Source organism: Podarcis pityusensis (genome assembly GCF_964106645.2).
Source record: "Podarcis pityusensis genome assembly, chromosome: 6".
Lineage (NCBI taxonomy): Eukaryota > Metazoa > Chordata > Lepidosauria > Squamata > Lacertidae > Podarcis > Podarcis pityusensis.
This window is the reverse complement of record NC_138030.1, coordinates 21,590,808-21,707,906: the sequence shown is the minus strand read 5'-3', so window position 1 is coordinate 21,707,906 and position 117,099 is coordinate 21,590,808. Positions and strand designations below refer to the sequence as shown.

At 44.5% G+C, this 117,099-nt stretch overlaps 2 protein-coding genes and 2 long non-coding RNA genes across 18 annotated transcripts; 2 read left to right on the top strand and 2 right to left on the bottom strand.

The window, feature by feature from the left end:
• Positions 1 to 13,072: 13,072 nt before the first annotated feature.
• On the bottom strand, positions 13,073 to 79,150 carry HNF4A (hepatocyte nuclear factor 4 alpha). Of its 9 annotated transcripts, none has more exons than XR_013987924.1 (12): positions 45,028 to 45,261; positions 36,675 to 36,849; positions 34,439 to 34,533; positions 31,445 to 31,551; positions 27,763 to 27,921; positions 25,539 to 25,626; positions 23,218 to 23,373; positions 22,243 to 22,479; positions 21,051 to 21,176; positions 19,016 to 20,461; positions 15,306 to 15,375; positions 13,073 to 13,904 (listed from the first exon to the last, which is right to left on the bottom strand). XR_013987924.1 is itself a non-coding variant. In XM_081011369.1 (10 exons), exons 1-10 carry the CDS (start codon positions 79,066 to 79,068, stop codon positions 20,319 to 20,321), a joined length of 1,335 nt encoding a protein of 444 aa, XP_080867495.1. In that variant the 5' UTR covers positions 79,069 to 79,150; the 3' UTR covers positions 13,073 to 20,318. The 9 variants fall into 9 exon arrangements, 2 of the variants coding, with proteins under 2 accessions (XP_080867495.1, XP_080867494.1); XR_013987926.1 differs by having other exon boundaries at positions 19,092 to 20,461; XR_013987928.1 differs by having other exon boundaries at positions 19,142 to 20,461.
• Positions 54,290 to 68,595, top strand: LOC308480246. 4 transcript variants are annotated; one of them, XR_013987943.1, is made up of 5 exons: positions 54,290 to 54,463; positions 60,393 to 60,482; positions 61,490 to 61,562; positions 67,069 to 67,259; positions 68,107 to 68,595. It is a non-coding gene; the product is annotated as an uncharacterized lncRNA (long non-coding RNA). The 4 variants fall into 4 exon arrangements; XR_013987944.1 differs by having other exon boundaries at positions 62,565 to 67,259; XR_013987945.1 differs by having other exon boundaries at positions 60,332 to 60,482.
• A 6,896-nt stretch (positions 79,151 to 86,046) lies between the features above and the next one.
• Positions 86,047 to 100,858, bottom strand: R3HDML (R3H domain containing like). Its single transcript, XM_081011594.1, has 7 exons — positions 100,784 to 100,858; positions 99,819 to 100,166; positions 96,804 to 96,922; positions 94,606 to 94,708; positions 91,044 to 91,159; positions 86,522 to 88,890; positions 86,047 to 86,150 (listed from the first exon to the last, which is right to left on the bottom strand). The coding sequence occupies exons 2-6, from the start codon at positions 100,077 to 100,079 to the stop codon at positions 88,758 to 88,760; spliced, it is 732 nt and encodes a 243-aa protein (XP_080867720.1). The 5' UTR covers positions 100,080 to 100,166; positions 100,784 to 100,858; the 3' UTR covers positions 86,047 to 86,150; positions 86,522 to 88,757.
• LOC308480258 lies at positions 86,048 to 109,446 on the top strand. Of its 4 annotated transcripts, XR_013987962.1 has the most exons (6): positions 86,048 to 86,155; positions 92,123 to 94,029; positions 94,593 to 94,840; positions 99,291 to 99,419; positions 107,061 to 107,152; positions 107,356 to 108,451. It is a non-coding gene; the product is annotated as an uncharacterized lncRNA (long non-coding RNA). The 4 variants fall into 4 exon arrangements; XR_013987960.1 differs by lacking the exons at positions 86,048 to 86,155; positions 107,356 to 108,451 and adding an exon at positions 108,491 to 109,446 and having other exon boundaries at positions 91,437 to 94,029; XR_013987961.1 differs by lacking the exon at positions 86,048 to 86,155 and having other exon boundaries at positions 91,437 to 94,029; positions 94,593 to 94,796; positions 107,356 to 108,482.
• Positions 109,447 to 117,099: the final 7,653 nt, after the last annotated feature.

Below are 117,099 nucleotides of genomic sequence, written 5' to 3'. Positions count from 1 at the left end.
CATTAAATCTGCTGTCAGTCCTTTCACCTACAGCTCTCAGGTCAGCTTACAACAATTTAAAATTCAGAATCAAAAAGCATTTAAAACAGATTAGTCACAGAAATGGAGTGGCCCTTTTTATTTATCATGGTTGTTTATTTCATTTATGGATTGCCTGCAATAAGGCAACCCAAAGTGATTTATGATGCAATAAAAGTGTGCAGGTCACAATTGCACGTACAAAACCGCTGGGCAATCTCCAATGCACTTGTGCCGTTCGCTTGAGGATTTATACTTGTGCAACAGAACTTCCCCTCACCACTCTCCTCCCTTTGCGCCTGCCCCAAATCTGCTCTGGAGGAGGGGGGAAGCCCAGAACAGATTTATGGGGTGTATCGTATGTGGATGTCAGGGAACTGCCATCAGTGCCGGAGGGAGAGAGCAAAATCCAGAGGGATTCCGGAGAGCGTCCCGGGATTGGGAGAGGCAGCCCATCTTCTGGGGAAGAGAATCAGCGTAGCACCAGTGGAGAAGGGGGGCAGATGGGGGAAGCGGCGAGGCGGTCCCATGACTCCTTGCCGGGGACCAGCGGGGAGAGTAGAGGTCCTCCGCTGCCTACGCCCTCCTTGCGCAGAAGGCTTTCACGCAGAGAGAGTAGGAGGAGACTAGGCGTCAAAGAGCTTCTTTGCTGGAAGAAGTTCAAGAAACGCTCACTGACGGATTCTGCCAGCGATTGAGACAGCCACGGGTGAGTGGCTGTCCGGACAGAAAAGGTTCACTCAGGCAACCCAGCCAGGTGTTTGCACCGGCTTAGGCACGAGCAACCCCTAGAACCATTGCAGTGGAGACCAGGGAAAGCTCCTGTGAGCAAGCATGACTTCTTCCACTAACAGAAAGAATAATAGATTTAAAGTCTCGTACTCTACCAATTAAGCTATTCCAACTGAGCAAGGGTTACCTAGCGCTCCATTATTTACAACCCAATTAGAATATTTGCATAAATAAGTGTGTGTGTGTATCTGTAGCGCATTTACAACACCACCACCACCACACATATAAAATCAATTTAGTTCCAATACAAATGACGACTAGAACAATTCCTAGTTTCTTTTATTGGGCTAAGAATTGGCTATCTCTCTCTCTCATTCCATCTGACAAAGTTTCATGAATTCAAAAGTCCATGTGCCACTTCATTTACCTGAGCCACAAGGCAGTCCCATCCTATGGATGCTATGATGATCTTAAATACAGAGCAAGGCTATAGACACACCACATGTTTAAAGTGCATTCTTCCACCCAAAGTATCATGGGAAATGTAATTTGTTAAGGGTGTTTGGAATTGTAGCTCTGTGGATAAACTACAGTTTCCAGGATTTAGGGAGGTGCCTCAAAAGTATGGAATATTCAATACGAAATATTATAACGAGAATTATCTTAGTTACAGAAAACCCTGGAAGGCTGCCACCAAACTCAAGCCAATTCTGAGCCTCGACCTGCCCACCTTAGGAAACAAGAATTCAGGATTGGCCCCTTCACTCTCTGCAATGCATGCTGATTATCTTTATTGCTGGACTTGTTATGTTTGTTCAGTTTTGAGATTAAATATCTTCCCCAGGCTTTCTCTGTTTGAAGATATGCCCAGCTTTCAAATCAACCACCTCCCTATGGTCGTAAAAGGTTTTATTGCTAATGGTGGAGAAGCTTTTGTTTTGTTTTTTAATGAAGAAATGAAAACCGAAGATAATTTTCCCAGGCTGAGAACCTGACGTGAGTCAAGAAGACCATTACATGGAGCCCATTAAATATAAACCAACTCTGGCTGCCCTTCGTTTACAGCGCCATTCATCCATATGTCCCAGGGCTGATGTACAGCTCAGAATGGTGAGCTATATTTTATAAAGGCCTGGCAACAGAACATGAGCGGGAAAGATTTAGAATGGGAAGCTCCCAGAATCACATCCATCCTGGCAGGTCATAAAACAGTGCTTTCAGCCCTAGCAAATGAATTTGGCACAACTGGAAAGATGGTTGTAGCTCAGTGGTGGAGCACATGTTCTGCATCCAAAAGGTCCTGGGGTTCAGTCCCTGGTCTTTCCATTTGAGGCTGGGGGAAATGGATGCCTGAAATGTAGGTAAGCCATTGCAAGTGAGTGTCAACAATGCTTTGCACACCAAGTGATCCATGCAGGGTGCAAGTGCCGGGAACTATAATGGCCCATAGACAAAGGGGCTATAATGAGCCATAGACAAGAGCATGGATTAAATAAGACCACAACTTTATTGGTAACAGCAGATCCCAGGTTAGGTGTGGCCCAGAGCAAGGATCCATCAATCGGGCGATTCGCCTGCTGCGATAACTGGAGGAGTTGGCAGCAGTTTCTGGGGCTGAAAACAAAGCGTCCATCAACAGTAGCACTTCAATTGGGCATACACGAAACGTTGCCTATGTTTTTTTTTTTTTTAAATGATATTTATTAAGATTTTCAAAAATACAGAAAGTAAAGATTAAAGTACATTCAAAGCCTTATTTTCATACATTCACTTTCCGGGACTCCCCCCTTCCCCCACCCCTACCATATTCCCCTTTCATATTGTTGGCTCCACAAGCTCTCAGTTCTAATTAAAACTTAATTTGTTTAGACCATTATTCGAATTTAAAATTTATACACTCCTCATCAATACCCTTAATAAAAGACAAAAGTTCTCTCCCCAGGGCCCACCCCATTTTCATTCCACAATTTCCCTTTTTTTTTAAAGATAAGGACACCCCACACAATAGAAATATAAGAAATAAGAAATAAAAAGTATAATAGGTGAAAAAGAGCCAGTTCAGAAAAAAAAGTTGACAAGCCTTTGGATTTTAGTTCTCCCCCCCCGTCCCCGGTTTAATTTCCCCCTGACCACCAAACCATTTTATCTGCCTGGAATTCTTAAAGTCCATAAATCACCTATTTCCCCCAACTCCTTGCTGGCTTTTTCTTTTTATAGTTATTTTTTAAAACATTTAACTTCAAATCTTTAATAAAACTCCCCCCATTGTTCTTTCCAAGTTGTAGTCCAATTTCCTCTTGTTCCGCTGCTGAAACGTTCTAATTCAGAAGTTTAGTAACTCTGCAGGGATTATTGTTATTCAGGAACAAAAACTTGCGTTCAGTCCCTTCCTTTCTTCAATAGAAAATTCTATTGTCTCCTTTAGCTGAACACCCTGTAGACAAAATATTATTTCCGTTTTGCAGCTTTCCCAGAAGATAACCAGTCCTGTAAAATTCCAATGGTATTTTTCCACTTACGACCATCTTTGTAATGTCCCGAAACTCCTCTAGGGGGATTGTTGTAACTTTGTTTTCTCTAGTCCAAAAGTCCGATTGTTATCCATGTTTTCGCCATTTTGTATCCAAGTTTTAACGGGTTATAGCAAATTGTAACAAATTTAACCAGCAAAGTTCTCATAATAAAATCCTGTCTGCTTTCCGACTTTGACAGCTACTTTGACAGCTGTCAAAATCTCCGACTCTTTTCACCAGGCTCTCTCTTCAATCACCCCGGTTCCCAGGGGGGGGGGTCACATTTTCCTTCTCCCTCAATTCTTCCTCCAGCACAGTTCTTGTAGTTCCCCATCGTGGAATTCTTAGTATTTATCAGCAATACAAATCTTTTTGGACCTTGGTTTCCCCGTCCTTGTTTTGGAAGGTTTACAGTAGGGAGGGGGACTGACTTCCTTTTTGGATCCCCCCCCGCTCGTGTCCAATCCGAAAAAAAAAAAAATTTTTTTTTCTCCTTTTGAACCCGGTTTCCAAATTACTCACGGGTTGTTGTTAAGAAGTCCGAATTTTCAATAGAAGAAGTCAGCGCTCTCCGCCGGATGGCATGCGGCTGCGCTCGGCAGGGATAGCAGAGGACTCAAAGCACCACGCTTCTCCCCGGCACCCGATCCGTAGCCTTTAAAAAGGCTCCTTCACGAGTCGGTAGGGCGCTAGCGGTGCCAGCCGAGTCTCCATGTCCACGGCCTCCGTGGCCGTGGTTTTTAAGGGTCCCCGCATCGCCGGTGCGGTAGGACCCAGCCCCTGCCGAGCAGGCTCCCTCCGGAGCTCGGAGGGAGTCCGCCATTCGGCGATGGCGCCAACCCGGAAGTGAAAAACGTTGCCTATGTTGCCTGCAGTCTGAAGCAGTGCTAGAAACAGATATGAAAGCTAGGAGCTAAATCAATGGCACCTTAAACCTAAGTTATGGGTGCAGCAATGGAATGTCTAGGCGTGCTTTTTTATATACCGTATTTTTTGCTCTATAAGACTCACTTTTTCCCTCCTAAAAAGTAAGGGGAAATGTGTGTGCGTCTTATGGAGCGAATGCAGGCTGCACAGCTATCCCAGAAGCCAGAATAGCAAGAGGGATTGCTGCTTTCACTACGCAGCGATCCCTCTTGCTGTTCTGGCTTCTGAGATTCAGAATATTTTTTTTCTTGTTTTCCTCCTCCAAAAACTAGGTGCGTCTTGTGGTCTGGGGCATCTTATAGAGCAAAAAATGCGGTATATAGCAAGAATTCAAAGCTGAAAATGAATGAACTGCAACTAATATATTAAGTCCATTTTTCACATGGTCTAGTCCAGGGCCGGATTTAGGTTTGATGAGGCCCTAAGCTACTGAAGGTAATGGGGCCCTTTATATGTCCAGCTGCCCTTTGTCAACAAAAAATTGTTGCTGTTTTTTGTGTTGAATATATGCTATATGGTAATTTATGGACCTAATAGATATCTAAAGCCATTTGCAGGTAACAAAATAATGTATTTTATCAAAATAATTGTTGAGCTGAAATACAATTAAGAAGGAAGTATATTAATAGTGAAAATTTTTGAGGGCCCCCAAGAGAGTGGCACCCTAAACTATAGCTTGTTTAGCTTATATGTAAATCCAGCACTGGTCCTACCCCTGCCCACCTCCCTAATATTTTTAAGAGGGTCTCTCTTCCAGTTTCCAGAGAGTAGCTGGAAGTGGTGAGGCAGAAAAAAGGTCCTCCTTTCCTTCCACTCTGCAGTTTTAATCTAAATCTTTGGCGCAGTACTGTGCCCAGAGCTCAGAAATTGTTCGCACTAACTAATTTTCCTGTCGCAAAATGCGCCTAGAACAATGGGAGTTTCGAACACTGGTCTGAAGTGATATAATTTATTCTACCTCATTCTGTTCCATTCTGTTCCACAGCCACAGTAAGGCTGTGTAGACACAATACATTTAAAACACATTCAAAGCACACACACACACACACAATTCCTGGGAACCATAGTTTACCCCTCAGAACTACAATCCCCAGCACCCTAAACAATCTGCACTTCCTAGGATTCTTTGTGTTCATGGGGCAGGGAGGGGAATGTCCTCTGAATGTGCTTTAAAGGTATGGCATGTCCACAGTGCAATTTTTCTAGAAAAAGAGGTGCCGGAACTCACCACGAACGCCTCCTCTGTTCTCTTATAATGGCAACGGTGCCCACCTGAGAGGTGCGGGAACTGAGTTCTGGTGAGTTCCATCTGGAAAAAAGCCCTCCATATAATCAGGTTTCAGATATGGAAGTACACTGGAGCTGGATTCATGGGTGCAGAGGTGGCCCATCCCTTGCAAATGATAGTTTTGGCCAGCAGCTTTAAACAAATCTAATCCACAAGCTGCTTGGCATGAAGAGCCCATTTTAGTTATCCAATATTTTATGGCCTACTGCTGTAGCATCAGAGACCAAAACGCAGAGTGTAGGAAAACATCTAGTGAAAGACGCCACAAACACAGTGCTGACAGTTCCGCAGCCCTAAGGCCTCCACAGGCAAACCTAAACACTGCCAGCCTCTGTTTTTACAGTGTTGTCTTGCAATCACATTAATGTTTGGCTTCTTCTCCAAAAGGCAGCACATTTTTTTTGCCCTCTGCAAAAACTGGACCTAACAAAACACATCTGGTGAGGGAATGTGCCGTTGAGCTAATGACTTTCCTTCTGCAGTAATTTGCAGAGTGTCAGCTGACTTGTTCCCAAAGTTTCCTGGAAGGATTATTAGTTAAAAGGATTGGGGGGGGGGTCGTAAGTTGAACCAAAATGAACATGTCTTTATTGTCAGCAAAAACGTGTTCTGGTTCTCTTTTCTTTCCTTGGTGGCATTTCCAAGAAGCAATTTGCTTGCATTTAAACAGTTGTATTTCAGAAAATGCCTCCTAGCTTCAAATATTTAGGTAAAGGTAAAGGGACCCCTGACCATTAGGTCCAGTCGTGGCCGACTCTGAGGTTGCAGCGCTCATCTCGCTTTATTGGCCGTGGGAGCCGGCATACAGCTTCTGGGTCATGTGGCCAGCATGACTAAGCTGCTTCTGGCAAACCATAGCAGCGCATGAAAACACCGTTTACCTACCCACCAGAGTGGTACCTATTTATCTACTTGCACTTTGACGTGCTTTTGAACTGCTAGGTTGGCAGGAGCAGGGACCGAACAACGGGAGCTCACCCCGTTGCAGGGATTCGAACCGCCAACCTTCTGATCGGCTAGTCCTAGGCTCTGTGGTTTAACCCATAGCGCCACCTGCGTCTTCAAATATTTAGTGTCACATAAATAAAGTTGCTTAGGACAAAGGGATCCTTCTTCACAAAATACATCATTCTGAAACTAGGTATCAGAATCATCATGTTGTACATATGGACACTCACAGATCTTACAGATGGAACTGAAATGTATCAAAAGACCTTTTTTGACATGGAGTTCTTAGGACTTGTCAGTTAGGGGATGTCAGATAATTCCGACAGAAACGGGGGTGGAAATTGCTGCTGTTTGCTTATTTGTCTCATGTCCAGAATGGAAATCAATCCAGTGACTATGACTGGCATTTGCTGCTGTTTGTTCTTAATCCAGAATTGAGGATACAACCCAATTTGCATGGCATTTCCGTTGCACTGAAATGAATGGTAAGGGATAACATAATAATGCAACTAATTAACTAATTCATTCATGGAAATTCTTCCCACAGCGGACAGCAAGGCAAATAATGTTATTTTGTTGGAAGCCAAACTGCAGCAGAATGGAAACAGCACTGCATGCAACAAACATGAGCTGGAATGGAAATCAGTACCCTCCTGTCTTCTTATTGTCGGCCAATCTCCATTTCTTTAAGACAACAGTGAAGAAAGGTAGGTCAGGATCTTCTGGTAGATATCTGGGTAATCAAAAATAGATTGGCAAGGAATTCGGACTCCAATTATTTTCAAGTGGCAACAGCAAAATGGCTCCCCTGCCCTAAATCTTTTACACTGTTGAAATTAAAAGAGTTTGGGAGGTGGGACTGGATTTTTACGTGGAAAGTTAGTTTGGTTCTGAGGGTCAAAACAAATTCCCGGGCCCAGAATCCTTTAGTTTTAAGTGTATGTCTTTTGTACCTCGCTCTGACTGGTGGATCTTAAAGGTTCTGTTAAAAAAAGAAAGTCGATCTTGCAAGCAGGAGGTCTGCCCACATGTGATATAGGGCAGACTGGGGATCTCCAGCTGGGGATACTGGCAGCCTGACACAACCACCTCTCTTTCGACATCACTTAACATAAAAAGAAGCCAATGGGGGCTACTTGAGAGCATCCACAGTACCTAATAAGAGCCCTTCTAGCGCAGACCAAAGCCCCATGTGGTCCAGCATCCTGTTCTCACAGTGGCCAACCAAATCCCTGTGGGAAGTCTGCAAGAAGGACCATAGCACTCTGCTCTGTGAGTCTCAGCAACCAGTATTTCGAGGCTAAGCTGTCTCTTGACAGTGGAGGTAAAAAGGTAAAGGGACCCCTGACCATTAGGTCCAGTCGTGGCCGACTGGGGTTGCGGCGCTCATCTCGCTTTATTGGCTGAGGGAGCCGGTGTACAGTTTCCGGGTCATGTGATCAGCATGACTAAGCCGCTTCTGGCGAACCAGAGCAGTGCATGGAAACGCCATTTACCTTCCCGCCGGAGCGGTACCTATTTATCTACTTGCACTTTGACGTGCTTTCAAACTGCTAGGTTGGCAGGAGCAGGGACCGAGCAACGGGAGCTCACCCAATCGCGGGGATTCAAACCGCCAACCTTCTCATCGGCAAGTGCTAGGCTCTGTGTTTTAACCCACAGCGCCACCCATGTCCCAATAGCAGAGGTAGAACATAGCTATGGTGATTGGAAGTCACAAATAGCCTTATGTACATTTCATCATAGCTGTAAGCTTTAAGTGAATTCTGTGGTGTTCTATGTGAACTCACCCTTAGGTTCAGAACGTAGCCATGCCCTATCACTGTTGTGCAACTCTGGCGGGTCCTTTGCATCTCCCAAGGAATCCTGGGAACTGTAGTTTGGTGAGCCAACATGAAAGATCTCTAACCCCAGGGTACCGATTTGTCAGTGTCGATATGCCCTATAAATAAGGTCTGTGGTTTAACAGAAGTCAGCGTTATTATATATGACGGTGCTGCTGCTGCTGCTTGCTGCGTACACACCCACAACAAAGCTGGGAATCTTGTGCCGTGATTTTATGGGCCTGAGTTTTGATTTGCAGTTCTAGCCACAGTGTTTACTCTTGAAGGTGAGTCTCGCCTTTCCATAAAATATGAGTTAGACAGGAGCTCCAAAACTCATGCACAGAACTTCCTCCTTAGCGTGGTTCCTCAGAAAGGACGGGACACCCCCCTTTTCTTTTCTTTTTTACAGAAGGCAGCCCATTGTCACCAAACGAACTATACAAAAATTGAACTGCATTCAACCTTGAAGGAACTGAGCAGGCTGGCCCACGTAAATGGCTGTCTCAGCACTGCCACGTCTCTGGGCTGTCCCCAAAGCCTCTCAGTTTTATGGCCATCAGGCCTTGGAATAGGTGTGGGTTTTTATAGCAGTAATAGCTGGTGGATTTTTTAAAAAAGCATAATATATGGGGCTATAAAATGCTCTCGGCGGCACCATATTCCACGAAGAAGTTTTAAACGATCGTAGAGGTGGTAGAGAAAGTTCTGAAGCCTTTTAGAGGAGCTCACTCAGGAATGCTTAAGGGAGAAAAAGAAGAAACACTGTTCACTTCACAGTAGTGTATAATCCTAAACACCACGAGTGCAATCTGGTTGAAATATTGCAATTCATAAATTTCAATGCAGGGTTCCCCGATTTCCCACTGAAATCAGAGAGACTTAAGTGCTTAACTTGACCTGTGCTGTGCCTCATTTTCTCTGATAGGGAATTTTTTTGGATTGCTGTATATATATGATTAGGAACGCGGGTGGCGCTGTGGGTTAAACCACAGAGCCTAGGACTTGCCGATCAGAAGGTCGGCGGTTCAAATCCTCACGACAGGGTGAGCTCCTGTTACTCGGTCCCAGCTCCTGCCAACCTAGCAGTTCGAAAGCACGTCAAAGTGCAAGTAGATAAATAGGTACCGCTCCAGAGGGAAGGTAAACGGCATTTCTGTACGCTGCTCTGGTTCGCCAGAAGCGGTTTAGTCATGCTGGCCACATGACCCAGAAGCTGTACGCTGGCTCCCTCGGCCAGTAAAGCGAGATGAGCGCTGCAACCCCAGAGTCGGCCACGACTGGACCTAATGATCAGGGGTCCCTTTACCTTTTTATATATATGATTGCTATTAAAAGAAGCTAAAGGACAAATGATATCAAATGGCGGTGGTCCTTTTAGAGAAAAAAATGTTATCCCTGGTAAATGGAAGTGGAGAGGTGAGAGTGGGGTGTTTAAAACGAAAGCTTCAGGGGTGTGGGTGGATGGGTAGAACCACTGAGGGAGACAACTTGGAGCCAGGAATTATGGGAAGGGCTATGGTCTCCCTCTTTGGCCGCTGCTTCTCCATTCCTGATTGCACACATACCTGAAAGTGGCTTGTCTTCTTCAAGAATGGTTATGGTCACGTCCACACCAAACATTTAAAGCACTATGATTCCACTTTAAACGGTAATGGATTTCTCCTAGAGAATTCTGGGAGTTTGTGAAGTGTACTGAGAGTTGTTAGGAGGCTCTTACTCCCCTCAAAGAGCTACGGGTTTCCTATGAAGAGGGATGGAGTATTAAAACACTCTGTAGTTCTGTGAAGGGGAATAGGGAGTCTCCTAACTCCTGTCAGCACCTCTAAGGGACTACAGTTCCCTGAAGAAGTACTTTTAATTATCTGTCCTGAATCTTCCAACATTAATCTTCAATGGATGGATGGCCAGCAATTCTAGTGAGAGGGAGGAAAACTCTTCTCTGTCCACTTTTTCCGTGCCAAGCATAGTTTCATCAACTTCACCTCTTACCTTTCTCTTAACTAAGAAGTCACAAACAAATGCTGCCGCCTTTCCCCCAGAAGGGAGTTGCTTCACCTGCTTGATCATTCTGGACCTAAGTTGAAAATGGATCACCACTCCCCCCATTTGCATGCCGCTTCACTGGGGTGCCCCTATTCCTTAATGCTTTAGCCCCCATGTTGAGGCTAAGGGGTCATTCCACTTCTTGAAGGGGTCATCCTTCCAACCGTTCATTTCCAGAAAGACATCCAACTCCACATGTAGCCCCTCTGTTCCTTTTCAGACATCTCCAGTGAAATTGTAGTCAGTCACTGCTGGATCCTACTGGAGCACCAATGGCTGCTAGTCTCTCATGGGCAAAATCCCAGTAGCAGTAGGACCATGCCGGTCAGTGATGCTTTGCCCTTGTGAGCTTGCTCCCTTAACCACCACGTCTGCATCTCTTTTCTGCGGTTCAATGCACATGTTTTGCCATGTCCGAACGACGGCACACAGAGGTCTTGTGATTGGCAAGGAGGGGGTGAAAACTGTTTACAACCTTTCCTAATCTTCCGTACGTTTCTTCACTTTTACAACCGGTAACAAATTAACTTTCACTTTATCTTCCTTTTGTGCTTTGTTGGCTCTATCCTGCCTTGGCGTCATCCACTTAACCCAGCAAGCTATGCGAAGGATTAAGGCAGGCACAAAACCTACTTGGCTGGGGTTAGTGGTCCCACAGGACGGGTGCTTCTGTCTCAGCCATGCAAGTACAGATGTCCTTGGAAAGGGACACTATCTCCTCACATTTATATCCCACTTCTCTTCAAGCGAGCTGAAGGTGGCATGCTAGGAGGCTTTCCAGGCCATCTGATCCAGGCCCAGCCCATCTGCCGAGCCCAGTCAATGCTTTTAGACCATTCCCTGGAGCCTCAAAGGTAGAACCCACCAGTGTGTTCCAGGATCTCAGCTTTAAGTGAAGAATAAAAATACAGTGGTACCTCTGGTTATGAACTTAATTCGTTCCGGAGGTCTGTTCTTAAAGTGAAACTGTTCTTAACCTGAGGTACCACTTTAGCTAATGGGGCTTCCCGCTGACGCGCGATTTCTGTTCTCATCTTGAGGTAAAGTTCTTAATCCGAGGTACAACTTCATGGTTAGCAGAGTCTGTAACCCAAAGTGTTTGTAACCTGAGGTGTTTGTAACCCGAGGTACCACTGTATCTTGTCACACCAAGAACCCTCCTAGGTTGCCCAGGTCTAAGAAACAACAGAGGCGAGGCTGGCCCTACCGTTAAACAGAGCAAGGAGGCTGCCTCAGGTGGCAGACACTGGGGCGTGGCCACAAAGTGTTGGGAGGACACAGCTGTGTGTGCCATGCATGGCCCTTGCCTGCTGCCCTTGCCTGCAGTGGAGGAAGCTGTCCTGATGCAACATACAGAAGAGCTGCCATCTAGTGCTTTGTGAGAGCCAGTGTGGTGTAGTGGTTAAGAGCGATAGACTCGTAATCTGGGGAACCGGGTTCGCTTCCCCGCTCCTCCACATGCAGCTGCTGGGTGACCTTGGGCTAGACACACTTCTTTGAAGTCTCTCAGCCTCACTCACCTCACAGAGTGTTTGTTGTGGGGGAGGAAGGGAAAGGAGAATGTTAGCCGCTTTGAGACTCCTTAGGGTAGTGATAAAGCGGGATATCAAATCCAAACTCCTCTTCTTCTTCTCAAGCAGGAAGATGCCTGAGCAAATGCATGATCGATCCATGTCTGGGTTGGTCTGTAGAACCCATGGCTGAATGCACTTCCATGCAAAATTGTGGGAGGAGGGGAAAGGAGGTGTACTCTTTCCTGGCCTTCTCCCCGATATAAACAGTTGGGGGACAGTCAGTCATATGGGGCCTACCGCCCAAAGTGGTGCAGTCCACATCCAAGTTGACTGCCTCTGCTGCTGATTTTGAGAGCCAGGCCACAGAAAAAGCATTCCCATTTCCATGAAAGGGAGAGAAAAGAGAAATGTCCCTTCTAAGATGACATCTACTGGCTATGGTTTATGGAGGTGTATTCAAGAGGGGTTTTTTGGGGGGGAGGGGACTGTTCCCTGATTTAATTGTGGGAGCACCACTTTCTTCGGAACCAATAAATCTGCCTATAATTTTTGTGCACTTATCCTGAAAACTTCTGAGCTCACAGGCTGCACCTCTGGTATTTTGTAGCCTTTTAGCAACACTGCATCCTTACACATACAGATTGACCTGGGAACAAGGCCTGTTGAACCAAATGGAACTTGCTTCTGAGTAGACAGGTATAGGGTTGTGTGTTAAAGATCTGTCTATCAATAGCTACATGTCTCTTGTCTTTCTGGTCTAAATCCACTGATTTACTCAGAACTTCCAAGTGTCTTTATTTTAAAGGAGCAGTCCCGGATTTACAGATGCCGTCCAGGTTTCTAATTTAATTCCGGAACGGCTTGCTTTTCCTTAGGCTGTCCCTGTTTTCATCACAGAAATGGTATGGTGTTTTGCAACCCTCTAGCCAAGGAGATAACTACAAATTTAGAAGACATCTGAAGGCAGCCCTGTATAGCGAAGGTTTTTTTTTTTAAAAAAAAATGTTTAATGTTTTATACTGTTTCTATATATGTTGGAAGCCACTCAGAGTGGCCAGGGCAACCCAGTCAGATGGTTGGGGTATAAATAAAAAATACTATAAATCTTAATATTATTGTTATTATTCAATAAGATGTCCCTATTTTCATCAGAGAAATATGTTTACTTACTGCACTCCACTGACTCACAATTTTGCGGGGGGGAGGGGGCGTGGGGGAGGCAGGGAATCAATGTACAAAGTTTCATGTTACGACACCTATCTGTGAAAGGTTAGAAAACATTTTGTATTTATTTTTCTTTAAAACACTAATAAAAGAAATACAGCTCTCTCTTTTCCATCGGAAGGCAGTAGTCAACAAACATTAATGTACCATACTAAAAGGTTTCTGGCATGTAGTAAATCTACACCCCAAATACCTTCTTCCAGCTATACCTACGTATAGGAAATGTTGCTGCAGCTGGAAAAACAATCCTGTAATTTACACTATTCACATTCAATTTTGCAATTACACATAATCAATATGATTTACACAATAATTTAGGGGGGAGATGATTTGACGCATCATTACAATAAATTACATAGCATAACACAGTCGTGTCTGGCAAACGTTAGAATACTTTGACACCCGAGGTCTGCTGGCAGGATGTTTATTTTTGCATATGAAGTAAAGGGACTAATCCCTAAGCAGGTGTAAATGAGATGACCTCACTTAATATCCATTGGTCCGTTTATTCCAGTCAAGGATCCTGACTGAGGTCTTTTTTTTTTTGGCAGTTGGAACTATTCTTACAAGGAGACAACTCCACAGAATTTGCAAAACAGCTAATATTTTCCCCGAACTATAATTCCAGTTCTTGAATTCAAAGGGATGGCACTCGCTTATTATCTACCTTCTACAGCAGTGTCTTTCCAACTGTTCCAGGGAACCCCATGATACTTTGACAAAAAAATATGCAGTGATGAACATAACTTCCAGGAAAGAGGGATGGCACCTTTGGTCATAGCTCAGTGGCTTGGGCCCATGCTATGCAATCACACAGAGAGGTCTCAACTTCAATCTTTGGCACTGTCATCTTAAAGAATCTCAGAAGCAGCTGCAGCAGAAAAGCAACGTCATTAGTTCACCCCTTCTGATCTTTCCCTGTCTTGCACATCGGGGGTGGATATAGGGTATGTTCTCAATCCACATAGGGTGATAGGCACAATAAGGTCTAGTCTGTGGTGAGGAATCTCCAATTTGCGGGGCAGTACAGTGGTACCTCAGGTTAAGAACTTAATTCGTTCCGGAGGTCCGTACTTAACCTGAAACTGTTCTTAACCTGAAGCACCACTTTAGCTAATGGGGCCTCCTGTTGCTGCCGCACAGCCGGAGCCCGATTTCTGTTCTCATCCTGAAGCAAAGTTCTTAACCTGAAGCACTATTTCTGGGTTAGTGGAGTCTGTAACCTGAAGCGTATGTAACCTGAGGTACCACTGTATTGGACCTCCAGGAGTTAAACTTTGGTCTGTGAGACTACTTTTAAAAAACCACACCCACCTGCCAATCAGCTGGCATCACTCTGATGAGGGGTAACACCCAGGGCTTTTTCAGCCAAACTCAGTTCCGGCACCTCTCAGGTGGGCGCCATTGCTGTTCTAAGACAACAAGCAAGGCGTTCATGGTGAGTTCCAGCACCTCTTTTCTAGAAAAAGAGCACTGGTGAAATCAGCTAGAAAGTGCAGGGGGTGTTGGTTTTAGGAACTGGAGCAAGACTGAAATCCTGCTCAGTTTGGTTGCCTGCAAACCAGAGGTTCAAAGAGCAGCACAGGCTGTTTGCAAAAAGGCTTTCAAATAGCCTCAAACAGTGCTTTAAAGCCCCAACTGTTCAGGCTAGTGTGTACCCTATTTGATCTCAGTTTGCACCCTAGGGCATTTCCTCATTCTTCAAACCCTCTGCAATACACAGGGATTCAGTGGCAGATGTACAGAGAGTTCCTTAGCAGAAGGGGTTCCCCAAAGACAGAAAATCTGAAATCCACCAGTTAGTATATATCACAAACAGTTCTATTTCCCAGTCAGTGCCCTTTTTGGAAAGTTGGTCTTTCTTTTCTCAGCCATGACATGCAATAATGAAGCAGATGATCAGCAGAGAGCGCTGTGCTCATCCTTCCAAGGGAACAGAGGAAGGTAACCTTTTATTATTATTAATAATAATAATTTATTATTTATACCCCGCCCATCTGGCTGGGCTTCCCCAGTCACTCTGGGCGGCTTCGAACAAAATATTAAAATACCATAATGCATCAAACATTAAAAGCTTCCCTAAACAGGGCTGCCTTCCGATGTCTTCTAAAAGTCTGAATAATAATAATAATTTATTGAGTTCAGGTCACTGGTCAATCTGCTTCAGTATTGTCTACACTGACTGACAGCTGTTCTCCAAGCTTTCAGATATGTATCATTTCCATGTCTACCTGGGGAAGTTATGAATGTGCTCTCCCACTGAGCTACATACCTTCAGCCCCAACATTTGAAGATTATTATGGTCTGCCTGCATTCTGGACACATTAAATTGGATGTTTCTTCTGTAAAATTAAGGGACATGTCAGTATCTATTAGGGTTTCAGCAAGAGAAAGCAGATGAGCGCAGGACATCATTGGATAATGAATATTGAATTTGGACTTTGGGAAAGATTCTGGTTTACAACTTCTTTCTCAAATCCAACACTTCAGAATATCTGTACACTCAGGCCTTTTTCTCAGCTGGAACTTGCAGGAACTCAGTTCCGGCACCTCTCAGGTGGGCACCATTGCCGTTATAAAAGAAAAGGGGGGCGTTCATGGGGGCACCTCTTTTTCTAGAAAAATAGCACTGTGTACACGTTTGGAGATGGTTATCCCAAGATAAACTTTACTCTGGTCTGCACGTACTCCAAGCAATCCAAACAAGTTTCAGACGCCCTTCCTTGCTAGCTGCCTTGGCTCCTAACCTTGAGAGGCATCATATCTGGTGTTGCAGAACGAGACTTTAATTATTCTATTTCCATTAACTTTCTCTGGCTGGAACAGTTTACAGCTGAGGACTCAGGACAGACAAGGACACGGAGTGCAGTCTATTCCCTGGTGCACCATGAGAGATGGAGAGAAAATGGAGGCTCTGGCACTGAAATGTAGCCACACAGAAGTCAGAAGAACAGCTGAAGGGAGAAACTTGATCCTGGATGTTGAGAATAAGGCATTCAATAGAGGAGGCTCTGTTATCTGCATGGCAGGCAGAAGTTCAACTGGTGAACTCCATACCACATACAATGGTAAGGCAAAGAGCCTTCTCTGTGGTGGCACCTTCCTCACCTTGGAGATTAGGCAGGTACCAAGTGTCAGATGCTTCCAGCATGCTTTTAAAAGTCATTGATTTGCTCAGGCATTTCCAGACTATTATTGCCAGTTTTTAGATTTTAGCACCTTGTTCGTCAAATTCACAGATGACACCAAACTGAGAGGGGTAGCTAATGCTGCAGAAGACAGAATCATAATTCAAAATGACCTTAACAGATTGGAGAACTGGGCTCAAGCTAACAAAATGAATTTCAATAGGGACCAATGTAAGGTTCTGCACTTAGGCAGGAAGAACCAGATATAGGATGAGGGACACCTGGCTTACTAGCAGTGCATGTGAAAAGGACCTAGGGGTCTTGGTGGACCAGAAGCTTAACATGAGTCAACAGTGGGATGCAGCAGCAAAAAACCCTAATGCTATTCTAGGTTGCGTCAACAGAAGTATAGTGTCCAGATTAAGGGAAGTAATATTCTGCCTTGGTCAGACCACACCTGGAATTCAATGTCCAATTCTGGGCACAATTTAAGAAGGATGTTGACAAGCTGGAACGTGTGCAGAGGAGGGCAACCAAGATGATCAAGGGTCTGGAAACCAAGCCTTATGAGGAGCGCTTGAAGGAGCTAGGTATGTTTAGGTTAAGAGGAGACTGAGAGGAGACATGATAGCCAACTTCAAATATCTTAAGAGCTGTCACATGGAAGAGGGAACAAGCTTGTTTTCTCCTGCTCTGGGGGGTAGGACTCGAACCAATGGCTTCAAGTTACAAGAAAGGATATTCCAACTAAACACCAGGAAGAACTTTCTGGCAGTAAGAGCTGTTCAGCAGTGGAATGGTCTCCCCTGGGAAGTTGTGGACTCTCCATCCTTGGAGGTTTTCAAGCAGAGGTTGGATGGCCATGTGTCTTGGATACTTTAGGTGAGATTCCTGCATTGCAGGGGGTTGGACTAGATGACCCTTGGGGTCCCTTCCAACTCTACAATTCTATGATATTATTTGACTGAAATATTTTATTATTTATTGCTATGTTATTTTTTGTGGTTGTCAATTGCTTTGGTACTCTCTGGAGTGAAATACCATGAAGAAATAGTTCTATAAAATAAGTAGTATTTTCAGCAGCCACCCCGGGCCATTTCACATGAGTGTTTCTGAGATGGAACAACCACCACGAGCCACAAATGTGGTATCTGCATGTACTAGTGTGTCCACCAGAACTTCCTATGGTGTTTTTGGAAGGCCTCAGTGAATATCCCCTCAAAAATCCAAGACACAAAGGACCATTTGCTCTTCCTGCTTCTCCTACATCGTACACACACCTTTAAACATGGCCACATTTCATTGGATGCTGGGACTAGTCACCCACCCTCCCACTTGCTTGAAATTTAAGAGATTGCAGAGGACTTCCCTCTGTGACCGAGTGTGGCAATGGCAGATGGAGGTGCATTTTTTCCATTGATGGGGCAGGGACAACATCACATTCCTGTGTGGCTCTAGCTCTTTTTCTGCTCTTTTAGCTGTGGGTGCCACTTTGTGTGAGATTTCACACCCTTGTGAATTTTGCAATCGGCACCCACAGCGCTTTCTCAAAATTCCCAGTGTGCTCACTAGCACCAAAAGGCTGGCAACTCTTAAGTTTCCTTTAAAGAATTTGTAATCGCACCCTATAGTTTACCACATAAACACTGGGCAGGGGAAGTCACCTCATAGGGATTCTTGCTTCTCTGAAATTGTCTTATGGATGAGGTCTGCCTTCTCCAAGAAACAGGTAATTTTACTCATCAGAGAAGAATTCAACTATTGTTATGCTTATCCTGAGATAAAAGAGAGGCAAATCACGAGCTCCTGATCTTTTCAGTAGCCTTTGATTCTCTTTCAACTTCAGTTTCTTACTTGCTCCTTGAATGTGCTAAATAAATCAGTTTGAGGAAAAATCAGGGCTTCTTAACTGAGAATAACTGATGGTGTAAACATGCCCCCAGGGTGTGGTTCAGTGTGCAGATAATGGCATTTCTCAGCTGTGTTTTAAATACCAAGGAAATCCCACAGTAGTCAACATACAGTGATACCTCTGGTTAAGAACTTAATTCGTTCTGGAGGTTCGTTCTTAACCTGAAACTGTTCTTAACCTGAGGTACCACTTTAGCTAATGGGGCCTCCTGCTGCGCCACTGCCGCGCGATTTCTGTTCTCATCCTGAAGCAAAGTTCTTAACCCAAGGTACTATTTCTGGGTTAGCGGAGTCTGTAACCCGAAGCGTCTGTAACCTGAAGCATCTGTAACCTGAGGTACCACTGTATATCACATGTGGTGTCGGCGTGACTTTGGCCTAACTGCTTAGATTGAATTAAAAAATTATCCTCACACGGAACAAGTCCAAGCCCTCATGCTTGCTGAGGTAAAATTAAAAAATGGGAAGGTAAGTTAATTTCCTTTTGACATCTCATCGGATCTAGGGCATTTTTAAAAGATTGTCAGCTGTATATTCATTGGAATGAGGTCCCCAATCCTTGTGTTTAGGGGAGGATCGATGACTCAGTGGCAGAGCACATGTCTTGCATTCAGAGGGTCTCAGGTCCAACTCCCAACATCTCTAATTAAAAGGGTCTCTAGCTGTGGGATTGGGAAATATGTCTGCATCAGGCTTGCAGCATAATACTAGGCTGGAGAGGCCGATGGTCTGACTCTGTATACGGCAGTCTATGTTGCGTTCCTGCCATACATACACAGTGGGTGCATCAAGATGGCTGCCATTCACAACTGGGAATACTACCCAAGGGGCACAGCAGCAAGGGCTTAAGATCAGGTAGAAACTTTGCATCTAGAGGAGATGGTTTGCATCACAGTGCAGTCAGCGTGAATTCTGGCAAAAAGTGCACTTGGCCCATGCTGACCTGGCTTATCAGCATCCTTGGCAGCACCTAGGCCTAGGAGAAAGGTTCGCTGGTGCCAGCCCTGAACCTGCGTCACCTTCAGATCTTCCCCTCATTTGTTCTCCATAATTCCCAACAACGTAGCACCTGGAATCATTATGAATAGGGACGAGAAATGGACGAGGCCGGTAGTGGGTCGCTTGATTAGGAGATTCACCGAAGCAGAGGAATCTGGCATCATTAATGCAACTGAATTATCTCTTGAATGAAGGATGACATTGAAATCGACATTTGTGTAGCACTTCCACATACAGGCATCCCCTCAAATAAAAGGACCCTTGGCTCTGTTGCAGCAAGAAGGCAAATCTTACAGTCTCAACAAGGACTAGACAAATTCAAGGAGGACTACTTTATCAGACATGGGACCTCCATGTGCAGAGACAATGCACATGAGTAGCAAGTGAGGAAAAGAAGAGCATAGCCAAGAGAAGACCATCCACTTTCATGCGTCACTTGTGAGTCCAAGAGGCATCTGGCTGACTGCTGTTTGAAGGAGAGAATGCTGGACTGGATGGATCTTGGTCTGATCCAGCAAGCCAATGCTTTGTTCAAACAAGCTGCTACTTCCTCATAGAAATCACCAGACACCAGGTGGAAAAAGCACCACCAACTACTTTGGCCACTGAATTTTGTTTATTTCTGAAGATCACTGGAAGCATCTAGTCCTGGCTTCTGCTTCTGCTACTGCCCCAGGCAGTGGAACTGTGGAGAAGGTAATGAAGAGGCTGTACTTCTGCAACATCCGGGTCAAACTTTCTGCCTCTTCCGTAGTGTGGACCACCATGCCTGCTTGGGATTGTCACGAGAGGGCTTGCAGCTATTTAGAGATCTTGCAGTGAAGGTGTTCACCCTTCCCTTTCATTCAGATGCCTTTTTTTAAATAAAAAAAGTTAAGATTTGAAGTGAAATAAACACAATAACATTGTGTAACTCAGTGGCAGTGATGAAACAAGCATGTCAGTGCAATAGTCAGCTACGTATCTGAAATTTGGGATCTGGCTCTATAGGATAAAGACTTCCACCAAGGCTAGTTCATTCGTTCTGCAATGCTCGGGTGCAGATGTTCTCCACAGCCACACGAAGAGTCAGCTTTGGGAAGATGGCTTTCTCCCCATCCAATTTCCAAATAACAATTTGATGCGTTTGTGCCCTGGGATGCCTCTGTGAATATTCAACCTCCAGAGTGATCAAAACGGGAACGAGAAAGGGCTTGTCTCCCTCATCATGGTCTTTGTGGCATCTGATACATTCATTTGGTTGGATGCTAGATGACCTCTTGCTTCGTGATGGCGGGTTGAGGGATTGAACTAGGCTGCTTGGCCACAGTTGCAATGGCCCCAGGAAGCAGTTTGTATTGTTCAGCTCCTGAGCCAGCGGGTGGGGAAGGCTGGGGAGTTTCAGGAGTGGCTGTTGAAAGAAAAAAATTGATGTTTTATATTACATATAAAAGGCATTGTACAGGATCAGTCAGAGTATAAAGGATCACATCAAAAGAAGGTTACCAGTGCAACCCAATGCATGTTTACTTTGAGGTAAATCCTACTGGGTTCAATAGCATTTTCAAGAGTCTTTTCTTTACTTTTGATTAGATGTACATGCCAAATGTTGTTATGCACTTGTGCACTCAGGTAGCCTCTTTAAAAGTGGGAAAATAAAACATTACCCCCTTCTGCTCTTGTCCCATCAGTATTAGAAGGCTTTTCTTTTAAATATTTCTTCTTATTCGAAGGATGTGTGTTCTCCCTCTTCACATACTCATGTAATCATGTACACCATCCTATGGGGTTTTATTGTGTTTTCTAAAAAGTCTGACTGAGGCTCCTTCCTCTTCCTTTCCTACTGGTGTTAGGGAGAGCAAAGCATTATGGGAGATGTTGCTCCCAGTACTCTAGCAAACTGACAAATCTGCATACTAGCTCCACTTACTCGGTTTACCATGATGCAGAACACAAACGGCATGCCTAGAGAGCTGGTTCTCTTGTGCAGGAATACTCACACAGCTGCCCGTTGTGCATCTGAGTAGGCATTGTGTTGGCCACAATCACGTTCGTCCCCAGGTTCTCCTGGATCAGGTGCGGGTGAAGAGCATGGTGATGAGTGTGAGGTGTGTCACTCGATGACCCTAAATTATATATATTATTCTAAGTATTGCATAATAAATGGATATAGTTCTTTTTTTAAAAAAATAAATAAATAAAAATGCAGTAAAATGGTTACATGCAAAATTCGATGAAACAGAGAATGCAGCGCAAAGCAATACATAGTGTAACGATACCAGTTCCAAAGCGGCCCAAAAAACCAACAACCCAGCCAGTTGAATTGATTAAAAACCTGAGAAAATAATATAGTTTTTTTTTAACCACCTGACTACAGTGGTACCTCAGGTTAAGAACTTAATTCGTTCTGGAGGTCCATTCTTAACCTGAAACTGTTCTTAACCTGAGACACCACTTTAGCTAATGGGGCCTCCCACTGCCACCGCGCCGCCACAATGTGATTTTTGTTCTCATCCTGAAGCAAAGTTCTTAACCCAAGGTACTTTTTCTCGGTTAGCAGAGTCTGTAACCTGAAGCATCTGTAACCCAAGGTACCACTGTATATTATATGAAGCAGGCACCAGGCAAATGTCACTTTACATGTTGTAAAAACACTGGCAGTCTGTACAGGTTCTCCACAGACAGGTCTGTGAGGCTTGTGGGAGAGCTTTGATTTGGTGGGAGATTGTGACCTCTGAAATGGAGACTCAGCAGATGAGGGTTGCTTAACCTGTCTATCCCCTCTACTGCTATTCCCCTGCAACTTCTCGCTGACTTTGTTTTGAATCATGTCCACCCTCAGCTGTTTGGCAGACCCAGTTCCCTACAGTACATCCAGCTTGTTCCTAACTGAGTTAAATGCACAGGATCCCTGTCCTAAATGGAATTGGGCAACACAAAATGCTTGGATTTTCCAAAGAACCTGAAGCCTGTTAAGGAGAGGTCCAGTAAGCATATCAGGATGAATGCTTGTTGTCATATAATGGCCTCATAAATCGATCGTGACCAGTGCTCTATAAAAACCGGACGTATAACCACCGTGTAAGTTTTGTGTATGCTAATCAGGATAGAGGCTGAATAAGATGGTCATCTGGAGGAGCCCCCGAAATTCAATAGGTAAAAAACCCCACTTCCTGTAGGGTCAACACTCACCTCCTAGCAGCATCTCCTGCAGAAGGTTGTCGATCTTGGCCATGCCAAAGAGCTTGACAAACTGGATCTGCTCAATCATCTGCCAAGTGATGCTCTGGAGGGTGGGCAGGAGGAGGAGGAGTTCCCCAAAGCGTCCCCGTGAATCATACTGCCGGTCATTGATGTAGTCCTCCAGGCTAACTTGAACTTGGTACCGCATTCGCTTGATCTTGATGGGGTCGCTCAGCCCTTTAGCATCTGGGGGAAACCGTAGGAAATTACGGACTATGGCATTTCTCAAGAAAGATGCAGTTTCAAGTGGGCCAGTCTGGGTGGTCTCCTGAAGCACTTGGTTCCTTACTTTGCTCAAACTCCTTTGTTAGGCACCGGGGAAGGTGTGCCAGTTTCATTCTCCTCATCCTGCACTAACACAGACTATGCATGAGTTCCGATTGTGTAAGAGCAAATAGAGGGACACTGTGACAACTCCAGCTTATGAAACAGGGTGAACAAAAGCAACACAGGACACAGGACACCTGTGCCTCAACTAGTTATCTATCATCCTTACCTAGTCCCATTTTGGAGCCATCCAAGATGGCAGCCATCACTACATATTCCAGATTTTAACTATATGTTGTGTGAAGAATTATTTCCTTTTGCCTGTCCTGAATTTCTCCCATTCCGCTTCGCCAGATGTTCTGTGTTCTAGGAGAAGAAAAAACACCTCTCTATTCGCTTTCTCTACTTCCCTCACCTGCACTCATGTTGTTGGGAACCTTACTGAATGGTTTTTATTCGTGAACGAACATTATAGGAGGAACTTGGCCGCGAGGAAGGGCATTGCTAGACAATACAGTCCTATATTCTGCGGAACCTTCATTTTAATTTTGTTCCCCACACATTGTAGAAAAGCAATTCCCCAGCCGTGTTAAAGGGGTTGGGGCATGGAAGCAGCCTCAGATGCCTCTTCCAAGTTACTGAAAAATCAGCACCTACCTGGATCAAAGAAGATGATGGCTTTCAAACATGCGTATTCGTTTTCGTCAATCTGCAGCTCTTGGAACGTGAGCACTAGCTCATCCAGGATGCGTACAGCCACACGGCTGATCTCCAGCAACTCCGGACAATTACGGGGGATTATGTGGTCATTTCCTGCAGGAGAATTGTTTGTTTTAATTAAAACCCAATTCTATCAAAAATCGTCACTGTTCACTACAGTCATACCTCGGGTTAAAGTTGCTTCGGGTTGAGAGTTTTTAGGTTGTGTTCCACAGCAACCCGGAAGTAACGGAATGGGTTACTTCCGGGTTTCACCGCTAGCGCATGCGCAGATGCTCAAAATAACGTCACACACATGCGCAGAAGCGGCAAATTGTGACCTGTGCAGACGCAGGTTGTGTTCTGCTCAGGATGCGAACGGGGCTCCAAAACGGATCCCATTCGCATCCAGAGGTACCACTGTATTTGAAATCCACAACCCATTCTTCTTCTTCTTCTTCTTCTTCTTCTTCTTCTTCTTCTTCTTCTTCTTGTTTCGATTTATATCCTGCCCTCCCTCCCAAAGGAGCCTTGGGTGGCATACATAGCAACGATAAAACATTTTTAAAAAAACCAACCAAAAGAAATTTGAAAACATTCTAAAAACACTTTAAAACATTCTCAGCCAGCATCTCAGGGTTTCTAGGAACAGTGTATTTCAGCCATCAAGTGCCTGGGTAAATAAAATATCTCACTAGGGAGGGTATTGCACAAACAGGGAACCACCACTGAAAAGGCCCCGCACAGGTCACTGCCAATTAGACATCCCCCAGTGATGGCAACATCAACAAGGCCTTGCCTGCCAATTGTACGATCCAATATGTCTGGAATTGGGGAAGGAATTTGTTGCGCTATGACATTTTTGTACTGCACCACTATTTTCTTTCAGAGGACAAAGAAGTAGAAGTAGGCAATTGGTTCCCCAGTCCACAAAAAGGGTGCTCGGGTTCAAAGAGGGCAGGACTTCTGCGCCTTTGACAGTAGTGTAGAAAAGGGAGTTTCAACAGATGTAACTAGCATGATATGGATCTTCTGCACTGTTTCTGAAAATACAGGAGCCCTGACTTCTTTTGTATCTGGCCATCCTGATTTTTACTTCCTCTCCCACTGCCCAAAAAATGACTCACTGATATACTCAGGAGCGTGTTTTAAGTCTAAACTGGATCCTAAACATGTTTCTCATCAGCAATTCCACTCTATAAATGGCTTGCGTTGAGCAAATGGATTTTCTACTTCCAAAACCCACCGAAAACATTTTTTAAAAGTTGGATGGGGCCTGTGGGGGTGGGGAGAGTCAGTTTTCAGCCAGTTCAATCATTGTAAAGTCCCACTGCTGCAACGCTGTGTTGCTTTGGGGGGGTAGCTCAGGCTGGAGACAGAGGGGAGATGGTTCTCTATTTTCCAGAGCTGAAGGCAGGAGAAAGGAACCACAACTCAAAATGTCTACCTATGTCCCACTTTTACCTCTGGTGAAAAGTTCTTGTAAAGTTGGACAAAGGAGTGATGCCTGTTGCAACACACATTCAGCTCTTAAATCACCCTGCCTAAATATACCCTCATGTTATAATGTTTGCTTACAGAACTGCAGAGATAACTGAAAGCCATCAAATCAGGTGTTGGGAACTTTTTTGTACTCGAGGGCCACGCTCCTTTTCAGGGGGCCGCATCCCAGTGTTGGGTGGGGTCAGAGGCAACAGTGGGCAAAGCAACAAATGTGCCCTTTACACCTTTGTGTACAGTAGACTAGTTTCCACACAAACAGAAACACACACACAGAAACACCCACACCACCCAAGCAAGCAAGAAGCATTATCAGAGTTCAATGACACATTCCTGCCTGGCAAAAACATCCAAGGGGGCGGTACAAAACAGGGCTGGTGCGGTGTGTGACTCAGGAGGGTGTGTGGCCTGAGGAGAGTTCCAAGGGCCAAACAGAGAGGGCATTTGGCCCCTGAAACTGAGGTTTCCCACCCCTGTGGTAGGTGACAAAGAAACCTGACAGATTACTGTATTTTTCCGTGTATAAGACTATATTTTTCCCTAAATTTTTAAAGTTTAAAATAAGGGGTCGTCTTATACACAGACAGTGCATAGTGCATTTTCTCAATTTTGAGTCCCAAAAAATTGGGGGCGTCTTATACAAGGGGGCATGTTATACATGGAAAAATACAGTACATTGCCTGCTTCCTTCCAAACCCCCACGCTGAAAAAAAGCAATACAATACAGTATTTTTAACAGGAGGAGATGGGAGGCATGTTGTTATACGATGCACTTTTACCTAGGAGTAAGATGTCTTTGAACACCATCGACCTCTTGGCGGCTCCCAGTAGCAGGTGCTCCCCTGCATGGGCCCGTAGCAAAGCCACCTGGAGGAACAAAGGACTATTATTAGAGGGCTGATGCAAGAGGAGGACAGATGGCAGGGCAGAGGGAGACAGAGAGATGATCACCTACAGAAGAAGAGCGCAGAAATTGCAGCTTGCTGAACTACTCCTTTGAAGACCACATGATTGAAAGGATCACAATATAAGCCAGGCATCTAACGTCATGACCCATAAGGGAATTTGTTTTCTATCGGTGGGAACACGACACGGAGGAATAGCAATTCCTGTGGAACTGAAGTCTTCTTAGCTCCTTCCCCTTTCTCTGCTGATGTTTGCCTACACAAGCATCCCAGGCATCACTTACAACAGTAGGCTGGTGAGCACTTCCTGTAAATTCCCACATGGGAAGTACCCACCCTTCTGTTTTTCAGGAACTGGCATAGTATGTCTCATGTTCAACAGGATAAGGGGGGGGGGGACCTCTAAATTGCTCGGTAACGTGGCCTGATTTTTCATCAGCTTCTGGGGACTAGTTGTTGTTGGCACCCGTCTGTCTCAGGCAATGGAGTGCACCTCCAGGGGTGAAGTCAATCTGCTGCATTAGCAGCACTGAAGTGCCCTCCCCTGGGCGTAAGCCTGGGCAGTGTGTATGGAGATCCTAGGCTGCCTAGATGACAAGACACACACACCCCACCTCACTGATACGGTCCAAAGGAAAGCAGAGCAATACGTTTGGCACCAGCTTGGCTGCTGGAGTTGCCAGAAGGAGTCATACAAGGCGCCATCCAACCGTCTTACGGACTCTGCTCTGGATTTGTGTAGGGCTTACTCCTTAGCCTTTTCTTCTGCCGGAGATATCCCACAAGGTAGTGGAGGTTGAAGACTAACATAACAATGATAGATAGCCACCTTCCTCACTCAGTGCGTGGATGTTTGGGGACCAGAGTTCTCAGAGCAGGAATAACTGATTGGAACAAAGGCCCCCGGAACAGAGCAGCAGGCAGATGCGTAAGTGAGAGGTGCTCAACCACCCCCTTTGCAAGCTTGTTCCCAGGGTCCAGGGAGCCCGAGCCTATTGCAGAGGGGGAAAGAATGCTCTGTTGAGCCCTACGCTGATCCTACGCTGAGGGCACACATGTGCAAAGGTGAAGGTGGATTTTGCCTAGTTCGTAAACAAGTAAAATAATGCTGGCCCTCCAATCCAGAGGTTTGGATCCAGCGACATTAGGGCTCTCTAAGGGAGCCATAAGGTCGCTCAAATGGCCACATGTTGGACTACTTTCCCCAAGTCTAGCATTGTAATTAATTTCTCTGCTGACTGTGGACATCTTGCTGTGATGAGCAACCCGTGGTTGTTGTTTTTCTCTTAAACCCTCTACTCTTGCTCTGTTGTTAATGATTGCATTCTGTCACTTTATGCCCTTCAGTGATCCTCAAGAATGTTCTGTATCTCCTGTCCCACTTCTGTTTTTTAAAAGAAGAAATCTGTGGAAACTAAGGTTAATACTAAGACGCAGTGTGGCATGGATGCTTCTTAATGTCCAACCGGGACTTCAGCTGTGCAGCAAACAACCACTAAACATTAACCAAAGGATTTGGGAAAGGGTGTCTTTATAGGGATGGGCCCATCTGTATACACTGAACAAACATGAAGAAATATCTTGCGATGAAAGAGCTGGAGGAAAGAGGAGAGAATGTTATTTTCTGGAGGTTTAGATCTCACCACTGGGAAGGAATGAACTTAAGGAAAGGAAATCTGTCCAAACAGAGTTCTGATTTAAAGGTACCCTGATGTTAAATGGACACAGCTTTCAAAACAAAATGGGGGCCCCTATCAACCCACTTTGCTCTGCTGTGCAAGTGTAAATGCAGGCGCCGCTGGCAGTAAGGACGTAATCCTTGCAGCCCAAATACTCGACAATGTCTGCTTGCCTCACAGCTTGTTTGCATCAGTCATTTTCAAGGGCTGGTTTTGCATTAGTTCAGCTTTGACGTGCATGCAGCCCCCGTGAGTCACAGTTCATAAGTATTTTATCAACTTAGGTTGTACAATAGCTGCACCCTTTCCTGGACACGGATAACTCTGCCACAGTCATTCACAATGGGCCTTGCACTGAATTATTAGAAATGGAACAGGAAAACCAACGTTTAGTTTCAGCTAGGATAAATAGGACTCACCTGATCATCCAGAGGAAGCTCACAGAAGGCCGGGATGTACTTGGCCCACTCCACTAGCACTAGCAACTGCTGCTTCATGGACTCGCAGACGTCTGCAATATTCGCGATCTTCTTCCCTCTGATATCACCATTGATCACTGAAATTGGTGACGATGATATCTGCAGGGGGGAGAAAGAGGTTTCACCTAACATTGCTCAGAGGGAGAGGGAGAGGTAAGCTGTAAGGAAGCTGCACAAACGACCAAATAATAATCGAAATCTGTGCGACAAATTTATGTGAGAAACTGTAACACCTTTCTTTTTTGCTGTAGAGTTTGCTATGTTTTTGCTGCAGAATTGCAAAGGCTCATGCCCTCTAACCAAGGTCAAATCCATTCTCCATCAAATACCATGATCCACAAACAAGCTAGGTTTTAGATTTCCTCTCCCCCATCTCCCTATTTCTTCAAAATACTCTGCTAGCTAGCCTTGTGGCCAGCAAATAAGAGATGGAAAGGTGGGATGAGGAAGCAGTGGCCTGCATGGCCAAGGTGGATGACAGGTGGTTGAAGTTGAAGTCTAGCCAATATCTGGAAGGTCACATCCCTGCTCTAATGCTAAACCCATTTAAACTGAAATGCCGCTGCATTCATCTGTTTGGGATTTGGCTCCGGTTGCAACATCTTAAAGCCAAATGTTCTTGGAGCACTTCTAGATGGTCCTAAAGGGAAGTTCACACAGAAATGTTTCTCAGTTGATGAGCACAGCACAGCATCCAGTGATGACGTGTGTTGTGTTTGTGAAATGGCTGCTGAAGATTGCAGACAGAGCCTGCATAACATTTGCTTGCATCACTGATACACAATGCTTCCCAGCAGAGGCAGTTCACATTCAGCAGGGAACCAGTTAAGCCATAACTGCTACAGTGATGAGCTATAAAGTCATGCACATGATGTACAGATCTGCTTTTATGATGGGAACCAGAAGTGCAATTCAAGTTCTAGACGGATGCTTTGGGCTATGCTTCCTCCCTGTTGGGTGCCTTCTAATCCTGGCTAGTCCTGAGCAGCAAATACCCAGATACGAGCCAATATAGTTCAGTATTTAGAGTAGGGGTGGGTAGAATTCAGGATTGCACAATCTGCTTTGGTTTTCCCTAGAGCCCTGAGATCCATCAGCCGGTGAGAGAAAGAAGGGAGTTGAGTGACAGAGAAAGCACTGTGCAAAGTGGCCATCAGGGGAGTGTGAAGATGCATCTTATGATAAATACATTAAAAAGTGCTGAGTATCAATCTCAGTGAATAATAATGCCCTTTTTCAATGTGTTTGCAACAAAGAAGTCCACCTGCATGCATGGTTTGCAACCCCCACAAAACACACTGAAATCCAAGTCATCCTCCCCAGTCAACTGTTCTCTTCCTGTCAGCTATTTCATTTGCTTGTTCTCTCCTCCTTCCTTGCTCTCCCAGGACCATATGTGTGCTATTCCTCCTCCCATGTTAATGCAAAGATCCCAATTCCATTTGGGAAAGAAATGTGGCTCCAAAACAACCAAGAAAGCAATCTCCAGCACCACCTTAATCTGTCCCAAGCAGTTTTATCTGCTGCAATCTTGGCAACTCTAGAAATGTCATCAAATAAGCAATGCTTTACGATACGATACGATAATCTTTATTGTCATTGTCCCATACAGAACAACGAAATTGAAAAATCTACACCAGACATTCAAAAACCAACAAGCCTGCTATCCCAGCCTGGTTAGCTCCCTCAAAACTCTGATACCCCTTAATTAATACAATATACTCCCATAGAGACTACCTTAAAAAGGTAAAGGTACCCCTGCCCGTACGGGCCAGTCTTGACAGACTCTAGGGTTGCGTGCTCATCTCACTCTATAGGCTGGGAGCCAGCGCTGTCCGCAGACACTTCCGGGTCACGTGGCCAGCGTGACAAGCTGCATCTGGCGAGCCAGCACAGCACACGGAACACCGTTTACCTTCCCGCTAGTAAGCGGTCCCTATTTATCTACTTGCACCCGAGGGTGCTTTCGAACTGCTAGGTTGGCAGGCGCTGGGACCGAGTGATGGGAGCGCACCCCACCGCGGGGATTCGAACCGCTGACCTTTCGATCGGCAAGTCCTAGGCGCTAAGGCTTTAACCCACAGCGCCACCCGCGAGAGACTACCTTACACTGTGTTTAAAACCAAAATCGCAAATTGAATAGAAACTGTTTCTCAGGAGGCTACTCCTAGTCTTTATAACTCTGTACCTTCTTCCAGAAGGCAGAAGCTGAAAGAGATCATTTCTGGGGTGCGCACTGTCCTGCACTATCTCTGCGGCTTTCTTATGGCACCTGGAAGCATAGATTTGATCCAAGGTGGGAAGAGTGCACCCAATTATTCTCTCTTACAGTCTTTGCAACAAACAAAAACCTGGCTGTTTAATATAGTGAACCTGCAAGATTTAATACAATAATACTGATCCTGGATGACCCCAGGCCAATGGGGAAGAAGTCCCTCATCGGTATCTGCCCAGTTTGGGGGCCTTTCCCAGAATTCATATTTTTGGTGCAGTCAATGCACAGTTGTTATTTGTTTCACACCAGCTAAGCACCTTCCTTCCCTTGAAGCGACACTTCTGTTACATTTTCTCGGACTCCTCAAGGCAGCATTTTGCACCTAGGAAGCTGTTGACAGCATATGCGACGCTATGACTGAGATGGCAAACGTGGTTGTACGAGTACTGTGTTGATCTGTTGGGTATTCCCTCTGTCATCTGCAATCCATCAAACTGGAAGCTGTCTGACCAGAGACTAAACCGTGCAACTCAATGCTTGTTTATTAAGAAGTAAACTCAACTGCAGGCATAGGCAAACCCGGCCCTCCAGATGTTTTGGGACTACAGTGGTGCCCCGAAAGACGAATGCCTCGCAAGACGAAAAACTCGCTAGATGAAAGAGTTTTCCGTTTTTTGAGTCGTTCCGCAAGACGAATTTCCCTATGGGCTTGCTTCGCAAGACGAAACGTCTTGCGAGTTCTTGCAAGTTTGTTTCCTTTTTCTTAAAGCCGCTAAGCCGCTAAACCATTAATAGCCGCTAAGCCGCTAATAGCCGCTAAGCTGCTAATAGCCGCTAAGCCGCTAATAGCCGTGCTTCGCAAGACGAAAAAACCGCAAGACGAAGAGACTCGCGGAACGGATTAATTCCGTCTTGCGAGGCACCACTGTACAATTCCCATCATCCTTGACCACTGGTCCTGCTAGCTAGGGATCCTGGGAGTAGTAGGCCAAAAACATCTGGAGGGCTGAGTTTGAGGAAGCCTGGCTTACATGGTGACTAGACTACATCTGGCCTTTATAGAGCACTCATTCCAATTGGTTTTACGGGGAGGTTATATAACAATGAGCATTCCTCCTGATTTGTTTGCAGGGTGTTTTTACATCTTGCCATTAATCATTCATTCATCCCACAGTTTCCCATGTATTTCCACTCCACTTTCCCAACCAAGAAAAGTCCCATTTTTGAAAGCAGGTTTGTTCTGCTGGGGCAACAGAGCCCTTTAATCCACTTTAACATTGCAAAACTAATATCTGGGTATGTGTTTGAATCCGTCACACAAAATACTGGTGGTCTGGAGGCACCCCCAAGCTGGAAAGAAGACTAAAATGATTATTATTTCTCTACATTCTAAAAGAGAAGACGTACCTGTTGTGAGAGAACTTCTGCTTGCAGTAAAACGTTAATGGACGGCAAGCTGCTGTCTTCGTAGCTGGATCTCCGAGTACTGATTCGGTCGCGTTCGTTCTGTACAGCTGCAAAACCAAAACAAACAAAAAACGATCCCAAAAATGAAAATGCAAAACAATCCGGATTACTATCAGAAGCACAAGACAAAGCAAGAAGCTGTCATCACCTCATACACTTTTGTCATTGCTTTTATACAACATAATAACATTTTAATATAACATAACATGGGAAAGCTCAATTGGTAGAGCATAAGACTCTTCATCTCAGGGTTGAATCCCACATTAAGCAAAAGATTCCTGCATTGCAGAGGGTTGGACTAGATGATCCTCGTGGTCCCTTCCAACTCTACACTTCTAGGATTCTACATTTTAATTTCTGTAGTTTGGAAAAGTGCAAAGGAAACACAGGGGGTGATGGTGGCGATGCCATCATCTGCCCTATCCCAAGAGCGATTTAAAGTGGGTAAAAGTAAAAGAATGGAATATATGTATGAAACATCCAGATAAATGCATGCCCTTATTCTAAGGAAGTCAACTCAATGGGGATTGTCTTCAGGTATTTGAGTTCTTTAGTTTAAAAGAGCTGCACGCTATGTTGTAAACTTCTGCCATCTCCACGCTACGGTCACTTTCAAGCCATTCATTTAATGCACATGGTACCCCAACCAAAGAATCATGGGAACCATAATTTACCCCTCACAGAGCTACATCACCCTTAAGAAACTGCAGTTCCCAGGACTCTTTGGGGAAAGCCATGTGCTTTAAATGTGGATGTGACCATAGTCGGCTTTCTTTCCTAAATCAATAAACTCCAAGCACCACTTCCTTTTTAAGTGTTCCAGAATGTTTTGATCATTTTAAGCGCACCAGGGAACTGTGTTCTAGGATCTTTTAAGACACGTAGTCCACTTGCGACTTCCTGGGAGGTTAGCCAAGTTTGCCGAGTCATGGAGTTGCCTAAACTATCCCCTATGATAACTCCACAATTAATGGAGATATCAAACAATATCTGATTGTTACGGTTACACCTGTGCCTCTCCAGATTTATTTCCTAGTCATATCATTCTGCTTGATAATACGGCTATAATGAGGCTGTGCTGAAATTAAAAGCCTGCAGTCAGCGGCTGTTAACAGAGGCGCTCAAGGTTACGCCATGCGTTATCGGGATCCACGCAGCTCTGTCACGGCATGATGTATTCTGAATGTTTACTCAGTATTTAGCTGGTCACGGACCTAATGTAACTTCTATTGAATATTAACAGGCAAATACAAGTTGAGTAGGCACTCCAGAGAGAAAAGAGAAAATTCCCCAGTCCTTTGCACAAACCACAGTAATGCTCGAACCCACTGATGCAACTATAATAACTAATGTTGTGGAAGGAACATGAATCTCCAGGGTTTGGGGTTAATGACATTAGTCTGTTGCAGAAAAAGTGACAAGAGAGCCTCCTGGCACCTTTAAGACAAGACAGATTTATTTCAGCCTAACCATTTTATGGACTGGGGCCCAATCTAAAGCACAAAAACTGTGCCAAAAAAAAGTACCTTGTGGCTTGTGAAAGAACTAACGTATTTATTACGGCATAAGCTTTTGCAAGACAGAGCCCCCTTTATCAGGTGCGTTTGGGCCAGAATCATAACAAAATAAAAAGAGCTCTGTTGGGGCAGACCGAAGACTAACTAGTTCAGCATCCTGTTTCTTGTAGCGGGCAACCAAATGTCTTTGGTGAGGCCACAAGGAGGACATGCGAGGAACAGCAGTCTCCTACTATTGCTCCACAATGGTAACGGGTAAAGGGACCCCTGACCATTAGGTCCAGTCATGGCCGACTCTGGGGTTGCGGTGCTCATCTCGCTTTATTGGCCGAGGGAGCCGGCGTACAGCTTCCGGGTCATGTGGCCAGCATGACTAAGCCGCTTCTGGCGAACCAGAGCAGCACACGGAAACACCGTTTACCTTCCCACCGGAGCGGTACCTATTTATCTACTTGCACTGTGACGTGCTTTCGAACTGCTAGGTTGGCAGGAGCAGGGACCGAGCAATGGGAGCTCACCCCGTCGCGGGGATTCGAACCGCCAACCTTCTGATCGGCAAGTCCTAGGCTCTGTCCCCAGGAAGAAGCATAGAGCCGTCCTTTTAAAGCATCTAAGATGGACTTCATTGCATTTCATGGGAGCAAATTCTACATCTGAACTATGCACTGTGTGAAGAAGTAGTTTCTTTCTTCCATTCCTAATCCTGAATACGTTGTGAACCGCACTGTGATCTTCGGATGAAGGGCAGTATTAAAAATTTAATAAATAATGAAAAATTATACTTGGAACTTTTTATATAGTAGATATCAAATGTTCAAACCACTTCTTCTGCACCATATTAGTAATTCCCACAACAGTCCACTTCCTCTCGAGAAGTGAGTTGATATATATCCCAAAATATTGCATGCTCCCCACCCCGCATCCTCAGAAGTTGACAAAGGTTGAAACAGTGATTTGGGGAGCTTCTATTGGAATTGCATAACAATCCCTTCAGGTGCGAACTGGCATGGATGTTATTGTCTCAGTTGGTTTGGAGGCTCAGTTTGTAATATGTTGGATGATGGTTGTGAGCAGGGAAATAGGTTTCCCCACCCCTAAAGAAACCTATTCATTTGCTGATCAATAGTTGTTGAATAGGTCAGATGCTAGTGTAGCATCAAGGAGAAAAACTGCTATCTTGCCTTCAGGTTTTGCTGAAAACTGAGCAGCAGCTGGCACAGCAAATGGTCGGAGAACCTGGTGCTGCAGCACTGCAGAAGTTAAGCAGGTGTGGGACTGCAAAGACGTGTAGGGAAAGGAGTAGGCATTTGTTTCATAACCCAGTGACCTACATGGCTGGTTTACAGACTACGCTGCCTGCAGTTTGGGCACACAATAAGAGGAAAGCTACAGTCAGTGACACACAAAAAGACCTCACCTTCTTTCTTCATTCCTGCTCGAAAACATTTCTTTAGCCTGCAGTATCGACATTGGTTTCTTTTGTCCTTGTCTACAACACACTGCCTGTTAAACCTGGCGGGGGGGGGGGGGAGAGGAAGGAGATAGAATCATGAGTTTAAAAGGGAAACACCATTCAGAGACTTAAGAGGGTGACTTGAATTAGGCGCTATAATCGCCCTAGGACTGATCAGCACCCCAAGGAATGAATAAGCAGGAAAACGATAGTAACTCTGGGCTCATCTACACTTTGGCTTGAACTGAATTTTGATCATACTCTGTACTGATTAATTCCCCTGGAGCTGAGAACTTTTCTCATTGTTCCGTGGCTGTGCCTTGCTAAAATCAGATATTGCGTGCCCAGCTGTAGAGGGCCTGCCCCCCACACTCACAGCAAAAAAGGGAGGGATAAAATAAATGGACAAGACAACCGTCTGGGATTTAAAATGGCCATAACTTTATTGATTTCAGATGTAGGGAGTCTTGGCATAGGCACTGGGTGTGTATCCCTCTCAACCCCTGGCCCCCGGTTGCTGGGTCTGAGACATGACAGGGTCTATTTGCTAAACACAAGTTTAAGTGGATGGGCCCCAAATGCTGAGGGAAGCTCTATGGCTCACTAGCCCTATGCAACTGGCTTTTTGGACAGAGACTTCCCTCCAGACCCCTCTAACGGGGTACCCTGTTATCGTCGCCACAGGGGGAAAAGGGAAGTGCAGGAAAAATTCCTTCCTGACCCCGAATATGAAGACTGTCAAATGACCACAGCGAAGCCCTCCTAGCTGAAAAGGAATTGGTTAAAGCACCAAACAACTGGAATGAAGGGAGGGAGCAGGGTGAGTGACGCTCCTGGCTGACTGGATGAGGAGGGCAGGGTCGGCCAGGAATTATAGTGGCCGAGCAGACCTGAGTCAAGCCTGCCTCCCTCAGGTCCGTTCATCAAGCCACGCCCCCCCAAGGCCGCTGCAGTTTGGCTCATTTGAATCAGCAGGTTTTGCGGGAACCTGTGCGCCTCCAATGGCGGTCGAGGGAGACGTGCAGCACTCAAAATGGCGCGTCAGCATCTGAGCAGCCGGGCCACAAGAACCGGTCACCGAGGAGGTATGGTAAGCGGCCATTACCCGCTGAATCGGATCTTATGTGCAAAAAACCCAAGATAATCCCTGCTCCAAAGCATGAAACTTACTAGACCAAGAGTTACCAGGACTAAGGAATCACCCACACATCTGCTTCCCCCCCTGGGGAAACTTGCTGTTTACCAATGAGTCAGAGTAACTGGGGTTTCTCCTGATTGATACTTGTTCTCATTTAGCACTAAAAAGAGGGTTTTCCGGGAGAAAACGACAGGGCAGAGGCAAAACTGCTTGGACCCAGGCCTAGAAAGCACAGGACAAGCGTGGGCAAGCCCTGACTCTGAAATGATTCCTCTGCTGCTGCAATTTTGTGGAGTGCTCAACACATGTACAAAAAGCAGCATATTAATGCGACATGAAAGGGTAACTGGAATGACAGGCAGGGAGAAAAAACAGTAAGGTTAAGTAGGACAGGCTGCAACCTAAGGAATGAGCCTGTCCCTTTAAATGTATGGATAAAGTGAGAGGTAATGTAGATCCAGCTGCTGCTGCCTCTATTCCTCACCAATCCTTTCAGCCACCTTTCTCTTTTTTCTCCTGCCCTAATGAGCAGGACTCCACTACCTTCTACTGCAAAGAAGAGAGAAGTGGGGAATAAAGGCCAGAGGGGGGAACTGGGCATGAACACTAGGAATTAAGGCTGCAGTGCCTGCATCCACACATACTGACAGGTCTCTGTTTTACTGTCTGGTCGCTTTTTTTGCCTTGACACTTTACCCGTGAAAACCTGCTCTTTAACACTGAATCGGAACAAATGGCAATTCGAGTTTCTGTAGATTTCCATCTGCTTCAGTTCAGCAGTAGAGAGTGTGTTTTCACAGGGAAAGCGCAATGGCAAAAAACAAGAACACTACGACACGGTGCTTTAAAGTGCCTAGAAACACAGCACAAAAAGTCTGGATGAGCCCTTTTTTCCAAGGAAACGTGTGGGATAGCTCTGTCTCTTGCATTCCAGTTCCTTGTAGCACTTATAGATAAGTTCTCATTCCCTTGGTTATAACCTGTCAACCCAAGCTGGGCTGTCTCACATATTTTAAGGATCTATCCGGTAACATCCCGCTGCCCCCACCTTCCCCCCTTTACCTGCAGGAATACATGTGATTCTTTCTGACGCTTCTCCTGAAAAACCCTTTGCAGCCATCACAGCTGGAGGCCCCATAGTGTTTCCCCGTTGCACGATCTCCGCAAATGGCACACAACGCACTGGCCCCGATGCTGTTGGGCGCATTGAGGTTTGCTGCTTCAGAAGGGGAGGTGTCTGTTCAAAGGGGAGACAGGGAGGGCAACTGTGAAACAATTGGGAATGGGTTCAGATCGAAGCAGGAAATTACAAGGGCAGGCCCTACAAAGCATTATTATCCCAACAGGGCAGGCGGTTCAGGCTGACAGAGCAACTTGCCTTGGGCTGCTTGATGAGCTCCGGCAGAGGTGACATCTTAATCCAAGTTCAATCTTTGCAGCCCGCTTTTCCTTCCAAAGGGAAGCTCATAGCATACCAAAATAAATACAACAATACCAAAAATCAATACGATAATATCAGGCAGCAAACCAAACAAAAAGCAATGCTGTAACAACTCATAAATAAAATTTCAATTCAGTATCCATGGCAGTGGTTCTCAAACTTTTTTTTCTCTGGGCCACACTTTCGGAATAAAAATTTGCTTGTGCCACACCTAATTTTTAATTGATGAGAAATGCATTGGAAAACAAAAAGAATCAACTCCTAGCAGCGCTTGATTTATAATATAGAATGCAACTACTTTATAATATGATCGTGAGACATCCAGAAAATACAAAGCAATGCTGCTACGTAAGTACATGAATCATTCCCAAAATATAATATTGATTGTCTTCACTCTTCCTGCTGCACATGCCATCCTCTCTTGCCACACCAGTATGGCACAACACACCCTTTGAGAGCCACTGATCTATGGGAACAAATTAAGGAATCAGATCAACTGAATCCCTGCAATATGGACATTTCATATTAGTCCTCTTATCTTTGCCTCTGTCCTTCTTCCCTTCCCCTAATTGTCTCTCTCACTGTCAAAACCTATGACTGTAAGGTCCTTGGGGCAGGGCCCTTTTATTTTTATTCAGCACTGAAAAACACCACATATACTGCTGGTGCTAGATACACGAGTGCCAATACTCCCAATAATTTACTCCTTCTGGGACCAATACTTCTCACTAGCTTTGAGTTGGCAGTTCCATTATGATGGCTAACCCAACACTCACTCCTTTCTGTACAGATTTGTTATGGCATATTGGGCTCTTCCAGAAGATTCAAAACCCATTCATTTTCCCTTGACTACTGTTCTTGAGCTCCTGCTGATCTAGTATCAATAGGTTGTGATGCCATCCCTGTGGCATGGAAAGGGGAGGCGGCCCTAGCTGCTTGTGTGTGTGGGGGGGGGGATATTTGCCTGTCTCCCCACCCACAACAGCTCATGCAATTTTACACCTGTTTACCAATAAGCATCAGGATGGTGAAGATGCAATTGAAGACGGCAGGCAACAGAGGAAGTTAGGGAGGGTTTAGCTGGCAAAACTGAAATCCTGATAGCCAGCTCCATTACATCTGAACTCTTTAATCTAGAAATTAAGCAACTGATTGCACCAAGTAATCTAATAATACAGTACTGGTACCTTTACCTTTTTACCAGGAAAATACAGAAAGATAAAGAGGTTTGTATAATAAATCATAACATTTCCTCTATTTCCAAGACACTACCCCACAAAACAAACACGCACAGCTTTGTGCCATTTTATTGTTTTGCTAGCATATAACGCATGTTGTATTTATTTGTATGAAACATAATATTTAAAAATATGATATCTAAATGTTAAATAAACATGTCTTCTAGGTGATAGGAAGCTGCACATTTTGAAATTAAAGTTTTTTACAATCTCGCCACTCCATGGCAATCTACGGGAAAAGTTATGTCTTCATGTAATGCATAACAACCAGGGTCCTTATTTTTATCCGACAAACATTGCAGGGGTCAAAGGAGGCTCTGAAATGGTTCAAATGATTTCTGTTACTGGACCAACATTTCTGATAGGGAAGCAAGCTTGCGAGGGCCACAAAACTAACTTCTCGCCTGAACAGCAGCTTTGTACAACTTGAGAGCTTGCTGCCATAACAATATCATTTGCCCGTTGTGATGCGCTGTATGAATTAGTTGAGATACTTGGTACTGTGGCAATTCCACCCCCCACCTCCAAAAAAAACCCCTTCTCTCAAAGAATTTACAACGAGGCTTAGTTTTCTAGCCTGAAAGAGGTTAAGATATGAGCTATTTGCTGATGGGAAGTTTTCAGGCTTCTGCCGGATAAGTTAAGCCAGGAAAAGACAGACTTCAGTCTAGTGGGACTTAGAGCCCCTGAGTAGTCCCTGAGCAAAGGATTTGTTGTAAGTACTGGAACTAAGCTGACTTCACACAAAAACCCATTCCTAGTTACCCCAAGCTTTGTTCATCCCAGCAGCCTAATTTAGAGTGTGCGCATCATTTTGTTGTTGTTAGAATTGGGACTGACTGACAGAAATTCCTGCCAGCCTGCTGCAAACTACCTGGAGATCAAATTGTAGATCCCAATATATCTTCTGCCCACCCTGACTTAGGCTGTTCTTGGAAAATCATTTCTGAAGCATGTTGGGAGCCACTTTCCTCAAGGCTTGGGTCTTGATCCAGCCTTGCTAGCTTGATCAGAGCTGTTTTATTATTTATTTTTCTAAGATGTTACTGGAGTCTTCCTTACAAAGTCTAGAGAAATATGGCTTGTTGTAGTGCCACATGAAGCAGGCAGAACATCCCCAGAAGATTTAAGAGTGCAAGGAGATTCATATTTCTTCACTGCAGGGGGTTGGACTAGATGACCCTCAGGATCCCTTCCAACTCGACAATTCTAAGATTCGTTTATTCTATGATACGAGAGCAGGTGGTCCCCAAAGCAATGAAGAGGGAGCACCATCTGCATGTGTCAGGAAGAAAAGGAGGCCTATTCATTTTCATGAATTGTGCTCACTGGAAGTGCTCACTGGAAGGACAGATCGTGAAGCTGAGGCTCCAATACTTTGGCCACCTCATGAGAAGAGAAGACTCCCTGGAAAAGACCCTGATGTTGGGAAAGATGGAGGGCACAAGGAGAAGGGGATGACAGAGGACGAGATGGTTGGACAGTGTTCTCGAAGCTACCAGCATGAGTTTGACCAAACTGCGGGAGGCAGTGGAAGACAGGAGTGCCTGGCGTGCTCTGGTCCATGGGGTCACAAAGAGTCGGACACGACTAAACGACTAAACAACAACAACAACAAATTCATTTTCATCCTAATTCTTAATTCCAGCCTGCAATGAATCTGAACAGCGCTTGCGGCCGTTGCTGTTGTGACTGGAAACCGTATTAATCTTGTTTTAGAGCTCCAACATACTCAAATACACATGCACACTTCTCTTCGTGCTTCTAATGAAGCGGATCTCACAGTCCTCAAAAGTTTATGTCACAGTAAATCTGCTTGTCGATGTCACAAGGTACTTTGTTGCTTCTAATTACATCAGTTTCCTGGGGGTGGGGAATCCACATAACTGAGAGTGATGGCAGAGGGGTGGGGTGGGGAGGTCGAAAATACAGTGGTGCCCCGCAAGACGAATGCCTTGCAAGACGAAAAACTCGCTAGACGAAAGGGTTTTGCGTTTTTTGAGTCGTTCCGCAAGACGAATTTCCCTATGGGCTTGCTTCGCAAAACGAAACGTCTTGCGAGTTCTTGCGAGTTTGTTTCCTTTTTCTTAAAGCCGCTAAGCCGTTAATAGCCGCTAAGCCGTTAATAGCCGCTAAGCCGCTAATAGCCGTGCTTCGCAAGACGAAAAAACCGCAAGACGAAGAGACTCGCGGAACGGATTAATTTCGTCTTGCGAGGCACCACTGTAACTAGAATCAAGTTCACTTCTGAAAGAAAGTTCAGAAACAAACAAGTGAGCAAGCTCCCTGGCTGTTGGTGCATTACTGCGAGAAAGAGAATGTGCTGCTCTGCTTTCCTATTCTTCAAAACACAATTTCATAGAATTTTGGAATTGGGAAGGGACCTTGGATGCCCCCTAATCCAGCTGATCAGTGCAGGAATCTTGGAAGCACAGCAGCAGCTGTAACAACAACAACAACTAGCTCCATGGTGGGTGGAGGTCTGTGGGTGAGGAGAGGACTGATTTCCTTACCGTAGCCACCTTGCAAAAGCGGCCTCTGACAGTCACACCCAAATGTCAAAATGTATTTTGGAGAAACCTGCAAAAGTTTAACCAGAGACCATGCTCTTGTGCTTCATGCTTCCTGGGGGTGGGAAATGAACATACGTAATAGAAGCTCACTGTATGACTGCTTTTAGTGGTCTGAAAAGCTAGTCTGCACACAGTCCTTAAAGCACAGTTTTTTCCATCACTATAGATGGACAAGTTACAGATAGGTAGCCGTGTTGGTCTGCCATAGTCAAAATAAAAAAAATCCTTCCAGTAGCACCTTTAAGACCAACTAAGTTAGTTCTTGGTATGAGCTTTCGTGTGCAAGCACACTTCTTCAGATACCTGGTATCTGAAGAAGTGTGCTTGCACACGAAAGCTCATACCAAGAACTAACTTAGTTGGTCTTAAAGGTGCTACTGGAAGGATTTTTTTTATAGATGGACAAGTCAGTCAAGCTCAGTTTCTCTCACTTTTTGTAAAAAAAAATTTCCCAAAACTCCTGTACATATTTCTCCAAATACACCCATCTTTGCAATATTTTTTCTGCAATATAATGCATTTAATATGTTATTTTAACTAATATATGCTTTCCCCTTATATATGCAATTCTGTACACACAGAGGACAGCATCTCAAAACACAAAAAAGTGTGAATTTCAAAGGACAGGATGTATTTTGGTTTGCGTGCAAATAAGGTAGGTTTGCAGAAAACCAAGTTTCTCCCCCAACCTTACTGGTTGTACACCATTAGCTTGTAATATGACAATAAGGGCAAGGGTTAGGAATACAGAATTTTGGAAAATATAAGAATGTTGAAAATTAGGAGCATAGGACAAGAAGAGAAAATTTAGTATTTAATTTAAAAGAGAGTGCAAAGCTCTGTTGTTGTTGTTTTAAAGGATGGATGGCATGTCTTTGCCTACATTGGAATTTTGCTAGGATTGCATAATTTATCATACAGCAGCTTTCTCTGCTGGGTTTTAGAGGGAGCATTTAGAAATGGCTAAGACACCCAAACTAAGAAAACCCTGTTGGTTATCGCTGAGTGGAAACTGCAGGACAGTAATTTTCTGTGAAACATAAAAATACGTTGTTTGTATATGATGCCTTTAAAATGCATTGTAAAGTGCTTGGAGGTTCTCCCACCTCCTAAAATATAAGTGATATATATGATATTGTCTAAGTAAGTAAGTATTTTGAGAAACTTCCTAACCGGCAGACGTGGTTGGCAGTGAAACAGCCTCAGGCAGTGGTGTGCTCTCTGTTTAATCAGAGGCTAGATGGACACCTGTCAGGGACACCATAGTTGCATCCTGCATTGTAGTTCTTGCACTGAATGGGGGTTTGCCTTAATGAGCTCTGTGGTCCCTTTCAACTCTGATCCTGCAACAGGGGTGGGGAACAAATAGGAAGTGTGAGGATCAAGATCCCAGTAAGGGGATAGGCAGGGCTGGCACAGGGAGTCTGCACTGCTTGTTATGCCACTGCCACACCGCCCAGGGCCAGATTTAGGTTTGATGAGGCCCTAAGCTATTGAAGGTAATGGGGCCCTTTATATGTCCAGCTGTCCTTTGTCAACAACCAATTGTAGCTGTTTTTTGTGTTGAATATATGCTATATGATAATTTATGGACCTAATAGGTATCTAAAGCCATTTGTACATATCAAATAGGAGCCTATACAACACAAAACACTGTTGCTGTGTGTAGGTTTTATTTTATTTGTTTTTTATCTTATATTTTGGAACTGTACATCTAGTTTCTTTTCCCTTTAATTTTTTTTGGGGGGCCCCAAGAGAGTGGGGCCCTAAGCTATAGCTTGTTTAGCTTATATGTAAATCCAGCACTGCACCCACCCACTTCCTCCTCTTCTTCTCCCCCACTAACAACAACGCTCCTTCTCCCCCCTCTCTTTTTCTCTCCCTCCCTCCACCCCCAGCTTTCTTCTCCTTCTGCCATTGGTTTAACACAGGTGTGAAGAACCCGTGACCCTTCAGGCGCTGCTAAACTACAACTCCCATCATCCCAGGCCATTCGTCATGCTGGCTGGGGCTGATGGGAGTTGGAGTCCAGCAAGCTCTGGAGGGGCACAAGTAGCTCATCCCATTTTACAATATCCCACAGTATTATGTACAGGTTTGAATTGGCTCATGGCAATTAAATTTCACACAGCAACTGGGGGGAAAGATGCTCCAGTATAATGTTGTTGTCCCAAACAGGGTTGGGTTATAGTCCAAGGCTATGATATATTATTGTACATTTCAAGTATTTATATTCCCTCAGAAGTAAAAATAAAAAATAAAATAAAAAATCCATGATAATATTGCCACCTTCCCAGTGTTAAGGCAATCAAAAATAAAGTGTTAAAAAACCCCCAGACAACCAGGCAGATATTCAATGCACGCACTATAGAGGAGACCTGTATGCATATTCAGAGAATTGGTATTGTGCTTATTAAATAATGACAAGTGCGAAGTATGAAACCCTTTCTCCTTGTAAAATCACTCAGTAAAGACCTAATAGGTGTCCGTATTAAGAAAATTTGAGTAAAGATATTTTTCTGAATTTCAGAATTAATGTAAGGCATGCTTCTGAATTACACTAAGATTAGCCATTAGCCTGTTCAGAGAATCCACGGGTAAACATGCCAAAACACAAATCTTGGATCTTGTGAACAAAAACAAATCCCCAAACGTTTTAGGAGTGGAATAAGCTAATGACTCCTATGGGCTAAAGCAGCTGAAGGAAGCAGAAATGTCAGCCTGCAGTACTTCTTCATTCCTTGCTATAAAACATGCTGAAGCTTTTTGCAGTTTGAAAAGCTGCAAGGCTATTATTTTGGCCTCACAGTCTATGCACACACTGGCATAAGGCAGGATGTCATTTTCCACCGCGAAATGTGACTGGCAAAACACCCCAAAAGGCTACATACACACTTGACAAGGTAATCCAGGAATTTGTGAGGTATCTTACGCATTTGATCCGTGAGGAAGGAAGTTTCTGGATCAAATTTGGCCTCGGCCACAAAATCATTAGGCGCACTTCAGCCAGACAATGTTTATTAGCTTCAGCCCTGCTACCTGCAATATGGGAATAATAATCTGGGCCAACGGTGCAGCGCTGCTCTAAGGATGAGCTCTTTGGCCTCTCAAAAAGCGCTGGATATAAACAGCAAATATTATGATGTAAAATAAGCACACAGTGGCCCATCTCTATAGCACAATTCTGTGTAAATGTACTTGCAATTAAGTTCTAATGTGTTCTGTGGGGCTTACTCCCCGGTTTGTGTGCATAGGATTGAAGTAGCAGATCTTTTCCAATCCGTCCTGAATTCTGAACCAGTATCGCTCTAAGTCAGTGGTTCCCAACCTTTTTTTGGCCATGCCCCACCTAAGCATCTCTAAAATCCTGGTGCCCCCTCCCCCCGGGGACATTTTATTCAAAAAGTGAACACCTATTCATGTGGAGGAAGCCTAAAAGGCCATTACCTATTAATAACTCACTCTCAAATCCCCCCCATTCAAATTGCCCCCCTGCACTGGCAACACGAAGAAATGTATTTGGCCTAAAGACAAATTCTGTTCCTAATGAGTCCTTGTACTGCAGAAGTGCCTCTAGGCAGGGAAAACTATACTGTATTATCTAATCACATCCCTTCGAAGCCAATCCCTTCAGGAGACAATCACAGACACGAGTTGGAAGGGATGCCGATGCAGGAGCCCCGCTGCCAAGTTCTTTCCGATTCTAAATTATATTTTTTCTTATAATTTAAACCTCTTGGTTTGGGTCCTACACTTTCGAGCAATGACCTAGCTCTCTGCTTTGTTCCCTTCCCCCTATATGCTCACCATCCATGCAACCTTCTGGGGTTCTTTCTATGCCTTCCTCTGACAGATATGTCATGTGGGAGAAAACCCGTAATACTCTACAAGATTTCTACGCCGCACCCATCCCTGGAAAAGTCACCCGGTTCGAGCTAAGCGGAGCACTGGTCAAACAAAATCTTGCCATAAACAGGCAGGGAACCTGGAGAAGAGCCTCCGCCGACAGGGAAGGTTTTCCTTGGGACAACAAGGAAACAGACATGCAACGAAGCCTCCACACCATCTGGCCGCCGCTGCCTGTTTGCAAATGCGCCTCTGAAGGTCAGCTGTCCCTTGCCCAAAATTTAACAGAGAAGAGCAAAGTTCCGAGTCGGACTTACCGTTGCCTATTGCCAAGACTTGCATGTTCTCAAACTCCAGAGTCGTGTATGCCGGGTCTAAAGCCGCACTATAATCTGCCATCTCCATGTCTATCAGGGCTTTGGAAAGGCGCATTATCATCAGCAAACACAGGCCAGATTGCAGTGATTCCGCAGCCAGAGGTTATTGGCCCCTCAACCTCTCCAACTGATTTTGCCGGCGTCCCCTATCTGTTGGCCTTTATTTCAAATATTTCTCTGAAAGGATCTGCTGAGCTTCAAGGCCTATACAACCCAGAGGGGTGGAGGCAGGAGGCAAGGGGGGTTAATCTTTAATCATCTCACTGGTGCGGACTGCTCTGCTCAGCTCCTTCTGTCTTCCTCTCTCACTTCAATTTTGTTTATTATTTCTTATTAGTCAACGGCACAATGCTGTTCAGGTTTGAGACAGGTGTAATAGGTATGCAAGTGATCTATGCTAACCTTTCTCAGGGTCTTCTGTACCTCAAGCCTAGCTGTTAGGATTACCCAGTGCTATTTTTCTAGAAAAAGAGGTGCCAGAACTCGCCACGAACACCTCCCTTGTTCTTTTATAATGGCACCTCTACCTGAGAGGTGCCAGAACTGAGTTCCTGCTGGGAAAAAAAGGCCCAGGGATTACCTTACTTGTAGTTAAAGCGCCAAAGAATTGGACAAATGGATCTGGAATATAAAAAAAGCACCGATTTCTCTATTCCTAGCTTGCCTCCATTTCACCAATCTAACTCTTTCTCTTCTCACGCCCTGTTGTCTCTCTGTTTGGTGAAGGTCGGCAGAATTGTAATTCCTGCTCTGTCATACACAGGCCTTTCGTTTTACTTCCCTATAAAACGATGTTTTACAGGCTGCGACTTCACTGTAAACAACTCCCACCCCATGGTATTTTTCTACCACACATCTTTCAGGGCCAGGCAAGCCCTGAAATGTCAAAGTGGGCCTTCACCATATTCCATCATGCAATAATACTTCGCTTGGACAAGTAAGATCTTCCTTGTGGTCCCCTCCCACAGGTACCGTTTAGCATGTGGGCCAAATGGCATGTGATACTCAAAATCTACGATCGGATTGCCCAATGTCTTTTTTAGAAGCTTGGAAGCTCCTGCGAGAGGCCTGGAGCAGCAGTGCTGGGGAGGGGGCTCTGCTTAGCCCTCCCCCCTGTGCCATTTTCCTGATTGAAATTCTATCCACCCTCCTCAACCCGACTGCTAATAGCCTTGGCAGGTACAGTGCAGACACCTGCACTTTTACTCCAACCAATTAACAGATGATTCAGAGTCCAATAAATATGCACAGAAGTTGAGTTGTCTACATACGAGCATGTGTTTTCTATCATGCAGGGAAACACAGGTTTTGAATATTGGGGTGGGGGGGGCAGGTTATGCCAAAAGAAACTAGAAAGCCCATGCAGTGTGGTATTGGACTAGGACGATCTGGGTGCAAATAATTGTTCTGTAATATTTCCTATCTGCACCATTGCTCACTTCAGAAGCATAATCACTGCATTGATTGTGAAAAGCAAATGAATAAGACCTTTGGCTATTTGGCTTGATCACTATCAAACCATGAATCTCTTCTGCAATTGTACCAAAAGTAGCCTTTACAGACCCTCCAAGTGTCCCTGTTTTAGGGAAGTCGTCCTGGTTTCTGATTTGATTCCAAAATGTCCCGCTTTTCCTTAGGATATCCCCATTTTCATTGAAGAAATGTTGGAGGGTATAATGTTACCTAACCCCTGAGCCGTCTGAAGGCAAACCTGTATATGGAAGGTTTTTTTTTAATGTTTAATGTTTTATTATGTTTTTATATATGTTGGAAGCCGCCCAGAGTGGCTGGGACAACCCAGTAAGATGTGTGGGGTATAAATAGTAATAATATCCTTATGGAATGGGGTGTCCCTATTTTCATTGGAGAAATGTTGGAGGGTATGCCTTTATGCCCCATTTAATTTTTGTGGATATTATGCTGCCTATGCATCACTGATTTGACATTCAAATGCTTATTCCTGCATTTGGGGCAGAATCAATAACTACTAGATTTGTACATGTTCTTTCTCAGACTCGTAAGACGAGACCCTGTTTTACATGTCTGGATCTTCTACATTTATGCTTTATTTGCTTTTATTTTTTTTATACTGTTTTTCTGGTTTTAGGTTGTGCTTTTTAAATATTTTAATTATTATGGGCTGGATTTAACTAACTGATGCCACTAGGACCTCCACTAGTGCAGCAGGATTCCTCTTGCACTGACAGAGCAATCTCAGCACTACATTAAATTCCTAACATATTGTTTATTTTTTAGACAGTACACAATGTAGAGATGTTGTCCTCCCCCCCCCAAAAATAATAATAATTAAGTGGTATATAAATGATTTTAAATAAATAAAATCTTCTCTCGGAGTCTGCACCACTCAAATCAATCTACCGTACATTCCCATGTATTAGTCAAAGTTTGTTTCCTTAAAAATCATGCAAAAAAGTGGAGGCGGTCTTATACATGGGTAGTGCATAGGGTGGACTTTTGATTGGCTGCTGCTGCGGCTGTCAGCAACTATTGTGCGTGTTATTGGTTGCGGCGTCAATGTGTGGTGTTGATTGGCCGACGCTGCGGCAATTGGTCGGGTGATGATTGGCAGCCTCTGCCGATGAGGGGACAGATGGGAGGCAGATTTTGCGATGTGTCCGGGTGAACGATTTTCGGCATTCCCCGTCCTAAAAAAAGCTCAGCAACTCTCGGTAATACCCCCCCAAAACGCTCAACAACTCTGAGCAATCCTCCGCAAAAAAAGCTCAACTTACTGCTTTCTATCTCCCCCTATTTTCCAAAATTTCAGTCCCCCAAAATAGGAAGCGTCTTATACATGGGGGCGTCTTATAGATGGAAAAGTACAGTACATATATTTTAGTTAGAGCTATCCGAAGTCCCATTAAAGGCATTCACAGTTTCTTCACACAGCCGACTGGCCTTGTGCACAAGTTTCTGATTGGCAAGTATGGAGGGAACCCCAAAATTAATTGCCCTTTGTCTGGTACTTGTTTTCATCTCAAGCTTGGAGAGACACCATTATATGCAGTGACTTGGTTTTCAGTGGCCTCAGCTGGGGAGGAGTTTTATGACTCGCTGGAAATTCTGTTGTGTAACCACCACAGATTAATAACTGTAAATCAATTTATTGTTTAACAGCATCAGCTGAATTGCACTGAAAAGCCAGTAATAATTAATGATTATGGCAGTTTTGTTTATTTTTTTTGCAACCATTTTTATGATTTAGTTTCCATGGAATAAATTAATGACCCTGAACTAGTTTTCAGCAACTCTTTGCTAGGTAAACCAGACACTGATTTAAATCCTTGGATAAATCTGGTTTCCCAAGGGGTATTCTCCAATCTACCAGCCCCCCAGTTACCAACACAGACTCAAAAGAAGAACATGGCAGGAGAAGTGGCAGTGGCCATGAGATGAGGGGGGGGGGGCAGTGAAAGAATCTGAAAAAAGCAGCCATATACTAAATGGAGAGAAGCTACCACCTACATCTGTTTGAAATACAAGTTGGTTGGTCTGGGACCGTGACACATATTTAGGGAACAAAGCCCCAGCTAGAAATCTGGTGGGGCCAGGTCTGAGACATTATGCTGCAAACCTCTACCTATTCTCAACCTCTATCTATGTGTAAGTAAACCATATACCGTATTGGTCCGAATATAAGCCGCACCTGCAAATAAGTTGCCCCTTTACAATTGAAGGGCAAAAGAAAAAAAGACAATACCAAGGCTGCTTCGGGGGGGGGGGGGGAGCTGTGCCGCTTTTCCAGTAGCATAAAGTCTCGGATATACAGTAAGCCGTACTTTAACTTTTCAGGGTCTGAATTTGGAGGGGGGGGAAGTGTGGCTTATATTCGGGCCAATAAGGTAACACAACATGCCAGTGGCTCTCCAGTAAAAAGGTAAAGGTAAAGGGACTCCTGACTATTAGGTCCAGTCATGGACAACTCTGGGGTTGCAGCGCTTATCTCACTTTACTGGCCGAGGGAGCCGGCATACAGCTTCTGGGTCATGTGCTCAAAGGAAACCAAGCCTAGGTAGCCCTTGAACCCTGAAAACGTCTCACCATTTGAAGAAAACGTGTTTGCATAGCACTTGTGTGTAGTGATATATTGGACGCATCCAAACTAAGTGAGTTGCTTTCAGCTAGCCACAACTGAGATCGACGGGACAGGTTAATCAAGACTTAAGTCCTGTTGATTTCAGTGAGAACTATGGGCAGCTAACGTAATCTGGATCCAAATCATGGGCTGGATGGGCTCATGGTTCTCAATGAAAACAGGAAGCCTATGATTCAGGGTGAGGGTCCTCCTACCCCCAGATATCCTTTTTATTGGGCATTCAAGAATACTTCTGCTCATGATACCATTTGGAAGGTTCTAGGTCAGGGGCTGTCAACCTGGTCCCTACTGCCCACTAGTGGGCGTTTCAGGATTCTAGGTGGGCAGTAGGGGGTTCTAAGGCACAAGCTGAATCCTCCTTCCATCGAGCACTGGTGGGCGGTAAGGAAATTTTACCATCAAGAAAGATGCATTAGTGGGCAGTAGGTATAAAAGGGCTGACTACCCCTGTTCTAGGCAAACCTACTTTCAACACTGTTTATGCACAAAAGTACCACAAGGGATAAGCAGCTTGGTTTCCAACCAGTGCATGTCCCATAACTTCCTGCTGAAAACCTGTAACTTTTTACAACACAAATGTTCTGTTGTTATCCACCCCCCACTTTTTCGTTCGGCCATAGTGCAAGAGTGCCCCTCCAGACAGCAACAATGCAGTAACATTAAGAAAATAAGAAGAGCCTGCTGGATCAGACCAATGGCCCATCTAGTCCAGCATCCTATTCTCACAGTGGCCAACCAGATGCCTGTGGAGAACCAGTGAACAATATTCAAGCACAAGAGCACTCTCTGCTCCTGTGGTTTTCAGCAGCTGGTTTTCGAAAGCATTGCTTCCCCCAACTGTGGATGAGGCAGAGCACAGCACCATGAATTTGTCTCATCTTCTTTTAAAGCCATCCAGGATGTGGTCATCATCACTGTGTCCTGGGGAACTGAGTTCCATTGAGCTTTCTTCTATCTGTCCTGAATCTTCCAACATCCATCTCTATTGGATGCCCATGAGTTCTAGTGCTATGAGAGAGGGAGGAAAAACTTCCCCACATCCAGTTTCTCCATGCCACGCAAACTTTGATAAACTTCTGTCATGTCACCTTGCCTTTTCTCCAAACGAAAATGTCCCAAACACTGCAACCTTTCTTCATAAGGGAGTCACTGCACTCCCTTGATCATTGGGGGAGCATCACAAAACCACCAATAAAGCAAAATGATGTGTTGGCGGTCTAGTATAAATCCACCACAAATGTACCACTATTGTGACAATGGCATGTTGCAGAATACGCCAGCAAAGGAAACAAACAAACAAACAAACAAACGAGCACAGACTGCCCATGGGAACCACACACAAAGCACAAACATAAGCCACACTCTTACCACGGTCACATATTTCTTGCATGTAGTTCCTAAACTAAAAGCAGCAATACTGAGAGGCCTGGTTCAGAATTACCATCTTCCTCGGGTGGGGATATTAAACAGAATAGCACTGCATGGCCCCTGAGAACGCAGGTCATTTGGAACAAACCAATGCTTTCCGATGGCTATTTACATGGATCATTTTAATACCACGCACCCTATGAGTGCACTTAATGAGTATTCAAGACTATCGCACAGTTAGGAAGTTCCTGTGTTCATGTGTTTCACCCATCCATGTGAACCTCACTGAGAAGATAAGAGCCTTGCTGGATCGGACTAAGGATTCACGTAGTCTAGCATCCTGCTTCCTGTAGAACAAACCAAATACCTGTAGGAAGCCCACGGGTAGGACATTGGGATGAAAGGCTAGGGCTCCTTCCTACTGCTTCTCTCCAGGAGCTGATATTCAGGGGCATATACTGTCTCTAGAAGTTCATAACAACAACAACAACTTTATTATTTATATGCCATGCATCTGACTGGGTTGTCCCAGCCACTCTGGGGTGCTTCCAGAAAAATATAAAAACAGCACAAAACATCGAACATTAAAAACTTCCCTATACAGGACTGCCTTCAGATATACAGTGGTACCTTGGTTACAGACGCTTCGGTTACAGACACTTCAGGTTACAGACTCCGCTAACCCAGAAAGAGTACCTCGGGTTAAGAACTTTGCTTCAGGTTGAGAACAGAAATCGTGCGACGGTGGCACAGCAGCAGCGGGAGGCCCAATTAGCTAAAGTGGTGCTTCAGGTTAAGAACAGTTTCAGGTTAAGAACGGACCTCCGGAATGAATTAAGTTCTTAACCCAAGGTACCACTGTATTCTAAAGGTTGTGTAGTGGTTTATCTCCTTGACATCTGGTGGGAGGGCGTTCCACAGGGAAGGCGCCAATACCGATAAGGCCCTCTGCCTGGTTCCCTGTAACCTCACTTCACTCAGTGAGAGAACTGCTAGAAGGCCCTCTGATCTGGACCACATGGCCACTGTGGTTGGTGCAATTGCAGCTCACCATGGTTGCACAAATCATGACTTCTGCCTCTCTGTTGGTGATGGCATCTGGTGGATGACTATCAAGGACATAAAGGTTGCTCCTTGAAATAACATGGCCAGGTTATTTCCCCTTCAGCTAGGAGCCTGCTAAGCCAATAACTCATTTGCTTGATAGAAAGGAACAATGGAGTACGAGATGGTCAGGGAAGTGGAGAAAGAGCTTTAGCAGCCCCATTGAGGGATCTTCCACCTCAATCTGGGCTCGGATAGAGTGATCCCTATGATTAGATAAACGCGTACAGACATCAAGTTAAATATGTGCAGGATTTGCCGTAGTGTCTAGTACAATATCGTAAACCTCCAGCCTATTTTGCTCCGTTCAGCAAAACAAGCCTTTTGCTCAAATAAACTCCTTACGAAGGAAGGCAAAAATAGCTTCTTCGCCCCTACAAGGTCTGCGGGAACCAGCTCCGGAAGGATTAAGGATGCTAGAAATAGCAAACGAAAGAAGTGTATGCACAAGGGTATCGGGGTGGGGAGTTTCTTAAGGGGAACAGAACGACTAAATACCTGGAAATTGCCAAAGGGCCATATTTAGCCTTTCTCCTTTAGTGCTGATGACTCAGATGTATTATTGCTAGTGTTTTCAGCCTAGCTTCCAGGGAACAGGCAACTTTCCAGAAGTGGAGGCTGCTGGATTAGTGGGAAGGGGGCACAGTGTCCACCAACCTCAGTTTGTCCTCAGTGACCCCCCCTCCCCACCCACCTTCTTACTTAGAACCAGTCCATTGGGGGGCAAAGCCTGCTAGCTTCCCCTTCCTTAGTTGTTGCTCTTGTAGAGCTCAGCAGGGAGGGAGACAAAGCTAGAACTGGTTGGCTCTGACACCTCCTACTGTTGATCTCCCTGCCTTCCACACTACCAGGTGCAGGGGGGCACCAGCCAGTTAACTTTTCTCAGCTCTATGAGGCAGTTTGATTATCCTCTGTTCCCATACTATGGAAGGGAGCACATAGCTGTACCTCCACTCAAAATGATAACAACAGGGGAAACATGCACTGCCTCTAACCTAGATGGAAATGTGTACAATATATTTCTACAGAGTGGGTAAATGGCTGGTGATCTATAGCCTTGCCTGTGCTTAGTTGTGGTGTGTGCAGTGACATTACAAGTTCTGGTACCAAATAGAGACAGGACAGGAACATGGCTTAGGTCACCTCCCAGAAAGAATCTTGGGAACTGCAGCTTGTTAAGAGTGCTGTGGTTCTAGTGGTAGTAAATTACAGTTCCCAAGGTACTTTAGGGGAAGTCGTGTGCTTTAAATGTATGGCGTGAATGTGACCTCAGAAGAAGTTCACAGTTCAGTAGCAAGACAGTGAGCAAAGCTGTTTCCGGAGGCCCTGCCCTCTCCTCAAGCTTTTGAAATTTTAACTACCATATAGAGTGGTACCTCAGGTTACATACGCTTCAGGTTACATACGCTTCAGGTTACAGACTCCGCTAACCCAGAAATATTACCTCGGGTTAAGAAATTTGCTTCAGGATGAGAACAGAAATCGTGCTCCAGTGGCGTGGCAGCAGCAGGAGGCCCCATTAGCTAAAGTGGTGCTTCAGGTTAAGAACAGTTTCAGGTTAAGAACAGACCTCCGGAACGAATTAAGTTCTTAACCTGAGGTACCACTGTATGCAGTTTCCAGACACAGTTTTTAACTGATAAGAAATGGCAAGATGACAGCCCAACTTGGGGGGGACGGGACAGGAAGCATCCTTGGGAGAAGAAAGAAGCATTTCACTTGCTTTTAAAATGCATTATTTAAAGCTGTCTACCACCAACACTTTAAAAGGGGCAAGACAAATTCATGGAGGAAAGTTATACCAATGACTACGAGCCATGGCAATGTCTATACAGAACTTCTGTATGCTGCCACTGAATATCCAGCTGCTGTGGAGCAACATCAGCACTGGATGGGGGTCTTTGTACTTCTGCTTTGTGGGCTTCTTTGAGGCACTTGGTTCACCATTATGGAAAGCAGGAATATTGCATTACATAGACCTTTGGTTTGACCCAGCAGGGATCTTTTAATGTTCTAGTGGAGGGGTAGCCAACTTGGTGCCCTCTAGATGTTGTTAGACTACACCTTCCATCCTCCCTGACCATTAGCTATGCTGGCTAGGACTGACTGGAGTTGAAGTCCAACAACTTCTCGAGGGTGCCATGTTGGCTAACCCATTTCTAATAGAAGCCTTGCCATGCAAACTACATGGGTAATGTGGAAGTGGGAGGAGAACTGACCCTTTTCACTAAGGTGGGTGGTGGAGTCTGCTTCAGAGGAGATTGGGAGAAGTTCGTGTCTCTCCTGATGTTCCATAAAGAGGCCTTCCTTGCATTTAAAATCATTTGGATTTTCTCTTGCTTCTGTAGAGATGAATGTTTAAGTGTACATGCGCAAAAGCTGCCTATTTGAGGCTATTCAGTCTTCTGTTTACTAGCCCATGTGGTAAGCCAGTTTGGGCAGGAGTACCTGAGTTACAAGAATCACGCCAGCACAATCATCTCAAACCGTCCCTTCTGCTTTTTCACACACACCCCCCCCCCTTTGAAATTTCAAATTCCAGTTTGTGGACAAAGTCCTATCTATCTGAGAATATAGATCTCCGACCACTGACCAAACTCCATTCCAAGCAACTCCCTAGTTATGCTTCTCCCCAGGCTCTGACATTCAGTGCTTGGAGCTGCAGGAAAGATTTGCGAACCAGCTTTTCATGCCTGAGCAGCTGTGCACCTTTGAAGAGTGGATCTGGGGGCCCATTTTTTGTGGCTATGGAAGAGGATAACCTTCTGATCACCAGTAACCAACCAGGTAGGAAGATCCTTGTCGCCTGTAGTTCCAAAAAGCCTATAATTCAAAGGAAAGAGCCGAAAGCGTCTATTGTACTTGAAGTATTCATTTTGGGCCACTGGTTAAGATTAAAAAAGGAAAACAATGTAGAAGGGTTTGGCTACTGAAAGCCAAAGAGATAGGAAGGAAGGAACTCCAGTTGGAGACATTTGATGTAGTTAACAGATAACTCTCCAGAACAGCTTTCTCGCTCTCATCCCTTCTGATTCTCCCCAGATTAGTTCAAACTTACTTTTGTGCTAATCATTTCTCGGCCTGTTTATCTTGCATTAAAAAATTAACAGAGAATAGTTTACTGCATGACTTGCTAACAACTGCAAGAAATGGCACATAAAGCTGCCAGGCTGAATTCTGAGCCCTTGTGCAAGATCTTGCTTTGGATCTAGGCACCTAAGTTTTCAAAAGTTTTTAAAAAGAATGATTATTCCCACCCCTCTAAAGTCAATATTTTGTTCCTGCCCCTTTTCCATGACCTGAGTATATATTTGCTCTCCGGCTGTTTCCAAATGAAGCAGATAAAGCCCGCAAAGGCTTGTATTTTGTCAGACATTAGTAAACAGGGATCTTCTTTCCACACCATCAAATCCCGTTTGCCTTTTGCCTGAATTCATGTCTTAAATGATTACAGAGCAGTTCCCCCCCTTCCCCCACGTGTTAATAACCACCCCTGTGGAATTCAGCTGAATCAGAAGGATGAAGCACATTTATGGATTACTAGCCAGCTGGAAGAAAAGGAAAAAGCAGCAGATATAAGTATCAGGGGGGTACATCCATGCTGCAGCTCAGAAAGGGGTCAGGTATGCAACTGGTGCAGAACCCAGGTAAACAGTTCAGGCAAACAGAGGCTTCAACTGCACTGGTTTTTCACATGACAGACAAGCAGCGCCAGCCCAGCAGAACAAGTTCACTCACCTCAGGCAGCTGCTCTTCAGTGTTATGAAAGGGCAGCAAATCGTTAGTTGTTGAATTCATTTTATTGCGTTTTTACTCCCAGGGTGCTAAAACAACTTGATTAGCATTGGGTAACATGCACCATGACTATGACACTTCCTGCTTTGTTCCCGGCAGCAAAATATATTTGGCTTGTCTTACAGATATGAGCCACTGCAAGGCCAGTGTAGACTCCTCTACAATTTTTATGCCTGGCTTCCAAATGCTAGTGAAAATGCATGTAGAAAATATAGGTCCACCTTTCCTGGTGATGTTCTGGGTTAGCACTCCCAAAGCTGAACCAAGAACTCGGGAATCTGTTTTATTGATGTGCCTAAAATCAGAGAGCACACACAGGAGGTCCCTTTGCACACACACCCAAATATTTGAGGGGTGCGGGGGGCCCCAAATTTCATGGGCATTGCCATTCAAATGGTGTGTGCGTGCCATGTTATGCGATCGATTATGTGGGGCGGGGCTTACCTGCCCTCCCCCAGTTTTATTAAAGTTGGCACCCCTGCACACACACACACACACACACCCCACCAATGCATTCTCTGCATAGACCTTCCTCTGTCAGAAACAAGCAAGGCTGCCAACTTTTTATCTAGCAGGGCTCCTGTGACTAAAACAACTGCATGACAAGCAGGAAATCAGCAAGCAAAGCTTTCCCTTTCACTGCAGGGTTGCCTCCAGACTGTCAGCATTTTGCAGGAGGGAGTGAAATGAATACTGGCAATGTAGGTTTGCACAATTCAAGTAGATTCAATCTGTCGCCCTAGTGCAACAAATCCCATTAGAAATAAATGATGAGAAATGATGGGGATATGCACTGAAAAAATTGGGAGGGGAGAATCAATGATTAATAAGTCAGGATGCATGTTCATTGTCAAATAACCTCCCTGCAAACAAACAAATCAGAATGAATGCTCAAGAAAGACCGGAAATAATCTAACCTCTGCATAAGCTTTGTGCAAGCAAATCAGGATTGAATGCTCACTAAATAGGTCATCTGGAGGAACCCTGCTAGAAAAAAGCTTCACCAAGCAAATGTTGTGCTTGTCATGTAGTTGTTGAAGAGCAGCCCTGCTAGATTAAAAAAAAAGAAAACAGCTGGCAGCCATGAGATGGAATTCCCCTCCCCTTCTACACTCCATTTCAATGCAAGGTCAACTCGAAAAAGTAAGGAAATCTTTAAGTGTAAATGCATTTCTGATACATGGGACATTAGTTGGTTGCTGGAAACTTGTGGGGTATCCACAGTCAATTATCCTGACGTGGAATTGGATTTGCATAGCCATTTGACTACGTACACAAACAGCAAAATCATACTTTACTCATACGGCCATTTTCTATGGGAAGGATGAAATCACTATTCACAGTCAGCCCCGACAGTTGTGTTGCTGCTGCTTAGCAGGAGGGAGAGTGGAGAGTTCAGTGTGGCGCAAATGCAGTGTTCCTGCTGGTGTGTTTTCACTATGCTGACCTCCCACTAAGCGGCGACTCAACTGTCAGGATGTCAAGTGAGCATCTGCCACAGAGTGTGGCGGCTATGGGGGCTTCCATGCTGTTTCTAGCTGGGATTCTGATGCAAAATTAGCATTTGCTCTATTTGTTCTGCTGCTGGCACCAGCTTCCAAAAGTGCCGCAAAAGAAGGAGGAAGAAAAGTAGAAGGGGCAAGTTTATTCCCGCCCCCCCGCCCGCTTTTTTCAATGTTAACTAACTGACACGAGCCACAGTGTGGAACCAAAAGCCACCTGTCTTTTGGCCCTGCGTTCTGGCGTGGCCAGAGGACAGGAGCCAAAACAGGACATCCCTGGATTGGAATTAGAAGCTGCTAGGGTGGCTTTTATAAATTTGGAATGTTCCGCTTGGAGGGCATGGCATAGTGAGTTCATGGCAAACGAGAGATTTGAACCTGACACTTTCCAACGCCAGCTCTCGCCTCAGTTGTATTAAGGCTTGAATAAATGAAAATCCTTGGGTAAATTAAATTAAACATCACCCATCTTCTTCAAATACGTGAAAATGGTGTTGTGGTAAGGAGAGATCACACTGAACCAATTAATCAGTTTGGTAATTGGCCTGGGCAGCGTATTCAGGAATGGAGCACTGACTCCTTGTGTGATAGTGATTTCCCCCCACCCCCACCGTTCAGGTCATATGACTGATCACTATCCTCTGACATAGTTGTTTGTTCCAGTGTTGAGTTCCTGTGCATTATCTGCTGATCTAGCCTTGGCTGTCTAGACCAATTCTTTCTAGGAGATTCCTGTTTACCTGAAGAGATGTGGTGTTTGCATCTCTTATAAACAGGTGACCAAGGAAGTGTCAGTGCTACCACAATGACCTTAGCACTGTTTCTTGCAGAGGTTACAATGGCATTGCAAACTTAAACCAGTTTTATGCCTCTTTGACCATCACTGTTTGCTAAAAGTAGGGTTGCCAACTTGTGATTTCATCCTCGTTTTCTAAAATACTGATAATGACTTCTCTGGGCTCCTTCAGAGCACAATACAAATTGAAATATTAATAACAGTAATAATGTCTGCAGGGTCTGGGTTTCTGTAAATAGTTCTCTCATTTTGATGACAGTCTGGTTTTTTCCTTAGAGACCATAATGCTCAGCTGCCATTAGTTATAACTTAAAAAAAATTCATGCACAGAAAGACCAAGAGTAATTTTAGATTTTAGCTGAAAGCCATGTGTGGAGAACCTGAATTCTGCCACCAAATATACAGCCTTCCCCATAAAATTTGATTTATAGGCCTTTCATAAATCTCATCTGAATCCTTTATTTCTTGAACTGTTCTGTTTGGAAGTTCATATAAACACACAAAAGATGCCCTTTTTGGCTGTTCATGACATTATCAGAATCAACCTACGAAAGGGAACTAAAACATCCTCAAAGTGCTGGATGTAATCAAAGGCCCAGTAATAAACAAACACTACCTGAGAAAGGAGAAAGAACGGGAAGTGTCAACCTTGAAAAATATAGGCCCCATTCACACATCACTGTAAGCCATTGTTAATTCTTAATGGTTTATCATGGAAATGCACAGTACTGTTTTCTAGAAAAAGATGTGCCGGAACTCACCATGAACACCTCCCTTGTTCTCTTATAATGGCAATGGCCCCACCTGAGAGCTGCTGGAACTGAGTTCCACTGATTTCCAGCTGAAAAAAAGCCCTGGAAATGCAGATGGCTTCTGATCTCCTCGCCTTTAGCCAGCAGGAGCAACAAACCACAACTGATGACTTAGCATTTCATGTGAACCAGAGATTGTGCTTTGCTTTACTCAGACAAACCATGATCAGGAAGCCAAGATCAAACATTGGCTTTGCATCATGGTTTGCTTGCAGCGAAACAAACCAAAACCCATGGTTTAGTCATAACGGTATTCAGGAGTGGGGCATTGTTCATGCTGCTTAGAGGGAGGTGAACAAAGTGGGAGCCATCCTTGGTTCTATGGGAAACCATCAACTATGGTTTACTGCAGGGCAGGAGAAGGTCACCTAGTGGGGCTGAGCTTACAGCCTCCTAGCAGCAGCAGTAGCATTGCTGTCATTTCTCAGCAGGAGTGAGGCAGCAGCAAAGTTGGGGCTCCACTGGCAGGAGTTCCAGATTGGCTCCACCGGAGCATTGAAGAGCCCCCAACATCACTGCCTCCTTGGTGCCTCCTCTCCCAGTAATCAGCAGCAATGCTGCTGCTGGGAGGTTACTGCTGCAGATTCACCCCACTGGGGAAGCAGCTCTTGCACTGGGGTAGCCAACATGGTGCCTTCCACATATTTTGGAATTGAACCCCCATCATCCCGTCCTGGGATGTTGCCTGGTCTCCTTTGTACTGCCCAGGACTCCTGGGAAGAAGCGCAGGATAGAGATCTAATAAGATGAATCTCAAATCCTTGGCCATGCTACCTGGGGCTGATGGAAGTTGTGGTCCACATTGGCTATCCCTGGTTTACCATGAGATAAGGTGGTCACTGTGAACAAGCTGAGTAGCAAACCATCTTTTACAATGGATACACCTTTTCAACACTGCCTTCCAAACAGCTTATTAATGCTCCATTACAGAATTTTGTAATAACGATTACAGAAGTATCTTTGATATGGTTACCTTCTTGCTCAGTTACAAGAACATTTAAATATTCTCTGGTGGCATGTAAATAATAATACTCCTGGTTCCCCCCCCCACTGAAAAAGTGAAACTGCCAGACTGATTGCAGCTAATGTCACCCAAACCCTTATTTCCAAGGACAGAAGGCCAATGTTGAAATCCCTGTGTTCAGATATTTCATCCAAGCAATTCATTCCTCTCTTAGCCTTTCCACCCAATAAAGTTGGTGTAGGGGAAAAGAGGAAGGGGATTTGAGGGGTCGTGGAGTGTGGACAGATACAGTGTAGGTTAGGCCACAGAAAAACAGAGGATCAAGTACAGGCACCCCAAAAAAACACCCAATACACCCCACAAAAAAGGCAGCTCCACAGACTGATAAAATTCCCAATGCATTTCAACAGAACCCTTTGTCAATAGAAAATTTCTGTATAAACAAGAACAAAACGATGCTTCCCGGTTTTGGGGGAAATGGCCGTGGCTTATTTCCAATCCAAATCTGACAGGAGCCAAGTTGTGTGCCGTGGGCAGGAGTCACCCCTCACTAACTGCAATGCATCTGTAAAAGGGCCAGTGTGGTTACAAATCATTTTGGAACTCTATGAAATTGTTAGCCCTGGGCCGAAGTAAGCCTGCAGGACTTCAACCGTCATTAACCTCCAATGAGGAAGGAAGGAAATAATTATATGTTTATTTCACTGAAGACAGCCCCTTCCTCTGAAGCATTGGCATATGCTGTGAAGTTGTTTAATCTACTTATTTTTCCGGTTTTCTTTCCAGGGTTGCATGGAGGCTGGGATGGTAGATTAAAATCTTCTACCTCTTCTAATTAATCATGCAGGTGTGAATGAGCTCCCCAAACAACTTGCAAGAAAAAAAGCAAAAGCCCATGTAACCAAAAGCTGCCGAGCCATCTTGAATGAAAGATCATGTTAGTAGCATAGTATTTTGATCATTCACCACTTGTTTCTCCCAGAAACCATCCTTAGCTAATGCCCCGTTCTGCCATAAAATAATTAAATTATATTACAACCATAAAGTGCATAATTTAAGTCAACCAAGCATTTCAACAAATTGGAATATGGTGGCAAGCTGAAGCCATGAACCTTTATAAATCAATCATCAACTGATAAACACAGCAATGATTAACTCCCAGAACTGGTGTCCCCAAAGTTGGTTTATTGAAAACATGCTGAGGGCGGATGATATTGGGTAAGTTAATTGCGGGAGGGGGAACGTTGACGGGGCATAAACCTAGCATGCGTTTGACGTGATCTGGCAGGGGGGGAAAGCCTAGTGTGAACTGTCCAGAGATCTCCAGTGTTTTTCCTTCTTCTTGCATGAGAATAGTGGCTATTATTTGGCATCTCTTACACAGCCTTCCCTGACATTAATCAGCAGTGCGGAAGCTACAACATCAGTTCCTTCCTGTACAACTAGAGTGCCATCAAAACCTGTGGACCACGTGGGAAGTGCAACTCCAAAAACTGGGGCACCCAGTTTCCCATAGGAAACCGACTCCCTCATGGTGGTCTGGAGCTTCTAAACAGTGTGGGAAGCAGTCGTGCCGTTGTAGTGGCTCCCTCTACCCTCAGGGAATTGCTGTACGGTACTCAGTGGTAGAGCATCTCAAATTCAATTAGAGCGTGGTGCTGATAATGCCAAAGTTGTAGGTTCAGTCCCTGTATGGGACAGCTGTATATTCCTGCATTGCAGGGGGTTGGACTAAATAATCCTCAGGGTCCCTTACAAGTCTGCAATCCTATTATTCTACTTGTAACACCAGCACAACAGGCAGAGGTTTAGGTTCAGCTAGACTTATTACCCCTGGCGTCTCTGTTTTCAAACTGCAGGAATGAAACATAAGAGATTATTTAAATGTGTAGTCTGAAGCAACTATACCATACGAATATTCTAAATGTGTTTCTCTTCCCTTAGGGCATGCCAGCACATGATTCATTCTGAGGATGATGTGCTAGAATGAAATCATCACACTCTGTAGGTATGAAAGGTAATTATTACCAGATCGGTACAGGATGCGCAACTGATGTAGGCCACAGAATTTGGATCCTGAGTCATAAGAGCAAAGGATTACCTGATCTTTCTAGGGATGTGCCCTGTATTTTTGGATTGTACGCTATACCAAAAGCACTAAAGAGCAGGAAGGCATCAACAAGAGATATGTCATGTAATAGGGCCATGGAAAGGGAATCCATTTAAAGAGACAGCAACATAGGGTTTTTGTTATTTAAATGAAGGCTCTGGTTCAAAATTTGCAATATTTGGGGTGCATGGGTGGATAACATGTTTGCCCTGAGGACTCACTCATGAAGCCTTTTGGCAGCCTTGCACAAAATGGGAATACCTCTTACAGAAGAGGTAAGTTTAGATCTACTCCCATGTGGTTTGGGTTCTCGTCCCCCTCAATTGAAACTTTCTAAAAGCTGAGAATTCAGCCACATCCATTATACAAGCAATGGTAGCTTAATAACTCTAGGGCAAAGAGAAGATGCTTGTTTCAGTGAGCAGTTCCAAGGGGGTTCTGGGAGATAGAGACAAAATGGGTGAGTAGCTTCTCCACAGTTCCAGGAACCTCAAACATCTGGAAGAATCTGAAGGCCAAATGGGTTATTGTGATATGTTGGCTTCAGAGAATATTTGCCCAGAAATTACCGGACAATAAAGGAGCAAAGAAAACTTCCTGCTAATCAGGTTTGAAAACTCAAGAGTACTAATCCTCACAAAAAAGCACCAGGCTTGACTCTTCTTTGAAAAGTTTAAAGCTGTTAACATGTTTTCAAAGACAATGAATCTGGGTGCTGTTTTCTCCTATGGGGAGGGGGCTTTGAGAGGGAACCCCTCTGGGTGTTTCCACAAGTAGCATTAAAATTCAAAACATTCCCATGCATTAAATATTTGGGTGCATGTGTGAATGTTGCTGACGTGGGTGGAGAATAAATTTTAAAACTGAAGGTACATTCTAACCAATCAAATTTTTACTTTCACATTTCAGATTCTGGGAGCTTTTCAGTGACACGCACGGAAGTTAGATGTACAACTTAAGGCAACCATTTGCGCAATTTGCTTGGTTAAACTCTGGCAACACTTGAAGGAGGGAAAAACACCCAGTAATACTTTTTCATCCCCAAACAGGCTGATGGTCAAAATTAAAGTCCTAGTAGGACCCAGTACCTGGTGTTTCCTGAAGGAAATCATAGCCATTCATGTTCCAGAAGGACCTGATGGTTCTCCAAAAAGAGAGAGAGAGAGAGAGAGCTAGAGGAGCCTCACACCCAGAGGCACAGGGGTTCTGAGCAGGGAGCCATGTTCTGTCTGACTAAGCAAAAGAGAAGCCAGCTGGAGTGTGGGCTGCAGGGCTAAGATAATCCCCTTAATGCCAGTCACAATGAGATTTGATTGGAGGCAGGAGTTCATGCTGTGGAGTTTAAGGAGTGCTGCTGAGTGCTGGAACAGGTTTCGTAAGGTAGCCCCAAGAGCTGTGCTACTGTGGCCATGTCCCATGACCATCCTGTGCTGAACAGACCACGTTTCCAAAGTGGCTGCTGCTGAATATGCACTCGCGTCTGCATGTGATTCGTCTGGAGTCAAAGAGTTTAAATGTAATAAATTCATAGCATGTCTGCAGCACTTTATCTCAGAGAACATCCACACCAAATGTTTAAAGCACAGGGTTTCTCCCAAAGAATCTTGGGAAGTGTAGTCTGTTAAGGGTGCTGGAAAGGTTAGCTCTGTGAGAGGTAAACTTCAGTTCCTGGTATTCTTAGGGGGGGAGGCATGTGATTTAAATGTCTGGAGTGGATGTGGCCAGTTATGTTTACATACCCTCCAAAATTTCTCTGATGGAACTAGGGATGTCCTATTCAACAAAAACAAGAAGTTTATTATTTATACCCCACCCATCTGACTTGGTTGCTCCAGCCACTCTGGGCAGTTTCCAATATATATAAAAACATGCTAAAACATTAAACATTTTTAAAAATAACTTCCCTATACAGGGCTGCCTTCAAATGTCTTCTAAAGGTTGTATAGTTACTTATCTGCTTGGCTCAGGGGTTGCATAACGCCATACCCTCCAACCTTTCTCCAATGACAATAGGGACATCCTAAGGAAAAGCGGGATATTCTGGGATCAAATCAGAAACCAGGATGGCTTCTGTAAATCTGGGACTGGAAAATAGGGACACGTGGAAGGTCTGATACTGCTGTTTGCATGTTCAGTAGGTGTGCAAAGCCACTCTGTTGTTTGCACATAAAGGCTTCTCACATGCTGGCAGAATGAGCCGCAGGTGGGGGAGCTAGACTGTGCAGCTGAATTGCATTGATGCAAGAGGATGCTCTGTTGTGAAAATGGCTTCACTGGTGTGTCTTTTAAGGGCTGGACTGATTTCAAACCAGCCCTTTATCCACATCCCTAGGGTTCCCCAGGGCCCACTGCAACCACACTGTATATTATTATTCCTAGTTTCCCATCCCAAATGCTTTTTGACAAGGGGAAGAATTTGACTTGCGTCTCTCGGGCATTAGCACTTCCAGTTTTTGATGATATACAACAATACCGAGAGCAGATAAGGCAGTTCCTTTCTCGCTTACTGGAAAGCTTTCTGCTGGCATGGAGATGGAGATATGCCACCCAAGCCAAACACTTCTTTGCAGGTGTACATGCAGGTGGGGGTGCCATGGAGGTTTTTAAGCAAAGGCTGGATGGCCATCAGCCATGGATGCTTTAGTTTAGTTGCTATTCCTGCATTGCAGGGGGTTGGACTAGATGACCTATGGGGTCCCTTCCAACTCTACAATTTCTTGATTCTATGAACCCTCTTTTTGCACAAGCAAGCTGCAGTCTGCAGAAAGGGGAAATGAATGCTGTTGGAGTATAATGATTTGGAAATGAATAAAATGTGGCTTCTGTGCAAGGGGATGAATTGATACTCCAGAAGGTGTGAAAAAGGAATTATTCGACTGAAGACACCAACAGTGCAAACTTATGTGCACCTAGTCAAAAGTCAATCCAATTGAGTTCAATGGGGCATGCTCCCAGCAGGTATATGGGTCTATGACAGCAGCCCAACACCACAGTTCTTTAAATCCCTATTCAACAGTAAGTCTCACTGAATTCAGTGGGGCTGCTCCCAGGTAGATATATGCACATTCCATGAAGCCACATTGCACTAAATGGGACTTACTTCCCAGTAGGCATGCATAGGATTTTGCTGTAAGGCTGCAGTGCTTTGCACACTTATCCAGGAGTAAGCCCTATTAAATACACTCAACTCACTTACAAAGAGGTAAATGCCACTGAACACAACGTGGCTTCCTTCTGAGTAAACACATTTAGAATTGCAGACAGAAAACTCTTCTGATTCCAGTATGAGCTATGTAACTATGCAAATACAATTACATTGTTAATATTAGAATTACTATTTTGCAGTTACCCATGAGTGTGCTTTATTGTATTGTGATTTTATGCTTTACTGTTGCAGAAAGATGGGATAGACATTTTAATAAATAAGGAGTGCAGAAATCCATGGATATTAGTAGGCATGGTCCTTGCCAAATGTTCGCAAACATTCATTTAACGTGCTTATTGGCAGGAATATGTTTTAAGTTAAATGCTGCTAAAAAGCAGCTGCTAGGGTTCCTCTCTCAGTTTCCTTTTGTTGACTTTTCATCGCCCCCTAGTGACAAGTCATTGAATCCAAGTAACTTTCCCTTTTCCATGAAAGGCGACTTCAAAATGCAGGTACAGTACAGAGCCATCCCACTGTTGCCTCTTATGATAAACTCAGGGGTGTACAAAATATGCACAAAGCATGTCAGATGCGAAGACGGTCTGCAAGCATGTGAGACTCAATATAGCCCTGAGTCTTTCCTGCTTGTTGCTCACATTTCAATGGCGAACATAGCAGGTTTTTTAAAAGTAAATCCTTAATAGAATGTGTGTTATAAGTGTGTGGTTTTTTTCCACCGGATGCCCATGCACAGAAAGTATAAACAAGCTGCTCTCAAGTCCTACTTATTAGTGTTAGAAAGCAGTCATGAATCTCTGTTGTATCACATTTGCAACTGTAAAGCCTCTTACACTCGCCTTGAGCTGCTGTGATGTCATGGAATGTTCACAAGTATTTAAAGTGCTCAGGAAACAATCTATTGGAATATTCATTGTCCATTTTGAGGAAGGAAAGGGAATGCCAGTTTTGTCTGGAGAGATTATTTGTGGGCCATGAGGAGGATAGCAAAGAGCCCCCAGACAGTAAGGAATCTAAAAAGTCATTGAGTGGTGCTGAATTTTACATATACATTTTAACTTGCCAGCCAATTCTTTGGCTACAGACTGGTACAACATATTCAGTACTGCTGTTAATTAAGTTTAGTTCTTTTCTGTGAGCGCAGGAGGCTGCCAGTGCCCTTTTTGACATGTAACTCTAAGCCAAAGCATGGCTCAGCGAATGTTCAGGCTCCCACAGAGGAGATTGTGGCTGCTTTACTCCTCCTCTGCTTCTGCACTGAACTCAGCCATGCTTTGGCTTAGCGTGTTGTCTGAACTTGGCTCTCAGACAAACCACAAACTATAAGCCAGGGGTAGGCAACCTAAGGCACATAGGCCACAAGCAGCCCACAGGGGTCGTTTAACCAGCCCACAAGCCACCCCTGAACCGAGCCGCCCACTCAGTGAGTCCCCGCGCGCTCCACTAAACTGGCGCAGTGTGGCGTGGGGACTCACTTCTGCAGACGCCGGAAATCGCGGGTGCGCGCACTCACGCATGTGAGCAATCTCACCCACTGAGGCAGTGGCGTAGCGTGGGTTGTCAGCACCCGGGGCAAGGCAAGTAATTTGCGCCCCCTAACCCATGGATTTTAGTAGGGGCAGAGAGCTGCGAGTGCGCCCCCCCAGATGTTGCAGCCGGCCCCCCCTGCACCCCCCACACTACGCCACTGCACTGAGGGATCTACACTGGAGTGAACCAGTCCAGGCGAGGTAAACCTTGCCGACCCCTGCTATAAGTGATAAGACATGCCTTGTTTATGGCTTGCGGTTTGTCTGGCGAGAGTTAAACCACAAACCCGGGTTCAGATGCCAAACCATGGCTTCACTCAGTGCAGCACAACAGCAGAGCCACTAGAGAGGAGCGAAACAACCATCGTTTCCTCTCTGGGAATCCACATGTTTGCTCATTCACATTAAGCTATGGTTTGGATTCGTGTTACCCCTAAACTGGGCCAAATAATGTCAACTCCGCCTGATAGTGACACATGGATTTTGAAATAAGTTAGAACAGATCTACTTGCCTTAATCTTAAATGATCACCAATATTGAAAAGGTGAGGAGATACAACTGCTCTCAAATCACCCTGGGAATAATGTCTTTTCCTACACAGGTGACTGCTTTTTCCTGTATATATTTTTTTACAGCTGTGATCTCTCTCTCTCTCTCTCTCTCTCTCTCTCTCTCTCTCTCTCGGTGTACCGTCTGCTGTTATGACTCTCAAACGCTCAAGAGAATCAATGCCGTCACCAACAAAGCCAGGCCCACCTATGAGGCAGGGTGAGGTAGCCGCCTCATGAGGTGGAAGCTTAAAGGGGAGTGCTCCTGTGGGAGCCCCACCTGCCCTGCCAGCAGAGAAGTGGAAGATAGCGCTGGAGGGCTCCATCATTGGTGCTGCTCTGCAGGCACCACTGCACAACCCAGGTAAGGAGGACTGCAGAAGGGCTGCATGTTCCCATGTTGGCAGAACAGGATACACTGCACCCTGTTCACCAAGAAAGGAGAAGTTCAGGTTTGACCTGAACTTAACCTGGTGAAACTTCCATCATCATCATCATCATCATCATCATTATTATTATTATGGCCTTTGTCTAAAGATCTCAGGGCAGTGTTCAACACATTACGAAACATCCATAATAAAAACCTGTCCATTAGTCTGGAGTCCCAATGGATAATGGAGGTTTAAAAGGTAAAGGTAAAGGGACCCCTGACCATTAGGTCCAGTCGTGACCGACTCTGGGGTTGCGGCGCTCATCTCACTTTATTGGCCAAGGGAGCTGGCGTACAGTTTCCGGGTCATGTGGCCAGCATGACTAAGCAGCTTCCGGCGAAGCAGAGCAGCGCACGGAAACGCCGTTTACCTTCCCGCCGGAGCGGTACCTATTTATCTACTTGCACTTTGACGTGCTTTAGAACTGCTAGGTTGGCAGGAGCTGGGCCTGAACAACGGGAGCTCACCCTGTCATGGGGATTCGAACCGCCAAACTTCTGATCGGCAAGTCCTAGGCTCTGTGGTTTAACCCACAGTGCCACCCGTGTCCCTATTGGAGGTTTACTGCTCTGAAAAAATTTATTCCCCCAGCAAGCAGAAGTAAAATCAATTATGCAAACACACACACAAAAAAACAACAACCCGCAAATAAGCTGAACACCTCATTTAGATCACAGAGATGGGCTTTTCTTGGTAAAGAATTTTGGTTTTCCCTCGCCACACATCACTGAATAGGTCCAAACTGCCATTTTCTCTTACATCCTCTGCATCCCAATTCAGGAAAGCAGTTTTGAAAACGGACCAAGGAAGAAAGGGGATTTACGGACCATGAGACTATTCACCTCAGGGTCATGGGTTCGAGTTCCACGTCGGGCAAAAGATTCCTGCATTGCAGGGAGCTGGACTAGATGACCCTCGTGATCCCTTCCAACTCTGCAATTCTACGATTCTATGGGACATCATTCCTCCTCTTTAATTGGCCTTGCCTTTTCAAAGTGTATTCCAACTGACAACCACTGTCATGGAGTATATTTGCTGTGGGAAGAGATTGCAGCTACACCCAGCGAGACATGCAAGGCACTCAGACATGACACGTGCTTACAAATCTCTTGTCGTGGAGGTATAATTTTCCAAAGACTGTAAGCATAAGTTGGTGACTGATTAGCAAATGCACATGGAGTCAGTCTTGGGAGGAAGGAGGCCGGTAGGCCCCAGCTGAATGTCTCCATTAGGAGCTTGGGGCTTTGAGCCATAAACCTGGTGAACCAATCTGTGGCGGGTGTCATTTATGTGTCGGCAAACACTCTTAGCGAGGTCTAGTTATTGATTTGGACAGTATAAAAAGGCTGTTGTGCCACTTGTTCAGGTTTGCGCAGGTTTTATGACTCTTGTTCTGAGGAGTGTCAATCTGTTTGGTTTTGCCTTATTCCCTCAGGTCTCTTGTTGACATTGGCTGAGCTAAGTGGTGTGTATCCACGCCACTCCAGGAAGCCAAATGTTTGGCTGCCTTGTGCTCTGCCTCTGCTTCTCCATCCTCCTAATTCCTTGGAGGTTACCTACTGTGTGACACACCCAATCCCCAACCTCAGGTTTTCTGGGCAGAAGGTGGGTGAAAGGTACATTTTTCTTCAGAGTATGAAATGGTTACTCATTCTAGGCATTCAATCAATGACAACTGATCAATTGAAGAAACAGAGGCTTTATTAGACCTGGGTCATGGAACATCAGGATGGCAAAATCCCGGGAGAGAAGCAAGGTCAGCAGGAGCTGTGAGCCAAAAGAAGGAAGGGGAGAAGCAAGGCAAGGCAGAGACTAGAGAGGGGAGCATTTACTCACAGATTTTTCCAACCTGTGAATAGCATGACTACTTTTTAGTAGTTTCTGAGAATTTGAGCGTCTGTGAGCACGGTAAAATATTCACCCATTTGGAGAGATGGCAGAGGGCATTGCCCTCACTCTGAACTGGACTCATGGTGTCATAAAGTCAAATCTGTTTGATTCAAGTAGGTAGCCGTGTTGGTCTGCCGTAGTCGAAATAAATTAAAACGATTCTTTTAGAAGGTAGTTAAAAAGACTCTTCTTAAAAACCTAAAAACTCCCTTAAAAGAATCAAGTCTTCAGAAAAGTTATATGATCTAAGAAAGTCTTTAAAAGAAGCCTTCCAAAAGAGTTTAAAAATTATAAAGTAGCACCTTAGAGACCAACTGAGTAGTTTTAGGTATGAGCTTTCGTGTGCATGCTGAAGAGTCTTTTTAACTATCTTCTAAAAGAATTGTTTTAATCAAATCTGTTTGGTTATGTGATGTCACTACAGCAAAAGAACTGCACTGATTGGTAAACAAAGAGACAAAGAGTGAAGAGAGGCAAAAAAGGAAAAAGGGAGGGGATGAGAAGTGACATCAAGGCATATTTTGGAACCCACATTTTCACATGTGAACATACAGTACAGTCCTAGCAGAGACTGAGTAAAGAGAAAACAGTGCTGGACAAGACCAGGATCAGCAAAAGCATCTCCTCATTGCTCAGAAACAACAACCCTGATGTGAGCACTTTTTGTTGATGCTAGACTTTGCAAGATGACCTGCTATGGTCTGCTGATACTGCACAAGAGGCTTCTTTTACTGGTCTGACTAGCTACCCTGCAGAACTTGGCGAAGGGGCACTGCACAGAGTGACTTCTTCCCTGGCCTTCCTCCAGTTTCACATTAAAGTGATTCAAACCCTAACAGAATGGCTGTTTTGCTGGGAATCTTAGGTGAGATACCGATATAGTGGAAGTTGCCCCCAGTTCCAGTCACCACACAGAGGCAGCTTAAGTTCCCAAATAGTTTACTGCTGCAGAAGAACAGGCTTCAGTATTCCAGTTCTGGATGTTGATATATACAAACAGCTTGTAGGCTTTGGAGATACAGATATATGTATATACAAGTACAAAACATTTCATAGAATCTTAGAGTTGGAAGGGACACTAAGGGTTATCTAGTCCAGGGGTCAGCAACCTAAGGCCCATGGGCCAGAAGCAGCCCGCAGAGGTCATTTGACCAGCCAACGAGCCACCCCCGAATCGAGCTGCCAGCTCTCGCGCTGCACTAAACCGGCACAGCGCAGCGCGGGATTCACTCCCGTGGCGCCGAAAAGAGCATCTGTGCGCTTGATCATCTTGGTTGCCCTCCTCTGCACACGTTCCAGCTTGTCAACATCCATCTTAAATTGTGGTGCCCAGAACTCGACACAGTATTCCAATTGTGGTCTATGGCAGAATACAGTGGTACTATTACTCTATTACTTCCCTTGATCCTGGACACTATACTTCTGTTGATGCAGCCTAGAACAGCATTAGCTTTTTTGCTGCTGCATCACACTGTTGACTCATGTTAAGCTTGTGGTCCACCAAGACCCCTAGATCCTCTTCACATGTACTGCAAGTAAGTCAGTTGGAAGGGACCCTGTTGCTCCAGCAATTCAAGACGCAACACACACTTCAACTCATGGATTGACCCTAACACATAGACAAAGAACCCGGCACACTAATGAGCTGAAGTGCCTTCATCACTTATATAGTCGGCACTGGCTGTTGCCCCATAGCAACTGGCTTGGCTCACATGCACCTGTTGGCTCCTCTCATACATGGGACCATTTGTGCTCATAAAGGAAATCGACCCTTTCCTCCATGTCCAGTTCCTCCAGGAGTCAGCAAACCTTTTAAGCAGGGGGGCGGTCCACTGTCCCTCAGACCTTGTGGGGGGCCGGACTATATTTTGAAAAAAAGAAGTACAAATTCTATGCCCTGCAAATAACCCAGAGATGCTTTTTAAATAAAAGGACACATTCTACTCATGTAAAAACACGCTGATTCCCGCACTGTCCGCGGACCGGATTTAGAAGGCGATTGGGCCAGATTCGGCCCCCAGGCCTTAGTTTGCCTACCCATGCTCCAGTCTATTTGACAGCCCTTAGTGGTTTTTGCAATTATACAGATGAGCTCTTTCAACTGTCGATAAAGGGGACCTTTCTATGCCAGCTTCATCACCGTGCACCCAATTAGTTGTGCAAAAGAATTGGTATCTTGGATTAGGCTGGAGGTCCATGAAAACGCAGTGCCAGACAAGCTTGCAAGCAGGACAGGACAGATATAGCCATCTCCCATTACTGTCGCCAGCATCTCACACTCCGAGAAACAAGTTGGACCTGCGACAATTTGCTGTGGTGTTCAGTTCTTTGTTCATTGTGCCAACCCATCAGCCATGCCATCTGCAGGATACTCCGTTCTTTCCACCCTCCCTAGTTTTTCAACACTACTCAGTAAGCATTTGTTGGCCACTGAGCATGCTTAGTCCTCATTGACCTTTTTGGGGCTAGCCCATCCTTTAAGGTTTCCCCGAAGCCTGCTGATGCCTCTCTCTTGTGCTTGGATGGTGCTGTTTGGGCTACCTAAGGATCTGTATATGGAGATGAGTTTGCTATTAGCCTAAATCATGATACTATTTCTGAAGATGAGAGGCTCAGTTGTAGTGGTCAAGACTTTGATAGACATATCCTATTTGAATTTGTCTCATCTGAGAGAATGACATCCACAGCAATGGCCACAACATCATCCTATGTCTCCCAACACTACATCAAACAGGGAGATTTTGGCATGAGGGAAGTGTTTTGAAACAAACCACATCCCATGTGGATTCTGATGTGGTACAGTCCTGTGAAAGGATTGTACCATGTGGACCACCACATATTTGAATGAGCAGAAATAGAAGTGAAATAATAAATGGGAGGAGGGACTGCAAAGAGAATTAACTACACAGTAAATACAAGTTTTCTGATATATGCCTCTCTCACTAAACGTAGTACCCTAACACTGCAGCAGCTCTTATAATTTCTTCAAGATACTGATCTTGCACACTTTATCGCTACACCAAGCTCTCTGTGCTTGGCAGATGCATTGTTGCTGCACTGATAAACATCTGCAATTAAGGATCAATTGTATCATTGGTTTTCAAAAGGACCCTTCCTAACAGGGTCATCATTTGTTTTGAAGTTCCCAAAATTACTGAGTACTATAAAGGAGCTATCCTTCCTGTGCCATTTGTGTATGTACCTGTGGATTAACCTGCAGCAGGCACTGTATAAGGACTTTATTGACAATCGCTGTGAGATTAACAGCGTTTACCCAGCGCTTGGGTTGTGGCAAGTGGGAAGGACATGTCTAATCCCCATCTCCTTGTGTTGCTTGCTCTCTTTCCCTGAAGCATGCAGATTACTGCTGAAAACCACACTGTGTGAGAGACGCTGAACACAACATGGTGGGATTTGTCCTCATTGTTTATGTCCTCCTCCACCCAAAGCATTTGAATAGCTTGCAAATCCTGTGATAGCCTTGCAAAATCCACAATGCCACCCCAAGCAGCGACACCCACCCACCCCACAACAACAAAAAGTTACTAGGCCAAGAACATTTTACTTTAGGATTTGCTCCTGGCAAACAAGCCAGGCAACTCTTTTGCCGCAAACAAACCAGCATCTCTCTTGGGTAGGGCAGTCATTTGATTACACAATTGCTTCCCCACACATCCATTTGAAAGTCAACTCACACTTGTTACTCTGCAGCAAAGCGTGTTGAGCAGTAAATGTGGTTTGAGTTGTGAGCTAGATACATGGCAAAGGCATCCTTTGACCCCTTTCATAATGGATCCAGTCCGTCCATGATCCCAGAATACCAACGTAGTTGTGTGAATTAGCTGGGGATAGAGAGTGAGAACGGCAAAAGTGATGAACATATGATTCTGCCTTCAGAATATGAGAAGAGCTGAATCAGACCAAGGATGTATCTAGACCAACATCTGTTTTCTCATAGCGGCAGATTAGATGCTTGTGAGAAGCCCACTTGCCCTCTTCCACTGTCTCCCCAGCAACACGTAGTCTAAATCATACCCTCCTTGTCCATCAAGCTTGGTATTGCCATCTCCTCTGACTTGCAGTGACTCTTTGGGTTCATCTGAGATTCTTTCAGCTGGAGTTGCTGAGGATTGAACTTGGGACCTTCTTGGTGAAAAGCACGTGCTCTGCCACTGAGTTATTGCTCTTCTTCATATGGGTTTTTGGTGTTAACATGGGTTTTATGGTCTGTTGCTGCTGCTGCTTTGCATCCTGGGGCAATTAGCAATGTCTGTCTTGCAGCTGCTCAGAAATTGGTTCCTCAATAGCATTCTGAAGAGTTCAGCCTGACATTAGCTCATGCAGAACAGAGAGGTTCCTTAATCCTTTTCCAAATTCCGCTTGGCTTTAGGACTTATGGAGTCCCTGAATCCATCCTCTGTTTTCCTTCGTCTTATGTTTGGATAACTTTGTAACCTAGCTATTTAGAAGGACTGCCCTTCCCTCTGCCAACAGTCGGTTGCTCTTCTGCTTTTGCTCCCATTTCCTCTTTGTTATTTCCTCCCTCTAAATCTTTAGACTCTGCTAGACTTGGCAGGCTTTTTCTCGTGGCCAACATTTAAACAAGAAAAGTCTGGGGAGGAGAGCGCACCCTTTGTTTAATCACTTAAAACAGATGGGGAAGACGTGGCTGGCTGGTGGCTTGCAAAGCAGTCGTTCTTCCCCAATCCAGCAGATGATAGAAATGACAGCTAGATTCACAACATGCACCTTAAACATGCCCTCCAAGTGTCCTGATTTTCCAGGGACAGTCCCGGAATTACAAAAGCCATCCTGGCTTCTGATTTTACCCTGGAATGTCCCCATTTCCCCTGCCAGTGCTGCCACCGCCAAACTCACGGAGGAAGATGTGCTTGTTCTGAACGGCGGCAGCAGTGAGGGAGCATCCCATTGCCTCTCCATGGCTGCTGCTTCCGGTCTCCTCACTTGGGCAGCTTTTAGCAGCTGCTGGAGCGCAGGTGAGGAGGAGGCGAGGCTGCCACAACCATTGCCCAGTCCTGTGTGCCATGCCAGCTCTGAGGGGCAGGCAGAGGTCGGGAAGAAAGTGGGAGCAGAGTGGAGCGCAAGGAGTCTTTTTTTTATGCTTTGTGCATCTGGATCTAACCTTGTCCCTTTCTAAAATTTATTTTTTGGTGTGTGTTTTTCTTTTCGTAAACCAAAGAATAAAATTGGGACTGAGGGATTTTCTCAGGACAGTGAAAGGCATATGTGGTGTATCCCATTGGTGAAGTGGTGGTAGAAATGATCAGGGAGCTGGGACAAAAAATGGGGGCGGGGTCGAGGAGCATCAGTTGGGGGAAATGAGAAATGTTCCTATTTTCATCTGAGGAATTTTGGAGGGTATGACTTAAAGAGGTGTGCAGAATGCACAACTACAGCAGGTGCAATTTCCTCCCCCATGCAGTGCACTGAGTGAAAAATCCGCATGTGCAAAGCCTTTCCCTTCCACGCACCCCCTAAAGCTACAGTAACTCAGCCCGAAATTGAGCCAGCTCTTTGCTCCATGGGCCACCCCTTTCCTCTCCTGCAATCCAGGTTTAGAGCCAGTTTGGAAACCGGTGATGATACCACTTAATAAATGGTGCTTCAGCCCCAGCAAATCATTTTTATGTTGGAAGCTGGTGGACAGCTGCTTCCTTTAATTCAAACAGAAGTGGACATGGTGACCTGACCATTTATTATTTCACAGATCATTCAGGTGTTTGCAGCAGCCACTGCCAAATGGACTTAAAAACAAGGCTGGTGCTCACTGTCAGAATGTGTCTATAACTGAGGATCCATTCCACTCATATAAAATGCATGCAATGTTAAAGTCCACAGGCCCTGACACGTTCAGATGACAGAGACTTCCTGCTACTTGATGTAAAATTTCTCTACCTGGTCACCTAGATGCAATTAACCGCTCCTGTATTGGAGTCTGGTCTGTTAACCCCTTTTTGTCTTCACATCCTAATTTGAGGGAATCAGCAGTAGCATACAGCTGACATTCAGTTGTTGCTGCTTTGTTATATTGGTAGCGTTTCATACATTTATTGGTTTTGCTAATTTAGTGAACGTTGCTCTAGCTTAACTTAAGCCCATTAATTTTGATGGTTCAACTGTGAGTAGAATTTAGATGGAGATTTGGTTTCTGTGCTGGGCAGGGAAGAAGGGGTTTCTCCTTCCCTCACTAGGGATGGATAAATCTGTCAGTTTTGGTTTCTCCCAATTTTTCATTTTTCCACTATTCAGTTCCTCACATTTCCACATCATGATGCAATTTTTAAACAATTATCCTGAAAATTAATCAGCTTTTTAGTGCACGCTTCTTTCAATATTCACTTTTTTAATGAAATGGTTCCTAATGCACATATTTTTGCCAGCATTTCCCTCTAATATACTACATTTTTAATGTTATTTTTCATTGTTGTTATATGTGCTTTTATGCAGTTTCCTTTAATCCGTGCATTTTTGTAAACATATGGTTGGAGAACTGCATTGAAAAATTCAAAAAGGTGTGAATTTTGAAGGAAAGATGCATTCCTGTTCACATATTGTTTGGGGACGTGCAAATTAGGTAGATTTCCATAGAAATGTGAACCAAACCTAATTTCTCTCCCAACCAGCATATAAGAGCAGTGGAGTAGCAGAGGATGGACAGAATATTCCATCGCTCTTCCAACCAACCACTCAACTCACCTAAATGAAATTCATCTGGTGATCAGCCGAGTGGTTTAAAATAAGACCGACTCCTTATAGGCATCTTAACAGGCTGAATAAAGCAGTATTGCAAATAAAAAATTCATAATTCAAACCTATGCTGAGTGATCAATGCAAGCTTTCGTCATAGCTAAGAATAACTAAAGATAAAATGCTTATGCATTAACAGAACATGGGGTTTATAGCACTAAATATCAGGAAGTCTCTCTGTATAGTACAGTGGTACCTCTGGATGTGAATGGGATCCATTCTGGAGCCCTGTTTGCATCCTGAGTAGAACGCAACCCGCGTCTGCACGCGTGCGCGGGTTGCGATTTGCCGCTTCTGCGCATGCGCGTGACATTATTTTGAACGTATGCGTGAGCTGCGAAACCTGGAAGTAACCCGCTCCATTACTTCCGGGTCGCTGCAGAACGCAACCTGAAAACGCTCAACCTGAAGCTACTTTAACCCGAGGTATGACTGTATATGCATTCACAAAATGCTGGGAATGACTTTGCCTGCAGGTTTGCCAGAACCTTTAACGTCTTTGAGTCCCTACACCTCTGTAACAAACCTCTTGAGATCTACAGCAGACAATCTACAGCAGACATGACCTTTTGAACCCATGGGAGGTGTGAGTTTTTAATCTGCCTATGCTAACTTCCACCTGCGTTGCGCCAGACTGAGTTGGTTGTATACATGTCATTGCTGATACCATCCTCTGAATCTGGTGGAAGTCAGATTTGGGTGCTGGGTTGCAGCCGTAGCTTTTCCAAGTGGTTGCAATCTGGTGTCAAAACTGAATCTGTGCTCTTAAGCAGGCAATAAGCATGCGTATGATGACCAGCTTAACCTATGGCAGCATGAGTGAAAGCGAGGGCTGGCTAACAAAACAAAACAAAAAAACCACAGCTGTTGCAGGAAAGCACGATCAAATTAATATGGATCAGGCAATGCCTATTGAAGTAAGGTGTGTTTTTTTGCATTGCACAGAACTCAGCCTGCAGCTGGAAGTCTGGATTCTTTAACTGTGGTCTGCTTACTCTACTGTTATGGTGAATTCAAAATAACACTCCATCCATGTTGAATCTTGTGTATATTTCTTTTAGCTCATCACAACAATCATCCTTAAATCCTCAGAAAATGATCTTTAAAACTTTGGGAGCCAGTATGGTGTCCTGGAGAGTGCTGGACCGGAATTGGGGTGACCCAGGATCAAATCCATACCCACAAAGCTGGGTGACATTAATCCTATCACTGTAGCTTTACTTCATAAAGTTGCTGTGGAAATTAAAAAGGAGAGGGAAAAGAATCATGCATACTACCTTGACCTCCTTGAAGGAAAGATCATTACCAGCTTGTCATTATAAGAACTAGTGTGTAACTTAAAAATAAGTGCCTGGGTTTGCTTGTTTCCTCTTCCCTCCTCATCCTTTTTCCTTTTGTGTGGTGTCTTTTAGATTGTAAAACTTGTAAGCAGTAACTATTTTATTTTCATTGATCTTATGTTAAGGTCACTACTCTGGGTGCTCTGTAGTTGAAGCGTTTCTATACTCAAGCCTGGAAATAAAGAAAAGTGTGCATCTGTGGGGAAAACATGCAGGAGTCAATTCTGAAATACCTAGAGTTTTTTTCTGCACTTTCCCTTAAGAGATATTCTATGTTAGGGGTAGCCTGGCCAGGCGTCAGAGGCTTAGTTTCTCAGGCCCTCAAGTTTCATGACCCAATGAACCAACTGCTCATTTGGGTGTGTTGAATTTTTCAAATTCCCCAAATGAGGGGTGCTAAAAAGTTGTAGCATGACTTGGGAATTCAAAAGATAATTTGGTTAAATTAATGTAGTTTAGTTATATTAAAATTTGACTAAAATTGCATAGAAACCATTAAAAAGTATTGTGAAGCACTCACAGTTGTATTAGATTTTATTTCCTTAGTTCTTTAGCAGTACCTGACATTTTCAGAAGGTAAAACTAAAATTCTTTGTTTTCCGAAAGTAGCTTATGCACTTCTTCATCAAACCTAGACTTTCCAAGCTAAATGCTGTCCAGCTACAAAAATAATATCAGATTTGAATTCCTCACACCCCAAACCGTATTTTTAAGACCAGTTTCAATCCATCTGATAAAAGGGATCTTCACCTAGATTACAGTCTGGTATGAGCTGCAAACACAGGATGGTGTCTGCAGGCATAGGAAAATATGCTGAGAGACTATTATGCATGTGTTGTATTTGAAACAAACCCCTCTAGCTCATGGATATATGACTGATCCATAGATGGGTGTTTATATTTTACCACCACTAAACATATTTTCCATGCATACAAATATGGGGATTGCCAACTTGGTTCTGCAAAATGCGATTTTGGAAGGTGGGGACTTTGACCCGAGGCCCTGAGAACACTTCATGCCCCTCCAGAAAGTATCCTTAACTGAAGATATCTGCTGAAAGGTTTCTACCTTTATGCTGACAGAACTTACAAAGGAGTCTTAGAGCTATCTCACTAGATCCCTACAAAAAACCAGCTGCCTCCCATTCATGGACTAAACTTGCGTCAACTAAAATATCTCTTGGCGTTACTATGTTTAGCCACTTTGCAAAGCTTTGTGAGCAATGGATCTGGGTCAAGTCCTTCTGTTTAGTATCAATTTCAACTCTTCCCTTGGAAACCTCATTTCTCTCTCACGCATCAGACTGCACAAAGAACGAGGAAAGAGCCTCCTTTTCTGATTTGCACGTTAAAGGCTCTCCCAGGCCAGCCGTTTGAATCAGGACATTTCAGCCTGAAAACTTTTGCTCACACACATAATCGAAAAGAGAGAGAGAGAGGTTGTTTGCTTTTTTTAGGAAGGCTAACTTCTGACTGAAGATGACACAATAACCTGAGGGGAAGCACGTTACAATGAAACACACCGCGTGGTTAAAGCGTTTAGAGACTGGGGTGGGGTGGGAATAAGGCTCCCCAGATCGACAATGTGTGACTCGCATGCCCTCATCATACATAACGCTGCCCATAATCTCTCAGCCTCTCTTAAGGCTCTCTCTCATCAGCAACAAGGAAAGAAGATGGTAACCTGCGTACTCACCATATGGCGCCTCCATCTTAGCACTTAGCTGTGCGATTACATTGACCATTTCTCATCAGTATAATTCTGGAGAAAACGTAGAAAGTGTAAAATTACAAGAAAAGCTGGGTGAAGGAGGCGGGCGGAAGGGTGAGCAAACCTGCCTCCTCTGTTATCTTATTGATTCGCTTAATCAGGCCTAATGTGGGTGGAGATGTTAAATAGTAACCAAGCTCATATGGAAACCAACCTGCAAGGTGCCGTCTGCCACGGTAGCTATAGTAACTGCTTCCAAGCTTGAAACTCAAACATGACTTTATGGCACACTTTTGGGACTCCTACCGACACCTAGTTTCAGGCCTTGGGTGACCCCATTGCCGGGCGATTACTTTCCTTCTTATTCCTCCAAGACAAGAGGCTAAAGGGAAGTAGCCCCGGAGCCTGGCAAGGCAGAGAACTCTCCTTTGGGAGCTGTGAACTAGGTCAGTTTCACAGCTGCAGAGACACGGGGCATTTATTGCCCTGGCCAAGCAAACACAGAGAACAAAGGCTTTGTGTCTGTGCGTGCACGCGCTTGAGGCCCTGCACGCCATCATTGTTGATGTGCTGTGCGTACATACCCAGGTGTACATTTGATTATATGTAAAAGCATAGAGGGTTGTGTATTAATTCATGGCAGCGTACATGTACATTGTAAACAGAGAGATCTAGGTGTGTAGTAAATGTGTGTGGTTGAGGATAGGCATTTCTAAGGACCGGGGCTTATGTGTAGGTGTATGTACATTCTAAATATATTTATTTTAAAGTATATAGTGACCTTTACTCAGGCTCCCAAAGGAGTTTGCATCAAAACAGGATAATTTAAAATATGCAAATGACACACATGTACCAAAAAATAATAATAATACCCCCCCCCTTAGTAAACTATAGCAGCAGGGGAAATAATTTAAACGCGAGAATAAAAATGTCTTTGTGTGGTGCCGAAATGATAGCAATGTTGGTGCCAAGCAAATAAAACAAAAGTTAAATCCCAAAGGAATGCCAAATGGTTAGGGCAGTCACAACTGTGGATTAGCTAAGACCTGGGGATGCTTTTGCACTGACAGTTATACACAGATTTACTGGTGGAACTCTGGATACACTCTTATTGTTGTATATTCCATACTTGACAAGTCGTGTTCCTGGTGTTAAATTATTCCCAGTGGAAGATTCAATTTCAGTATACTGCTTTTATTTTGGGGGGTGCAAGAAAAATACGGCATAGATGACAATTTGTTCTCTCCTACAGGGCAAACAAGTTTGGGTAAAGGTGGCCATTTAGTGTGTCACCAAAAAAGAGGAAATGCATCACCCCCCCCCCAAAAAATGTCAAATATTTACATAAAATTTGTATATGCTGATCTATAAAATGTGTATATAATAGTGGGGAGTGCCTGGCACTGCCTAGGAATGACTAGAAACCAAAAAATATTGTGATTTTTAAATGGATATGGCAATTTATGAGTTTGAACCCATCATGCCAAGCATTGGGCAAAGTCATGCCGAAGTCATGTTTCGGTTCACCATCTTGATTCAAAATGGTGCCTGGCATCCAAACATCAATGGAGACAGCTGTCCGCACCTCAGGAACCCTTCTGCTGAGTTTGACGACAATATCTCTGGAGGCAGCCGAACCTACACCAAAGTCATGTTTCGGTTTGCCATCTTGATTCAAAATGGTACCCGACATCCAAATGTCAACAATGACTGCCACCCACAACTCATGCCGAGTTTGGCGGCGATATCTTGTGAGGTGACAAAACTTTGCGAGAACACACAGGCCAACAGGCGGACCACTTACCAAAATACCACTTCCAGAATTTGGAAATCATTACTACAAATCAAATATAAGTGCTATATATCTTGTGAAAGTTGGGAAGTCTGTAACACATGTGCTGTATCCCTCCCCTCTGCCTCTGACCCTCCGCCTGCATCCAGTTCCTGTTGGGTTCCCTACAAGGGAATGTAGCCCTTTTGCTGAAAATGGTCCCCCTACGACATTTTTCATGGTGTGCCCTCCCTGGTATCAGTACAGATTATGGGTGGTCTTTAAATATTTTTAATAATAAACAAGCACATATATCAATTACTGCTGAGATGGAACCACAATTGTGAGGCCTGAGGAGATTATGATGATGCGTCCTCAGCTGTTGCTGTTGGTTATGGACTACTTGTGACATCACAAAAGCCTGAATGGATATAAAGGTGGGCCTGTTCCTCTACCCTAGCAGAACACAGCAAACAACAGCTGTGACCTTCAGCACTGCCTGGTCTTCTTCCACTTGAAGAACAAGAAGTGGCAGGTGGACAGAGGCAGTGGAATGCTATGGAGTGACAGTAAGGCAAGCTTACGTGCTGAGCAGGATCGTAGCTTGAAGATGGCTGATACCCACAACTGGAAGCTGGCTTGTGTCTAGTAATGGACCTAGCAGAAGCTGGCAAATGTTGGTAGGTAGAAGCCGGTGGAGTTCACATTAGTGAACCAGCAGGTGCCACAAGGTTGAAGCAGGCTGACGTTGTGGATGTAAGCTGGTTGACATTCATCTTTTGAAGCTGGTTGACAAGAAGCCGATGGATATCTGTGGGGCGTAAATGTGAATGGAGAGTGAAAGATGAGTGAATATGTCCGTTGGCATTCTTCATGGATGTTGGCAGATGTCTGATTGTGTATATGAATGGGAGGTTTCAAACGTGGTTCAGGCGAATGTAGGGGGGAAGTGGGGCACATTGATACACGGGGCACATTGATACGCTAACAATATTTCAATATCGAGATTTCTTTTAAAATAATTTTTATGAAGTACAAATGTCAGGGCTGCCTCAAGTCTCAGCTCACAAAAGACCAACGCCTTTCTTTTCTTATATACAAAAGTGTTTATTGCAGTTCATTGTTTGCTTCAGATCCAAGGCGCGCAGCCCTACGTCTGCTAGGCTTAGACCGCTGAAGTCCCTTCTGAATCTGTCCCTGCCCTGCACCAGTTTAAGAGGCTTGCGCTGCTCCACCTCTTTCTCTCTTTCCTTTTCCGCAGGGTCTTTCTGCCCGCTGGGGTTTCGCCCCTCCTGGATTCCTCCGACGCGGAATCAGACTGCTCTTGCCCCCTCCTGCGGGCTTTGGGACCTGGCCCCTCCTCCGGGCTCCCTGTACTTCCGCGCGCCTCTACATTTGAACTTGGCGCGCGCCCCCAACCTCTAACTTTCCTTTTGACAGCTACGCTACTCCCTTCACTACTCCCCTCCCCTTCCGGGAGGGTGGCTTGCTCCGACCTCCCTCCTTTCTCTACTGCCGGAGCCGCCTCCCCTGATACACTGGAACCTCCACCCCCTTCGCTGCACTCTGGCGGGGAGGCTGGTCCTGACGCCCAGCTGCCACTTTGGGATCCCCCGCTGGCCCCCTGCTCCTGACAAGTCCCCCCTGGGGCTCCCCTGGCCTTGACCACCGGCGCCCCCTTCTGGGAATCCTCTGATTCGCTGGAAAGACTCATGGAATCTCTAGAGTCATTGTCATCCTCTTCCTCGCTGTCCTGGGATTCATCCCCATCGCTCTCCATCTCCTGCCTACCCTGTGCCTCTGTCCCTGAACCCCTGACAACAAATTAGAAAACATACCTATTTACAACAAAAGAAAATACAAAAGAAAAAGAAAATACATATAACCAAGGAAAAAAAATAGAGAATACTTTGTCTCTTTTCATATTTACAGTTATTTATACCTCTATAAAATGCTATTCACAAAGGAGTGAAATGAAAGATAAGATATCAGGAAAAAGAAAAAAAAAGAACAAAGAAAAAATAAAGAAGTAAAAGAAAAAGATCATAGGTGAAAACTTTTAAAAGTAGATAAGTGTTCACTATACATAGCTGTTTCCTATCTATATTTATATTCAATTGTATAATTTCATCTCGTCCTTATCTACCTTAAATAAAGTGTTGTTGTTTTTTTAAAAAATGTTATCCGTGTCGCGACATCCCTAAAACGTGTCTATACATGTGTGAGTACAACAGTTGCGACCGCGACGCCCGCCAGTTAGCTGTTGGGGTTTGACAAGAGTAGGTGTGTTTTTAGCACGGGCAACTAAAAAATTACGTGAAATGTAAAAGTGTTCCAAAGCTGTTTTACGTTGTTTAGTTAAGATTTAAAAATACCAAAGGTAAGTTATTCCACTCTGTAGTCAGGATAACACATGATTTTAAAATAAATTCAGTGGTTTTATTAATAATTGTTAGGTTTTTTGAAAATGTCCATTGGGGCACTTTGATACACTAAGACACGAGGCACGTTGATACATATAAAAGTGCATACACTAGTGCCCCAATATACAAGTTTGCATGAAATCTCTAAACCCATTTAATTTGAAAAGAAAAAAACTGTTGTTTACTATGTGGCCAAAGTCATTTCTAAATATAATATGACCGATTATCAAATGTCATATCTCAGGAAAAAAACAGGATTTTGTATGTTTGTTTTCCCCATTGTAGAAGATAAGGCAAACATTGATTTCAAGGATGTTGTTTTGCCGTTGCCAAAACCAAATTTCCCAAAGGGCAAATCTCAAACATCTCTTTATACTTTTTCTATTGACTTAAGTGGATATAATACAGTGGTGCCCCGCAAGACGAATGCCTCGCAAGACAAAAAACTTGCTAGACGAAAGGGTTTTGCGTTTTTTGAGCTGCTTCGCAAGACGAATTTCCCTATGGGCTTGCTTCGCAAGACGAAAAACGAAAATGTCTTGCAAGTTTGTTTCCTTTTTCTTAACACCGTTAATACAGTTGCGACTTGACTTCGAGGAGCAACTCATAGAACGCGGTGTGGTAGCCTTTTTTGAGGTTTTTGAAGACTTTGGTGATTTTTGAAGCTTTTCCAAAACTTCTTTTGCAGCCATTTGGTAAGTTAAACTTTTAAAACTTTTTTGGGGGTTTTTGGATTTTGGGTTGGGGTGTTTGGAATTCAAGGACTTGGTGTTGGGGAGGGGTTTGCAAGAATCTGGAAGCTCGTGGTTTTTTTCTGCATTTTTATGATTTTCTGTGACCATTGGGCCACTCTGCTGTTTTTTAAAAAAAATTCTGGATTTGAATTTCTGTGTGGTGGGTGGCTGGGGGAACAGTTGAGGAGGGGTTTGCAAGAATCTGGAAGCTTGTTTTTTCCCCCCTGCATTTTTATGATTTTCTGTGACCATTGGGCCACTCTGCTGTTTTTTAAAAAAAATTCTGGATTTGAATTTCTGTGTGGTGGGTGGCTGGGGGAACAGTTGAGGAGGGGTTTGCAAGAATCTGGAAGCTTGTGTGATTTTTTTCTGCATTTTTATGATTTTCTGTGACCATTGGGCCACTCTGCTGTTTTTTTAAAAAAATTCTGGATTTGAATTTCTGTGTGGTGGGTGGCTGGGGGAACAGTTGAGGAGGGGTTTGCAAGAATCTGGAAGCTTGTGTGGTTTTTTTCTGCATTTTTATGATTTTCTGTGACCATTGGGCCACTCTGCTGTTTTTTAAAAAAATTTCTGGATTTGAATTTCTGTGTGGTGGGTGGCTGGGGGAACAGTTGAGGAGGGGGTTCTTCAGCAAGAAGCAAAGAGTGGAAGAGGAACCTTCTTCGAGTTGTCCCCCCGAGTCTTAGAAAATGTACTGTACACTTTGTTGATTTTTAAATGTTTTTCTGTCATGTTTAGAAACTTAATTTATTGTTCCTTCAATTTTTGAAATGCTCTTTACAGTATGTGTGACTTTAAAGAGCACTTAATAAACTCTTGTTGTACCAAATTTGGCTTTGTTTGGACTTTTTTTGACCATAGGAACGCATTAATTGAATTTCAATGCATTCCTATGGGATTTCGTGCTTCGCAAGACGAAAAATTCGCTAGACGAAAAAACTCGCAGAACGAATTAATTTCGTCTTGCGAGGCACCACTGTAATGTGCAACAGAAACTAAAGGTTAAGTAATTACCTTATTTTTTTATAAGCATTTTGTTTAAATTACTATTTTTTGACTACCTAATGTGAGTTCTTATACTTTTTAAGTTTTTCCAAAGTTTTTTTAAAAAATGGATAGGTGTTTGAGGAAAGATTAACATAAGTTTTAATGTTTTGTTAAGAAAACCTGCCATAAAGTCTATGATACGTGTGAAGCACTGTTAGTTTTGAAACGTAATTTAGATTTTAAACAACAAATTGTAAGGCTGATTATGATCTCTCACAATAAAAATTGCTTTTTCGTTAAATTTTTGCAAATAATTACCATTCTCATACAATTTACGCTTTGTATCAAAGTGCCCCGTAGGTGGGGCAGAATGATGCAAAACCCATTTTTTACTGAAGTTCATTATATTCTCATTATCTTCTAACTTTAATGGTTCTTTGGATTGCTATTATAATATCGATTAGTTATGCCATGCATCAAGCCAAAAATTTTATTATTTGACTCATTTTTGTTACATAAAATATGAGGTTGAATTTTTCTGCATCAATCTGGCCCACTTCCCCCTATGTGAATGTGATGTGTGAAAGGAAACCGGTGGATATTTTTGAATAGATGACACCTGTGGAAGTTGGCAGGCTGAAGTTAGTGGCTGAAGTTGCCAGGAAGAAGCTGGTGGAGGTAACTGGGTGATGCTGTCAGATACCCCTCATTTTGTGTTTGGAGATGTCTGAAGGCAGTGAAGCTTTCTCAAGACCACACTTAAAAACAATGAAGAGAACCACAGGGCTCTCTGAAGTGAGAGAGGCTTTCCTTCTTCTAAGTACAGACCTGTACTGTCCATTCTTCAAGAACAGATAATGGAAGGTCAAATATATGAGTTTATGGGGTGACCCCCCCCTCCCCATTAGTACACATGAAGTATGGGCTGTAAATATTGTTAATAATAAACTAACGGCTGAGGTGCCCCCACAATTGTCAGGCCTAGGGAGGCTGCGCTGATGCCTCCCTAGCTGTTGCCATTAGCAACAGACAGCCTCTGATGTCACAAAAGGACATGGCAGTTGAGGAGAAAGGCAGTTATTAGGCAAAGCAGGGAGGATGGCAAGAGCCCCAGTAGAAGGGAAATCAGGGTTGGCTCCTTCCTGTCTACTTGAGTTGCCAACTTTTTGCTCTCTCTGGACTCCTGTGCCTGTCACACCTAAGGTAAAGGTAAAGGGACCCCTGACCATTAGGTCCAGTCGTGACCAACTCTGGGGTTGCGGCGCTCATCTCGCTTTACTGGCCGAGGGAGCCGGCGTACAGCTTCCAGGTCATGTGGCCAGCATGACTAAGCCGCTTCTGGCAAACCAGAGCAGCGCACGGAAACGCTGTTTACCTTCCCGCCGGAGCGGTACCTATTTATCTACTTGCACTTTGATGTGCTTTCGAACTGCTAGATTGGCAGGAGCAGGGACCAAGCAACGGGAGCTCACCCCGTCGCGGGGATTCGAACCACCGACCTTCTGATCAGCAAGTCCTAGGCTCTGTGGTTTAACCCACAGCGCCACCTGCATCCCTTGCCTGTCACACCTACATAGCTGTAAAAAATCAAACAAACCCTAATTTTTGTCACCTATGCCAAATAAACATCTTAGGACCCCATGGGTTTTAAAAGTTATATTTTAGTTGAAAGAAGCCCGCTGGGTCTTGTAAGGTGTTCGCTTCAGGATCAATGTGAACTTTTATTTATGTATTTAATATAATCTAATACAGATCTGGTTTGTAGAGCCAAAAAGTGTTCACACACACACACACACACACCGACAATTGGTTCCATGGTCAAACTGCTGTCAACATCAATAAGTTTCTCCTAATGTTGAACCCAAATCTACCCTCCTGTAACTAAAGCCCATTAGGTCTAGTCCCACTTTTTGTGTTGGATCTTGTCTATGCAACAGTTCTTTGGGGATTTAAAGAATGCAATTAAGTCCACCACTCCACATAGGACTTACTTTTTAAATACCCCTGACTATCATCGTTGCCATCCTCTGAACGCTTTCCATTTTGTCAATATCATTTTTGAAATACATTGCCCAGAACTGAATGAGAGTATCAGAACAAGTCTGACCAGTGCAGACTGAATTGGAACTATAATTTGTCCTGACTTGGAAACCATGGCTCCATTAGCAAAGCCTGCAATCCATTAGCCTTTTCCTTGCAGCCTCATTGCGCTGCTGACTCATGTTCAGCTTGTGATCATATGTCTTATGAATGAAGGTACCTGCTTTCAGCTAGTGTATAGGATTATTGAGCTACATTTTCAAATAAAGAAGAAATACGCAAGTGGTTTGGGAACCAAAGAATTTATTGCAGTCTTGTGAAGAAGAAGAAGAAGAAGAAGAAGAAGAAGAAGAAGAAGAAGAAGACGACGACTACTTATGGAAGGATGAATGGGATGTTTACAGTAGAGATTTGAACATACAGAGAGATTTGAGCTCCCTGTTTTCTTAACCATCCCCACAAAGTGGACCCAGAGTTATGCCAGCCCCATAGCTTTTATAGTAATGCCACCCCACTGATTGCTTTATGAGTTGTTTAACAGAGTAACCAAAGCAAAAGGTTTTAGTCAACATTTGCTAAAGAAACTTTGACTATAGTAAATGCTTTGGGAGAACGCAGTAATCAAATTTAACAATTATGATGATTACATAGACAGGGAAGATTTAATCAGGTATGAAAATATGCTAACAGTAGGAGGAATAAATTATGAGAGCATCACAATTGCTTTAGAACTAGTCAGGAAACTGGATGAGGGACGCTGTGAAAATGGTTCATGTGGTGCCTAAATCAGGGTGGAGGACCTGTGGCCCTCCTGATGTTGGACTAGTATTCCTGACCATTGGCCATTTTGGCCGGGGCTGATGGGAGTTTGATCACATGGAAGGGTGTGTGTGTGCTACAGGGCCTAGATAGTGGTGAGTTGGGGTCAAAAACCACCTATTTTACCCAGTGTTAGAAACTGAGATATGAAAGCTAGGAGCTACGGTAAATGGCACCTTAAACTTAGGTTATGGGTGCAACAAGGGAATGTCTAGGTGCGCTTTTTTATAACGAGAATACAAAGCCGAAAATGAATGAACTGCAGCTAAAATATCATGTCCATTTTTCACATGGTCTAGTCCTCATCTGAAGCTTGCAAAAAGAAAAGAAAGGAAGATAAAAGCCATACTTCCAGTCTTCTGAGAGTGTCTGGAAGTGGGGAAGCAGAAAAAGATCCTCCTTTCATTCCACTCTGCAGTTTTAATCTGAAATCTTAGGCGCAGTACCGTGCACTAATGAAATTCCCTGTCGCAAAATGTGCCTAGAACAGTGGGAGTTTCCAACACTGCTTTTACCTTGAAAATGTGCTGATTTGTTTTCTAGCTGCAAACTGAGAGAAGCAGCACCAGAGCAATTAGTTGTTTTGACATAAACAAAAACTGAGAAGCCTTAAAATGGGCTTCCATGTGGTGGCTAAAATGTAAAAAATAATAATGGTAAGAACACACAAATACAGCAAAGTTTAAGAACCTCTTCCCTATAGAAAACTATTGCAAATGCAGGCCCTTTATATATATATAGATATACCTGTATATAGTCATGAGAAGAAATATACTTGAAACTTCTATGGGAGAGGTTCCAAATGAAAGGGAAAGAGCAGCAGCCAAAGACTTCATGTGCATAAATAATCAACTTATTTTACAATTTGCTGTACACGGTGCCACGCTTCTGCAGTTCTGTCATTTCCAGAGGATCTGTGCTGGCACCCAGAGCCCATATGCCTGGTTCAGAACCAGCTCACTTTATTGGATTTGAGTCCTGGGTAACACATGTTGTTGCTGCAGGTTCCTCCGTAACTAGGTGGGCAGGCTGAGCAAGGTCTCCCCATTTTGTAAGGTGCTTCTCCTACCCAGTTTCCCCTAGAAAGATAAAAAGAGGCATGAGACATGTTTGTTTCATTGCTGGACACTTGGATGTCACACGTCACTCTTAGCACACCCTCCCAAAGGGCTGCCTACCCACCATACACCCGGCTATCTATTATGTTCTTATGCTTGTTTCATTATTTAGTTGAATAAGAGTTACCTGATCTCTGAGGAGTCCACCTGCAGCTCAGAAGAAGAGCCCTAATAGATCAGACCAAAAGTTCTCCTCGTCCAGCATTCTGTTCCTACAGTGGCCAACCAGATGCCTCTAGGGACCCAAGCACCAAAGTGTTGAGGCTCTAGCCCTCTTCCTTTGTTGATGCCCACATTCAAAGAGGTAAACTGCCTCTGATTTTGGAGGTAGCATATAGCCATCATAACTAGTAGCCACCACTGATAGACCTCACTCAACATTAATTTGTCCTATCTCCTTTTAAAGCCCTCTAACACAGTTAATACGGTAAGTTCCATAAATGAATTATGTTTCTGCATGAATCACTGATCTGCGCATGCCTAGAAGAGCAAGCCTAGACTAATAACAGAAGCAACAGAGAGTCACGTCTGGGGGTAACTGAACCTGCTGCATTCAGGTAGGTAGCCGTGTTGGCCTGACGCAGTCTAAATAAATAAATAAATAAATAAATAAATAAATAAATAAATAGCTTGTCCTGTAGCACCTTAGAGACCAACTAAGTTTGTTCTGGGTATAAGCTTTCGTGTGCACACACACTTCTTCAGATACAGTCATACCTCGTGTTGCACGTTTTTGGGTTGTGCACCTTGCCAAACCCGGAAGTACTGGAATGGGTTACTTCCGGGTCTCAGCACTTGCACAGAAGCACCGAATCACAACCCGTGCATGCTCAGACATGGCGCTGCGGGTTGCGAACATGCCTCCTGCACGGATCATGTTCGCAACCCGAGCATCCACTGTACCAGAAGTCACCAGACCCTTATATATAGTGGGAGGGTGAGGTTTTTCTCAGAAGGGTAGTAGGAGATGGGTGATGGACTCAATGGGTATGGTAAACCTGTTGATGACTGTTAACAACCACAATTAGTCCTACAGGAAAAAGCAAGGGATAGTATGCAGATGACCAAGATCAGGGGTCGGTAAGGTTTACCTCGCCTGGGCCGGTTCACTCCATCTGAGATCCCTCTGTGGGCCGGATTGTGAGTGTGCGCGGCCACAATTTACGGCACCTCAGCTTGCGCAGACATAACTTCCGGCATCTGAGCATGCACAGATGTGATTTCGAGCACCGCAGAAGTGAGTCCCCATGCCTTGCTGCACTGGTTTAACGCAGCGCGCAGGGACTCGTCGAGTGGGCGGCTCAGTTTGGGGGATGCTCGGGGGCCAGTTAAACAACCCCCGTGGACCGCTTGTGGCCCATGGGCCTTAGGTTGCTTACCCCTGACCAAGATGAACCTGCTGCATGTCTGTATCAGGAACGGTGCAGACACACAGCAGCATTTACCCATGCGCAAGAGAGATTGACTTGAAGATAGCATAACAATAAATCAGGCAGAGATACTGTGATCAGCCAACTCTGGGGAAGGCAGCATTATCTAATTTCCTGTATCTGGTGCACAATTTGGAAATTTGGGCTTTAGGGTAAATTAATGTGCACGGTCATCTACCCAGCTATACCAAAGAACATACTATGTATCCCTCCTTGTATTGAAAGAATGCCTCAATGTCCTTTGGGAGGACATATTTTTTCAAAGAGGAGTGGCAAGGGGAGCGGCGATTCACCCTTTCTCCTCTGGCCAGCTCTTCCTATCCAATATTGCACCTCACGAATTGCTTCTACACATACGTCCTACCCCACCATTGGAACTCTCATGTGAAGTTTCAGTTTCTCTATACGAGAGATGGGGAGATTGTAGCCCTCCAGTTGTTGCTGGACTACAACTCCCATCATCTGTGACCAATGACCATGAGGGCTGGAGCTGTTGAGAGTTGGAGTCCAACAGCACCTGGAGAGCAGCGCATTTGCCAGCCCTGCACTAGACAGTTCATCAGGAAATGTCCCGCAGTCCACCAGTGGACTTTCTGTACTAGGTAGCTTTCCAGCTTTCTGCCTCTACTCTGCCCCAAAGTTGCTGTGTTTTCCAGGATGAACCCCCTGCCCCAGTTTACTTACTTGATGGCATAATTGCACACTAAGTAGATTGCTCGGGGCCACGTGCTGCCCCACACATTGATGTTGGTGCACGTATGGAGGGCACAGCCAATTCGGTTGCTAGAAGCCCACACCATCTGTTTGAGACACAATAAACCAGTTATTATAAGAAAATGGCAAACCTGAAACCAGACTATTTGTCCTTGTTAGGGCACATCCATGACTATGGGATTTTGCCTTAAGTATATGAAAGCATGGGACGCGGGTGGCGCTGTGGGTTAAACCAGAGAGCCTAGGACTTGCCGATCAGAAGGTCGGCGGTTTGTCGGTGGTTCAAATCCCCGCAACGGGGTGAGCTCCCGTTGCTCGGTCCCTGCTCCTGCCAACCTAGCAGTTGGAAAGCACGTCAAAGTGCAAGTAGATAAATAGGTACCTCTCCAGCGGGAAGGTAAACAGCATTTCCGTGCGCTGCTCTGGTTCACCAGAAGTGGCTTAGTCATGCTGGCCACATGACCCGGAAACTCCCTCGGCCAGTAAAGCGAGATGAGCGCCGCAACCCCAGAGTTGGCCACGACTGGACCTAATGGTCAGGGGTCCCTTTACCTTTATATGAAGGCATGGTCTATCAATGGCTAAAAAAATGTAAGTGTCAGAGCTGCATGTGTGTCACTCAGGCTTCCCTAGCCTGGTGCCTTCCATACGTTTTAGACTACAGCTCCCATAAGCTCCATGCAAAACATCTGGAGGATGCAAAGGCTTGTGTAGCTGGACAGTCTGTAGCAGACTGCATTAAGAGAGAAAGAGTTAAAGACCACCCCAAACCAGGGTCCCAAGGGTCCCCTGCATCTTCAGGTTTCTTTTTGAAAGCCACCCACAAAATTGCTAATTGCATGAATGTAGATATAAAGCTGTCTTATACTGAATCAAAACATCCGTCCATCCACCTAAGTATTGTCCACACTGACAGCAGATCTCTAGGGTTTCAGACAGGGAATCCTTCCCAGCCCCAAAGCAGATGTGCTACCCCCGAGCAGCTGAATATAATTCTTAATTTTTTAAGAAGCAGGTGTTCATTTTTTCCTTCTTCCTCTTCTTTCTAGTCTGCCTCCTGTCTCTTCACTGCCATTTCTCCAGACACAACACACTGGAAATGAGACAGATGAACCTTCAGGAAAATGGAGAAAAAGGTGTCTAGGAACCAGACAGACACCCAGACAAATATGTGGGGCTGGGTATTTCCAGAGACAAGAGCAGAACATTCTGGAGATGTGAGGAACACTGTTCATTATGGGTTGGAAAAGCTTTGCCGCAGACCAGGTGGGAGAAGACAGTTTTCCACCTTGGCTGGCCACTCATACTTGGGGATGAGCAAATGAAGGGGATGTATTCACCGAGGTGCCAGATGTTTCAGAAACATCCTGTCACCACAGAGATGACTCACTGCAAAGGAGGCAGGAAAGGGCTTTCCCTTTCCTTGAGGTGCTGTTTGTTCAACATCAGCTACTCTGTGAGAAGGATCAGGAGAATCAGGCAGGCAGGCAAAGGAGATCTCAGAGCCCCAGGTGGACCATTCTCTCCATCACCCAGGACCAACTAATATCAAGGGCCCCTCCAGACTGAAGGAAGTTTTCCTTCCTGGGTGTATTCTGCAACATGTCACTGATGCAATAAAAAGTACATTTAGTGGTGGATTTACATATACTGGACCCTCTACAGATCATTCTGCTTTAGCAGTAGTTCTGTAGCATTTTTCCCAATGTTATCACATTACTGTGATCTGGAGGAGCATTCATGTACACGGGCAGACCTACAGTTGGGTGTCTCCTCTGCAACCAGCAAAAGGTCTAGGTAACCACTGTTATCTTCTTCAGTGGGGTGGTTCAGTTGTGACAGATTGTCACAATTTTAAATATATATATACACATTTCAGATTTTGAATAAAATTGCTGTACTGGGTTATTTCACATGTCAAAGTCAGTGGTGTGAATAAAAACTTCCTATGCCTTAAAGTTTTCAAGTTATGGGATGGAAATCTCCAGCATGGAAGCGCTGAACTATCAAGAAGTTCAGTTCTATCCCTTGCAACCTGCCTCAAGTTAACAAGTTTTTATGTTACTGTATGTTAATTAACTTTTAAGAGGCCAGGATGTTTGTGACATCATCGCCACTGGTTTGTGAATGGTCACTGTAATTACTTTATATCCATTTAAACTTTAACACAATCGCCACAGTCTGAATTCTTGCATTACGTTTCTCTCACTGCTAACATTTTCATGTTTATATACCTGCAAACTTAGGATGGAAGTCCAGGCATCTGATGAAGTAAATTCCAGACCATGAAAACTTATGCTATAACAAATCTGTTTGGTTACAGTTTGCCCAGACTATATTTTGCCCTTTGCGGAAAGGATTCAGGCACAGGCCAGAAATTTAGGTTTGCACAATTGAAGAGGATTAATTTGCACTGTAGCCTCAGTGGAACAGATCCAGGGAAAAGCACTGGAAAGTGTGAGGTGAAAAAATGATCAATAGACTATATGCAACCTGGGATGAATTCTCAGTCAGGACCAGACATAGTCTAACCTCCGCATAAACTTTGTGCAAGCAAACCAGGATAAATGCTCAATAAAACCCCAAGAAAGCCCTATATGGTGCAAATATATTCATTGTCATTTTTGTTTTTTGTTTTTTGTTTTTAAAAAAACAACATAAAAAACCTCACAGATACTTGTGGTTTGTTAGGGAATGACAGAGGCCATGAGATGTTAAGAAGGATGCTCCCGAGTCATGAAGAGAAGCTGTTTGTCTAAGTAACAGATCCTCATCATAGTGACTTAAAACATTCCATGTCCCTGTGTGGACGATTTCTTTTTCTTCTTCCAGCCATCTAGCTGAGCTGGAACTGAAAACCTTTCCTGTGCTGGATGGGACAATGGAAAAAACAGGCAATGCTTTCAGAGAAGAAGCTGAGGTTTAGACCGTACATTTGGATTGTTTGCAGACAGTGGTGAGTGGCAATATAAAGGACCAGGGTTGGCAACGATGGAGGTAGAAATACTTCTCTTTAGTATGAACCAGCAGCCCTAGAACAGGGTTGGCAAACCTGCGACTCAGCTTCAACTCCCACCAGCCCCATGAAGTGTCTAGGGATTGTGGGAGTTGTGGTTTAACACCATCTGGAGGGCCAAAGGTTCACCACACCTGCCCTAGAGCATGGCTGAAGATGATCTCTTGGGAAGCTTCCTTGTTCCTGAACCTCTGCCCCATCCCTCTTGCTGAGATATGCACCATTATGTTGGAGCAGCATCACAGTTAAAAGCAAGGACTATTGTCCCCGGTCCACATCAAATCTCTCCCACCAACTCTCTTGGTCTGCCTTAGGCAAAACGTTATCCTTCGTTCTCAGCTCACAAACCTTCAGCATTGGGGGAGGTGGAGATTGTTGGCCTCATTTAGGTTTGTTGTAGTGATTCTTGAAACAAGGGATGTGAAGCATCTAAGGAAAGTGCTATTAAAAACAAATATGATTTGTTACCTGAGCAACAACCACTGTTTCTTTGTTTCTTACAGGAATATACTGTACCTGGGTATAATGGCTGCAGACAGGGCCACTGCATTTGGAAGGGAAGGAGTAATGGTGCTTCTCATAATACCAAGATTTCACAAGGTCCAAAGCTGAACGGTACCTATAGAGGGTCACACACAACGCAAATGTGAAGAAACCTGCCTATCCAAGCACAGATGCCCCAGGCCCAAACTATGTGATGCAGGAAGGTGAGGAGATGCCTCCAACCATCAAAGCTTCCCACCTCTTCCTGGTAAGCACAGAGTTGAAAAGGATGCATGACTGACCTGCTGGGAGCCTGAAGGGCCGTGCCCTGCTTCTCCCCTCCTGGCTTGGGGCAGGGCCTGACAGGCTCCATAAAGGAGTGCTTCTACTGCTGCTGGGCAGAGAGGGCTCCATTTTTGTTTTTAAATTGCTTTTACAGTGGTACCTCGGGTTACATATGCTTCAGGTTACATACGCTTCAGGTTACACACGCTTCAGTTTACAGACTCCGCTAACCCAGAAATAGTACCTCGGGTTAAGAACTTTGCTTCAGGATGAGAACAGAAATTGTGCTCCGGCGGCGCGGCAGCAGCAGGAGGCCCCATTAGTTAAAGTGGTGCTTCAGGTTAAGAACAGTTTCAGGTTAAGAACGGACCTCCGGAACGCATTACATACTTAACCTGAGGTACCACTGTATTTTTTCTATATGTCCTTTTAAATTGTGGTTGATTAATACTGTGTTCTTACTTTTAGATTTTATGATTTATGTGGAAATTGTTTTCCATTTGGTTGTGTACTTTTTTGATGTGTTTTATTTATTGTTTATGACTTTTGTTATGTTGGTAATCATGTAAATCTTTTCATGTTGTAAACCGCCTTGAGCATTGTTTTAACTATGGAAAGGCGTCGTACAAATAAAATGATGATGAATGAATCATGAATGACAGAATCAAAGACGTGTAGAGTTGGAAGGGACCCCAAGTGTCATCTAGTCTAACCCCCTGCAATGCACATGTCAAACACGATGCCTTTTGAAGAAGTGTGCATGCACACGAAAGCTAATACCAAGAACAAACTTAGTTGGTCTCTAAGGAGCTACTGGACATTTAGATAGATAGACAGACAGACAGACAGATAGATAGATAGATAGATAGATAGATGGATAGACTGCGTCAGACCAGCACAACTACCTACCTGAATCTAGAACGATGTATTTGTGTTAGTGTCTCCCCCCTCATTGCAAGAGACAGCCACTGAAGTGGGGGGAAAGGGCAGACGAAACCTAGGCATTGATGTTATATGACATGTATTTATCAAAAACACAGGGGGATACACAACACACTGGTGTGTCAAGTCGTCTCTGGTAACATGTACCTTGGACCTAAATGACTTTTTTTTTTACCATTGCTGTCAGAAAACAGCACTTCAATATGTATAATCAGTGTTAAGGGAAACTAGTGCAAAAAGGGTTTCCTAAAACTTGCCTTCCTTTACACACTCCCCATGCCTCCCTGAAATCCACTCTGGCAAGAAGAGAGGGGAGATCACTCTGTCAGGCAAGTAGAAATTATTTCACAGATGCAGCAACCTCCTTAGTGCTACACTGAATTCCACCCATAATATTTGAGTGAGATGGAGGCAACACTGAGGTTGATAGCATGCTTGCTTCCTTTGCAGTACACATGCCAATTTTTTACATGTGCACTGTTTAAGGTAAAGGTAAAGGGACCCCTGACCATTAGGTCCAGTCGTGGCCGACTCTGGGGTTGCGGCGCTCGTCTCGCTTTATTGGCCGAGGGAGCCGGTGTACAGCTTTCAGGTCATGTGGCCAGCATGACTAAGCCGCTTCTGGTGAACCAGAGCAGCACATGGAAACGGCGTTTACTTATTTATCTACTTGCATTTTGATGTGCTTTCGAACTGCTAGGTTGACAGGAGCAGGGACCAAGCAACAGGAGCTCACCCCGTCACGGGCATTCAAATCGCCAACCTTCTGATCGGCAAGTCCTAGGCTTTGTGGTTTAACCCACAGCGCCACTCGCGTCCGTTGTGCACTGTTTAGAAATCTCTTAAAACAAATATAGCCCACTTGATCCATGAAAAGAAGGGCAGGACAAAAGACTCTCTCAGCTGTTTAGAGGTATACTTGCAGTGGTGTTCATTTGTACAATCAGTGCAACATCTTTAATGCAACATCTATAGACCTAGCATTCCCAGAAGACACTGCTTACCTGCCCGAGTGAATGGCAAGGTTTTGACCAATGAATTTCATCAGTTGTGGAGGTCCATGGTCCCATATACACTGTTTTGCCCAGGCTTCTGCAGATCTGGCAAGCCTCTCATCCCACACCTAGTTGATATGAGGCGGGGGGGGGGGGAGAGAGAGAGAGAGAAAGAACACACAACAGACAGTGAGTTACTGCTGCTCAAGGTAAAACAAAGAGCTCAGTCAATCTCTCAAACACTCAACAAGATATATGCCATACAAGCAAGGGAAATATCATAAGCATAAATGTTTTTCCTTGGAAGATATAGCGCCATAGGCTAGTAGATCCGGAAATAGCAAGTCAAACTGCCCAGCTTCATTTCAGACTAGGAAAGTACCTGCCTAATGGTACTTCATCTGAAAATCTTTCAGCACTTGGAAATCTAGCATGTCAGTCTGACATGCCCAACTTTCTGCCTGATATGCTCACTTTCCAAGCACAGGTAGTCGTCTCACATGGGGGAGCATTCAAACATGCTTAGCCTCTGCAAGTAGTAGTGTTTTAATTTATGCACTTTCGTAGAAGTTCAAGGTAATTTGCAACCAGACAATGAAAACGAGTCAAAATACGGTTTAAAAGAATAAAAAAAATAATAAACATCCACGGCAAACTGTCTGAAGTCGTACAATGCTATTTGCGCACATGTCAGTTCTTAAGGGCTGCTTGAGTTGTCAGGTGGTCTGTTTAAATCAGCCCAATGAGGATATGGGAAAGGGGTCATGACTACAAGCTACACCCCCTGGCCATGCATGCCTGTGGCAGCAATACTGAGAAAGACAGGCTATGCACAGATATATCCTGGACAGCAAGGGTTTAGTAATCTGGGGTTGCAGGAAATCGTAGACCCATTACTTTGGGGGAAGGAGGGTTCCAGCAGAGTCCCTATGCAGAGGCATACCTAGGAGTTGGCGAAACTGGCTCCAGAAATCTGTCTCCAGTTATCTGTGTAAAGCAGTGAGCTTAGACAAGTGAAAGGGGATGCGAGCCAGGAGAAATGGAAAGGCGGTGTGAAGGTAGATCACTACAGACCATGGAGTTGTGACGTATATATCTGTAATGACGTGCCACTGCTGCCGCAGCAAGATCAAATGTGGGAGAAGCTTCCCGTCCTTCTTGTAGCACAAAGGGGTGCATTTTTCCCGTCCTTCCTTCTCTCCTTGCCCTCACTCCAGACACTTCGATTACTTGGGATGCATAAAAGGTAGTAATTTCTAATGTGGCTATTGCTGGCACAGCTCCTTGCCAAGGCACCTTAGAGATGCCTCTGCCCCTCTATCGGCGTCCTATGCCCCTTCTCATGCACTAATTAGATTCAAGCGTGCTAGAGTTACATGGAGTTTATTTTCATTTATTTATTTATTTTATTGCATTTATACAACACCTTTGTCTTCCAAGGATCCCAAGGTGTTGTACATGGCTCTCCTCCTCGCAACAACCCTGTGAGGTAGGTTAGGCTACGAGATGGTGACTGGCCCAAGGTCACCCAGTGAGCTTCATGGCTGAGTGGGGATTCGAACCTGCTCTCCCAGCTCCTAGTCAAACATTCTAACCATTATGCCACACTGGGACCCTACCCTGTGAACCAGGCTCCCAAAAAGTGGTGATATGCTAGTAGCTAAAGAATGAGCCTAATGCGGAATTAGAGGGATGCGGGTGGCGCTGTGGGTTAGACCACAGAGCCTAGGACTCGCTGATCAGAAAGTCGGCGGTTCGAATCCCCGTTGACGGGGTGAGCTCCCGTTGCTCGGTCCCAGCTCCTGCCCACCCAGCAGTTCGAAAGCACGTCAAAGTGCAAGTAGATAAATAGGTACCACTCCGGCAGGAAGGTAAACGGTGTTTCCGTGCGCTGCTCTGGTTCGCCAGAAGCGGCTTAGTCATGCTGGCCACATGACCCGGAAGCTGTACACCGGCTCCCTCGGCCAGTAAAGCGAGATGAGCGCCGCAACCCCAGAGTCAGCCACGACTGGACCCAATGGTCAGGGGTCCCTTTATCTTTTTTTAATGCGGAATTATCTAAAACACTGAAGATTTTTCCCTCAGGCAGTATTGCAATTTTGGGCCGGAACTGTTGCTAAGGGCCTTGCCAAGGACACTCTGGGCTATCTGAAGACTCTGCTCTCTGCTGCCTCCTTCCCTCCCCCTCCTTTTTCCAGAGAAGAGCTTGAAACAGGCTTCATTGAAAGGTAACTTGCTCTTACTTCAGTAAGGACCTTGATATTTTGAAACTGTGGGCTTTTCATTTCATTTCTCCATGTTTATAAGTCTCCACCCTGTAACTTTAAAAAAGAATGCCATTTGTGGGCTGCATTATTGAAACGCAGGAGGATGCTTTACTGTGCTCTGTAAAAACAACAACAGCTTTTTCTCTGAGTGTGTGTGCCTTGCTCTCATCTCTCAGCGAGCTGTACTCTCTGCAAAGAAACCTTTTGCTTTCTCTATCGTTGTCTTTAGGTGCTTGAACCTCAAAAAGACATAACCTCATCCTACATTCGCCGCTCAGCAGAACACCAAACAAAACACAATCAATAATCTAGCGTGCCGCTTTAAACAAATCCCTGTGGAAAAATTGCTCTGCTTGAGGTAAGTTCTTCGCAAATGCTTAGCTGCAAGGCAGCCCAACCACACTGCTTCTTTGACACTGTTGCTCCTTTCCTCCTCCTTCAAAGTATATGTGGTAGATTTTCAGAAATATGAATGACAAGGGAAAGGCCTTAGTTCATTGGTAGAGCATCTGATATGAATGCAGAAGGTCTGAAACACTGGAGATCCATTGCCAGTTGGGGTAGACAATACTGAGGTAGATGGACTAACTGTTTGACTCAGTATATAGCAGCTTTGTATGTTCCTGGAGCATTGAGGTGCCGGTGGATGTATAAGCATCAAAGGAACTAAACAGGTGCCATATTTACTTTGCATAACATCTCAGTGGTCATTGTTCCTTCCCACCCACCATCAGAAGCAAGCACAAGGGAAACTCACCATATATTCCATGTTAGATGCTGGTGGAGACACTTGTGCCCGCACTTGGTTGTGGTAGTCCAAAAGCGCGCTCATATCCCGGGGGGAAATATAACGTTTCCTGCGAGTCCTTGGTACACCCAGGCCAGATGTATGGCCTGCCTCAGTGCTACCGGTTGGGTAAAGGACCTCAGTAGTACTGGGCAGCATGTAGGAGCTGGATTTCTGCATCATCCAGAAGACCGAACCAGTAAAATATAAGTGCACATGCAAGAGAGTCATTTTAGGATTTGCACACTTTTTCCTTCTGAGTCTCTAGTTTTGATTTCGAAGGGCAATCAATATGGCAAATATTTTTCCTTCCAGCTTCTGTGTGTATACAAAGAAAAGGAAGAGACTCGGTTTTATTCGTTGCCTTTCCTTGGGGGTGGGGGTGGGGAGGAATGTCATCAGAGATGGAAAAGGCGATTGGAAAGACACCCAGAGAAAACTTTACTCAGAGCAGGAGTGAATGAGTTTAGCTAGGCTGCATTTATACAGAGCTAAATTTCTAAGACCAGCTGTGAAATCTCCAGAGGTATTTTATTTATTGCTGGTGTTCTAGAAAAGAAAAGTCCTGTCCCCCCCCCCCCATCTTTGCAGGAAAAAAATCCCATTCCAAACATATGCAGGGACCTGTCAGAGGGGTGCTAATTAGTACCATTTTCTTATGGTAGCTTCACCAACTTCCCAGAGTTTTTGCAGATATTCAGTCCATCAGGCAAAGTTATTGCAATAAGCAAGAAGAAACCAGTAATACATTAAAATAAAAAGTTGATTAAGGAAATCAAAAGGCTAAAGGATTCTTTCCCATTTGCTTCATTTCTGTTCAGAAAGAGGACAAAAATAAAAATAGCAAAGACTTTTTATTCTCTTTTTTTAGTACTAGAAAAGCCTTCTAAGCTAGTCCTTAAAGAAGCTGAGATGACATTTCCCAGACTACATACCTTGAAGGCTGAGCCAAGAACAGCTGAGAAATGTTAGTTGCCGCTGCAGCAGTAAACTCAGAGACTGACCTTTGCAAGCAACCTGCTCTCAGGGACATGTGGCAGAGAGATTTAACACAACCAAGCCCAAGGAGTCTTTGATGGCAATCTGACGCAGAAATCCGCATCTGATCTCTTCCCTTCGGGAACGTCCTCAAGTTTGAAAAGGGTCCAGCTGAGCAATTTATGGCCTTTCCCCTGTGTACACATGGCTCCGTCTCTCCCGAGTGTCTCTGCTTGTTGTGAGCTTCAAGGTAGGGGAAGCTGCAAAGAGCAAGTAAATGGAAGCCTATGCCCTGAAAGTTGAGAGCAGTTTTTCTCCAGGGGCAGCATGCATTTAATTTAGGAGAATTTCTGCACTTTGGGGAAGGGACAAGGCTCATTCGGTGACAGAGTCTGCGAGCAAAAGGTCCTGGGCCCAGTCTCAAGCATCTTCAGGTAGAGTTGGGAGAGAACCCTGCTTGTAACGGCACTGCCATTCACTGCTGAGAATACTGAGCTAAATGGACCAATAGTATGACTCGTTATAAAGCAGCTCCCTGTGTCCCTAGGGTTGTTGTCAGACCTAATGCAGGAGAATGTGCATGTCTCCAGCAGTGGCAGGTGACACAGGACACCTGGTGTCTCAAATTTCAGAGGTGCCATGTGCGGTGCCAAAATCTGGTGCCCCCTCCACCTTCCATTGGACTGCACAGTTGAGGCACCTGTTGCAGCACTTCAGAAGCTCCACGACTGAACTAATTGCTTTCCCCTAGCTCTGCACTTGGTCATCCCAGCAGTAGAGGTATTGCATTTCCTGGGAAGGGGAAAGGCACCGCTGCTGATCTTACCCTACCCTACCCTGCACATTGCCAGGACTCCTGTAGAGACATCCTTTTCATTGCGCTATGACGATCTGTGCTTAGGGTGCTTGTGGGGTGGTCATGTTGGTCCTGCTTTCAGTACAGTTTCTGCTTGGAAGGAAGGAAGGAAGGAAGGAAGGAAGGAAGGAAGGAAAGAGAGAGAGAGAGAGAGAGAGAGAGAGAAAGGGGAGGGAAACAAAGGCAACATCTTTTGTTTCATTTTGGTGGGATTTTATTGGATACATTTAAAAGCAGAAAATTTGCCTTTGTCTCTTCCACAAGACTCTCAACAAATTTGGTATAAGTAACATCTAATCAGTTGAAAAATTTTCTTGGCGAAATGTAGGGCCTTTTATTCTTTGTACTCCTTGTGCCTCTGAAGGTTTCGGTTATAGGTCTATGTATCTGTATATCTTGCAAGTCATGTGAGTCACACCTCTTTTTCTCTTGTTTCTTATGATGGTACCCTCCACTCACCTGCCTGTATCTTATCGCAAATATCTGGATAACCAAATATATAATTTATTCTTGTGAATGTAATATCCCATGCCAGCCTCGGTTTGGTTTAGTTTAGTTTTTATGTGTTTGTCTCATGAAATTCTAGGGACACGGGTGGCGCTGTGGGTTAAACCACAGAGCCTAGGGCTTGCTGATCAGAAGGTTGGCGGTTTGAATCCCTGTGACGGGGTGAGCTCCCGTTGCTCGGTCCCTGCTCCTGCCAACCTAGCAGTTTGCAAGCACGTCAAAGTGCAAGTAGATAAATAGGTACCGCTTCGGTTGGAAGGTAAACAGCGTTTCCGTGTGCTGCTCTGGTTCGCCAGAAGCGGCTTAGTCATGCTGGCCACATGACCCAGAAGCTGTACGCCGGCTCCCTCGGCCAATAAAGTGAGATGAGCACAGCAACCCCAGAGTCGGTCACGACTGGACACAACGGTCAGGGGCCCCTTTACCTTTACTCATGGAAATCTAGTTTGTTATTTGGGTTATGTAGATAAAATAAAATAAAAAATATTTCAAAAAAATTCTTTGATTTTCACAGCCTTCTTGGACACCGCTTTTGATTTTTATAACTCTCTTGGACAGGCATCATTTTGGACTTGTCTGCTAGCCCTCTCTCCTGCATTTTATACATTTTGTGAACCTCTGTTTTAGTTCTTTTAAATAACCTCCCAACTTCCTGAAGGGACTGGGCTCTCTAACTGTATTTAATGATTTATAGTCTCTCCTGGAAGGAGACAAAATGAAGCCCAGCACATGTCACCACTGAAGCCTGCAATATCACAATGTTATGTCCATTTAACCTTCCAAACACATTACGTTTGAAAAGAGACTTTTGGTTTCTGTTTGACAGCCTGAGTGGTCTGGATCCAATGGGGCCCAGCTGTGGATGTCAGCCACTGCCATAAAGCAAGCTAACTTGAAAGCATCTTATTATGGGGCTTTGTCTTGGGCGCAGATTGAAAGGGCTGCTTAATCAGCACCCTGCCAGACAATCTACATTCCAGGAACTGGTAGGTTTTGTATCCCTGCCAGGTGTAATATCCTGCAGCCCAGACTGTCCTGTTTGCCAAAGCACACGGTATCTGCAGAGAGCTCTTTGCGATGAGCCAAAAAGCACACACAGTTTGACCGGAGTCAGCAGCCATCCCCAACCAATTTTCTTTTTTAATGACCGGAGAAAGAGAGAAAGAAAGGAAGAGGAGATAAATCTTCAAACTGGCTAACCATGCCCCTTTCACATTGGCCAGTCACCACACCACGAGCGCTCAGTGGTTGACACACAGGCAGAAACAATTGGCTTCTAATATACAAGGTTGTCTGCAGACCTGGCAAGATGGTACGTCCTGCCCTGGAACCAAAAGTCCGTCTAGTCCAGCCATTTGCGTCCAACAGCAGCCAGCCAGCAGTTTCTGGGAAGCTCACAAGCAAGCAGAAAAACAATAGCCAGTGCCGGATTTACGTATAAGCTAAACAAGCTATAGCTTAGGGCCCCACTCTCTAGGACCCCCCCCCCCAAAAAAATTAAAGGGGAAAAAAACCTGGATGTACATTTCCAAAATACAGTGGTGCCTCGCAAGACGAAATTAATCCGTTCCGCGAGTCTCTTCGTCTTGCGGTTTTTTCGTCTTGCGAAGCACGGCTATTAGCGGCTTAGCGGCTATTAGCGGCTTAGCGGCTATTAACGGCTTAGCGGCTTTAAGAAAAAGGAAACAAACTCGCAAGAACTCGCAAGACGTTTCGTCTTGCGAAGCAAGCCCATAGGGAAATTCATCTTGCGGAACGACTTAAAAAACGGAAAACTCTTTCGTCTTGCGAGGCATTCGTCTTGCGAGGCACCACTGTATAAGATAAAATAAAATAAAACCTACATACAGCAAGTGTTTTGTGTTGTATAGGCTCCTATGATGCAAGTAATGGGCCCCGCCTGCTAGCCTGCTCCCTAAAATCACTGGTTTGCTCATTTCTATATATAGGGTGCCTGCATTCTGCATGGACTGGTTGGAAGGCAACATGTGCAAATGGCTTTCGATACCTATTAGGTCCATAAATTACCATATAGCATATAGTCAACACAAAAAACAGCTACAATTTGTTGTTGACAAAGGACAGCTGGACATATAAAGGGCCCCATTACCTTTAGTAGCTTAGGGCCTCATCAAACCTAAATCCGGCCCTGACAATAACTCTTCCCTGTTATTTGTCCCCAGCATCTGGTACCCTAATTCTGTCCCTAAAGTTCAGTTTTAAAGCACTTATCTCCCTGCTGAGTACATAATGAGACCATTTTTTTATCCCCCCCACCCCACCCATTGGTTAGCATCCGTCTGTCATGGGAGATAATGGAGAAGTGTGCCTTTGGGTGTGAAGACAAACCATTGGAAGCTACAGCGCCTGCTCTGGCTGTCGAGACCGATGCAGGAGAGACATGTTTTGTTGCAGCTGGGGCAGATGAAGGTGTCTGGTTGTGCTGCTGCAGATGCACCATGGTGTTTCTTCTCTCCCCCCCCCCCCCTTCCCAGCGATCATTCCTTCTCTGGCCACTGCTACTGGTACGCAACCTGACTGTCTGTCTCCAGGCACTGCAGTTGTCAGCATGGGATTCCCGCACAGTGGGGTCAATGTTGCCAATCTTCATGTCACATTTGCAGGCATCTTTGTAATGCATATTCCCTTGCTTCTTTAATGGATCCACTTTGAGCAAACTTGAAACTTTTCAGTGTTTGCACATACAAATGTTTCCAGGGAGGAGATGCTGTTGGAACGCAGCCCACTCAGGTGTCAAACCGTGAAACTACAGATGAAGCCCATATGGGATTAAAGTTGATGCTCCCTGTAAGAATCAGGGACTGTGCTGAAAATTGTGACACTGGGCCTCTACAGTGAAGTTGAACCAAGATGTCCCGAGGGTATTTGCTGGATCTCACAGGATTGTGTGGACAGGCGGAGTCCCCCAAACCCTGGGCAGCCCCCCTCATGTGGAATAACGACTCAAGACAACGTGCGATGGGATTAAAATTGGCCACAACTTTATTATATTTCAGATGTGGGTAGACCTTGGCTCAGGCAATGGGCATTTATCCCTCCCAGTCCCCTGCCGGGGATCTGGGGAACATCAGGGTTATCCAATGTGTGGGTTACATTTGTTTGTTTATTTTTTATTTAAATATTTATTGGTTTAAAATACAAACATACAACCATACAACGAAGGTAAGTATTATCGAGTTAAATACAAAAAGGAAAAAAAAATATTAAAAAAGAGAAGTTTGAAGCAGAGACAAGAAAATGATAAAAAAGAAAAAAAAGACAAAGATTTATACGACATTACATCTATCAAAATAAAAAGTTTTTTTGCAAAATACCCTTCCAATCTTTCTCGTTATACTTTTTCTGTTGTCATGATATTATTGCGCAGTTTTGTTTTATATCCTTTTTCTTACATTCCACTATAATGTTTATTTCAGTTATCTACGTTTGTTTATTGATTTCACGTGATTTCTTTGCTGGCCCTCCGCCCACTTTGAACCTTAAATCTTGTTAGTGGTCAGTGTTTTCTAAACCACCAAGACAGAAACATGATGTCTCCTGGCCAATGTTTCTGTTACTCCATGCCAACTGGCACCCTGTCATGTGGTGTATCAGGTATGGAAGCAGAGGCTGCAAATGTGAACATTTCACCTCTTCTGTGGCTTAAACAAAGAGTGAAGAATGTCAGAAATGGGGCAGGCAAAGGTGCGTGGGGCTCAGCAAAGGAGTCAAAAAATCCCAAATCTAAGGCACCCCCATTTCCCAGATTTAGGGAATGCCACTTGATACCCAATGGCCTATCAGACATGATTTGTTTGTGACCCTAAGTGGTTTGGTGCCTGATTGATTATCTCTTTATTGGATAAGCCCAAATTCACATGGGGGAGCATTGAGATTAGTGTTGTTTCAAGGTAGCATGATGTGGACTTCACAAATCAAATGGGAACACAAACAAGTGCAAACACACTGTAAACTCTGGAGGTGACAAGCTCCGAGGTGAAATTCCCCTTTGGTAAAGGTAAAGGTGGTCAGTGGTCCAGTGGTACCCCTGCCCGTACGGGCCAGTCTTGCCAGACTCTAGGGTTGTGCGCTCATCTCACTCTACAGGCCGGGAGCCAGCGCTGTCCGCAGACACTTCCGGGTCACGTGGCCAGCGTGACAAGCTGCATCTGGCGAGCCAGCGCAGCACACGGAACGCCGTTTACCTTCCCGCCAGAGCGGTACCTATTTATCTACTTGCACCCAGGGGTGCTTTCGAACTGCTAGGTTGGCAGGCGCTGGGACCGAACGACAGGAGCGCACCCCACCGTGGGGATTCGAAACGCCGACCATGCGATCGGCAAGTCCTAGGCGCTGAGGTTTTACCCACAGCGCCACCCACGTCCCATTCCCCTTTGGTAGATATACTCATTTTATCTTCTCTTCAGTCTAGAAACTGATTTTCTAGATCCATTTCACTTGGGGTTTAGGCCATTTTAGCACAGCAACTGCTTTGGTCACTCTGTACGATGACCTCTGTTGGGAGAGAGACAGGGAAAATGCATCATTGTTAATCCTCATTGACCTCACAGCAGCTTTTGATTCCGCCGACCATGGAATGCTTCTGGAGTGGCTGTCCGACTTAGGGGTGGGTGGCACCGCTTTGTGGTGTTTCCGGTCCTATTTGGATGGTCATTTCCAGAGGGTGATGCATGGGGAGTGTTCTTCTGCCCTGTGGAGCCTTCAATTTGTGGTTCCGTAGGGTTCGAGTCTATCTCCTAGGCTGTTTAACATCTACATGAAACCACTGAGTTGGGTTATCCAGAGTTCTGGACTATGCTGTCACCAAGATGCTGATGACACACAGCTCTACTTCTCCTTTACATTTGCAGGTGTGGCAGTGGATGTGCTGGTCCATAGTCTTGTCCCCAATATGGACTGGATGAGAGCCAACAAACTGAAGCTCAATTCAGCTAAGACTGAGGTACTATTACTGGGTGGTTATACTCCTCTGAAAAAGCGGGTTCATAACTTGGGAGTACTTTTGGGTCCTTTGCTGTCACTTGAGACTCAGGTGGCCTCAGTGGTGTGGAGTGCCTTCCATAAGCTTTGGCTGGTGGCCCAGCTGCAATGCTTTCTGGGCAGGAAGAGCCAAACTACTGTTGTCTATGCTCTACTAACCTGTAGGTTTGATTACTGCAACACGTTATGCATAGGGCTGCCTCTGAAGATGGTTTGGAAACTTCAGCTGGTGCAGAATTCGGCTGCTCACCAGGGGAAGACGGTTTGAACATATAATGCCAATCCTGGCCTGACTGCACTGGCTGCCAATTAGCTTCCAGGCCCAATTCAAAGTGCTGCTTTTGACCTATCAAGATTTAATGGCTCAGGACTGCAATACCTCAAGGACCGCCTCTCCCCATATGAAGTGAACTGGACCCTGTGATCACCATCTGAGGCCCGGTGCCTTCGCCGCAAGAGGTTCAGAGGATGGGCAACATGATGAAGGACCACACATATCTGCTATTTGGGTCCCTGAAGCACAGATTCACACAAAGCGGCAAAACGCTCTTGCAGGTTATTAACAGGATTTTTATTTGAAGTGCATATGCAAAACAAAGATACAGGGCGATCAGTACGCAACCTGTACACAGTAGTCAGGGTGCGCCCCTTTATATAGATTTGCAAAATAGAATACCACCTGATCTCTTGTAAGTCACCTGATTTCTTGTAAGTCACCTGATTTCTGGGAAATCGAAACCTATAATAAGTTCCTATTACCATATAAGGTCTTGGTCTTCTCTCCCTCCTTCCTGCAACCTCCCTCATCCTGGTATTACAAGAAATCCTTGTTCCTTATCTCTATCTGCCCAAGCTAGACATTCCGAGAGGCCCATTTGCAATGTAACATTTAAGCATGTCCTTCAATAATAGAACGATTATATTGTAATATGCTCCTTCAATGAGAACTGGACTTTTCTGCAGTGGCTCCCCATTTGTGGAATGCTCTCCCCAGGAAGACTCACCTGGCACCTTCAGTACATATCTTTTAGGCATCAGCAAAAATGTTTCTCTTCAACCAGGCCTTTGGCTGATTAACACTTATGAACTTTTAAATTTATATGTGGGAGTGGGGTTATTGGTTTGTTTTTGTTTTTATTGTGTATTTTGCGTTCTCATTTTGTATTTGATCTTCGGATAAAGGGTGGTATACAGATTTAATAAATAAAACAATAATAATTATCTATAACCTTGCAAGGAAAAAGAGTTCACAGTTTATTCCATTGCCAAACTGTTCCTACTCTTACATCTATCTCTACAGTGGAACCTCGGGTTGCGGACGTAAGCTGTGACGGAGGCACACCCGCAACCCACAGTGTTCACATCCTGAAGCGCCGCATCTGCGCAGGCGCCGACATGATTTGGCACTTCTGTGCATGCGCAAAGTGCTACTTAGTGCTTCTGCGCGAGCGGCGAAACCCGGAAGTAACCCGTTCCAGTACTTACGGGTTTCCCGTGGTCTGCAGCCTGAAAACACATAACCTGAAGTGTCCGTAACATGAGGTATGACTGTATATCCTTTCCTGGCATTTGCTACAACTTGAATTTTCCTGAAAAAGGAGAGGCAGGAGTGTTGTGTGGACAGTGGGTTAGACAGCTAATAAGTCTTCTGGCTACTTGTCTGCAAACTCGGTCTGCAGGAACTTCTATTTTACCTAGATCTGCCTAATTTCTACTGCCCTCTTGCTATATTTCTGTGAACCATTTATATTTAGCTTTTCTTCCCCTACTCAGCTATTTTCTCTTTTCTATTTATTTCCACTTTATTTTAATTATGGTCTAGCCAGGAGAGGTCTTTTCAAAAGACCTGGTTCAGTGGGTTGGTTAGATTTGTTCCACTGAAATTTCAGGGCAATGCTAAAATGCTCAGCTTTGGCTGGATTATTCCCTATATGTGCACTAGTTGAATTCTGTCCTGATGATTCTAGTCGCTCTCCCCAAATCCATTGGTATCACCTGATGCCTGTGGACTGGAGTCAGTAAATCATGCTCACTTAGGGCACATTTTTGACCTTGCTGTCAAGTATTACTTCACAGTTACAGCCCTTACCTCCAGGTGTCCTGGCACACAGCAAAGGCATCTACTGCTAAAAGTCCCCCCTCTCTTTTAAAAATTATATTTTCGCTTAGTATACAGTGTTCTTGCTGTTGTGTACTGGCAACAGCAAGGACCACCATAGCTCACAATTGGAAGGATTTTCATGAGGTGATATTAGATCTATGTCAGGAGTGCTCTGATGGTGTTTCCTGCTTGGCAGGGGGTTGGACTCGATGGCCCTTGTGGTCTCTTCCAACTCTATGATTCTATGATTCTATGGTATCAGGGAGCGTGGCAGGTTGCAATTTTGGAAAAAATAATAATAATGCAAAAGTTGAGGGTTGCTGATGGGCAGAAAAGAGGGCACTTTTGAATCAAGTTGGTTTCCATTTATTAACTTTGCTAATGCAGTATAACATGGTTGATTTCTGCTATCAGCATATGCTCACCAATGGACATACTAACTGATTTTTCTACTATTTAATACCTACCGTATGTACACCTAAAAGGAAGGACAAGAGAAATTGACTGTTGTGGTTTTTTTAGCAGTACTACTGTATTGAATTTTGAAACAATGCATTTTCACTTCTTTGGGTGCATACTTTTCATTTACTGCCAACTTACCTTATTGTCTGTATGTGCTGTTTAGCTGGTGATATATTGCAATATTGAAAACCAGTTATCGCCCAGCCCTACAATATATAAAGATATCTGTGGAAGTCTTATAGCAACCAGGATGCCAAAATATACTTTAAAGGTGAGATCCCACCCCCATACAGTCTGAAGAAATAAATACTTGAAGGGAGTTAGATACTTCTTTTTAAAGTTTTCTTTCAATTTTGTTTTGTTTTGTTAGCATCAATAATTTTTGTGTGTGACATTAAAGGGAGATAGTTACCACATGCCGTAGAAATCATCCTTTACTGTTTGCTGTTTATATTTTGAGTCTACCAAGTTTGGAGTTTATTCGTTCTGTCAATAAGAGAAAAATCTAGCAAGTTCAAAATAAGAAACCACCAGATCGTGAATCATTCCAAACATTTTTTTTAAAAAACGGAGCCCAACTTTTTTACACAAATCTAAAGGTGGCCATCAGCTGACCTCAAAACTTCCCCTGTATTTCTCTCCCTTTACATATTGTTATAGTACACAGACAAAAATATTAATAGATTATTTCATTGACTGCATCCAAACCATGACTCTTATAGGCAGTGGCTTAGTAATAAAGCTCAGCAAAGCATTTGACAAGTCATGCCTAGAATACTCTGCAGCATTAGCTTCTGGCTTCGTACCTTCCTGATCAAAGGCTAGTTTGGTGTCCCAGCACAGACTCAACAAAGTGAAATCAGGACACCCTGGCAGCCTTTAACCTGCAATTTTCATGCCTGAAAGGAAGTGTGCCTCAGCTTGCGCTGTGACCGCTGTATAATTAATTTGCTCAATTTCTTTCCAAACCCAAAATTAAGACAGAAAGTGACCCGCAGGCACCAGTTCAGAAGCAGGGTGTTGTTGTTTTTTGGGGGGGGGGGTGTTCTTTCACAGTTATGTGCTTGTTATAATTGTTTCTCTTTTGGTCCTTGTCAGCAACCATGCAGGTTTCTCTGTATTTCTAAAGTTCCTTTGCCCTAGACTACCAGGTACCCGAACAAGCGTCTCCACCCCCATCGTTCTGCCCGGACAATGAGATCTAGCGCCGAGGACCTTCTGGCGGTTCCCTCCCTATGAGAAGTGAGGTTACAGGGAACCAGGCAGAGGGCCTTCTCGGTAGTGGCGCCCACCCTGTGGAACACCCTCCCATCGGATGTCAAGGAAATAAACAACTATCAGACTTTTAGAAGACATCTGAAGGCAGCCCTGTTTGTTGTTGTTGTTGTTTAGTTGTTTAGTCGTGTCCGACTCTTCGTGACCCCGTGGACCAGAGCACACCAGGCACTCCTGTCTTCCACTGCCTCCCGCAGTTTGGTCAAACTCATGCTGGTAGCTTTGAGAACACTGTCCAAACATCTCGTCCTCTGTCGTCCCCTTCTCCTTGTGCCCTCAATCTTTCCCAACATCAGGGTCTTCTTCTTCTTCTTACTAACTTAGCCACTGAAGAGTCACATCATGCCAGGCAATGCCCTTTGACCTTTGCTACATTTGTATATCACACTGCAAGCTGCAAAATTTTCTTTCTCTAGCTACAATGACCTTCCCTCACTTGTAGAAATAATTATTTATATTTTGTTCCTTTGTAAAACAGTAGTGCCATGGAGATAAGGTAAAGGTAAAGGGACCCCTGACCATTAGGTCCAGTCGTGGCCGATTCTGGGGTTGCGGCACTCATCTCACTTTATTGGCCGAGGGAGCCGGCGTACAACTTCCGGGTCATGTGGCCAGCCTGACTAAGCCACTTCTGGCGAACCAGAGCCGCGCATGGAAACGCCGTTTACCTTCCCGCCGGAGCAGTACCTATTTATCTACTCGCACTTTGAGGTGCTTTCGAACTGCTAGGTTGGCAGGAGCAGGGACCGAGCAACAGGAGCTCACCCTGTCACAGGGATTTGAACCGCCGACCTTCTGATTGGCAAGTCCTAGGCTCTGTGGTTTAACCCACAGTGCCACCCAAGTCCCTAAGTATCTCCATGGCCACAGTGCCATGGAGATACTTAGTGGCAATTCTTCCTCCTTTTAAAACTTCAGAGAAGCATGGGCCGACTAATTGTGTTATAAACGTGCTTCTGTATCCAGCTTCCAGCATCAGCCAAAACTCACACAGCCATACTTCCCTATTGGCATATTGGTCTCTGTCCTACTAGGACGGTCCTAGCCTGACATTACATTCAGCCAGGTGAGGTGCAAAAAGGCCTGCCCAATTGTCTCTAAGGCAACAGGACAACCTCTTTGAACATGTAACTGGCAATGCAGTAGGATTGCATCTTGCATGGGGGTTACGTTCTAGGGGTAGTATGCAAAGTCAACCTTAGCTTCTGGAGCCAGAGCAAAATTTCATGAAGGCTCCCGGTCCCATGTGAGACCTTCCCGAAGCCTGGTAAGCAAGGCAGAGAGCTTAGAAGATCTTTCTGCATCAGAAAAACCCAGTGTGGAAAGTGCTTTTAATCTTTCTGCCTTGCGTGTGCTTAATTTGTGCAATATCAGAAGGCTGGCTGCCAAGCACATAAAGCTATAATCACACAAGTTAAACGTGTGCAAGTTACGATCCTACTGTACTTAACTGACCAGCTAAGGATGTTACCTTACAAGGCAACTGTCTGGTTGGGTCAGTGGCCATTTTTACTAGATTCTAAGTCTCATTGGGATGGAATCACAGGCCTGGAAGAGACCCACAGATATATTCCATACTGACACCCCCCCCCAAAACCCTATGGGAATATAATCAAATCCAATTAAAAGTCAATAAAGAGGCAGTCAACAGGAATACCAGGTCAACACTGTGAACCAGGAAAAACAGTCAGGAAGACACTCCATTAAATAAATGCATGCACATAGAGAAAGTGTGATACAGAAGTACACAGAGACAGCTCATTTCAGTGACTTAAATGCAAGTTTTTCAAACCAGTGCAGTCATAGAAATAAACTTCTCTTGATCTGTAGCATCCAGTCAACTCTAATTTTTCTCCGTTTGGTCATATGCTCACACATATGATTGAAAAGAAAGTAAGTGTGCCTTTCATGTATGAACTGGCCCTTGCCTCTCGTTGCAGTTCTTGCTCAAGGAAACGTTTTGTTTCCATGACTTAAGCTTCTGCCCTGTAGCCCTTGAAATGTGGCAAACAGCCCAATCCTATGAATGTTTACTTGAAGCAAATAAGTCCTATTTTATTCAGTGTGACTTCCAAGAAATTATGCATAGGATTGCAGTCAAAGACCCAGGATCCTTTTCTGGCAAACCCCAAAGTGCTTCTGGTGTCTGGTATTTTGCAGACATGACATCACCCTTTCTATGGCAGCACTGCCATCGGATCAACGTCCTCTGCTTTCAGCATTTCTACACAGCTGGGAAGAATATACACACACTTTTAGCTACGAAAAAAATGCTGTTTAGGATATCTGGAAGCTATGGAACCAGTATATTTTGTGTCAGGGTGATTTTCTGGTGATGTAGAAAATAAATAAACCCAGAGCTGTCAGCCTATTTAAAAAAAAGTAGTACAGTGGTACCTCAGGTTAAGTACTTAATTCATTCCAGAGGTCCGTTCTTAACCTGAAACTGTTCTTAACCTGAAACACCACTTTAGCTAATGGGGCCTCCTGCTGCTGCCGCACCGCCAGAGCACAATTTCTGTTCTCATCCTGAAGCAAAGTTCTTAACCTGAGGTATTATTTCTGGGTTAGCGGAGTCTGAAACCTGAAGTGTATGTAACCTGAAGCATATGTAACCCGAGGTACCACTGTAGGTACATTGTAAGTTTAAACTGATTAATCAATAAATATGCCTTTTAATTTTTTTTACCAATTATATACTACTCATGATTCAATAATTAGCTGCCCAGAGTGGCTGGGGAAACCCAGCCATATGAGTGGTGTATAAATAATAAAATTATTATTGTTGTTGTTATTATATTTCTTCATAATTCATCATGACTTAGTTGCTCATCTGTTGGCAGCGACTGCAAATCACACTCTTTCAGTCTCTCTCTCCCCATCTGCAATATGCAACACTTTAGAGTGTTGTTGCAAGCATGACAGCTAGATAATACACATAAAGTGCTTTGGGCATCTGAAAGCTCTATACCTGTGTTTTATTACTTACACCAAGTATTATTATTACTTACACATTTGCAATGCATCTTCTGTAATTAAACGTAATTTCCAAAGAATGCCAATTGTGCAATGATACTGTTTTAAAACACAGTTTGAATGAGTGTTGCTTAACTACTCTCGAACAAATCTTCAAACATGCTACCAAGATGTTCTATTGGGATTTCACTGTTTGTTCCTATCTGTAAATATGTCAATACTGAAGCATGAGCACATGATGTATGGGAGAAATTACACAACCCTAAGAGCAAACAGATAGAAGTCAACAAGTCATGAAGCAAAACACATGCATGCCTGACATGACCTTAAACGAATCTTAAGTAAGCCTATGTTTGTAAAAAGCAAAATAGGATTCATCCAAATAAACCCATAAAAACAAATGCACTTTATGCATGTACTCACAGCTCGTCTGATTTCATGCTTTATTCAGTTTACGAAGTATAAAATTGTGTAGAATCAAACATCTAAAAACCAGGCCTTTTTTCCAGCCAGAACTTGCCAGAACTCAGTTCTGGTATCTCTTAGGTGTGCACCATTGCCATTATAAGAGAACAAGGGAGGTGTTCGTGGTGAATTCCGGCACCTCTTTTTCTAGAAAAATAACACTGCTAAAAACAAAGATAATCCCTTGAAGGTGTTACTAAATTATCTGGAGAGCTGTATTGGGGAAAAAACCCCAAATGTTGAAATTATGATTACTGTGTTATTGGCAGCAAAAATGTTTATAGCTTACTATCGGGGAAATGATGTAAGTTTTACTCAACTAACTTCTGCTTAGGGAACTACTTCTGGGTCACAGAGGATACGTGCTCCTGACTGTCAAAAGCAGTAGCTCCCAGTCTCCACCTTTCTCCTCATCCTATAAGGTCTTCTAAAGCAAAATGCAATATGTTGCTTTGCAAATGTCCCTCTCCCTGTAGTTAATGAAGTGAAGGTGAAGAAGCTTGCAGAGTGATGGTGTCATGTCACAAGTTTTGTATGAGCACAATCCAAAGATCTGCAGCAGCTTTGAGTTTGGATTTGAGGCTTCCCCAGAAGTCTCTCCCAGTCCAGAAACAGTTGTAGTTGTCATTCCAGTTGGTAAAGGGTGCTTTGAGCCACTGAGGCAACGGGACACTAGACTGGATGGGTCTGCAAATATATCCCTTTATTTTGTGCGCCGTCATCTCTGCTATTTATGCGACTAGCAGACCCTGTGTAACAGTTCTTGTAATTTATGGTACTCTTTAAACAACAACAACAACCACCACATAGAAGTAAAAGAGGGACAATGGAACTGGGTTGTTTTTCAAACAATGGAAGATGGATCTGAAAGCCAAATATGGAAATATCACTGTTATTCACCAAACTGCAGTCTAAAATAACATCAAGTTGGATATGCTGTGGTCTCAATTTAACTGCCTTTCAGAAAACAAAAAATAACTCTTTAAAGTTTATGGAGCAACTGGGTTCATGCTAATGTCAGCAATGAGCCTTAGTTCTCCTTTTTTTACTATTAATTCCTCCTCTAGAAAAAAAGGAGTATTTTTCAACTTTGAAAGATGTCAGGCTAGAGCAAGCAAAGCAATATGCTTATTCCTCCTCATAGACAGATATGGTCAATTTAAGAAAGGAAAATTCCACTTTGGGTGCTAATCTGTCATATCTTTTAAGGTGTGCAAAAAACTTCAAGAAAGTTGATGGCCCAGCAGGGTTGGTTTATAAAACCCAATGAATAATTCTGTTCACCCATCTTGAAATGACAGAAAGGGTTGACCAGCTCTTGTAAACATTTACATATTCCTCTCAGTTTAAATAAAAATCTAATTTGAGCCCACAGCTTTGAAGTAGAGTTCAAAGCCCCAGCACCTCTGAGATCTCTGGAAAAGCAACTAGCTCTCACAAGCATGCAAATATGTTGCTACACAGGGAACAGAGCCATCCTGCAAACCTGGGGATTTGGCTGGAAGCCTTGAAGCATTTTCTGGCACTCCTTGCTGAGGTAAAAAAAAAAGGGGGGGGGAGCCCTCCCAATCTTCCAGTTGTTTAGAACCTGAAAAATAATCCACAGAGGAGCACAACACATTCATGTATTCCCTATTTACCAGTCTCTGTTTTCTGGAACCTGTATTTGGTAAAACATAGAAAGGTGCTTTAAACTGAGCCAGCCCCATAAAGGTAAAGGGACCCCTGACCATTAGGTCCAGTCGTGGCCAACTCTGGGGTTGCGGCGCTCATCTCGCTTTATTGGCCGAGGGAGCCGTACAGCTTCCAGGTCATGTGGCCAGCATGACTAAGCCGCTTCTGGCGAACCAGAGCAGCGCACAGAAATGCTGTTTACCTTCCCACCCGAGTGGTACCTCTTTATCTACTTGCACTTTGACATGCTTTCAAACTGCTAGGTTGGCAGGAGCAGGGACCGAGAAACGGGAGCTCACCCCGTCGTTGGGATTCGAACCTGCTGAGCTTCTGATCGGCAAGTCCTAGGCTCCGTGTTTTAACCCACAACGCCACCCGTGTCCTGAGCCAGCCCCACAGCACCATCTAATTCAGTACTGCCTACACTGACAGGCAGACTCTCTCCTGGGTTTCAGACAGCGAGTCTTTCCTAACCCTACTGGGAGTTGCTGGCAGTTGAACCTGTGGTCTTGCAGGACCAGGCATCGGGCTTCCCATACCCCAACCCATATGAATAAGAGACCAAAGAGACTGGTTTTGGTTCAAAACTGGCCACAACTTTATTGAATGCAGATGAAAGAAGTCTGGCTTCGGCATGGGGCAATCAAAATACTTCTGGCCCACCGGCTGGAAGTGTCGAGTGGCCAATCCAGGTGGGGTTTCTAAGACCTACATCAAATAGAGTGACCCCTGCAGGGACCGCCGTCTGGGGGAGTGCCTTTGGCCCCGGCCCCACCTGCGTGCTTGGACATGACCACTCCTCCTGGATCCCTTTAGCGAGATACCCCAGCGTTTGGAGGGGCAGGCAGAGACTGCAACCTACAAAGGATTGCCCCAGTGCCCAACCAGTTGTGATGTTTGCTATGAGGTAGGCAAAAATCACTGGGTCAGAGCCAATAAGCCCGGTGGGCAAATTC

Coding starts and splice junctions, on each gene's coding strand:
- HNF4A (XM_081011368.1), bottom strand. CDS start 45,148: ATGATAATGCGCCTTTCCAAAGCCCTGATAGACATGGAGATGGCAGAT. Junction 34,534..36,674: donor AATCACATGTATTCCTGCAG/GTAAAGGGGGGA, acceptor CCCCCCCGCCAG/GTTTAACAGGCAGTGTGTTG. Junction 20,462..21,050: donor GATGCACAACGGGCAGCTGT/GTGAGTATTCCT, acceptor TTCTTTCAACAG/CCACTCCTGAAACTCCCCAG.
- R3HDML (XM_081011594.1), bottom strand. CDS start 100,079: ATGACTCTCTTGCATGTGCACTTATATTTTACTGGTTCGGTCTTCTGG. Junction 91,160..94,605: donor TCTGCAGCCATTATACCCAG/GTACAGTATATT, acceptor TGTCTCAAACAG/ATGGTGTGGGCTTCTAGCAA. Junction 88,891..91,043: donor GTGTGCAATTATGCCATCAA/GTAAGTAAACTG, acceptor TTATCTTTCTAG/GGGAAACTGGGTAGGAGAAG.